At 38.9% G+C, this 131,137-nt stretch overlaps 2 protein-coding genes and 1 long non-coding RNA gene across 4 annotated transcripts; 2 read left to right on the forward strand and 1 right to left on the reverse strand.

The window, feature by feature from the left end:
* On the forward strand, nt 681-3,943 carry RPL8 (ribosomal protein L8). Its single transcript, XM_021407587.1, has 6 exons — nt 681-812; nt 1,012-1,155; nt 1,873-2,014; nt 2,455-2,673; nt 3,380-3,495; nt 3,743-3,943. The coding sequence occupies exons 2-6, from the start codon at nt 1,018-1,020 to the stop codon at nt 3,899-3,901; spliced, it is 774 nt and encodes a 257-aa protein (XP_021263262.1). The 5' UTR covers nt 681-812; nt 1,012-1,017; the 3' UTR covers nt 3,902-3,943.
* On the reverse strand, nt 13,581-112,229 carry USP9X (ubiquitin specific peptidase 9, X-linked). 2 transcript variants are annotated; one of them, XM_021407605.1, is made up of 45 exons: nt 111,842-112,229; nt 87,954-88,207; nt 86,180-86,325; nt 85,950-86,029; nt 78,426-78,538; nt 77,444-77,662; nt 76,274-76,389; nt 75,777-76,028; nt 75,562-75,700; nt 73,833-73,985; nt 69,268-69,372; nt 67,703-67,909; nt 66,709-66,845; nt 63,173-63,306; nt 58,508-58,595; nt 56,682-57,024; nt 55,552-55,647; nt 53,931-54,142; nt 51,998-52,238; nt 51,643-51,792; nt 51,399-51,519; nt 50,805-50,935; nt 50,313-50,591; nt 47,898-48,023; nt 45,574-45,699; nt 42,056-42,222; nt 37,333-37,441; nt 36,958-37,104; nt 36,681-36,827; nt 35,583-35,790; nt 33,530-33,750; nt 32,933-33,123; nt 32,322-32,495; nt 30,438-30,579; nt 29,509-30,259; nt 28,892-29,015; nt 27,435-27,660; nt 26,271-26,400; nt 23,916-24,101; nt 22,046-22,266; nt 19,914-20,002; nt 17,731-17,887; nt 17,160-17,372; nt 16,581-16,676; nt 13,581-15,160 (listed from the first exon to the last, which is right to left on the reverse strand). In XM_021407605.1, exons 2-45 carry the CDS (start codon nt 88,047-88,049, stop codon nt 15,026-15,028), a joined length of 7,644 nt encoding a protein of 2,547 aa, XP_021263280.1. In that variant the 5' UTR covers nt 88,050-88,207; nt 111,842-112,229; the 3' UTR covers nt 13,581-15,025. The 2 variants fall into 2 exon arrangements, with proteins under 2 accessions (XP_021263280.1, XP_021263271.1); XM_021407596.1 differs by having other exon boundaries at nt 35,568-35,790.
* On the forward strand, nt 112,256-113,907 carry LOC110403865. Its single transcript, XR_002441861.1, has 2 exons — nt 112,256-112,825; nt 113,086-113,907. It is a non-coding gene; the product is annotated as an uncharacterized LOC110403865 (long non-coding RNA).

The raw sequence follows: 131,137 nt of genomic DNA on the forward strand, positions 1-131,137 counted from the left end.
CCAGAGTTAAGTTTGTGGCAGTAAGTCAAGTTGTGCTATGTCGTACAGGGCTTTGGCTGGGAAGCGAGCACACCAGCTGCTTGGAGGGGTGACCACCTCCTGCAATGGCAAAGCATCCGTAGCCACTGCAGCAAAGTCACAGCCACAGAACCATACAACCACAGAATCATTAAGGTTGGAGAAGACCTCTAAGATCAGCTAGTCCAACCACCAGCCCACCCCCACGGCGCCCACTGCCCGTGTCCCTCAGTGCCACATCCACACGGTTCATGAACACCTCCAGGGACGGTGACTTCCCCACCTCCCTGGGCAGCCTGTGCCACTGCCTCACTGCTCTTTTTGGAGAATAAATGTTCCCTAACATCCAACCTGCTCCCACAGGGGCTGTGGCTCAGAGCCCTCAGTGCTCAGACGTTCCGCCCATTAGAAGGGACAGCCAACGTGGTGGGAAGGCTGAGCTGTTACACTGCTGCTTGGATTCAGCTCAGAGCCAGGGGAGCAATCGCTTACGTGGGCGCACAGCGATGAGCTTTTTGCTAATTCGGAACGAGCCATCCTGAAGTAAAAGAGACGCCTAAACCTAGCTACCACTGAGCGCAGCGCACAGCCGGGCAACCACAGCCCCTCGCCCGCCGCGGCCCTAGTGACGTCACAGCCGTCAGGGGCATAGCGCGGGAGCAGCCCCGCGCGCTCGGTTGCCGGGAAGCGACGTCACCTCAGCGCGACACCCAGCTGCCCTCCGCGCGCCGGAAAGGCCTTGGCGCCGCGGTGACGTCGGCGCTTCCTTCTTTCCCAGCGAGGCCGCAGCGCAGGTAGGTGCTGTTCCGCCGCCTTCCCCTATCCGCCGCCATCCGCGCCTCGGCCGCCGCGGAGCCGCCGCGGTTGCCTGTCCCGAATCTTCCCCGCCTCTCACCTCTCTGTCCTTCAAGGGAAGGGAAGGGGCGGGGGGAAGGGCCGCTTCACTGTCGCCGGCGGTAACGGCCGGTGTGGCCCTGCTGCCTCTCCCCGCAGAGCGCCATGGGCCGCGTCATCCGGGGCCAGAGGAAGGGCGCGGGCTCCGTCTTCCGCGCCCACGTGAAGCACAGGAAGGGCCCGGCCAAGCTCCGCGCCGTCGACTTCGCCGAGAGGCACGGCTACATCAAGGGCATCGTGAAGGTAACCGTGGGAGGGCGCGCGGGGGTCTGCATCCCCTAAACCTCACCGGTCCGAGGGGCCTGAAGTGCCGCCAGTTGCGCTCAGTCAGAGCTGACTCCTTCTGTAGGCTGCTGACGTCTTGTTGAATCAGTTCTGTCACTTAGGAGCTGTCTGTGGTGTGGGAAACGTGAGTGAGGGGAGTTGTGCTAATAGTAGAACACACTTTTAAAAAAGTAACAACCTTCATAAGTCCAGCCCGCTGGGGCAAGGTGGTACCTGTTGTTTGGGCTGTGATAGTGTTTCAGGTGGAGTGCTGCAGGCGCTGGATAACCTGCACTAAACCTTAGAGGTTTATATCACTTACCTATCATCTGTGCATCGTTGCGTGCTGGAACCTAAATGGACTGGATTCTCTTCCGAATGAACTAAGTGAAGAAGAAACAGTCTATGCTCCCTTGTTTTGGGGGGGGGGGGGGGTAAAATAAATTGGATGTAGTTTATACCAGCTGGAAGTTTAGAAGCACTTGCAAACTGAGTCTCTGTTCTGTGACAGAGATAGGTGAGGTGGTATTCATGCGCAGCTTACTCACTTCTGGAAAAATCAAGATTGCCCTAAAAAAGGGGGCTCTGAGTGAGAATTCCCTTAGTAATCACCTTCAGTTCTTGTAATTCTTTGGTTTTTGCTGAACCTGCGACAAATCCTGTAACCTGTACCAAAGCATGTCTTTGTTCCAACAGGACATCATTCATGATCCTGGCAGAGGTGCTCCCCTTGCCAAGATTGCGTTCCGTGACCCGTACAGGTTTAAGAAAAGGACCGAGCTGTTCATTGCTGCTGAGGGTATCCATACCGGTCAGTTTGTTTACTGCGGCAAGAAAGGTGAGTTAAGATCAAACTCGTGTTGCCTGAGAGGTTTCAAGAAGCGTAAAGCAGCTGTCAGTAGAATACATAAAGTATAGGATGCTGCAGTGCATTTGGGAGCCTTTACAAAGGTGCTAGCTTCACTTACTGTAAGCAGACATATTTCCTTCTTGGAGGTGGAAGTCTCTTCATGCAGCCTGTTGTAGCAAACCTAACTGTGGTGCTGTCAAGTGTTCGGATTGTTTTGTCTATACAGGCAGCTCTTGCCTGCCTCTGGGTTACAGTGGATGTCAAAATGTGGGTTGCAGCTCAAATAATAAGTACCCCTGTCTGCTGGTATGCAAGCATTTATGCAGTGCCCTTCAGTGCACAGGCACCCGTGTTAAATAGAGTTGTGGTCGGAGGACTGCCTGGGAGCCTGCCTGAAGCAATTGGTGCTCTGTGATTGCTCTTTGCAGCTCAGCTGAACATTGGCAATGTCCTGCCTGTCGGCACCATGCCGGAAGGCACCATCGTGTGCTGCCTCGAGGAGAAGCCCGGTGATCGTGGCAAGCTGGCTCGTGCTTCCGGCAACTATGCTACCGTCATCTCTCACAACCCTGAAACAAAGAAAACCAGAGTGAAGCTGCCCTCTGGCTCCAAGAAAGTGATTTCTTCTGCAAACAGAGCTGTTGTCGGTAAGCAGTGACAACTAGGAACTCATCTTTTAGCTGAGCTGACGTGCTGCTCAGCAAGCTGTCAAAACGGGCCCCGTTCCCAATGTTAGCTCAAGAACAGCGTAACTTAGAGGTGTATTTGACCAGACCTAGAAAAGTTAGGAAAAAAAACCCACAACTGACTGAACCCTTAGGGTTTAGTACTGAGGCTGCTATGGATGTCATCAGTTACAGGAAATATTCTGGAAAGCCTAACAGTGAATAGGAACGCCGTTATCAGGAAGCTGAGGTTTTATGAAGTCTGTTCTGCATTTGACAGACAGCTGAGAGATGGCTGCTGAACTGCATCAGCAAATGACATTTGATATAGCACTTGCCCAGAACTAAGGGTGCAAGCAGGGGAAGCTGTTGGGCTTGGGCCGCTGTACTTGTATTGGTGAGACAGAAATTACCAGGGTCCCTGCCCCCAGATAGAAGATATGAAAATTCAGCCCGTGGTCTCTTCACTTAACAGACCTCTTAATGTGCAGCTGGGTGGATAACTTGATCCCGTGTGTGGTGACTGGAAAACAGTGGTTCAGATAGCCAGTTTGGATTATTTGAGGATGGTCTTTATAAGCTTATTCTTGGGATTGAATATTTTTAGGAATTGGTTTTGTTCTTAAGCATTTTCTTGTTCATCTTGCCTGTTGTACTTGCACATCACTATTGCTGTGGTATGTTTCAGGAATTGTTGCTGGCGGAGGCCGTATCGACAAGCCCATCCTAAAGGCTGGCCGTGCCTACCATAAATACAAGGCAAAGAGGAACTGCTGGCCGCGTGTCCGTGGTGTGGCCATGAATGTGAGTCTTCACTTTGCCTTTTTATGGCTTAAAAAGGAATTGCTTGGTATTGGGGGGGCGGTTGGCATATATCTGCCGGCCTACTCTGCGATTATTTTTTTAATTAGGGTAGTTATCAGCACTTGATAGTTACTGCACTGTGTCACAAATGAAGCAGTTGAACTTCTTGTTCCCTCAAATCAATTTATTGCTGCTAAACGATACTTCTGTTGTACGGATTACGTGACTTCTGCTTCCTTTTCCACAGCCTGTAGAACATCCCTTTGGTGGTGGTAACCATCAGCACATTGGCAAGCCTTCAACCATCAGGAGAGATGCTCCTGCTGGACGCAAAGTTGGTCTCATTGCTGCTCGTCGTACGGGTAGACTGCGTGGAACAAAGACTGTGCAGGAGAAGGAGAACTAAAGACCCAGCGTGGAGCTTAAAGAATAAATTTTTAAAACTTAAGCTTGTGTGAAGTTCATGTTATCTGTTGTTAAAGTGCTGCTGAGAATGGGGATAATGTTCATCAGAGGAAGGTGTGAGTGGAGATAAGGTAGCTTCCTCTACACCACCAGTTCCCTAACCCCTAAAAAAGCAAGTCAGGTATTCTTTCAGCCAGTGCTTCCATTCTGTAAGCAGAGTTAGAGCCTGGAATAATGCTCTGTGTAGATGTGCTCCTGTCCAGATGTTCAAGAGGATTGTCATGTTGACACTGGCCTAGTTAGCTGGTTATACGTAGCTTACAAAGCATTACTAACCAATCAATCAAGAAACCCACTGAGTACCCAGTTCAACCTGTCCATCTAGCTGAAATCATTAAAAGGTACTGATTTTTCTGAGATAGGTAGACTCCAGCACTGTTTTCTATCTCATAAGAAAAGCTGTTGTCTTATGAAAAGCCAGCTTTGCTTTTTTTTGGGGGGGGGGGGGAGAGGTTTGAGGGCAAGAAGTAGATAGCTATTACTGCAAAGTAGTTGAATCTCACAGCTTTACTCATTTGGCCTTTGGAAAAGTCAAGCTGTCAACATACCTGAAGCTGAAGCTCTCTCCCGAGCCATCCTAAAGCAGAGTTGCATTCCTTGTTCCTGTTTTCCTTGTTCCTATTCCTTGCCTATTTTCTCAGTGAAGATGGGCAGCCCACAGCACGCTCTTGAGATGCCTGTGTAGGCTGGCACTGAGGCCTGATGGTGATCTGGCTGTGATTTGCCAATGTACATACCTCCTGCAGCAAAACAAATCACATGCAAAGGTTAGGATGTTGCCCACCTGCTGAAGCTCCAAATTTCCAGTCCTATTTTCCTACCTTGGCATCACGTCCAGGTTTTCTGACACGGACTTGCTTGCAGACTTTCACATTTTTCTCTCTGCTGTCAATATCAGCTCTTGTATAGCTGGATGTGCTCCAGGCTAGGTGCTCCCAGAATAAGGTGGTGATCCTTTGAAAGACATGACAGTGAGATAGAAGGAATCAACATTTCTTCAAAGCAAGATTCTTTGCTTTTGAGGTGTAGAGCACTTGATGTATGGTAGTCAGAGTAATTTCACTCATCCTGACATACCAGAGCCAGGCCTCCACATACAAATATGACCTCTACCCAAAAGAATGCAAAGTGAGGAGCATTTTCGATTTCTACCAACAAATGCAGTCTCCCAAACAATCAGAAGAAAAAAAAAGTTAACAGTTTTCAGCGTTCGAATGACTAATGTGGCAAGATCCAAGTTAAGAAAGGTTTCGGAATACTTCAAGTACCCTGAAAGCTTGCTTGCATGAGAGTGATTCTTTTAAGGCTGTTGATTCAAAGAACTGGTGGTACCATTTGCATTAAATGCACCTAAATGCGCCTGAGAATCCACGGTTTCCAGCCACGCTTGGACTTGTTGGCCCCATGTTTTCTGGGGAAGGTTGGTTTCTTGCTTAGTGGCTCCTGTCAAGTGTTCACAGCCAACAGCTGGAAAAATGGGGCAATAAAATGAGGTGCAGGATAACTGCACAAATAAATACCATCGCTGAAAGCAGCTACAACAGGATTGCAGTGCTAATTTTCACTTCAAATTCACACATTTGAGGAGTCTGTAGACTTGATTCCATTCTCTCTCCAAACTGAGGAACGGTTTGCCCTTATTGCATGTAATGAGGTTGGAGTTATTTATGTCTCCAATTTGTGGCAAACTTCTTTGATTTACAGGCCTCACCGTGCACACAACACGTTCTAACTGCTGCTTTGGCAAGACGCCTGGAAAACAAAAGCCAGGGTTGTGAAACATCCTGAGTATTGATTTCAGTCGTTACCCCACGATCGTGTCAAACCGTGAGTTCAAGCCAGGTGACCAAGGCAGCATTAGACACATCCACTCACAGAAGCTTTACTCTGCGTGTAACCAGTGGGGCAGCGACATGGCTGCTGGGAACAGCACACCCTTCTGCTCGCCATCCACAGCTTTGCAGCCCCAGCTCCAAAGCCCCCATGCTGAGACCTTCTTGGCTGCAAGCAGCAGTGGAGGGCTGCCCATGTGCTGCTGAAACGGGCACCCTCTGTGCTCCTGGCTGCCCTGAGGAAGCTTTAATACAAAACTCTTTGGAATGTGAATCAGAAAAATAAGCAAGAACTTCGTTCAGTGGAAAACACACACGGCACCCTCGCATTGCCTCGTGCTTCTCCAGTCCCCACAACAACTCACCATGTTGGCTTTCATATTGGCTCCTAGTAATCATGTTTTAAACATATATCATACAGAGCAGTCTCTCGCTTGCGCCAGCTGTTACCGTCAGCGCAATGGATCGCGCAGTTACTTATATAACTACAACACGCAGTCAAACATCAAATGCTACAGCCACGCGTATTGAAATGAAAAAAAAACAAAAAGCAGCAGTTGAAATCTCCAGTAATGATCAGAGGGATCTGAAATCTTGAAATGAAACAAACTGTTGGGAATATTTTAGGTGTTCACTGGTTATTTCCAGCACATGGCTGTGCTAAAAGAGAAACAAAACCAAAAACCAGCCACCTAGCAGCGGAGCACTGACAGTTTTTATTTAGGAATGATCCCCATTTCCACCTGCTGAAGTGAAACACTAAGTAAGTCCTCTACATTAGCAGGTACTACAAACCATTCCATCATGATGTAACACCCTCATTAACGTTATTATCCCTTTCTGGTGCACCGCTTCACCAACACTTGGCCACCCGATGCCTACCGTATGGACAGCACACGGCTCCAATCGCACCGAGACGCAGATGGGAGAAGCAAGGCTCCATCCACACGCAGACAGGCAGGGCTCAGCCTCGGGGCTTCTTGTACCATCCCACTGGGATGCCTGCAGTCACCACCTGCCTCCGATTCATCTGAAGGGTTGGTGCATTTCATAGAATCACAAAACCGGTAAAGTTAGAAAAGACCACTATGGTTATGTAGCCCAACCACCAGCCCATCCCCACCGTGCCCACTGCCCACGTCCCTCAGTGCCACATCCACACGGCTCTGGAACACCTCCAGGGACGGGGACTGCACCACCTCCCTGGGCAGCCTCTGTCTCACCACTCTTTTGGAGAAGAAATGGTTCCTAAAATCCAACCTGAAAGGAAGGAAGGATCCACAACCTGCCACACATGGCAGAGAGGGAAAACAAGGAAGTGCGAGAAAAACTGTGCAAGGCAGAAAAATATCAGAAAAACTGAGAGGTGGGGGGAAAAAAAGGAGTCCCTTTTTGTGCTGCCTTGTTCACACACTTTCTTCTCCCAGCTGACCATAAGCCCCCGGGTGGCAGCGAGCTGTTGAGATCCATGCAAGATTCATCCTGAATTCTTACTGCTACCAACATGCCAACAGCCAGAGGGTTCCTGTGTGCACCCAATCAGGTGGATCACACTGAAGGAATGGAGAGCTGCAATCAGCTTGAGTGTTTTACCTGCTAATGTGGATGTATTAACTTTATTATTATTCAATAAATTCTCATTGTTTTGCACTTCCATGTCTTCAGAGTGAGTGCCAATAGTGGAGGTTTCCGTTGGTTTTCCACTATACCCATTTCCAATTCATTTTACACAAAGGCCTCTGCTCCGATAGCACAAAGCAACTGGGTAATTGGCACCTTAGGGAGGTGCCCAGTGCCTTCGTCAGCTCAAGAATCATGAATGTGGAGGGCACCTGTTCCCAACGAACACTTTTACCAGGGTAGGTCAAGCGTCACCTGCAGAAGCCTTTGGCCCTCAGCAGCCGTGAAGATCTAGCAACACCTGGGAGCGTTTCCATGCAGCAAACCTCTCCAATGAGCACCAAGCAACCACACCGGTCTCAGGATGCCAGAACAGATTCTAAGGCCACAGGGAACCTGGCTGCTTTTCTGAGTTCAGGAGACCCAAGCTTCATTTTCCTGTCCTCATTACAGTCTCCTCCATTGACAAATTCACCATATTGTATTTTAACGAATTCAACACAAAACTTCTCCACTAGCCCATTCTTCTGTTAAGTCCACATTTTATTTATGGTTTGCTGTTGGTACTTCAGTCAGATTTATATACACAGTCTAAAATCTACATGAAAATAATTTTGACTGCTCTGAAGACCGAGAGAAGCGGCACAACTGAAGTTTCCTTCCGCAGCTCTATGATAAGACTACATTCCGATAGCAGCTTTTCGGTTCGGATTGCAGAAGAAAGCCAGCGCCCGGCGCCTCACAGACTCCAAGTGGAAGGGTTACACAGTTTTCTTGCAGCATTTCAGTCTTACGCACAACCAAGGTAGTAATTGGTAACATTCCTTTCTAAATGAACACTCAGGCCAACACACAGAATAGTGGAATTTCGCATTATGAAACCCTCCCTTTCTGGCCACTCAACGTGTCAGAAATAGCTGGAAACCAATTCACCCCCTGTGACTGCACTGTTTAACCAACATCAGTTGTGAAGTATTTTATGTGACTTCAAATGGGTACGGAGGTAGCATGAGAGTCTGGGCGGAAGTGCTCCTGAGCCCATCACAGGGTAGGTACCTCTGGGAAAGGTGCATGTTTCATGGTTCTAATGAGCATTCTCAGGATCGAGTTGAAATGATCCCCAACCACCTCACTGCTCACTGCCTTCTGCCCAGCCAGGTATTTCCCTGCCCCTGCCAGCCCAGCACTGAGAAACCCACTGTACTGTTTGAGTCTCCTCCAAACAGCCCAGGGGGGCTCTACAATGAACGTCAAGAGGTAGAAAGTATGGACAGAAAAGGCTCGTGGGGCCTCTCACCCAGCCTGCTGCTGGTCTGTATTTGCTCAGAGGATTCCATTCATCAGACCTCAGAGAAGAACAGTAAGAATTGCTTTATATACCACTTCATCTCCTTCCTGCACACTCATGCCTCAGCACTGGGGAAGCTGTGGCTCATGGGGGCTCAGGCTCTCCTACCAGGGGGGGACCAGGCCAAGTGCACCAGTGTTACAGCTCCCAATGGGAATGAAGCAGCACAGCCTCTCCCTGCAGCAAAACATTGCCATTTTTGATCTTCCGCCTCCCCCCAGTCACTCGGCACGGAGGTGAGAGAATTTGTGACACTCATGTTAAATCTTGCTTTGAAGACTCAGTTTTTGGATTTACTTCCAGACTTTGAAGGACTCTAAAGCACCCACTGGATATTTAAATATGGCCAAGTATACTATGAAGTGCCCAAGCTTTCAAGCCAGCGTTCTTTTCCCAATACAGACTCCAGCCAGCCCCCCCCCAACACTGCTATTCACCCATAGGAACTACCTGCTCAGGACAGAAAATAGAGCACAACAGAACAAAACTACACAATTAGCTACGTGCTATTTGAATTCAAGACCACTATGAGCACCACGAAGCTTTCGTATCTCAGTGAGTTTTGAGGAGATTTAGGAGATGACCAAACCCACCTGGCCCTCTGACTCAGGCAGCCAGGCTGGCTCATCGTGGTGAGGGAGGGGATTTCATTCTTAGCAAATAAGAAAATATTAACTAAGAAGTGATCCCAGCAATCCAGAATGACAAACTTGGTGTGAAAACATTCTGAGAAGTTACGGACGGGAATTTGAAGTTATGGATGAGAATGGAGCAGCCTTTCACTACAAAAAAGGCCAACACCTTTAAAAGCTGCATCCACAGAGGTATCGTGACAGAAAAGGAATGTAACTGCTCTTAATGGCTCAGGTGAAACTGCACTTGTAAAGCATTCATTCAGTCCTGGTGATATTATAAAATCAAAAACAGCACATCGTAGCAATGGGAACAGGAATGAGATGTAGGGAATTGACATGCTGGGGGGAAAACCAATCATTTCAAGATTTTGCTTCCATAAGAACCGTGCATGCATCAGGAGGCTGCAAACTACACAGGTGACGCAGCTTAGGGCAATAAAAACAGCTACTGAAATAGCAAGGGGACAAGTTAAGAATAAAAAGGAATGGTATGCAACATTATAGCTTGTATACATAGGGAGGGAACCATCTTATTTTCCTGCACTAAACGTTCATCCAAGGTTGGATTTGCTAGGACTTCAAACCTGTTAACTTCATCCTGTTCTCAATATTCAAGGTTAGCTTGTTATTAAAACTAAAAGACGTTTGCATGTTATTTCCAACCTTAAAGAATGACACCTGTCATTTTAGAATTGTGCTGATCAATATAAGGCTACATTGAATTCATCAAAGGAAACAGGAATACAGAACCGGGTATTTAATGACAAGTTAGCCCTTGTGCAGGAGTGTTTTTCTCCTCCAGAAACTGGTTCTCCTGTGCGTGCTGGCAAGTCAGTGTAAATAAAGCAAGTAAGAAGATAGATAGCCTTCTGCCATTGCACACCGGCTTATGCGTGGTGCGTCGATCCTCATAGAACATCAACAATCTTGTACCAGCATCCGCAGGACTCATACATACACTACTGAAATCCCTGGATCCAGAAGTCACTGCAGCTTGCACTGGAAAATCTGACTACAGGACAAGGATCTCTGCCTTGCAGTGCTGGAATGTGTCACCGCGCTTCTGAGAACAGCCTACTGTGCTAGAAGCTACAAGGGCAGGACTGGACTCTTTCTATTGTTTAAAAAATAAAATAAACAAGGTTATTTGGCATTTAAAAAATGGTAAGTCCATGAGAAGCTTTCATACCGTAGAAACGAAAGGACAGTTACATTACAAACCTTGAAAAGTTACATAGTGTAAAAAGTGACAGTGCTCAGACTGGGTTAAAGCCCTCCTGGTGCAGCAGGGCTTCCTGGTCTGCACATGAATGCATAAAGACCAAGAGAAGGAGGGCGTGAGGAATGCCCTCGACCAGTTTTGAGGGCATACACCTGTGCCACAAGGATCTTTACCACACTGGTGTCCTGATTCTAGCTGCAAGTCAAAGGAAACGCTTGCTGTTGTCTTGCTTGATAGATTACTTGCAAGAGGAACAGCAATCATGCACAAGGATACAGCTGGATTTCTTTCAACTTATTGTTTATTACAGTACTGTTCTGCAGCATGCAGTGCTTACAAGATGTTTACTATTTGTCCCCCAGAAAACCTCTTTTGTTTTGCTCTAGCGAGATGGCAGGTTTAGACCTTATCCCCAAGACCTCATGGCTGCGAGAAGAGCACAACATGAACACGATGGAGAGCATAGGAGGTGAGAAGAGAGGGAGCCAACGTTACTGCCGTCCCGATTCACAGAATGGCACCGTTCTGGAGCGGGGCCACAAGTGACAGGAACTGCCACGCTGCTGCGATAAGAGTGAGGTCGGCACCGGCGTCTCACCCTCCTGAAAATTAAGGTACGTGCCTTTTATCATAGGAGCGACCTGGCTTGCGGTGTGGACAAACAGAGTTTAACTAAATATATTTAAACTCTCGTTTTCTCTGCAAGTTTCCTAACATGCCACTTCTTCCTGTAATTTACGTAACTAATCTCTAACTTTCATTTGTTTCCACGCAAACCACAGCTGTGAGCCTCACCGCAACGGCTACTAACTGAAACACATGCCCACAAACGCACTGAGCCATTTTGCCCTCACACAGTTTATCAGCCTGCTCATTCCTAGCAAAAGACTCGGAGGTAGACAGAAATTTATTGAAACCAAAAGTGAAGTGAATTGCTACAGCAGCCAATTTTTGCCCGTTCAGCTTCGGCAGAATGGCTAATCTTGTTCTCTCCTGGAATTAAAAAAAAAAAATATATAGGAAGTTTTGGAGCTTTGGATGCTTTTCATGGAATATATGCCAAAACACACAAGCTAGGCACAACAAAATGGCTGAGAAAGCATAATAATAATAATCATCTTTAAATTTTCTCATGTTCTTTCAAAGTTCCACTCTGAAAATTAATATGAAATGGCACTGTGGAATTTCCTTTCTTTCTGGCTCAATGTCAGTGAGATAGACTAGTTTTTAAGAAGAGAGGACTCGATTCTGCAGAGCTGGTAGTTAGGGAGAATTCCAGTTCTGCACAATTCCAAGCCAAGCCGTGTCCCTTTCTGCTTGCGCGCTGCCATAAAGCAAGGCTCTGTGTGTCGGGTGAGCTCTCACTGAACCCTGTGCAATCTCATTTGTCAATGGGGTAACACGGGTGCAGGTGACCAGTCTCCCTGACCAAAGCTGAGTACATTTACTGATACACAAGCAGCAACAAAGTTCCTTTCATACATGGCTGTACTGCTTTTTCAGCACTCAAAGTAAGAAGTGTTAAAAACTTAAGTTACTAAACAACCACAATCCAACTGTACAGAGGGAGAAATTCTGTTCGGTAAGGTTACAGATTTCCCACTACATCAAGCTACACATTCACCACCATATAACATCACTTATGAACGTTCAGTTTCTATGCACTGGATGTTACACTGTCAGGAACATGAGTATTTGCTTTACTATTTATTGGCTTATTTGCGGAAGACCAAAGATTCCCTAATAGCTGTCCTAAACAAAGAGAAAACTGGAATTGGTGATGGGGGAATTCAATCCGTAGGCACTTGGAGGACTACTGCTTTAAAGTGTGCCATCGACAATGAGGTACTGTGTGTCGCCAGAAAATGACCACTGCCAAAATGCTGCGACAGTAACATGCATATGAAACTTTCTGCTTGTACAATATTTGTTAAATACAATTTAAAATTGTTTTGCCCAGAGTGAAACAAAACAAAACAAAACCCCTAAACATTGCACCTTTTACTGTAGCTGTTTCAAAGCAGCAGCTGCAACAAACAACACAGGCTATCCTTCTTCCAAGTCACAAAGACGCACCAAGTCCTCAGTTTGCCACCTGAAAAATGATGGCCGCTGCAGTCACCTTCCGTTCAGGGGCAGGGGTGTAGGTGACTGAAGAAGTCACAGCCTTAAAATGTCACAGGTTTTACACGTCTCTACAATCATTGCACTATTAAAAGTGAACACATTTGGCAAGGCTGAACTAGAACATTATATATTTTACCTATATAGTAAAAAATACGTAATAATAATCACCTCTGAGATAGCTCGTATAACAATTACTGGTCCAAATAAATAGGAACTATTTCATCATGAGTACTCAGGCCAGCAATTTTTGAGTTAAAACTTTCAAGAAGCGTTCCCAAACATAAATGGGAAAAAACTTTACCCAAATGTACTAAGTCCAGGTAAAATGGCATTACTAAAAAACTATGAAAAAATCTGAATTAACTTGAGCACTGAGAAAACATGGAAGCATAAAAGTGATCGTTGCTACATAGCATATTCTAAAATCTCGTGTCCCTAAAAATGCCTAAGAATGCGCCTGCGACTGAATTGTCCTTTGTTCGTTTCAAAACTACAGACCTTTAATTAGATAAGCAGCTTTGTTTCTATCAACTCATTTGTAAAAAACACCATCAAGCTTGTGCTCGTTAAATATATATATGTATATATAAAAACATACAAAAAGTACAAGATAAATCACATTAAGAAACTTTTACAGTGTAATTGTCCTGATTATTTTATTCTGATGGGCCAATTTTTTATTTTCTCTCTTTCTTTTTTGTGCACAGAAATCTCAATGTGACTGTTGTTCCAGAACTCAGCATAGTGCCGCTGCACAGAATTCACCTTTCTGTGCAGTCCGTTAGGATAAAAAAAAGAATAACAAAAAAAACCAACACACACCACAGGACAAAACATTCTTCTTAAATCAAATTCTATTTGTGAATTCAGCAAAATAATTTCTATAAAATAAAACAGCAAAATATTTAAATAGTATAGGGTGGGCTGTATCTGTTTTGCAGGGGTATTTGGTTTTTAGACAGGTTCCAAAAAATTACACACATTCAAGTTACCAATTTTCATTTAAATACAGTATTTACTGATGCGTTTCTCGAAGTCTTTAAACAAATGTTTATTCTGGAATAGAGATACCTCAGAATTGTATTTGACTAACCAGTAGTTTCTCTTCTCATTAAACCCTGCTTCTAATGTTAAGATCTCCTGCATATGGATAAAGAGCTAAGACAATTCTCGCTTTCAAGTAGAACTGTGAACGAGCAGAAAACCAGCAAGTTAATTTGGTGCAGTGGCACTCACAAGTACTGTGTGATTTTGTTGACTTCCACTTCACTGGGATGCAGTAGAAGGAAAGTGTTAGAAGTTTATCTAATAAGCTCTACCAAAGAAACAAAACAAGCACACCAAATACAGTCTATTATGCTCCAGGCATCCTGGCATAGCAAATTTTTGCATATTTGTTTTAAATCTTTTAAATTCCTATTACTGAAAACTAAGTGTTCTTTATCCCACCCAGAGACAGAACTGTCAAACATCAGATGTGAGGAACATATGTGAAACTGAGAACCACTTGTTTGTCACATTTTCCCTCCCCATTTTATAGTCTAGGTGTAAGAAGAAAAAGTTCTGAGCGATGCAGTTGTCACATTGGGACAACTGCCGTCACTTTTTTCCCCCCTCATTGGCTACACTAACTTGGTGTGAAGCCATGCTAAATGTTACAGCATAACTATAGCTTCAAAGTGATTAACCTAATACCAGAATGAAAAAGGCAATGAAAAAAGATCTAGAAACAATGTTACATCACCAATTTTCCACATCAACCAAATAATTAAAAGGTTACCAGCCATTACGTTGCTCATAGTAAAATCGACTCCAGTGGCAAAGAATTAACATGAAACTATTTTTGTGGTTGACATGGATAGGCTTTTTCGTAAAGGAGTTGATCCAACTGCCGTGAGGCAGGCAACACTGGTCGCAGAGCGCAGCAGATATATCAAGAAATTATTTTTTGTTTTTGTAGATCTGTGAGTCTCATCAAGACAAAAAAAATGTTTCTTGCTTAAGAATTAACAGTCAAACATTAATATACTATATACACCTTTGCCATTTACACATTAGCATCAGGCCATTTATTACAAAACACTATACACTTTCCACTGCAGGCGGGTTATATATTGACAGCAATTTTCTGCAGATAAGACAGTGAATAGACTCTCCACTCCATGTTGATTAGGAATAGTTTTTCTAGTTTTAAATATTAGCCAGACACAGAGAAAGGTTGGACTGTAAGGCCTGGGTGCACAGTCTTGATGGAGCAAGTTAATTGATAATGTGCATTTCACTAATCTTTTGTCTGAGGCGGGGAAACTTCTTCACTGCCTTCATAATTTTCTTGTGCTCGTTGGCCAGTTCGCTGAGGGTTGTTCATATGATGTGCTGCCGGGCCTGTATATGGCTGTCCATGCACATGGTTATTCTGTAACAAAGCAGAAACATTTTAAAAGGACATTACATCTGCAGACCATTTCCTAACCGGCTTCTGGGCTTTCACCTCTAGCTTCAAACTACTGAAAAGTATCATCGAGCACACCGAACATCTGGTGTGGTAGCATTTGTAGGAACATACACTACAGTTCCTCTGAATCACATCCTTCACTTACCTTCTTAACTAACACAATGTAAGTAGATTTTCAGCTTGTAAAGATACAATGATGAGTTAAACAGTCATTTTAGCTTTTGACTAAAGGATGTTTACATGCAAAGCAAAAGCAATAAAAAAGGCTGCCTGTGTGCTCTGGATATTGAACTGTGTGTATTTTATAAACAGATTCAATCGGTGTGAATGTTTTCCCTTTGACAATGGAAAAAGCAGACCTGTATTTATGTAACAAACATTGATTTACGGGCAAACTTGAATGTTACAGAATTGAATGAAATCTAGACCAGTCATTTTCTCCAGATGCTCTGTCCCAATTTAAAAAGCTATACACACACCTGGCAAATGAAAATACCTCATCTACATATTGTTTTGCAGAGTTTAACCAGCTGTGGAGAAATTAAGAACATGAATTAGGAATTGTGTGTGTTAGTGAAAAATGCCATCTATTGCGAGGAAGTGAACACATCACACGGGTAATGGTGGGGTTACGGTATGTGTCTGAACTCAGGAGCTCAGAAAGGAGTGGGAAAATCTGCACAACTTACCAACTGCTCTGCTGAGAACACCGAGTAAGGAAAGCAAGATGGAGGGAAAATGGGTTTGGGCAGGAGAGGAAATTAAATTAGCAGATTCAGAATATATAAAATTAGTTGGAATAAAGAAAAATGAAAACTAAGTAGGGGACCTACTAATTTAGTCAATTAAAAAAAAAATCCGGTAATGATTTCTTTCAGATCTGGCTCTCCACTGAAAGAGTAACTAAGCAGTCATTTAGCCTGAAACATTAGATTTTGTACGTACTTAAAAATTGGGAGATCAGTGTTCATAGCACAAGTTACACATAGCAAAGACATCCACTTTTATGAAAGCCTTACAATCAACTCTAACCAAAAATCAGGCCTCAGGGTTTGATTTTAAATTTAAAAAAAATGAGAAAGCGACTCACAAAATGTCAACATGAACAAATAACAGAACCTAATTCCGTATGCACAAGCCTGGGATGACATCTGTCTCCCTGCTGTTTCTACGGATGATTAATCTCTGATCTGGTAATGTTAAAATTCTCTCACAAAAGTGACGGGAACACTGTTCCTGGCAAAATGGATCTGAATCTTTATTTCTCCAGTGGTGATATTTGATAGTAACATGCTTCTGGCTAAATGCCTGTAATGAGAGTTACCATGAATGCTAACATCAGAAGCTAACTCAGGGCTCTGAATAACTCTTAAGCTTTTACCTGTTGATACTGGGAACCAGGTGAATGGGGATACAGTGGGGCATCTTCAGGTGGAGAAGACTCATGTTCATCTGGAGCATCAGGATCATCTGGTTCCTAAAGTTTGAAAAAACATTTAATTTATTTAGGTAAAATATATTAAGATTATTGTGTTCAGAACCAATGCTTTGTGCAAGCAATCCTTTTAGACAAGCTCTAAGAAAAACCATTCTCCCATGCCCAGTGTCCTGTAGCTTGTATCAGATAAAAATTATTTTATATATATATACATATTTATACAAATGATATAATATATACATAAAATATAATATGAAATAATCATTTGTATAAAAATTTCCACTATCAACATAGTATTGGAAGAATAGACTTTTTAATCATTCATAATCTACTTTAAATGGTCAATTTCAATTCTAGACTGCTAATTCTTTAACTGATGGATGTCTATAAAGGCAGTAACAGGAAGTGGATAAAAGCATGACTACATAAACTAAAGCTAACAGAAGTGTAACTCCTTATCGATCACTTATTTATAGAAATATTTACTCCAAGTTTTTAACAGAAGTGAAAATGATTCTTTACCTCCTCTGGGCAGAGTTCACAAGCTTTTGCAAGAGTCATTCTAGCACTGTGTGATCTCTCTAGGAAGTAGCCATTTGATGTTTCATTGCTTTGTATTGGTGGAGACCAATTATTATAGGTGTATTGGGGATTGCCAGTGTATGGTCTACGCTCAAGCTCATCTCCAAGCCATTCTACCGCCCAGGTCCATTTTCTCTTCAAATCTCCATTACTCTGCAGACAGAAAGTTAACATTTAGAAATTATTTTATCTATTCTTCAAGAGAGGAATCTTTTTCCTTTCAAGAGAGCAGACCTCCAACTCATACGCTGCTGTTTAAAAGATTTCCTCAAATATCCTTTTTTCACACAATATAAGCTTCAAATTTGAAATGGAGTTCAGGAGGATCTGCAGTTGCATCACATGAATGCAAGTATAATGAAATTACCCTGAATTCAATATAGTGACCTTCTGATATCAGAAGGTTGACATGTGTGTCACCTGAAGGTCATAATTTTGTCAAGTCAACGAAAATTGAATTATTTTTAGCAGCAGGAAAAAAGCAGCAGCAAGAGACAACAAAATGTATCACCTGAAGAATCTGGTAGGCTACAGGACAGTTGCTGAAGAGGGCTACCATGCACTTTATGCACTGGTAAGCTCTTTTCTGATAATGGTTCTTGGACCGTTGAATGGTGTCAAATAGTCCATCCCTGTCATCTGGGATTCCCTTAAGTGCATTGTGAATCCTACAAAAAAATTCCAGTGTTAGAATTCAGTCTTCACTTACAGCGTAATTATAAAAGAGGTAAATCATACTCTGAATATTCTAATTTTTGAAATTAGGAGACTAACTTGACACGAAGATACAGAACATACAATTTCAGCAAGTTTTTGGTAATGTTTAAGCCAGTCAACTGTTTAAGCTCTTTGAACAAAATAAAACCAATCACAGCAATGAACTTTTTGTATTATTGTTGCTTTTTAAAAAAATATAAACTGCATTTACAAAACAGTATTTTTAACTCATGTTCTTACAGAGTTGGAACAGTTAAATTCTTGACAGAAGGACTAGTTCTGTTACAGTTATGGGTCTTAAAGATAATGCCTTTTACATGCAGTTCCTCTGAAAAGAAGTGACTTGTATATGCACGTGCATAAGGGACTTGGACATTCACCGAGAAACTAACCACACATTCTCTGCCTTCTGCTCTTTAATGAGGGGGCAGAGGAATTAATTGACACTCTCGCTTCTTGTACTATTTCCCAATTCACTTACTTTTGGTTTTGAAAACACACTGGAGGAGAACACAAAGATTTTGACAATCTAGGTTCTAAGAGTTACATTCACTGTAGGAAAAGTTATTGCCCTTTTTCCCTTTCATGTCTGGCAAGAATCAGCAAATAGTTCCCAGGCAGCTGAGAACCTAGGCCTCAGTCCATGAACTGCATTGAGTTTCTCGAGCGTGTGTAGTGATGAGCAACAAATCCAATGATGGAACTGGAAAACAAATCTTATGTGGAGAGGCTGAGGGAACTGGGGCTGTTTACACTGCAGGAGGAGGCTGAGAGGAGACTTCATCACTCTACAACCACCTGAAGGGAGACCACTGCAAGGGGAGCATGGGCTTCTTTTCTCAGGTGACAAGTGATCTTGAAGGTCTTTTCCAACCTAGATGATTCTTCTCCATTCAGTTCTGTGACCCATCAGAAAGTGAAAATGAGCTTCAGTTGACCTAACTTAATGGCGCGTGGTAACACTATTATCCCAAACTGGTTGTCAAGTCACGATGCTAAAGAATGGCAGCAGCCATCCCAATAAGAGAATACAAGAAGCACTGAAGGATGCACACTGTTAAGGACCATATGATTCTAATTTTCTGCAAGATATATGAGATTACTATTTACTACGGACAGTTACACTATTTTTTTTTCTTTAAATGGCAGCAAGAAATAAAAGGATGACTGCAGTTGGATACTTTATATTTCCCTGCTGAAGCCTAGCATGATTCCAATGAATGCTTGGAATATTCTTGAGACTGCAGTCCTGAATACAAAGTGATGTATATCTTCAAGTATAGTAAAAGCCACACGCCACATTTTAACCTCCTTCCCATCTCCATTATTTCAAACACAATACTATCCTAAAAACCTCTAAGGAATTAACCTATATGTATTCTCTCAAATAGTCAATATTTGCAATAATTACATTTTCCTAATCTCAGCTTTCATAAACCTCATTCCCCAAACATGAAAATTTGCTTTGAAACTGGGTGAATGTTTAATATTTTAAAATTAAAATTCTACTGAAATGATATCACAGAATCTTCACATGTACGATATCTGGTTTTCTCCCAAGTTCACACTTCATCCATGCCTTGGTATCATTCCTGTCATTGCTGTGCTTACGTATTAGTGAGGCCAGGATATCACTGAACTCTCCTAAAAAGAGATGCTTGCAGGAATCAGTCTAAGCAACACACAGTAAGTACCAATATGTTTAGCCTAACTGGCATGTTAGTAAAATTCTCCTGTAAATGAAAAATCTTGAATCTATAGAACTGAGCAGCAAATTTCTCAATAGTAAGGAAGACAGAGGTTAAAAAATATAGCTTCAAGTTGTCTTAAAATGCGTGATAAAACAGAAAAAATGGTTAATCCCTGTATTTTGTTCTAAAACTTAACTTCTTGTAAGGATTAGCAGCAGAATCACTGGGAGAACAGGCTGTACCAAACATAGTGGTAACCATTATAAAAAGATAGGTAACTACAAACCTGTGAGTTTGCCAAGAATCCTCAATTAATAGGATTTGCAGAAGCAGATCCAAGTAAGGTCGAAGCTCGTATGTGTATGAATATGCAACCTTAAAAAGTGAAAATGCAGAGAAAAGAAGAAAGCGTTTTTCAAAGTATGTAGATTACACAGCGCAATACAAGAATACAATTAATTTGAAGTGAATTTTACTGTAACGTAAGGGATATTTCAAGATGCAATGCATACTATTATTACTTTAAATGCTAGCAGCATCAGGTTTTTTTTTTCTAAATACATAGTAGGTTTCGTACAGGAGAAGTGTTTCATCTTGAGTTTCTAACACAGCTGAAGTGCCAGGCATGATATGCTAGAGAAGTTACCTTGGAAAGTACCTTTAGAAAAGTAGAATTACAAAACAGTATTTTCCACTGATATTGTTACTTTTAGTCAGTGCGTTCATGGTTATACTAAAATGCAAAATACGTGGCTAAGTAAAACACCAGTAAATTGACTTTCACTATGTTTTTTTCAAGTACCAGACAGAAGGACGCAGAAAAACTTCATGTTTACATAGAAAAAAATTGCACTAATTTAACACTAGCTAACTAAAATTAAAACAAACTTTATTTGGAGTGGAAGAGTGTGATTAACCTTACAGAGACTACAAAGGAAAAACAAAACAGTTCCAAACAATGATTATTTCCTGAGCCTGAAGCCAAGTATGTCTTGCAGACTTATAAGAAGAGACCTTACATACAGAGTCAAAATAAATGAAAGGGAGAATTTAGAAAATATTCCGAAGTTTCATCCTAATGAAATAAGCTGTTTTACAGATTATTAAAAAATGAACAAAATGCACTTACGTTATATAGAGATCAGCCTTGCTTACTTTTTTCATAGAATGGCTTGGGTTAGGAAGCACCTTAAAGCCCATTCAGCTTCAACCTCCCTCCCACGGGCAGGGATACCTCCCAACAGATCAGGCTGCCCAAAGCTCCATCCACAGAGCGGCTGAATGCTGAACACTTCCTGGGTGAGTCATTCACACCCTCTCTGGGCAACTTGTTCCAGTGCCTCACCACATTCACAGTGAAGAATTTCCTCTAACATCTAACCTAAATCTACCCTCTTTTAGCTTAAATCCATTAGGTCTTGTCTATCACTACATTCGTAGTGAAACAATTCCTCCCCACTGTTTCTGTAGGCCCCCTTCAGGTACCAGAAGGCTGCTCTAAGGTCTTCCCTGAGCCTTCTCTTCTATAGGCTGAATAACCCCAACTCTCTTAGCCTGTCTTCACCAGAAAGGTGCTCCAACACTCTGATAATCTCTGTGGCCTTCCTCTGGACCTAATTCAACAGGTCCATACCCTTTTTATACTGGAGGGCCCACAGATAAATGGCCTTATCTAGGTTGGGTCAAGCAGGGCAGAGGTGGGGCTCGAGGTGGGGACAGCCAACCACCTCCTTCACCCTGCTAGCCACTGCTCTTTTGATTTAACCCAGGATACGTTTGGTTATCTGGGCTGCAAGCAGACACTGCTGGCTCATGTTGAGCTTCTCATCCACCAGTACTCCCAAGCCCTCCTCCCACAGGGCTGCTCTGAGTCCATTCATCCCCTAGTCTACTTATGTCTGAGATTGCCCCGACCAAGGTGCAGCATCTTGCACTTCGCCTTGTTGAACCTCATTAGGTTCCTGTGGGTGTGTTTCTTGCATCTGTCTAGGTTCTTCCGGATGGCATCCATTCCCTCTGGAGTGTCAACATGCACCACTCAGCTTGCTGTCATCCACAGTTTGTTGGGCATGCACTCAATCCCACTGTCCATGTCACCAATGACAATATTAAATACTATCAGTCTTAACATAGACCCCCAGGGGACTAACACAGAGCCCTGAGGTTCATCCTTGACCTTGTGTTCCTAACTCAAAAATGTTTATCGCTTTCCTAAATTTATAAAAGGACTTCTCATAATACTCCACTATGATGTATACATCCAAGAGTAAAAATACTGACAAAAGATACGATCTTAAGGGACATTTCTTTACCAAGCACCTGTTCAGTATTCAATAAGACAACATTTCTATACATAAATACAGTATCTTGCATCATACACACTCATATGCTCATCTTTATCCTAACATTTATTTTTACCTGCCAGAGAAGTTCACTTAGGACGGTGGAAGAGAACTGAGGATTCTCCCAACAGCAGAAACGAAGCAATTTGATGGTCTCTTCAGAATTGCTGCAATCTTCAATAATTTTCTTCACATAACTGGTTCTCACAAACAAAATGTCTGCTACGTTCTGCTGAAGTGCCATTATAGGTTGAGATAAATTAGGATCGCCGTAAGGGTTGGCAAGTGGAGGATTACCTGCAGAAAGCAGTTATTCTAGATGAAAGGGTACCAGAACATTTTCCGTGTGTAAACAACAATATATAAGTCACTGTAACTAATCAATAAACAACAGAAAGGAAAAAAAACTTCAGTCAATTTGCTTTGAAACATGCAATGGTATGAAACAATTTTTTGATTGCGAAGCTTGACTCTTGCTGCCGAAGATAAAGCTACTTCTCTCCCTCCGATAAAATTATACTGTGACAGTCAAAGCAGAATAGCTGAAGACAGATTCATATGCAAGAAGAGGAATTGCTGGAAGTTTCCTTGGTGAAAACCTCTTACTCCAGACTCTGCTTCGAGGCTTGTATAGCACAGGCCAAATCTATCAAATTTTAGGACACATTAAGTCTACTACAGGAATGGCTGGTAGAAAACTCCAGTCTGAATCTCTAGAGTGTACACAGAATAGTGTTCTTGAAAAAAATCAGAATTAACACAGCTTCTTTAGAAGTGTTAATTTTGTACATGGAGAGACTGTTGATTTGCTCTTGATGTTTCTTGATGTAGCAGTATTGTGTTTTTAGTTACTGAAGATGATTAGAAGTCCGAAGGAGAACTTCCCTAGCTTATTATGCTATATCAAAAAATAAATTAACTCTGCAAAGAGTAATCATAATTAATAGTCATAATAATGTTCACACAAAACACATTGTTAGTATGTTATGAATACAGTGAATATACGATTAATTTTCAAAAGCAGAATGTCTTCCTGGTGTTATCATCAAATAATGTACTGCAAATAAAACCAAATCAAAGCTGCCAAATGGTTCTGCAGCTTATTATCGCACAATAAAATTTTCAGTTCATTAATTCTTACTATAGCACATTCTAGCCTATTGACTTTACGGCCTGACACACTGAGCTGTAATGAGTTTACCACTGAATAGCTTCTCTAGAGATTCCTAATTAGGTTTTCTAAAATATACTTAATATAGAACACATACAGGTTATAAGACAAGCTATATAATTCACCTAGTCCAATATCCTGTCACCGTTTCTCAAAAGTAACTGTGTACTATCTGCAACTAATGAGGATATTAATGATTTATTCTTTGATAGAGTAATTTCTCGCTGATTCATTTGCAAATCAAAGTGCTGGATTCTATTTGTCTTTCTGACTGCAAATGAGCACCAAGTGAACTTTCAAGAGCTATCCAAAGCAACATCTCTTCTCCAGTAACCACTATTAGCTACTTCAGAGCCTGGTAGTTTCTTCTTTGCACAGATTACTTTGTCCTGGTAACATGAAAGTCATTTATTATTTTATTTCCTACGCGGAACCAAAAGATCTTTATGCAAGTCTTTGCAATCAGCTTAAACTATTCTAAAATCAGTAATATTTTGCATCAACAGGTAACTACTTCATTATCTGTTTTCTTCTATCTTTAATTAATAAGCCAAGAAGTACAAACTCTAGAACAGATTTTTGTTTCATGTGTTTTTAAGTATGTCAGAATCAAATCAATTCTGCGTACAAAAAAAAGATTTGTCTTTAAACAAAACAAGTTGCTAAACACAAGGCAAGCATTTTTTCAGCTAATTCATTTTATACTTAGTAACAGAACAAAATACATTTATTGATATATCCAATTAATCTAAGGAAAATGGAAAATTCACTATACCATTGATAGAAGACTGCATCCGCGATGACACATTGCAGCAACGGATCAGTTGTGACACAACGGTGTACAGCTTCCCCAGTTCAGCATACTGGTACTTAATTGGAGGGCCTGGACCTTCATCCAGAGCCACAAGCATGAATGTTGCAGGAACATTTAGTTTCAGAAGTTGCGTCTTCTCTGCTACACCTACAAAGCAAAAAAAAATTTTCTTATTTCTAGCACTGACAATACATTTTTCAGAAAAATTACTATGCAATCGGTAACTTTTCAGTTGCTGGGTTTTATTACAGTTATCGTTACGTTTTCTGGAAAAGAACATCAGTAAGATGCACATGAAATTATGTTCAGCTGAAAAAAATCACACTGAAGTAGAGTTGTAAATGACTACAATTTTTTAAGAGTGCTCATTAGCACCTGAGTAACTAGCATCTGTGTTTCTTTTGGGACAAAAAAAAATTTTTTTTTTTTTTTTTGAAGTGGATGAAGACCACCACAGTACTCTTTGTGATTTTCCCATTGTGCCCTAGATACATCAGTTACAAGTTTAAGGCATTTCCAACTGCATCATACTATGTAGTAAGTGTAAATAAACATGACAAAAATCAGTTTAAGAAAAGACAAAAAAACAAAAATGAAAAAAATCTGCAAAGCCAATCAATAACCCAACTAATCCAAACATCAGTTGGTTTCACTGCAAAGGTACCTTGCACATACCTACCATTACACCTGGTATACGTCCCTTCTGATCTTGTATACTGCTTCTCAGTTTGGTTAAAAGTCATGATTTCTCACACATTTGCGAAGTTTTTTCTTATTCTAAAATACAACTGAACCTTACCTACCACCTTTGTATTAAGAGGAAGGAATCCAGACAGCAGCTTATTAGAGCTCTCTTACTGTACTTTTTCAGTTATGTTAGACAGCTTCGTATTTACATTCTTTATAGAACCGGCCCCTCTTGCTTTACATGAATTACTTAATCTCTCAAAACAGGCAATCCTATTCACAGTACTAAGAGTGCTGCAGGAAGGATGTATTGTAGCTTTTGGTGAGTGCACACTCTACATCCATACAGATGCCATCAGTGCACCATACGATGTACAAGCACAGTTGGCTGCCTTGAATTGCTTAATATTTCCATGTTTATCTTTGTGGATTTCAAATGCAGCAAATGACATGAAAAATTCCGAAAAAATAAGTCAAAGCAGAAGAATTACATCTCTTTTCTATAATGACATTAAGGCCACTCTGGGGTTCATGATGGAATATGCGCCTGACAGGGAATGATATAATCAAGATATAATCAAGACCCATAGCAAAAATGGGTGACGCTGCAGAGGCCACAGCCAGTATTTTCACATCCATTGCTCCAAAACTGATAATTACCTCATGTTAGTTGTATTACAGCATGTGTATGATGGATGAGTCTTAAATATATCATCTGCAAATACAAATAAATCCCACCAGCCTTGCATTCAAAGAACCTAAACTTTTAATATTAAGTTTAGCTTAAGAGAGAGAGATCACACTCAATTTCAAATTTCATCTTTCATTAGTAAATTTAGGACACTAGCGTTACGGAAAATAATCACTTTTCCAAGCTTAGGAGAACTTCACTTAAGCCTTCCTATATTGCAAAAACACCCTCTTTTCTCACCTATGTTTATTTTGGATGAACGACAATATTTGATAAACTTAAGAGTGGAATTTCCTGATTTTTGCACTCTTTTACCTCATATGATGCCTTTTGTGAAAGCATTCTGGCAAGCAATGATGCCTAAGAACATACACAGAGCTATTTCCTCAGTCTCCCAAAGAGGCTTTAAAGAGAAGACTGCTGTAGAGTTAGCATTTTGTATTTGTAGCTGTCAAGTTCCTAGATGAACTAAACTGAAATTAATACTTTCAGTATTACAACTGGAGCACACAGACAAAATGTGACCAGCTGCATTACTCTACTTTTTGGTAAAATCATCTCCTTCTTTTCTGAACTTCTTCAGACCAAAAAAGTTAAAACTCCCACATACTTCCTGGATCTCACGACCTCTCTGCAAAAGAGGTCTGCATGAAGAATAATTACTCTTCCTGTATTTTCACCCCCGCAAGATCTCAGAAGGACAGTTTCATAGCTCTAAGTTTCTTGTGTTATCCTTCTGAAGACTGCAGGAAGACAGAAGCTTCAAAACCCAAACAGGAGGAGCAAAGATTCTCTAGAGGGCATTTATGTGACTTACTTAATCTTAACAATCTGTCTGAAACTCAAAAAATGGATCCTCATGGAATTACTCAGAAAACTGAAACATTACTAAGAAAAGTTATTATATTGCATCAGTATAGTGCATGCAACTGGCTTACCTAGATTGGCATACATCACAAACAGATTGAAATACTGCTGCAAATGACGCCCATGTTCAGACACTTCCCTTCGAAGAAGATTTAGTACCGCTCTCAGTAAATGATCGCTTAAACTTAAGTTATCATAAGCCTACAAAAGAAGTTGTAGCATTAATGGCTGAACCGATAAATTCTTTAGTTTATACATTCTACGATGGCAGAACACCTGAGTCCACTAGTATCCTCGTATTACACAGGGAATGTGACTTGCAACACTGAATACCATACACATCAGAGAAATCATGCACATACAGAAGTTTTTAATTCAAATTTTTCTCCCGTGGCAGCTAGGTCTGAATACTCAGAAAAACACATGGAGTTCTACAGTAAACTTTATAAACTGAAAAAGACAAATATACCTATCTACTACAGGTATAGCTCAAACATCTCCTGAAAAAATAAACATACAGAACCAAAACAAATAAACAAAAACACTACTAAAAATCTATGCAGCCTCAATATAAAATCTTTTTTTTTTTTTTGCTGGATTCGGTAGTGAAAACATTTTGAAAAAGTGGAACAATACCAATGTCTACTGTAGACAACCACAACCTCACAAATACGACCAAGCAAAGGCCCACAGAGGTTTATGTTTTTAGATTTTAATACAGTTGAAACAACAACTCTTACATTAAGATTTTGGCTTTTTTAATTGTGTTGTTTGGTAGTTGTAGGTGTATAGAACCAGGTAATTTGCTTTCTACTCCTATGCAAAGTTATGGTTTTTGATTATTTCAGTGTTACAGAATACAGGAGAAAAGTACTTAGTTAATTCCTACGTGTCTTTTTTAAATCTAAATGGAAAACAAGGGTTCACTTCCCTTCACCTAATTACCTAATCACCTACTTTTATTTTGTAGTATCACACTTCTAACTAAATTCAAAGTTCTCACTACTTAGTCTTGACAGAGATTTAAAAATGAGGTGAAACTGAACCCCTCTGACAGCAACTCTCAGGCAAATTGGTCAAGTAATGTCAGGTAGTGCAAAACAGGCTTTTGTACACGGACTACAGTTTTCCTGTAAACACTGATGCATCTACTCCAGAATTAAGCTTTATATTAAACGCTATTAATGAAGAAATAAGAATACATTTCCAAAGATTTTCATTAGAAAATTAAATACCTGACTGGAAGGTCCAGGAGAGGCAAAAGGTGAAGGACATGGTCCATCTTGCAAGGAAAAATGTGCAATAAATACTATAAGTTTTGCAAATGCACCCCTCACTTCAGCACTAGGGCATTCCAAAAGGTACTCAGAGAAGCGGTTTGAAACATTAAAAAGAACATTGTGTGCAAACCAAAAGCGTACATTCTTGCTGTGACGGAGAAGGATGCATAACGCATCATACCTGAAACAGAAGATGATACAACTTACAGACCATGATGCTAATTAATTGACAGCCATATTCTTTTTACCAAATTTGAAAACATACATTAAAGGTGATCCCCAAACATTTGTGCTCACAAAGCGTTTACAGTCAGATGAACTAGATCCTGTAGTGATACTCTTACAATCACAGAAAATTCTTCAAAACCAAAAAACTTTGAATTAAAAAATCCTCTAGCACTAAGCTGTTGTTATGGATGGTAGAAGTAAAACCACAACGAAAGAATTACGTTGCCTAACCTGCAAAGTACTACTAAATGCAGTCCTAAATAGGTAGCTCTCATTCCCTCTGTATTCAGACTGGGAGAGAGGGTGAGCAGCAGTACATCTGAAGCGGACTTCATGAGCTATGTATAAGACTACGAACCAAACATGTAACATATTAGGAATTCACATTCTCATTTACAGGTAATTAAAAAAAGTAAAATATCTGTTTTGGAGAGGACTTGTATGACTTCTGTCCTCTCAGCAGCAATACTGATCTCTTAAAGTAACAGGGGAAACTTAGTTTTGAAAGTTGCTGTTAGAGAAAAAAAAGTGAGGCACGTGTTTGCCATGTATTACAGAACTACTTAATAGCTGTTGCTCGTGAATGTGAGATTTTTCTTGCTAGCTCTGCTAACAGTAACCCACATTCCTCTCCCCAGAACAAACTAACAGTTTAAAGACAATTAAAATGCTGTGGTAAGACTGTGTGGTTTGTTTTACTACGCAGAGATTTCAATTACAGGCCTCACAGCAATGTATATAAGCACTCTGCTAATGAAGTCTGCATTTTCAGAATCTGAAAGAAACAGTGTTTCAGAAACAGAAAGCAAATACAAGCTTCGTGGGTTGAAAAGAGCTTTGTTTAAAATTAACTGAACCATGAACAAACAATTCTGAATTCATGTCAGAATATATATATATGTGTATATATATATATAGTTTTGCTCTAAAAATGTAGAATCTATTGACAAAGACAAAAGGGCGGATTTAAACTATTTTTAAAAATGAATTTTCAAGCTGCTCAGATCAGCAGCTTATTTTAAGGCTCAGTTTCTTCCCAGTATTTTCTCTTTTTCCTCATATTAGGGGTAAGGGTGGAAGATGGGATGGATCACTAACACTTCATTGTCATATGTACACAAACTAGGATCTTTCAAAAGACATTGAACTTCCAGAACTGGAGTTGTTGTTAAAAGACAAGGTACCAATCACTAGCTGGGCCACGGACTATTTTCTTTGTATGAAATCCTGTGGTGAAGAGAAATCTAGCAGCGAGCTGAATGCTAATCATAGTTATTTCTTCTGCTTCTGGCAACAGATGATCTTGTCCTAAGGAAAAACCAAAATACTCACATGTAAACAAAGTAAAGGTAATGTAGTTTTAATATTTTAACTGATTTCAGATTAGTATTTTGTCTGATTTTGCTCAAATTTTAAGAGGAAACACCAAAACTGCCCCACCTTCTAAGCTGTTTTATGAGAAAATTTAAGCTTTGAGATAGGCATATATTAACCTTTTGTTACACGTTACAGATGCTTATAAATCATTCAGCATCTCACCTGTGAGAATTATCTTCAGCAGAACTCCCCGTAGGCATAAGTATTTTAACATAAATTAGTACATTAATTCAACAGTAGATGCTAAATACTCTGGCATGTTATCACCAATGACCAACTCGACAACAGATGTCTAACTGCAGAAGTCCAGAAACATTCAAAGCAGAATGCGCAAAATTTTCCTGGGCTGAACAAATTCTTGACAACTCAATCAGAATTATTCTCACAAGAAATTAATCCGTAATTACCACACTCTCATACTAACCTGGAGGAGGATTTAAGTAGACACTATTACAAGTAAGCAACTTCTTTATGAACTGGAAATATTCCAGGCTGTACTGCATACGATTATGCATGAACTGCACGTTCTGCTTCCGTACGCTTCGTTCAATGGCTGATGGCATTTTAATCTGATGAGGTTTAGTGGTGATAGCAAGTTCCGAAATGTATTTTGTTAGTTCACTGTCTCTGTCAATTGTGTCCATACGTTCATAAAAAAGAATATAAGCATTCCACCACCTCTTCTGGCGTCTGTAGGACATACGCTTCATCATATGATCAAATACTTCTCCCATGTATTCCCCACCAAAACACTGATTTTTCATTTCTTCATCATCATCCATTTTACACTCTGTCACATCGCCGTCATCAAATTTATACCACCGATTTTTCTCACCGTCTCCACCGTTTCTCTGGATAATATAAGAGTAATAATGTCCGCCACTGGCCTGGCCACTATGTACAAGCACACCAACAAGCCTGTATTTTGTGCTCCCAGAATGTTCATTCTCTGACTGTTCGTTTTGTATTATTTGATTTTCAGGATTTACATCATCTCCTTCCAATTTAGCTACACCTGCTACTGTGTAAGGCTCCATGTCCAGCTCTCTTGGAAATTCAAAATAATCGTTGAATTTGATTGCACATTCCCGTTCCCAGTCATAATCAAATCGCTTCAATTGGATCGCAAGAACTGGAGGCAACTTCTTAATCAACAAGCGTTTCACTGTATCAACCTAAAAAAAAACGGACATGAGCAGTTATCAGCTCTTAAGTTCCTATTCATACACGCTTACCAACAGCCAAATTCAGTAATTAAATTATAACTTTTTCCTAAACACAAGATAAGACTGGAGTTGGTACAGCTGTATCAATGCAGTGGTTCACAAATTTAATATATTTAAGACTCATTACCTTTTTGTTGCATTTTTCGCAATGATATGCATTTGCACCTTCCAATAAATCTCCTTTGACATACTGTTCCAAAGAATCAAGAAGGTTTTGGTGATTTCTTATATCTACATTCAGAGTTGTGAAGGATTCCTCACATTCATACCTATGAATGAATATGAATGAACAGATACATGTTGGAGAAAGGTAGAAACATGTTCAGCTTACACTGATGAGTTCTTTTTTTATTGCAGTCTTCCTACAGCTACATTACAATATCTGCACTGCACAAACTGGTGTCTGTTATTGAGCTTTACCACCAGTACTTAGACTAATACTAAACAAATATTGTTTCATACCTATATGCAGTAGTTCAAAACATTTTAGAAAAGCCTTTTAACTTTTCTAACTGAACGGAATTAAATAGCTGTTGTCATAAAAATGACTTTGCACATCTACGTCTACATTTTTGCTCTGCTGTGATAAAACCTTCAGAAGAACTCCTAGAAATGAACCAGAAATGCCAGAGAGACAACTGGACACACTTACAGATAAAGAATTAATTCAGAAATTTGCATCTATTCCAACATAACCCGACAGGGCCCGATTCTCTGATACACAATGAAACACAAAAAAGCTTTTATAATAGTGAATAGATTAGTATTGAGAAACACTTAAAACAGTGATATTCAATTTATCTGCTAACTCACAAAATCTGTTAATTTGCCATACTCCAATAGTTTAATTTATCAACAGTCTTCTCCTCACTACAATCAAGCTAATATTCTCCATAAGAAACACAGTTATGGAAACCCAGCAGAGTTCCAAAAAGAGAAGCAATACTTTTAAGACAGCACATAACATCAGGAACAAATGGAAACTCAGGTTGCTTTGCATCGTCTATTTATTAGCCATTACACATAAAATGAAGTTCATGATTTCACTTTATCATGTAATATTCAATCTTATTTCTGGTCATACATTTTAACTCATGAAACTTAAGTTCTTTTAATTCACATGTAAACTCAACTGAAGTTGCATGATTATCACAACAAAATTGGTTTCTATCAGTCTTCCCTGGCTTTTATTTGCTGATTGAAGGATAAGGCTGAATGATCAATTTCCACAGAGAATTTGCAATAGTAATGTGTAGAGAGAGCCATCTTAAGTCATAAATGAACACCCATCCCTGGAGCTGTTCAAGGCCAGGATGGATGGAGCCCTGGGCAGCCTGGTCTGGTGGTTGGCAATGCCACCCACAGCAGGGGGTTTGGGCTGGGTGGGCTTGATCACCATCACCAGCAAGACAAAAGGCTAGAGATATTAGGTCTGATTTGGTATGAGCATTGGGTTTTTTTGTTTCAATACCCTGTATGAAACTGAATTTACAGTAGCCTGTATTCAAATTTTATTCAAAATACAATAGAATTCTTAAGATAAACCTTCTACATCGCTGCTTAACTATACCTTACACACCGAGTACAAATGGTATTTTACTCACTGGAAATAAAAGTTCACTCCTGGGTCAGCCCTAACTGCATACTATGGAAGTAAGACAGAAAAGAGCAACATTTCACAGAATTTTTATATCGTATTTGGTTCCTAAGTTGTTTTCACTTTTAGTAGGAAAAACCTGGATCTTTCCCTCCTCTGATCAATATACGGTGCTTCGTATGCAATCTGGTTAAGTAGAACTAATACTAACTAAATATTTAAAGACACTTCAAGACAATTCCACAAATGCTGTAGAAAAACAAGGTAGCAAATTTTATGAGCTTTAAAAAAACCTGACATACCAGTCTTGACTCTCCACTCACTTTTGTAAGGCTGTTAAGAGCATCTTAGTTGTATCTTTCCCATACAAACACAGGTTATTTTTTCTATAAGAAAGTAGACTCAAACACTTACCTATGAGGGCATCCTTGACAAATCTTCTGATCAGCAAAGGATCCTCCTAAAACTTTACTTAACATTGCTGGATGGCCCAAAGCTTTCAAAGCTTCGTCTAAACTATCCACCAAGGAATTAAAGAATTCTAAAGCATCATGTTGTTCACGCAGATTTACAGGTTCACCCCAAAGTCTGAAAACAAAAGCACATTCTTGTCAAATACTTTTTGTTCTGTTCCTCAATAATTCCTTAATAAAGATTTACTGAAGTTATTAATCCCTTCTTACCGGGTAAAACTACTGGTTTGTGATGTAACATATCAACTGCCACTCTGCTCTTGACACTTATCGCTAAGTAGAAAAGTAAGTGCCTTTTGTGTGTAACTTCAAACTTAATTCAGAGATTAAACACCAAGCTCAAAAATTACTAGAATTCCAAATTACCATCTTTCTGTGAATTCTGGCTTATTAACAGACTTTTATAGAAGGGTGAAAAGGTAGGACAACAGATACAAAGCTACACAAGTTCTGATAATTTACAGTTCTTAATATAATTTCTTCTACTACAATTTGTTTTGTTGCATTTCAGTGTTCCAGCAAACAGACATCAATAATAAATTTTCTATTTACCTAAATTGTTTCCAAAACCCTCTTGGTACATAGTATTGTAGCCTGGAAGCTGCTAAATGACCAAAAATTACTTGGAGATGTCTCAGGACTCCAATATTGTACTCTTTTCTATCTTCTGTTTTACTCAGTGCTGGTTTGTCTTCATACTGATGTGGGTAGCCAAACACATCATCTCGCGGGTCAACATTGCTCTGAAAAGCAGAAGAGAATTTGTGCAATTAGATTTGACATGTAGTTATCTAACATTTGGTTGTATCCCTTACAAATCCATCCCTCGATTTTAACAGTCTAAGGTGTTTCATATTTCCATCTAAAGAAGTAAACATTGTCTTTGTGTGCATTAATCAAGTTCTGGTGACAGAAGCAATGCATGGTGCATTCAGGCATAAATACATGAGGAGGAACTCTGCTAACTCTGCTACTTGGATCTTTTCAGCTGCTTCTCTGGCAAGTAGCCTATTCACAAAAATATTATGCTACTGCCCCCACTGTTAGCAGTGGAAAGCAAAATGACTAGTCACTTAGATTTACTGTAACCTTTGGATCAAAAAGAATTTTGATGACCATGATAAACAAGCTCTACATAATTAAATTTACCTCATTGTCTTGCTTTTCATCCCCAGACATATCATCATCTACATCACTGCCTGTGCCTTCAATTGCAAGGATCCCATTCCTGATGGCTGGAATCATGTACAGCTGCTGAATGACAGAATTCATGTAACAAGTTGCACCAGCATTCTTTAATCCTACAAATCCCTTTGGTGGTCGAGGCCCAACAGGTGGTAGATATTCCCATTCCGTAAGCGCTTCACAAGCTAAAAAAAAGCAGCAGAATGTGATTAGAAAAATTACTCTGTTGTAAAGTATTAGATTTTCAGTTGTAGTATAGAGGACAGCTGCATAAAATTAGTATTAGTCTGTATCATGCTGCAGTTTAACAAAACAAATGCTTGACCAGAACATCAATTGCTAAAATTAACACATTTTAATAAATCATATTACTTCCTATAACTTTAAGATTACACCACATTCTTCTATTTTGTAATTAAAACAGTAGCTTAAAAAAATAAATATTTATGGACAAAACATAACTCTTCCCATCAAATTTCCTAGTTGAAGCATTCAAGATCTGTTAGCAATAAGAAACAAAACTAGAATATATAACCAACTAATAAGACTTTCATAAATTTGTAGTATTTTTAACATTACAATATTTCACTTACGCCTCCCTTTCCTTTGCCAGGAATACAATTTTTAACAGTGCTATCCATATACCTTGTGAAACATTTTTCCTGAGCCTTCTCGTTTACACTTTAATATCTCTTCAGAATACATTTACAATCACAGGTTTCCTACACTAATCTGTTGTCCTGTGGTTTTTAACATAAACAAGTAACATGAAAGTACATTAACTTTCCTTGGTGTATGTACAGTTCATACACGTTTTGTGAAACATTCTGTAGAGATCTAGCATTCTTATCAAATATTTAAATAGAAGGTAACACCATAACATCCTTCTAGTTGTGAGCAGACAAGGAATACGCTATTTCACACAGAAAAAGGTGAAGATGAAAGGATGGGGCAAAGGGTAAAACCATAAAATTGCCCATTTTATTTGTTCATTTGAGATGGAACTGAACAGCAAAAGACTGAAAAACCTCACAGGTACCTACTCAAATGACTCAATGATACCACCATCTGGGCAAGCAGCACTGCCATTCCCACTGTGAAACGCTATTTCTAGTTGTTTAAAGTTTTGCTAAACTCTACGCATTTAAACATTGTGAAGTTTCCAATACCAGCCTATTTTTTCCCCGTTACTACTACAGTTGAAAAGTTCAGCTATTCCATACAGGATTGCACAAAATCCGAACTTGTTTGTTCATTTTTAAGAAAATCTTTTATATGCTTTTCTATTGATAAAAAAAAGATCTGTGTTAGTTAACTAAGAGTTTTGTCATCTCTGTGAAAATGAGCTCAGATTTCATTTGACTATAAACTTTTGAAACACAAACTTGTCTGTATTTTTCTGTAATACTGCAGTTGCTATTATCTTTCTACACTGAGAATGAAGTTCTTTAAGAGCAGAGCAGTGCAGACACAAAGCCAAAATGGAGAGAAAAACTTTAGAGAAAATGCTATGACACAAGCAGAGAACTAGTATGGTGCTAAAAACAGGACAGCGGAGCTGTGTTTGTGTACGGACAATGATGACTGATTAGGTGAGCAACCAAGAGACTGGCACTAAAAGTAAGCAGAAGAAATTTGATGAGGTGCTGGGATTGCTTAGAGCCTGAAACAATGAGATAAACAAGAAAAAGGACAGAACAAGGTTCTTGGGAGTTAGTAGGGACAAAGTGGAGCAGGCACAGATTAGAGTAGGGAGAGTCTGCCTGTGTGAGAGAATAGAACTTGGATGCAATCATGTAATGCAGCCAGTTCACTAACTAAATGAAGAACAAATAAAGGCTATACTAACTTTTCTAACATCTGAAGGCCTGATTTTATGTTAAAGCACATTCCACATTAAAACCACAACGTAAAGAAGAATTAGCTCAGTTGATAATACAAACAAAACCTATACATAATATATATATTAAAAAATAGGAAATAGTTAAAAAAAGTTACATACTAGTGATTGCTGTACCTATGTAATACATCTCAGTCAAGGTGTCTACTATCTGTTTGAGATTTCGGACACATCCAACTGCTAGTGCAACTAGTAGCTCAAAGCCAGCATTAATAGTAGCTGGTGAACTACACACTGGTATGGCCTGCTCAGCAGGCAATTCTCCATTTCTCATGTATTGTAAATAAACATTGGATGCCGGAAAGATGAAATCATCTATCAATTCCTGAAAAAGATGAAAGAAAATAAATCACTTGTTATCATAAAAATAAATGCTATTTTATAACAGGTTATGTGTTATTACATAAATGAATGTCTAAGAATTGGAGATGTACTTAAAAACAGGAGTTAAAATTTAGACCAACATCCTAATGAATGTTTACATTTACAAAAGAATAACTTCACTCTAAAACGGTTCACTGCAAACTCCTTCCCCCAAATTAAAAATAAACCTAAATTGATCTTGGGAAGTAATCTCAATTGTGCCCAATCCATATTATTTACAAAGCCCTTTATCAATTACTGCTGAAAAAACATTGCTGCTGCATAATAAAATCAAATACATAAAGAAATAACGTCTAATTCAAGAGATGCTCAGATGTCTTGCATTTATTCAGACCTGCCATAAACATTAATAGTGAAAAACACGTGGAGGAAAGAAAATACGGCGTAATAAAAGACAATAGTGCTATACTACTGTGTTCAAGAAACATTTAGATGTACTAAGGGACATGGTTTAGTCTGGGAAATACTGGGGATACATGGATGGCTGGACTGGATGACCTTGGAGGTCTTCTCCAACCTTGGTGATTCTATGATTACATACAGGTCTATCCTGCATCTAGCTCACTATCCATGTGTGACGTTTGCTGAGTCTTGGAAGAAGTAGACTAGCTCACAGCAACTTTACACACAGTGGTTCATGAAGAACGAGAATGCCAAGTACTCCTATGAATTAAATGTGTTTTTTTTTCTTCTTTATAAATCCAGTAAGAAACTCTCATTAAACAGTTGAATTGGGACCTCCGTGGCTACAGACTACAAGAAAAAAAACTCCTTCTATTGATTTATAAATGACACTCAAAAAACTCCGCAATTCAAAAAACTCAAACTTACTTTAATGAGATTAGCACCTCCTTTTTCACAACCAATATGGTATTTCTTCTCAGGTGTCTGGAATGCCAACAACTCTTTTGTTACTCCAAGGTGACCCTCTAAAATAGTTTCTTCAACACCTGTTTCCCCTGTCCTTTTTACTTCATCCTGCCATGGAAGATAAAGTTAGGATACTCTACTAAATAACATACATCACATGTAGGAAGCTTAAAACTGTACTTCACAGCAAAGCACCAAAAACCTCATTATCAAAAATAAACTGATTCTATAAACTTACCCTGATCCTTTTCAGCCAGTCAATTTCATTATTGAGAAGAACTTCAGCATTGGGCACATTAATATTACTGTTGTAAGCGTAGTTAAGAAGATGTCTTAAGAGAGTGAAGTAGTCTCCAGAATGCTTAGCTCTCTCCCTGGCAGTACTCTACACAAACAAAAAGTGAATGATTTGTAATTCATACATGCTTCTATTTATTTTGCAACACCCCACTCCAACTCAAACTGAAATTGATAGTGCTGCTTACCTATAGGTCAAAAGAAATTTATACTTTACTGACACCTTAACAGAAATTTGCATTCATCTGCAAATATTTTGTCTTAGTACTTTTACAAAGACTCACATTGTACTGAAGCCTTCGATCTGGCAACTTACCCCTAGGACTGTAAACAGCAGAGTAATGAAGAAAAGGAGAGGTCTCTGTCCCATGCAACACCTGGTAGCCATTAAAAAGAATTGCTCCTGTGCCATCTGACGAACAATTCTAAAAAACATTTAATAAAAAACATTACATACAATCTTATATAAACAGAACAAAGAAATCTGTATTTGTATGTCACACTGTTTAATGTCATTTTCCTAAAACTGCATGTAAGTAAGAAACAGGAATACTTCTATTATTCATTGGCTATTGACTTAGTTCTTCCAAGTAGTGAAATTTTAGACAGGAGTTACTATTATGAAATCAGATCCACAAATCAAGTATATCAAACTACAAGAAACGTAACAGCAACAAACCTCTAATCCTGCACAATACCAGAATATACTGGATAGCTAAACAAGCAATTTGCAGGCCTAAATAGTCATCTGGCAATTTTTTCTGATCATGTATAAACTATGCCTAAAAAACAAAATAAAATGATCCTAGTAAAAATACTCTTACATATCACTAAAGCAGTTTGCTATTCACCTATAATGCAATCGAAATTTATCATCAGAAAGATAAAAGAGGGCTCCCTGAAAATTAACGTGGCTGGAATTAAATGAAACTTTCTATCTAAGAATCTAACCAGTTAAATTGAAACTAGGGAAGAGGAACATAAAGGAAAAAAGATAAAACTATTCTAAGTTTAAAAACTCTAAGCTTTGAGGTTGTCTTAATACCAGATCTTGTAAAAACTGTTAGAAAAAGGAGACTGCTTGGGGAGAGAGGAAAAAAAGAAAAATCAATGCTGCACTCTATGGAGTGTCTCAACATGTAAGAAACTGAATTTTGCAGTGTCTTCTTGGTGTGGCTGTAATTGTTCTCTGCTCATGAGATCACCGTGGAAAGCACACAGAAGAATCCTATTTTCTCCAGAGCTCTTCTATGTGCAGTGAACTGTGCCTCTAAGACATGCAAGAATGACCGTGAAGTCAAAGCGAAGAAGCCGCTAACCCAGCACCCTGTCTCTGACATACACCTAGGAAAACACGCAAGAGAAGAAAAGCATGCAGTGATACTCCTCCAGAACGTCTTCGCTTCTAGCAATTTGTGGTTCAGCAAGACTACCAAAGGAATATTTTATAGCCCCCACTGGACAAATTCATAAAAGAATCCCCTCAAACCATTTCCCAACTGATGGTTTACATTGCTTAAATATTATGCTCAAAAAGTTTTTACAACTATGAAAGAGAAAGAAACACTGTTCCCTATTAATTCTCCCTTTGCTACTTCTGATTTTAAAGGTCTCCGTGGTATTCTCCTCCCACTATTTATCCCTTTTCCAATAAAAAATGCCTCAAGCTATTCAGCTGCCCCTCAGATGGAAGTAATTTCTGAGCTTTGATCTTCCTTGTCACCCTTCTCTGATCTTTGCAAGTTTTATGGCAATGCTCTGAGTTATAGAAGCACCATGGGACGGAGAAGGTCTATTTTGTTTGTAATGACTTGTGACATTTATGGAACTGATTGCAGAGTTCCTGTTTTCCTAAAACTTCTCACAGACATGTCTGCTAAGTTGCATACCTTCAACTGCCTACAATACATCCCACAGACACTCCTCAGGTTCCTACACTTAAAGGCAAAACAAAATAGGTAAATATGGTATTTTCCTACAGTGAGAAGTGTGACTGATGAAACACACTGTCTCACACTGTTATGCCTCTGAGGAGCATGCAGTATTTGAACACAAGTATCACATTTTTGTGAGGCTACAACAGATTACTACTTTACAGGAACATTCCTACATTCTTAAGGAACCAAGAGAGGGATTCAGCTTCCTCAGGAGACATCTAGTACCACGTTAGACATCATGAAAAATGATGTAGAGCTGGCAGATATCACACAAGTTGCATGATGAACTCTTGTTCACCTGGTGAAACAGATGAAGATCAAATGCCTCCATTAAAACAGGTAACCTATATACCATCTTGTTGATAGCTCCAGGATACACGTCTATTTAGTTAAAAGAAGTTAGCTTCTTCAATGGATGTAGCACAGCTTATCATGGGCAGTAAGAATCTGGGGAAGGGTCTACGTGTATGACCACTGAACATTTTATATCCATCAGTGGAATACTTCTGGGTTCCCAGACCATTTAGGACCACTGTTCTACTACCATTTACTAAGCTAGTTTTGCACTCATGGCTCACGAGTATAAAATCAGCTATATAGGAGAGAAAACTGCTCTAGTATTTAGTATTAAACATTTTGCATTCTATTTCTCAACTTACACATAGTGAGGTTATACTATGATGAAACAGCAAAAGTCCCATACAATCTCAATCTCTGAAAGAAACAATTAAGACCCAACAATCCATCTCATTGGTTCCAGCAAGACAGTATCTGAGATGTGAACCTGACTATCTTCCCTGTCTTTTATGGTACAGCAAAAACATTTTCTCACATGCATAATTTTGCTCATATTGTTCTGATAGAGATTAGGAGATGAGAGAATGATAGTCAAAAACGAGAGGTGAAGAATTCTGAAAGTCTGATATTTGCTGCACTGGGAATGCTAATTTGTTTGCACATCAGTTCAAAACAGGAACATTTCTTTAGTTCAACTTCACTGTCTTCATTTTCAAATTGGTTTCTGTTTCCACCAATGTTTATGCTATTCTAACCATTATCTAATAATAAATAGTACTGCTGCATTCTAAGTGAGATCACTATGCATATATCAGAAGTTTTACAAACATATGAGAGTAAAGAAATGAAGTACGACTTCTTGTATTAATAGCATAAATCATTTTTCCACACAACAAACTTGGCTCATTTCCCACTTTGGTGGAAAAACAAAGCAGAGAAAAAGAAGCTGAGCAGCAGACCATTTTGAAAAGGGAACCCCTTACAGAATTTCATCTTCTCTGACAACAAAAAACAAGAATAAAAAAACCACAACATATGCAAGAGCTATTCCTTAATACTACTATACTCTTAAAGGGTGAAAAGCTAATATACTTGCAGAATTCAACCACTGCTGTTCAGACTGGCTCATATCCCAACAAAACATGTGCAAAGAGAAGACCCAGCCTGAGGAATAATCTAGCTTATTCCAGTATTTTAGGAAGGAAAGTACAATGAACTATTCACTAGGCATAACAATATGAAATATTTGGGATTCAAATTTCAGACAAAGTTCAAATCAGCAAGAATATTAACCACTGAAAGAGACAGGAAAAACTGTCATGGTTTTGCAAATCTGTAAATCAAGACTAAGTTCTACCAGAAGGACATTCTACCTCAGTCACAGACTCCGTTAAATGGAATCTGCGCAAAAAATGCAAAGACTAAACTGCTTCACATGTATAGATTTAGAGGGTCCCCATTTGAATTAACAGTTCACTTACTTAAGGAAATATAACCAGAACAGAAATATCACTGCAAAGAACATCCACCATTTTCAAAGACTAAGAGCAGTAACAAGTCATCTTTGGTGTAGGTTTGTCTCTGGCACTATTTGTAAAAACAAGACATTGCTATTCTGTTAGTAGCTATTTTAATACTTCACGTTGTGCTGCAAAGTAACTAAAGTTAATTACCTAACTCAAGCGATAACAACAAGCTTCAGTGAAGCTATTCAATGCAACATTCTGTACAACAGGTTGTAAATAGCAAAGCTTGTGGATCTTCATTGTAATAATCTACAGTTTCACCAATCGGTACAAGAAGTTAATTGTAGTTAACATGCTGAAAGTCACAAGACATGCAACATGTCCCCCAGTGCTGAGTGTTCAACCAAGATGCAGTCACTGCACCACGTGACAACTCCAATGTGACAGTTTCATACAAATGTTTGCAAAACATGAAGAGTCACAAGTGTTTCCACTCTCGTGCAAGAAAATCAAAGGACTAAATCTTCCTTCCCCCCTCCTCAAAGGACTGTATCTTGTCTTATCAGAAAGAGAGGAAGTATTTATTTGAAAGTTCTACTGTATCTAATTCACTTTAACTTCCTAATGTGGTTTTCAGAAATTGCGGGAACAATACAAATCACCTAGTATCTTACTCTAAATAAATTAAGAATTCTAAAGCTACCAGCAGAATATTATCGGGCAATCACTTGGTTTGACAATATTCTCCTTAAAGAGTACACAGAAGATAAGACTAATGGGTTAGAATAGTTCAGTTCGAGGGGATCTGCAAAGATCATCAAGCCCAACTACCTGAATACTTCAAGGCTAACCAAAAGTTAAAGCATACTAATGAAGGCATTGACCAAACACCTCTTGAACACTGGCACCTCCCTAGGAAGCCTGATCCGGAGTTCAACCACACTTACAGTAAAGAAATTGTTCAGTTTTCGCTCCCTGATGCAGCTTTGTGCCATTCCTATGCAAGCAGTCATCGATGACCAGGGCACAGAGTCTGGAACCTTCCTTTCTGCTTTCCCTCCTCTGGAAGCTGCCTCCCAGCCTCCTCCAGACTACATAACTCAAGGGTCCTCACAGTCTCCTCACAGGACTCAACTTCCAGCTTACTAGCTTTGTTACGCTTCTCTGGACACTATCAGCTTATGACAGGCATCCAAATTACAGATTTATACATTGCTAAACAGTAAATCAGGATGACTGCTGAAAAATTATTAAAATAAGTCACTTCTCTGCGTGTAGGACATATATACATGCCATACTGGAAAACAATATGCACAATTAAAAAACCAACAAAACTTACTTGCTGTGACAGTGCAATAGCAAATCAATGATAAACGTCTGCCATGCTTTTTCTTTACTTAGCGCATCCAGTGCTGTTGGAATCAAAGCAAAACATAGGGTCATCACCTCCAGTGCTTCACAGCAAACTTGTTCATCTTCCATGTCTGGTTCATTTCCCGCATTTGTCTGTGAAAATAAACAAAAAAAAGCACAAAGTAGGTATGGAAAAAAAAAATCCAGAAAAACCCAAGCAGCATCTAGGCATATATTCTAAATACAAACTGAAACCATAAATTTGTTGACTAAAGTGATGATTAACACCACATATTTTATGCACTTCATTCAGATGTTATTTAAAGCACCATGTCAGATGCCTTGAACTTCCAGCACTTGGATTTTCAAAGGATCCAAATCACAAACTTAAGGTGCCCAAAGTTAAATAGAAAGTCTGTAGGTAAAAGTTTCATCAGATAGAACTAATGTTTACTCAATAATTTTCAGAGGCAGAAACTTGATTCAGCTGATTCATAACATAGCTGCTGTGGTGATTTTTGAGATATAAGAGGATATTTCTAATTAGTACATAGATTATTCTCTCCATTAAACACTTGGTGAGTTTATTTTGGTGCATTTATGCAAAATAACTGTTTTAAGAATGAAGGTAAGCCCTCTTCTCCATCTAAGCCAAAATTAACTAGCTTGAAGAAGTTCTGAAGAAACTGAATGTGAGCAGGTTTCAGTCTTAATTCATTGGTAATCTTGGCTGCAGGTTAGCAACGTTAACCACAATAACTGGGGGTTGGAAATAGATGATCTTTAAGGTCCTAAGCCATTCAATGGTTTGATGAATCAAATATGTATTTGTTTTATACAAGGAAAGACTAAACAGGCAGAAAGAAAGGACAATAATACAGAATAGATAATGAAGAACACCGATTTTAGTTGTGTTAAGACAAAATAGGTAAGGTCAGTACTACTGTAGTGGGAGGATGTGGAAATTCTGAGCTGTCTCAAGATATGAAAGTAACAGTGGAAGACTTAACAAGTTCAGGACTTTATCTGCTTGGCACTGAAACCTCATTTAGGAAAAAAAAAATATTTTTTCAAGGAGGCAGGGATCTAGAAGAAATGTAAGGAGCATTTCATATTCAAAGTATTTCCCTACACTCAATCAACAGGAACTGGCTGGTCTGTACAAACACCACACTTGCAGTACTTCAAAAGATTATGGGCCTTCTCTGAGGTAATAACGAGATGCTTGATACTACAAAAAGCAGCATATAGTCTTCTAAATCCACTAATAAGAGGACAGCCACGCCATATTTTCTGAGGCAGTAGGCAGAAGAACTTCTGGAAAATCTATGCTCTCAAGATAATTCACCCTGACTTTTTAGTTTAATTGAATTCATCAGTGTAGTTCAGAATCTTCTCGAAGTGCTCACAAACATTCTTTCAGAAGTCACAGTTGACGTGACTATTCTGAAGTGCTGCTTAATTCTAATTCCACAAAATCTAGCTCATTTTTTTTCCTTGAATTAACATTTAATGTTAAATCTCTACCTCACTGACTTCGCAAAATGTTCTTACAATTTAAGAATAAATAAATAAAATCAACTTTAGTGGTCAACTTAGGAAACAGAAAGAATTTTTCTTAAATCATTTTTTCTCTCAGTTTAAGCCAGCATTTGCTAGTCACTTGTATATCCAATCTTTGTAAAAACTACCGTAGGAGTAATTTTCCCTGCCCTGACACTAAATGCAATGTCTTAGATAAAGAACGCATCTTCTCTTGCATCACACAAATCTGTTTCTGTGATAACTTTTTCTCCTAATGTTATTTAATTGTATTGTATTCTCACTTTCTATTACTTCTTTGAATCAGTTTTTCCCTTGGACTTTTATTTCCTTTTTCCTCAGCATAAACCATAAATGCAGCTGTCATTTATTACAGATGTCCATATAAGAGTAAACAAGAATTAAAACAAACCAAAAACCTCTGAAGAATGAGTAGAAATAATGTTGTTATGAAATACTGAAAAGCTTTTCCTGAGGTCTATGCACGGTTTGAATTTCACATATTTTAAGACCACAATCACTTGAAACTATTTTTTACAGAATTCAACTGTAAAATTCGCACCCAGAAAAATGTCAGAAACAAAGCAAGATACTGAAATCAAATGAAAAATACTGTTTGTTTAATGCCACTTTACTTAATCCTAAAATCACAAATGCAGTAAATAAGACACATCTGGCAAAAGAAAAATGCTTTGTATGTTATTAACAACAGAAGTAAATGCCGTAACAATGTTAGTCAATGAAGGAGGAGCAGTCATGGCTTAACAGAGTACTTTTAAGCTGCAATAAAATACAAAGTCCTCCTGCAGTACCCTTGAGCAACCTGATCACTGACCCAAATAAGAAATAAACATTGCCACGGTTAAGCCCACAGCACAGGGCATGCTCTCAAGTCTACCAAAAGAAGTTACATTAGTCAGCATGTTGAGAAAATCAGAAATGTGCACATAATTTTATTTAGTTCTGATCAGGTATATTTTCTCTTCTACACTAATACTCTCAATACATACATCAAACGTGTTGACGTAAGAGCACATCTCTGAATGCATTTAAATGCAAGTTATCACTTCAAAAACAAAAGGAAGGGAAACAACTTGTTTCATGAAGTCATTCTAGCAGCCACAGGAGCAGATGCTATCATATCCCCTACATAAGCTAAACGGAAAGTTGTTACATTTTGCTCAAGTACTCTAACAGATCATTTAAAGACAACACCTAATACATCCAGAATAAAACTTACCTATATATTGCTTTCTCTTTCACTTTCAGGAAAGTATTAATGACTATTAAATTTAAGGTTTTAAGACAAGTTTAGAGACCAGCAACAAAAAATTATAAATTACAGTCAAAACGCAGTTTGCTGTTTTACATAACTGTAAACATCTGTAAACAGTGTGGTATTTGTTGTGAAACACACCCAACTCCAAACCATTTGCGTAAACAATGTGCGAAACCATGAAAATGGTTTACCTATCAGTATAATGAAATAAAAATTGTAAAAAAAACCAACATGATTATCATTTATGTAGTTTCACCAGTGCTTCAGCATCATTTTCAGAAAAACTAGCTCTTAAATGCAGTCTGCAACAAGAAACATTTTAAGTCAACTTTTGTAGAATAGACCTTCAAATTTGAAGACTAAGAAAACCGAGCATTGCAAGAAGCGCTTATTTCTTGCTTAGGTGTGGAACCTCAGTTTGCTGGAAACAAGTTATAGCGGCTTACAGAACACGTGCTTTTTTTTTTTTTATAGACACTAGATTCAAGCTACAATGCAACAGTTAGAGAAAAGGAATTCTGAATAGGAAATTAAAGAGTTTCAGGACACTTGACACATAATACTAGTCTCCAAAATACACAATCAAGAAAACTATCTAAAACCTCATAATACTCTTAAGCCTGAACTGGCTGACCCTGCTCTTTTTCTAAATGAAGGGATAGTCATAAAAAAGAAATTCTTACCTTTTCATAGATTTTACTAATTTCCTCATTAGAGCTGAACACAAGTTGAACTGACCCACAACCAGACGCCCAGACAATTTTTTGCACTGCCCTAATAACACAGATATCAGGTATGTATTTTGAAGCCTGGAAAGGGAGTGAGGGAGCATGGGGAAGAGAGAGAAAAAATAAGCACGTACTTTAGATTTATCACGGAATCTTAAATCACAATGCTACAACAACAAAATGAAGTTTAAATTTTGAGAACAAGCCATTGGCTACTTTAGGGATGTCTGAAACAAATGTTTCACCTTTTGCTTATACTTAAATGCTAAAAATTCCTTGAGTTGAGAAAAACAAAACAAGCATGCATCTGGAAGGCATACATCATTTAAAGTAATGTAACGAGTTTAAGTTATTTGATGGTTTGTCCCGCCTTAATATTACTCATTATGCTAGCTAACAGCTAGACAAAATAAAGCTTACCAAGAACCTGATTAATACATAAAGGGATTCTCCTGTATTAAAGTTATACAGAGTTTTAAATAAGTAGGAATGCAGATGACGTATCTTATGGATTCAGAATCACTCTTCAGTCCTTTGGGCATAGTCTGAGTTAATATACAGTAGTTTCTATTGATGTACATTAATGATGACAACACAACTTCTGCCCAAGTACTACTGTCATTACATGTAGTTTACATCAACTCAAGTCTATATTCAAACTCAAACTGTCAAAGCATTTAGCAATCTTTAAAAAGAGACAGACACTTCTCAGTTTCAAATTTTGCTTTTCTAACATTCTGATTTAATAATAAAATGAGACTCTAAAAGCTTAACCAGTAAGCCAATCTCATCAAGAGACTTGAACGTGCATTCTATCTATTAAACATAAACAGTTGCTAGAAGATAGGTATTCCACCCTTGTCACAAGCAAAGCAATCTTGTAACAGCAGCATCACAAGGAAAAACTGTCACAGAAAAAAAACATTTTCTCATTTAATCTCATTGCAGCTTTAAAATCATACGCCAAAACTTTTTTTTTTTTTAATGGTGAAAGATTTTTCTCAGTGCTGTCTGGCAGACAGAGAAACAACATCAGATTTTTATTTTATTTTTAATTGTGAGGTCAAGAGGGAAGTCTTTGACCATGAAAATAGAACATATAAGAAATCTAGACCTACACCAGTTTTAATAATTTCAGAAAACATTAGAGACAGTAATATCGTGGATCCACTTGCAAAAGAGATTCAGATATTGCTTGCTCTGATGTGCCTTATTTATACTTCATCTCAAAAGAGACTTCTGCGGAACTAAACTGGAATTCAACTGGCTGATTTTTACACATAAAATCACCTATGGATGTAAAAACACCACTAATGGAAGACAGATGGCTCAGACAGTCTAGTACATCGTGCTTTCTTTAGACAGTATATTTTCTTCATAAAAGAGCTGCCGTATGCTTTTCAGCATAAAGACGGTAATTTAAGATTGCTTTTATTTAGGTGTCTCAGAAATGTTCTGAAGATAGGTTTGCAGAGATTCTATACAATATTGAAAAACAATATTCACTGCCTCCGTACTGGAAATAGAAGCTTCTCAATTTACCTTGAAAGTTGTAGCAGATCTGATTTTAGCTTCTACTCAATTCAGCAAACTTTACTGATGTATTCACTAACATGACTCAATTCCATATCCAAATCGGGTTGGTCATACTGCATAGTATCATAAAGATACTCTATTTTTAAAGAACAATATTTAACCTTACTCAGCTCCACAATCAAATTTCTCACTTGCTTTGTTAAAGGTTTTTCAATATTTAAAGATACACCAGCAGGGATTTCAGACTTCCAGCATTTAAATTCATATTTAAAATTTCCTCCTGTTTTGTGTTTCTCTTCAAGAGAAGAAAACTACTTAGAAACCAAAGTGTAAAAGACGACCAAAACATGAAGAAAATATCACAAAAATGCTTTTGGAAACAAACAAAAAACTTGCAACTTAATTAACTTATTTAAAACCACTGCAAAGTGTTTCTGAAGTTCTGATGCAAGTGCAACAATATTCACAAACCATTAAAAAGCTTGTGCAGAACCTATCTCACTTAAGCCTCTTCATGCCATTAGAGTGGATTTCACGATTTCATATGGAAACAGTTCATGAAATACTTTTAAACAGTTAACAGCTTATTAACCGTGTGAATGGTACTTCTAAGTGTTTATGACACCATAGGGGGAAAATCCATTTATTACAAAGTTATGAATTTAAGCATTATTAAAACTGATGGGGGGAGGGGGGAGGAACTGAAGGGGGCAGAGGAAATATACACAAGGGAATTCACTAACCTCATCAGATATTTGCTGTGCAAGACGTATTGCTACATTTCTTAGCATGCATTCTGAAGTTGGATTAGGAATGTTTTGTAGGGCATTTTGTAGCACCACTGCCTGGTCGTGTGTAGCCTGGTTTATCTGTAAGAAAGGATTTCTTATTTCTTACATGGGAAAAGAAAGAAAGCAAAGTGATATGAAAATATAAACTTACTTAAAATAATTTATGAATAGTAGGTAAGATCACAGAAAACTACTTACAGAAACTATAAACAAAAAAAAGAAACATTTTTGAATGGATACCATCACATAGCAAGATTCACTGTAGGCATGCTACAGTGTAAAATCATGAAGTTAGGAGGACTTGAAACTATTTATATTTAGGGGTTTGTCATTCATCAGGTTGTTTCAAGTTAACTGAACATTCTCAATTACAATGCCTCCTTCTCTTTCTGTTGATGTATGGAAATAAAAGACTTGCTAAAAAATGGGTTTCCCTCCAGATTAGCTAATAGCATCTAGAGAGAACATGGCTGCAGTGTTCACTATAATTAAGTACATTTTAAGCATTTGAGTTAAAACAGAATTCTCAACAATGCTCTTAATTTGCTGTCCTGATTTTTTTTTTTTTTTACCATATTTTCACAGGACAAACAGCAACAATGGAAAGCTTTAATTCCTTCTGTATTGATTCAAGCATGAAGCTTGGTCTGACTCCACAGTCTTGAGCATTTGAATCTGAAATGATTGCTTTTTTTGAACAAATTTGTTTGAAAAGATTGTGCGCTGTGGACAGGAGTTAAAATTCCTTGTACAAAAGGGTTTATCCAATTTTTAGTACAACTCCACTCAAAAAACCTCCCTCAGATGCTGCTCAAAAGACACAATACAAAGTTGTTCTGTAACGCCTGGCACTGGTCATATCCCTTTACTGTATCAGCTTCACTAAGATACTTGACTCAGGGAACAAAATTACAGAACTCCTACTGAAGACAGTAATAGAGTTGACAATTAGCTGTCAGAAGCAGGCTATAAAAGGATCGTGCATAATAAGGGGCAAATCGTGGATCTATGTAACAGAATACTATATTTAACTACCTTACTGATTCAACAACTTTCAACAGAAAAAAGAAAATACTGCAATTGCCTTTAACAGGCCCTAGTGATTGCAGAAGACTGATAACAGGAAGACTGCAGACACAGCCTTTGTTTCCTCACTCTTTCGAGTACTGCTGGAAAGCCAAAGCAGAAAGTTAAGCTATGCTACTTATGATTTAGATACGACAGGTGATAAATATTTACAAATCTCACTTCCATCTCAAGGAGTAAGCTTACTGGTTCTGCATCAGTTAGGAGTATCAAGACCCAAGTCCTTCAAAGAGGACAACGATGACAGCTGTAATAACTGTTTTTCCAGCAAATCAGTTAATAATAAAAGCTTGATGTTTGTAACACTATACAGTGAACATCAGCAGTCATGGACAAAGGTTTCAATCACGTAAGTGGTCAGCATAAATCGCTTGCAAATGTATTTTAAGACACTCAGCTGATGCTGTGTTCCAAACTGCCTTTTAAATAATCCACATGAGAAAATATGGCAGTAAATTTTATACATCTTAATAGATGAAGACTAGAGTGGCAAACAAGTTTGCTTCGAGACGTCTAATATATTCTCATGAGACATAAAAACTTTTTTTTAAAAAGTCTTAATAGTCATCAAGACTTTTGATTTCTTTGAAAATGAATGAATCTGGTATTCTCCAACAGATGCACATAACTAGAATAGATATTTATTTTTCAGATTTAAGGGGAAATCAATTCTCCGCTTCAAAGAAGAAACTTGTTAAACATTCTGGTATAAACAGCTCTAAAGGATTGGGCTCTTTGCCAGAGGCATATTCTAAGAGTGCAGAAATAAAATCTTGGCCTACAACATATTTGTTCAGATGTAGAAAAACTAATGGACCATATTAAACATGCATGAATTCTACTATTTTAGACATATAATTGAGGTGATCTGAAGTGTTATCTCACTTGCCCCTTCCAACTCTAAGAACCCTTAGCGTAGGACACCTTTCTACTATAATCACTTAATTTTGCAACACACGCTTTAACAGCCCAAAAGAACATGAGTATATGTTTACAGGCGAGACATACTTCAAAACTGGAAGTTACCTATACTGGTAATCATGTAAACTGCTGAAAAGCATATAAAAAGCCAGCAAATCTCACGCCTGACTTTTCATAGACTGAAAGAAACAGGATTTTGTCTCTTTTATCAAGACTTGTGAGACAACATTATCTGAAAGTACCAGAAGTTCTTTGTACGCAAATTATTCAGAGATTGTCCATGGAGAGTAGATTTATGTTGCTGCAGACAATATAAAGTCACAATACATTTCTATTTGCATCAAGGAAGATGTATATTACCGGTGAAATTGTACTTGTGCCTTCCACAACTGGTTGACAGGCTTCTGCCACAGCTCGAACGTGGCCATATCCAATTGCTGTTAGCAATAGCTTAGCTATTTTTAGAGCATTAAGGTAGGCACCCCTTCGAGTTTCCATATCTGCATTTGGCAGGAAGTTATTTCGAGTCAGCATGCTCAGTACAAGAGGCAAACCACCACTTTTTAAGAAGTTGTATTGGAAGTCACTGGCATCTTCTCCGAGAGGTGCACTGGCAGGCATTAACAAGGCATAAACTACCTGTAGAAAAAGAGAGAGAGTTAATTAACAAAGGTATACTTGCTTGAATATAAATGGTTAAACACAGACTATACTGGAATACATCTTAAGCAATGCTTTGATGGCATTGACCTTACACCAGTTTACTCTGGGCTTTCACAATGTTACAGAAAAGACTGTCAAAAAAAGAACTGAAGATTTTTATTTCTAAAGAAAAGGCAAAGTATCACAAACCTCTGTTAGATATAGCACTTGTGAGGCAGAAGGACCAAAAAATAGAGAGTCAAGGGATGGACTAAGGCTGCTTTCCCCAAGTTTTGCATGATCTAAACAAATAGCTCTTAGTTTCTCAACCGTAGTGTTATCTGCAATACAAACACAACTTATAAACATTTTGTAATGTAGCTACTTCAGAACAAGTCAGTAGTGTTCACTATTATCAATATGAAAAAAATTCACTATGTCAGAAAAGTTGCAAAAAATGCGAATGACAGACAAGATCAGACTATGAAGTGTTTTGCAGTGTTTATTTCTGTCAGTAAAAAAGTGATCATGCTAAATTAGTCCCCCAAAAAACACTCAATATACGTTTCTCTCCCTTTTCACTGCACTATCAAATCCCATTGTCAAGTGCAAACTATGTGCGTTTTTACGACAGACAAGAAATAACTAATTTGGGACATATCTACAACACCAATTAGCACATAAGTAATGAATTAAAAAAAACCTAAAAATTAACAGAAAACAGGAAATATTTCAGCCTTAATTTTTATGTAACAGGCAAGAAATGTTGTCATTAACATAAAACAGGAGGAAATTAAGTTTTACCTGGTGGCATGAGCTTCATAAGAACACGTGCTCCATCTCTAAGAGGTGGCATATTTAGGCTACTGCCCAAGTCTGCAACTTGCCAAAGAAAAGAAATGTATCGAGGATGCAGTGACATGATCTTAAAACAAGCAAATAAATAAATTAAAAAACAAATAGAAACACAATACATAGAAATCATTAGTTAAAGACAAAGCGTAGAGGAAAAAAACATTTTCAAACCGTCATTTCAGTGTATGCTTACCACTCCAGGCAAACAGCTTTCAACTTCTGGGTTTGGACCATCACTGTAGTGATTGCCATGGTTGCCCGGAGAGCCAGTTGAAGAGTCAGAAGAACTATCAGGACTTGAGGGCATATTAGAATTTATCTGTGTAAGTTTAGCTGTAATTAGCTGCAAAACATAATCACAGTTTTAACGCTATGCAAAAATGATAATTCTTTATTAAATAATCATCTAATATAATGTTAGTGGCATGTTATAAGAAGGAACAGACCTGTTTCACAAGAACAAGTGATTCCATCCATGGTATTTTTTAAGTGTTTAGAAAAGACAAGCAATATCTTAATTTACATACACATCAACTTGCAACACTTACCGTTTTATCTTTGAGATTCAATTGTCCAATTAATTTTCTATCATCTGCAGGATCCACCAGCTCACCACCAATGAACAGTTCTACTTTTGTGTGTGCGCTGTTGGCTTTAATACGATTGAGAATACAACGCCGCACTTGGCCAATTGTGTCATTTGTGTGAGACCAAATATCCAAATCTTCCACCTGTCGGCCTTGGTTTGGAAAACGAACTACCAGTGTGATATGTTTTCCACGGAAAGCTCTAAAAATAAACAAACCAGATGAAGTTCTTTTGACCTCATAAAGTAGGTTAATTTTTTCCTTCTGTATTTTGTACTTCAGATATTACATCAAATCTGTACATATGGTGGTATACTCCAGATAATTTTGTGACGGCATCAGCAATTGTGCAAACTTAACATACACAGTAACTTCCAAGAAGCTGCAAAAGCACATTAAAATATGGTCAATTTTATAGTCAGGTTACAAACGCTAATAGGAGCATATCAAGTCCTTTATAAAGTTCTAGATCCTCTTTCTTGTTTGTAATTTCCTAATCAAAAGGAAATAAAGTGCAATCAAACTGGAAACTTTGTTTTGTTCTTTTAGTAACAGTACAGTTAATAGAAGAGTTTTAAAAATACTAAGATGAGAAAAAGCCATCAGGTCATCAAGTCTTAATGCCTTCTGTCAAGAGGTTTTAGAAGTTCTATATCAGAACTCTGCTCATAAAAATCACAATGCTTTAAAAAATTACAGGTTAAAAAAGGAAGAAATATTTTCACAATACGAGCGACCACACTTCGTACAATAGGGTATCTACTAGGGAATGTGTGTCCAGATAACCCCAAACTAATCCCACACAACAAAAAAAGGCAAAAATTTCTCCTAAGAGCTTCTCGCTAGCAAGACCTATGAAAAAATTAGTCTAATCACATAGGCAGCCCATATAAACAAGATGCATCTGCAATAAACAGCAGAACAAGGGTCTTGGCTAATCAACATATACAGCAAAAATGCTGTAGAAGAAATACAATTACTGCTGCAGCAGGAAGAAACAGGATCTCTTAATTTTCTCGGCAAGAAATGTATTCAAAGTAAGAAGGGTGACAACAGACCCCCACCACTACTAAAATTACATTAACCACATCATAGATCTGAGGCAATCTCAGTGTATTTCCTTATGTCTTTTTGAGAATTTCTTCCCACATGCAGCATATACTAACATTGGAACAGTGAAGGAGTCGTCTCTTCTGCTTTCCTCTCCAATGAAATAAGTTGTTTGTGAAAATATCTGCACAACATCAGATTAAATCTCTTCCCTATTCTTTGTATAGAAGACAGAGTTCGGGAAGGAATAGCCAGGATTTCAGTTTTTACTCAAGGACTTACTTTACAAACAGAAGAGTGAAAATATACAGAAAATGTATATGCTGTACAAGTGCCATTCTACTCCTCCCCTTTTAATGGGAAACATATAGAGTATTTCATTTAGTGTCTCTAAATTTAAGCTTGCAAAGCAAGACCAACATCTCTAAACAGCTGTGGAAGCAAGATACATGTTCACAACTTATTTTTGTATGACAACACTATGAAAAACAATGAGGGTTGACCCGAGCTAACTTAAAGGAAGGTACTGCTTTTGCGTTAACTATTTGAAAAATAAAAACATCCTAAACAATTGAGCCACTAGGTATACTGTGCCAGTTATAGAACAAAACACCAGAAACCATGTTATTCTCAGGTCTCTTGTTCCCTTAACGCATAGCAGAAGGCCTGCATTTGCATGATCCTTCAAATATTTTTTTTAAACTACAGATCAGAATTTAGTACGAAGAGAACAGTCGAATGCACTCCAACAGAAAACCTTTACAATATAAAGTCGCAAAGATGTTCATAATATTTTAGTTTTTTAAGAGAAATCAAAATTAAAGTAGTGCATTTTCACACGTACCTTGACATAGGTAGAATAGTTCTTTCTTCATGGTAGTCACTGTCACATTCGTTTATATACTCTCTTAAAACAGTCAACACTCTCACCATTCGTATTGCTTCTTGTCTTGCACAATTAATACTATCCTTATCTCCATCCAACACGCATAAGGTATCATAGGAGGCTTTGAGACGATCAAAACAGGACTGAATGAAGTCTTCATGAATCACTACCTAAATACATAAAAATTGTCATAATTACAAGAAATGCTAAAAAACTTTCACCTGGATAATCAAATCATGGAAGTAATAGAACATGTAAGTAACTCTATAAAGTTGTTTTATTTCATGTTAGAATAAGCTCCCATTGATAATGAGCTCTAACTTCACGTGCACTTCAAAAAAACTTGCACAGGTCACTGGTAGCTCTTACTGTAGAGTGCAAATCTGCACTTCAATAGAAAAAGTAGAAGTCTGTACAGAGAACACTAAATTGGACTTTTTCCAGTTCTTTAGATTTCACTAAAGGATATTGAGCTGATAATGTAGGATAGGCTAACTTTCTTTACACTTATTAAGAGTGAACACTGAACATTTACACATCAGCAGAACATTTATTGTGTGATTTAAAATATAAATTCTCAGTAACTTCTTTTCCTGTATAAACTTACAGACTTTAAGCTAGATTCAGTATAGAGGCAGCTGCAGCACATTTTTTCCTTCTGCTTGATTCCTAACACAAGATCACCTTGCACCTGCCCTAGACTGACATGCAACCTATAGTATCACTGCAGAAGTTCTGCAAAAGTTTCCAGGTGTAAGAAAAGGATTTCTACTGCAGATTACATTACATCATAGCCATGGCAGTAAAGCCAATCCAGTATTCACTTTTCTTGGCAGCAACTCAGGAGCAGAGGAGTTACCAGCACACTGAAGCACAGCACTTGCATGTATGTTAAATAAATCCAACATTTCCTGGAAGTGTCAGATATAATCACTTGCAGACGGACAGATCTATGCATGCTTACTGAGTTTTCAGCCACCACAGCAAGATATGGCTTGCATGGCTGTAAGTGCACCACCTACAGCAGCTTTGTTCTATGTTCTATCCATCAGACTGGCAGCACCAAAGACTATATAAAAAGTTTTTCTGAGGACAAATAATGAGAATTTTAAGAAATACAACTGGCAGGCTACCAACTGGAGATTGCCTGGACAATATTCCCCCACAAATTTGTGAAATCCCAACAGTTTACCTCCCCTGACCTTTCAGAAACTCATTATCTCTTCTCTCTCTCTCTCCATCGAAATGTATCTCCCAGCAAAAATTAATAGAGGGAGAATATATCTGATTTGCTGGAGTTCAGCCTGACAATTATATGGGACACCGTGATCCTTTGAAAGGGACAAGACAAAAATATTAGACTAGCTTGTGACAACACTCAACATATCTAGCTAACAAACATGCTGGTGCTCTTAATTCTGTATCTGAACAGAATAGGACAGCTGGACTCCTGAGTATACTTTTCAAAACATGGAAACTATTCCGTTTTCAAACTTTCAAGTATAAAATTAATACTGCACTGAACTTTACTACTGTTTTTTTTTTTCCTATCATATCATAATGCATATTATAAACTTACCTGATTAACTTGTAACCTTGGACCAAGGTTAGTATAGATCTCTTTAAGAAGATCAATTGCTCTATTTGCGATGTCATCATTTCCCTGAATCACAACCTAGCATAGTAAAAAACAAACCAACCAACCAACAAACATTAGAACATGCTACAACTTTCCGGTATAAAATTTAAAAGCAAAATGGCTACATACAAGCATCTTGACACAACAGTAGCCTAACTTATAAAACTTACATATGACTAAAATTCTTAGTTACATACAACCAATATGAACTATATGAGTTAACTGTGTAAGAGTCAAAATTAAGAAATTAGTACTTCAAGGGAGTTCACAACAAAAGCTGATGTTTCTATAAACAGAATGAAAGTAGACTTCATATATTCACTTTCACACACTTTTAACCGTTATAACGATGAGTATGATGATTAAAAATCCTAAGCATTCAACAAGCCACAGCCAAAATTATCGAAGGCTCTTGTTTTATAAACAGCACATTGTCCAAAACACAGCCATGATGATCATGCCCCAGCATGCTACTGTGGGTTCTATGCAGCTCTTCAATACTACAAAGACTGAAAACAACTAGGCATCAAATTTATGTTTTTCACTACTAGATTTGGCAAGTTTCAGAAAGCTTTTACACAAAAATTACAATGCTTCCACTGAAAAGCTATTACCATGTTTAGGCAAAAGCTTGTGGATACAAGAGAAAACCAGTCATCACTCAGACTAATCTGGAATCACTCCAGTTTACCATACTAGAAGAAAGGAAATCAAGAAGCTTATGAAGCACATAAAATGAAGTGAAGGTGTGTGGTGTGGGTTACAGAGAGGGAAAGAGAGACCTACAGACAATTCACCAGGAATGATCCTTTCTTCCTAAACAGCATAGGCAAACTTTTCATCTCACGTGCCTGCACAAACCCTCAAGTTCATTGAGCCGCCTGCAAAGCCATCAATTTACTTACCCGCTAGAAATACAGCAGAGCCAATGCCTATGTATTTAATTTGAAAAATAAGCTCTGTAATTTCAGTCTGTAACTAATAAATGACACGTTCTTGAAAATACGTATAAAAAAACAGAGAAAGACTTTAACTGCCAATCTTTCAGATATTTCCCCCAGTTAACTTACCCTCCAAAGGTAGTCTAATCCTATTAATTCCAGATCATCCATCATATAGGCTCGTCTCTTTGCTACTAGCTTTCCTTCTCGACAGTTCACAGCTTTGAAGAAACGTTCAAAACATTTCATTCCATTTTCTGTTAATAGGGAAGGATCCAGCTGAAGCACATTATTTTCAAAGAAGTCCTTATTAATGTCAGGGTCTAAGTCTGGTTCATCCCCCATTAGTTTGGAATACCATTTAAAACAGGCTTCGCGATCACAAAGATAAACAGCATTTTCAGCTAAACACTTCCATATTTGCTTCGCCTGAGGGGCACAGAGCCACAGCTGACCATCCTTCAATAAAAATCTTGAGCAAAACAAAGAGACAATTAACAGCACTGTCTAATTGACATCTGGAGTTAAAATTCAATAAGAAATACAAGCAAAAAGTTGACTATTTTATACACACACAACATCAATCAGTCAATGAAAGTACGATCCTGAAAACTTTATGTCATCAGCCCTCTCATAGTTAGTCCCATGATTTCTTAGCAAAAGTCTGCAGGCATCAAAACATCATATTCCAAATAAGAAAGGAATAAAATTAGACAAAAATAGTTTACAGAAAAGTACCAGGCATTTTAAACATACTATATAAAAATGTGCATTTCCCAAGGTAAACAATTCAGTTTAAAAGTCAGGTCACATCGTAAGAAATTATTTCTGCAGTCATTAGTGAGTACTTTAGCACTCACTTCATCAAAATCACAAAAGGAGGGATCAATTACATGGAATAGAATGAGAAGCAGAAGTCAGAAATGAAAAAAACCCTAGTTCTAAGTTTTTCCTTTGTGTTAAATTATTATTAAAGAACTACTAAAAACTTTAATTAGAAAGGTTAATACTAAGAATGTTTCAGGAAAAACACAGGATAATCAAAGTTGTTCAGAATAATTTTTTTGATTCAAGATCTTTTTTATGTGAAAGAAAACAGGGACCAGAATTCGCTATCTACATATTTTACATTTGACACGTCATGAGACATTATTAATTCCTTCACATCAAGAACCAGTGAACTTAAAAGAAGATACAATTTTTAGTGTGATAAATCAAGTTTGCTATGCATATGCTACTGTGTAACTTAAGTGGCTGTTTAACACTTGATTTTAACTCAGAAAAATTACTCTGTAAAGTTTTAAAATATTTCTTAAAATGTTCTTAAAAATAAGTTAAAAAGATTTCACAACTCGACAGTTCATATAATTTTACTTGTCTGAACATTAGAACAGAGTAAAAAAAAAAGTTGCAAGAACGCCTGCAAAGCATCAACAGACTGCAGCTCTGTCATGAGCAGAGATCCTTTGCTTTTTATTTCATTCAAAGAGCTGCTATTAGAAAGTCATTGAAGTAATTTTTTGTCTATTCCTCCTAAGGCTGACAACCTAGCATCAGCATGTCAGTTTATGACCATGGACTTAGATTTTTTAGATTACAACAAACACGGACACATCTTTGGAGTTATTTAAATTTTTCAGGTATGTTATCCTAATAGATACGCAACTGCATCCATGTACACACTGCAGTCAAGTCAGTAGGGTTCTGGACATAGAAATATCCCACAGAGATCTTACTGCAGAATTAAAGTCTTGAATTGCACAGACACTAATAAATTTTAATTCAGTATTCTTATACTAGCATAGAAGTCCTCTGGGAAAAAAATAAAAAACAAAAAAACATTCTTAGTACATTATTGCATCTGAGCTTTGAAAGACAAGAGAAACAACTACCATGACTTTAAGTATTTGAAATATTCCTAGAGATGTCAAGAAAATGAGCAAGTTAAAACTAACCGTAAGAAATTAAGCCGTTCCTGTACTTCTTGCACATGACTGTATCTGCTTCCTGGTCTTACAGTTTGTGGATCATATTCACCATGCTCTGCAAATACAAAAAGTTTTATCAGACAACACATGCCAAGAAGACACGTGGACTCTGAAGGACAGAACATATTTGAAGACTTCATGGCCCGAACATAATCCAAACCAAATATTTTCAAGGAGTAAGAAAGTCATTTTCAGAACTCTGCTAACAGTTAATACACATTCTAAATGGGTATAGGAAAAGATTGCTAAGGATTATCAATAAATACTTAAGAACAGATACATGCGCTCATCATTCGGTATAACTGAAGAATTACAGAATAATTAAGAATCTGCATTCAACTCAATTTTTTCCTTACTTAAATACGTTTTCTTTGGGAAATAAATCAGTTAAAGTAAAAGCATACAAAGCACAGCATTCATATTATCCAGTGCTTTTTCCTAAAGATGCTCTAGTTTCACTACAGAACATCTCTTCCACAGCTTGTTTTACATTGTTAGGGGTTTTCTTCCCCAGAGGAAACCACAACTCCAGCTCTTTAAGACTTTTCTAAGTAGCTATATACATCACAACATATGGAAGAACTAATTGTATGACAAGTTTATTTACTGTAAAGCTTACAAGTATAAAAACAAATCCCTTGCAGCAGAAGTTGCACAATGTGAAAATGATACAATAAATAAATCTTTTTATCTGCAATTTGTCAAATCTCAGAGTAATAACGTTTAGCAAGCAGCTGTTTGCTTCACACAAACAAGTTTGTGTTTTGTTTTTCTCCAGCAGAGATAAAGTCTAGGTATCTCTCAACTTGTTAATACAACAATCTTCTTTAATTCCTCATGAAAACTGAAGAAAACAGCTACATCAAGAACCAGTTGTATTCCCAGAACTTGAGTGCCCTGATCGGGATTTATTGTGAAATACTACTGCATACAGATGTTACCTTCAGAGGCAGAACTTAAAAACATTACATCAATGCAAATTCAGAAAAATATTCCTTTTGTTCAGCAGTTAAGATAATAATTGCTAGTCATAAATTAGATATCATTGGACTTTTGTACATTTTTGAATTCTCCAGAACAGGAAGCACTTCTTTGTCATACGCTTCTATTATAAGCAGGGCACTGATAGTTGACCTGTACTACTAGGAAATATTTCATCATGATACATGTTCAGCATGACATTTCCATTATAAAATAATTATTACTTTACTCCTTATTTGGAAAGTTACACAGATTACATGTAACTAAAACAATCCAGCTGTGGGAGACTTATCACAGTAACATCCACTCATGGTGAAACTGATCTTCAGAACTGAAAATCACCACTTCCTATTGCATCAAGGAAGGAAAAAGAACACAACTCTAACACCTGAAGTGCATCATAAGTGTTTCAAAATTAACAGAAAATAACCATCATAAATACTACACTATATACAATATACAAAAGGTACATTAGCTTAAAAATAAAAGGGAAATTAGAAGACCAGTAGTTAAATGGTAACGACTACAGAAGTGGAAACATTATGTCCACCTTCAAAATCCTAATGAAATGAGCACAAATGAGCAATTACGAAAAGCATGAAAAAATCCTAAATAAAGCATATAAAACTAACAAATAAAATATCTAAGTATTAGAAGTAAGAAACAATTAAGGCAAATCAAGGAACTAAGGAATAATTAAGGAAGTTGTAGAGAAATTAATACTCGTTCAAGTGTGTGTTTAATTTTATTCTTATTGGGGGGGGAGAGTGAATGTCTGGGCTTTTCTTCTGATGAATGTAGATTAATGCATAGAAAAGTGCCAAGAGTGACAGTGATTGAAGAATTCAAGTATTAATAATTGCCCAAAGCCAATATGCAAGTACTTAAGAAAACTGAAAAATGCTGAACTGCAAAAAACAAAAATAAAAATCAGTCTCCACAACTATCCTCCATTCTCAGCTTCTCTCTTGATTTACTTTCTACACTGTGCACCTCACATGGAGTCCAATCACAATCTCCTTAAAAATTCTCTCTACACAGAAGAGCAAACTAATGACCAGTGAAACTACAGATCAAAAAATGGTTGAAAATTCAAGTATAATTAGGCACAAACACATATGGATGATCATATAGCAAAATTTAAATAAATAGTTACATTTCATTCATACAGTTGGATTTTATTTCTTAAATTTCTTTAGAAAACAGAAGATGAAGAACAGGCTCGCAATTTGTTCAACTTTTGAGAAGGTCTTCGATAAACAGTCAAGAAGATGGAACTGTGAGCTAAGATACAACTCATCACTGAGCAAAAAGCAGAAGAAACAGAAAAAAATAAGGCAGGAAGTTTCACACCTCAGGCTTCTGTACAATGCTTAGAGCTCAATGGACTGAAACATGAAAAAGCGAGAGCTGAGCAGCACAAGGAGGACAACCAGGAAGCGCAAGAGGACTGTAAATGGAGAACATCTAACCTAACTGAAATAAATTAAATTATGTCAAGTCCGGCGCTTGCAAAGTTAATGGCAAACAAATTTCAAGTATTAGAATTAAGATCTTCTGCCATTTTTATCAACTCAGCATCTGAACAACATTGTTACTTGTCACTAAGACCTTATTAACCAGTGCAAAAGTAGTACTGAAAATGTCTACATTAGGAAGGGACAGAATGAGCACTGACATAAAATTAATGATATATCATATGGTTACTTAAAAAAAAAAAACAAACAATGCCCTTTTTCAGGATGACAATGCTATACCAGTCACCTTAACTCACAGAGGACTCTGTCAACTTCCCCTTTACTCTTAAGAGTTGGGAGAAGAAGTGAGTTCAGTAGAAAGAGAAAGACAACAGAAAAATCACAGAATCATGGAACAGTTTGAGCTGGAAGGGACCTTAAAAATCATCCAGTTCCAACCACTGCGTCACAGGCAGGGACAGCTCTCACTAGATCAGGCTGCCCAAAGCCCTCTCCCAGCCTGGCCTTGAACACCTCCTGCCAAGGATGAGGCACCCACAGTTTACAGGAAAAAAGAAAAAACAATTTTTACTGTTCCTCTGTTTTTGCTCTTTGATGCAAATGGGAAGAAGTTCCGCGGCAGCTTCACCCCAAGAAAGCACTGTTTACTTGCTTTGTGAGTATGTACCAGTTATACTCTGCACATTTTTAATTCCTACTGTGCCCAAGGTAATTAAATTCCTACTTTATTAAGAGTCATAGCGTGTGCAAGGGGTGAGGTGGGTGGAGCAGGAGAACGGGATGTGTTTTCTGGCAAAAGAAAAAACATCTGCAAGATACTAGCTTAATTTTTCTGACAAAGTCATCGACCATTTGACAGGTAAACATTGTCAAAAACGACCTTTTCATTTCAGAGTAAAACAGTAAAATTAATGGATGACAGTTTATTTATGAATAGCATGTGTAGGCTATTTTTGGACAAACACAAAATTGTACTGGAACATAGCTGCTGATTGTTTCCTTCATAACAATAAGGTTGAACCCTACATTTTCATTGCTGACCAAAGCCAAAGAAAATGGAATTATCCATACAGTTAAGATACAAAAGCTCATTATAAAGAGAATTGTTCTTACATCACTTTTACATAGTTAAACAGCTTACTGTAGTTACACAGAATAACATACATTCTACTCCACCTTCTCAGACAAGATTAAGACACTGCTGCTTGAGAAGAGAATAAAGCATTTAGTATCAGTTACTAATTAGAACAATGTTATATTAATGAAGTAACTTTGATTGGGGCAAACTAAATCAATTCCAGAACTGAAGGTGTGTAGGCAACTCACTTAAGCTTAAGAAAAGACACCCACACACAAAAACACTTTGCAGTGTGCACATATCCTGTTTTCTCTGAACATCAGCACTAAATTCCTATAGAATATACTGTGTTGCTTTTGAGATGCAACTGAAAGCCTGGTAGGATGCTACTCCAGAGCAGAATGGTCCCTAGTTTCAGTCAGAAAAAGAGATGTATGGGGTTAAATTTCCTTCTCTCCATTCCACTAGCTTTGTTTAATACGCAGTACCATGGTGCAGTATCACAGGGAAGGTCCTTGTCCAACATTCTCCTTCATTTCCCTACTTCTACTTCAGTAGCTAGAAAGCTAGCTTCCTTCAAGGATAAGAGTGTAAAATAGTGCAGGGCTGAGTCAAAACTGAAATATAGAAATACTAGCACAATGTGCTACGAAGTACTGCTACTAATAAACACAGTGATAAAGCAGCTACTCAGAAAATGGAACTGCATGGTTAAAACAAACAAACAGAAGTGATTAAAGAACTTCTCAGAGAATACTAAAAAATGCAAAATAGATGCGGAAGAAAATCCAAGACTATTATTAGGACTTCCCACAACAATAACCACTCTAGTCTAAGTAGGGCAAAATGATTATCAATCCACAGAAACAAGAACAGCCACTTCCCCATAACTGCAATTGTGAATTAAAACATTCGCATTTTTAAGATTTTCTTGACCAGTCTGACAACATCCCAAAGGCTATCAAACTCATTAATGTTCCAAATAAACAAATAAACAATAACAGTTACTTCATGACGAGAATCTGCTTTCAAAGCCATTTTCAACTGGAGATGTCACACGCTATTTGTGAGGCTAATTTTTATTTAGAAACTTACCTTTAGCATATTGCCTCATGCTTTCCATATAGGCAGATAGATTTTCTGCAACCAACGTAACTAGGGCATGATTGTGCTGGAGTTGATTGATTAAGTCATGTCGATAAAACACATGGGGACTTCGCTGTGTTTGACTGAAATTAAAATACAAACATGTCAGGAAAGCAGTGAAGATTTGAACTTAACAGTTCATAAATTTATGGAAATTCATGTCTTTAATACAAGTTCCAAGTTTTGATCAAGTATCTACAAAATAAAAGCTTATTTTTCTCTGGCAGTATTTTTTTTGTTTCTCTTCTGACAACAATAGTTTTTACAAGTTATTAGTAACTTAACAAGGATGGCAGAGCTGCAGTATGTATGAAAAAATATCAAAGCATCTGAGCAGCTAAATATGCTGGAGGAAGAATATCTGCATCAAAATCAGAATAGAAATAATTGTCTAGATGTAGCTGTTCTATATAGCAACGATGTACATAATCAGTTTCTTCCACATCTACCTGATATTTTTCACCCAATACTAAAACTATGTCAGCTTTCAGAATGAAAGCTCAATTTTAAGTTTTCTTAAAAAAAAACTGCAGAACTCTACACTTTTTGCTTTCTATGAGTGTCTATTTAGAAAACAGTACAATTGTTGTTACAAACAAAAAAACACAGTTAAATGTAACATTTAGATTAAGAACAGAAACAGTCCAGAAGAAATACCAGAAAAACTAGGTGATTTATTATGAAATTATTCCATAAAAATCTGACCAAAAATGTTGCTCTTAAAGGATATTATCATATTTACTTTGCAAAAGAGAACTGCAAGAGAGAATACATAGTTTGAATCCAAAACCACATGCTATGAACACTATCGAATTCTAGATTGTGGGACTAATCACCCCTGCAGAATAACCTCAAAACGCCTCAGCTCCTCCAGATCTGGGGACTCAGTCTTGTCTGCATGACTAACACCAATTTGCACAGCTCTCCCAAGAGAGAGGAAAAAGCAGCTATTTGTTGTATTGCTTCTCTGCTGATCCCGTAAGTCTGATCAAGAAGAAACATAAACAAGGTTTCAGCACTGTTCTTTCCTTCAGCACTTAAAGTAGACTCCAGAATTAACTGACTAGATTACTGGTAGGAACTCTCATCCCTCCTTGGAAACTTAAGTCTCCACACCATATGACCTACAACACTCTACAGTTATCACCACACCTTTTAAGAACAGTACGGAAGGCAAGAGATCCCAGTCCCAGCTGTTACTGATCTTGCATCTGATACCCACATTTCACTGTAGATGCAACAACAGCTAAACTGATTCATCAGACCAAAGAGCACTGTCAATCTGGGTTTAAAAGAAGTCATTAACAGATATGCAGCCATGTTATCTGCTACCAAGAGAATTTGGCACGCTAAGCAGAGAAATCTTCAAAAGATTTAGTTGCATAACATGCAGAGTTTTCCAGAATACTTTGAAAAAGGCACCACTTAAAACAGAAATTGTGTTAAAAAGCTTAAGCGAAATGAAAGCATAAAGGAAGAAAACAAAGAACTTCATATATACAGAAAGAATATCCTTTGTTTTGGCTGTGAGAAGCTTCCAATTATACTTCATTCCAGCCCTGTCAACTCCCTTTGCTCAGCATAAACTAGCAGTAAAACCGGCAGAAGACTGGATGTCTGTTTTAGCGGCTACCTGGGAGGTCAGCTCTAGACAGAAAGACGCATTTACAAAGGGCAACGTTAAATAACAACTTTGATACTTTGAGAACTACATACGATGGAACAACTAAAGGAACAAGCACAAACAAGAGTGAATATTTTGCTGAATCAAGCTACTGGCATATAAAATCATATTCTCATAATAATATGCGCTTGTATCAATCTCACTAAACATAGCAAAAGGAAAGCATTATCTGCAAAAGAAAAGTAGATCTTCCAAGATGTATTTTCCACTTCCCCCCCCCTCCTCTCAATCACATGCACAAACAGTAAATTTGGACACACACATTCACTTTGCTTAGCAACCAGTTCAAAAAGTTGAAAAATTATAATAGCTAGAGTTATGAGCTATGAGCTGTTGCACAGTATTTGTGAGGAACATGTACATTGCTATTTTAACCATCTGCTGGGATGGAGTCCAAGGCAAGATGATTGTCACCATGCACAGGAAAAAAAGCTGATCTGACACAATTTTTCAAGCTCGCTTTCTACAATTAAAGCAAACTGCACATGAAACTACAGAATTATTCCTTAAGCATCTACAGTTGAGATAATTGATGATGCTTCTGTTGTGACATACTGCTTTACTAATAAGCTGATGAGAGTGAAAAATGGACATGAACAGCAAAACTGTCATCTTCTCACTGTTGTTAAGTGGATATCAAAAGAGAACGTATAGGAAGAAAAATTATTTTCAGATGGATGCCAAAATACTTTGGAAATGCTACTAACAACATGCAATAACTGAACTGCATCTTTCTTTGCTAGAAAACTATTCAGAGTGACAAAGTCCCAACTGCTTAATTTAAATGGATTTATTTTAAAACAGTAAGATTTATTTGCACATATAGCTTGCCTAATAAAATACTGCACATAACTCAGTTTTCAAAGTTGAGAGATCTTCTATAAGACCAATACATGCTATCAAAGATTAAAAACAGATACTAAAAGTGTAAGTAACAGGCTGAAAACAGCAAATTCTACCTTTTAGGTTAAAAAAAACAGTAACCTGAGATCTAATTAATTGTTGCCTTAATGCAGCCACAGAACTCCTAAACTCTTACAGAAAGTCCTACCAATATTCAGTTTATTCTTCCCAACAAGTGATTTTGAAGACGTATCTCATATTGCTAGGATAGATACAGGTCAAACTCAGACTGGTGTACAGGAGGCTCTCCCATTCATCCAACACAGAAGAATACGATGACCAATTGTTTGAACACTAAAAATCAGTCTGCTGAGTAACGAAGCTGACTATTCCTTAATACTAGCAGGTATCCTACCACCAACACAATAATCACTTCCTAATGCTATTGCAACTCTAGTTAAGCTAAACTCCACAAAGAAATGCTATGCGTTTTTGGAATTTAAATGTTGCCAAAGCAATTGTATAACCAATTTGTCACTTTGCTCAACTTCAAAATTTACTACAAGCACTGAAATGATCACTAAAAGAATTTCTATAACGCCAGTGGCATAAGGTAATTTATACTTACTTATGCAACCTTCATACGTTGTGTGCTAATTTCAGTGTTAGGCATAGAAGTCCATAAACAACAGAGAACAAATCCAGTACTTATAGATCAGTCTACCATTCTAAAAGTAAGTAAAAGCATGCTTGAAAGACTTAGCGTTCTTACCGAATGCTATGTGTTTGAATGGTGCCTATACACATTAAAATAAACTCAAGAGCATCTTCAAATACAAATGATTTAACTACAGTTCTCCCTGCCCCTCCTAAAGGAAAAAAAAAACTGCAAAGAATTGCTTCATCCCAACCCTTTCAGCTTATAAGAGACAATACTGTATTTGCATTTGATTCTTACCTCAAGTTTTGTGGTGCTTCACCAAACAAACTGCAAATTTCTCTAATTTGTTTCAGTGCAGGAATGACCCATTTGTCATTTGTGCGAAGCTCTTCTATAAAACGATCTATCCACTGGATCTTTTGTGTATCTCGATCCTTAAAGAACAAGTGTTCGCAATTAAGTGCATCTCAAAAACCATAATCATTCCCCTACTTATTTGCTTCCAACACAGTACTTACAAAGCCATGTAAATACTAGATTGAACTGAGTTCTGAAGCATAAATTCATAAGATAAACCAAACAGGACTGCATGCCAGGAAGATACCAGTGATGCAATCTCTCTGCCTGTAATATTCACCCAAGAACTTACATTCAAGAAAAACTATAGCCAGATAGGATCACTAGATTTAAATTAATTTGCTTTTTTCTTCTTCTTTCACTTATTTCTACTCACCGGTCAGACTAAAGTGCTGCAAAATACCAAGAAACAATAAGGAGCTGTTTCTTAACTAAGGAAATAAAACCTGTCAATGGTTGTCAAAAAAAAAAAAAAAGACTAATAGTTTTCACTGTCTGCTGCTAGGTCTTTTCATAAATAAGGCATGTAAGGACTTACTGAAAAAGCAACAAAATATCACAAAAGAGTTTGAGAAAAAGCAAAGAGAGGGCGAGGACACCTACCTCTCTAATTAAAAAGGTGGGTGGAGAGCTGCTTCTCCTACTTACTTTGATTGGGTTCTTGGCAATTCACATATGGTTATTATAGTATCTTGCCAATTTTACTAGTTGCACGCAAGACAGGAAAACCTCTACTTCACTCTTCAATTAAAGCCCCAACTGTGTTATTTAAAATACATTCTGTAATATTTTAAGAAATGTCTGAATATTTGTAGAATAATACAAATTTCATGATAAGAAACACTTGTTAAATTACTAAACTTATATGTTTCATGGGGGTAAGATGAAACTTTTCGTGATTGATCTCACAACAAAATCATACCAGATTACCCACCTGTGAACAGCTGTAATCTAAGATTTTAATATGGGCACTAAGAGCCTGGTCCATGATATCAACTGGTACATCATCACTGTGAGCCAAATTCCACAAAAGGTTCAGCACTTTGTGTGCCATCACACCATCCTTGTCATCTTCTGCAAGACGACGGATTAACTCAAGTAGCTTCTCACGCTGTTTTTTGCTTGCGTTTGTCCAACTTGCCTAATGAAAGATTTTATTCAATATGAAAACTACACTCATTAATTTCACACGTTGTACTCTGAACTGCAAATATGATGCATAAAATACAAAGATGCAACTATATAAATAGCTTTCAGATTTCTTTCATTAAAAATAAATATAACGTTATTGCAATGCCTAAGTCAAAATTGTTCTTCTAGCATTTACAGATAAGATGTACTCAACTTTGAGACTTTAAGGATCTTTGAATAAACACCACAGATATGCTTGTAAAAATTAACAATACACCACTGACTAGTTCACTAGTAGTCAAAACAGGCTGGACTCAGCTATTTCTTGGAAATGCTTTCACAGAAACCTTGTGCTTATACTTCAACGACTGAATCAAATGTTCTGTGCATTAACTTTTTCTTAAGTGAGATACCAATATAACATCACTTCATATCCATCTCTCAGCATCAGACGTGATGGTTTACACATACAACTTCTTAGCATTTATGTCGAGATCTGGATTACGGAACATTCAGCCTGTTTATCAAACTAGGAGACACTCACTAATTGGAGAACAAATTGAAAATTACTGCAAGACATTTATCTAAAATCAGATAATGTTGTCTGCAAAAGCTGGCTTGCATTTTCTCACCTCCAAAAAATGAAATAGGAGAACAGGCCATGTAGGACTATTACTGGAAGCTTATTTTTAGCATACATTATTCGCTGGCTTTTTATGTAATCTTTCAAGAACAAGTTGTTTTGTGTAATGGTTGCAATCAAATCATTATATGTTTATAAACACTTTACATTATATTCCTGAGACCCTTTTAACCTATGTGTACGTTAACCAGGGTAAAATTACTACTTAAAAAAGGGTAAATGAAGAAGTGGAAAAGGAAGTCCTTCATTTCCTCCTCTACCTGAAGACGGAAAGTAGCAATGCCTGCTAAACTTGAAGAAAGATACTCAAACACGAGGAGAAAAATATTATTTACTACACCACCAACACTTAATAATTTGGAATAAACACGGTAAATTATTAAAGGTAGGTAACTTATTTGGAAAAGTCAATATTCATAGTACTGAAGTAACATTTTGCTATCCTATAGGCCTGTGTGCACATTTTCCGGAAGTGGTTAAATTAGAAAACAAACTCAAGTAGCATCACAAGCTTTTGCTTTAGACAGGAAGCCTCAAAGCAGATATTCAAGATAGTACAGCACAATCTAGCTGATTTAACACATTACAAATTGTTGCTATACATAGTAAGAAGCCTTTTAATGCAAGGAAATTGCCTGTATAAAGTACATGTTGTGACAGAGTCACAAATCTGTATGCAACTTCACAACCCATTTCCTGAATATAGCCAAAACACATGTAGTTACCTTAAAACAATCGAACAAGTGATCAAGCTGTTCAGGAGAGAAATCCCAAGCTAATTTTGCAAGGAGGTCATGTACATTCTTTACAATGGCTTCATGTTTTCCTGCCTGTCAAAAAGACAAAATTCACCAACATTTGTAGCAATCAGTATTAAGTACTAACCCATCCCCTATTGTTTTTACAAGAAGGCCGTCTGAAGAGGCTAGCAAGTATGTCTGATGCTGTGGAAACAGTGTCACAAACTGGTATTGACTTCACTGGAAATCACAGTATTTCCATTTATCTTGTATGCGTAAGTATTCAAGTGCACTGCACAGGCACGAGTATTTATTTGTAACAGGAATACTGCATTGTCACAATATTTATTTTTAAATCATGACAGGACAGTAAAACAAAGTGAATACCTTGTAAGTGTATTTTAATTTACAAAATAACACTTTAACATAGTCTCTTTTTCAAGTATTCAAAACCCACTTCAATGAATTTCACTGAATTTAATCTGTAAGAAATCTTAGTATTTCTGAAATATTTCCTTTGTGCTAGCAGATTCATTAACAACTTGTTAGCAGATAGCATTCTGAAATCAAGCAGAAGCTTGTAACATTATAAAATCTAGCAACTGAACAACTACTGTCAAAGTGCTGAGTAATACAATAGACAGCATTTTAAATTAGAGTTTGGTGTATATCTTAATTTTGACATTTAAGGAGGAAGAAAAAAAATGGCTAGCTGACTTTTAACACTGTGTGAGCCCTCCTACAATTCCCAGTAGGATAATGCAACCCATACTTAAATCTGCACTCAAGAAAAACAACTTCAGACTACATGAAGCAATAGCTGCTTTACTGTAGAAAAAATTTCCTCTAAGCAGAGAATAAAAAACATACCTAGAAAAAAACAACCTTTTGATGTAATTAATCCTGTACAGTATTAAAAATTCATGTATGAGCAGTTCTGAAAACCATTCCCTTCTAAAAGCTCGCATCAGTTATTCACTTTTAAAAAAAACAGAAAATAAACTAATACGCTGTGTCTTAGAAATCTTTATCATGTGCCCTAAATTTACAAAAAAAAGTTGTAATGTTTACTTCTGTATCAGGTAATTAGGGAATTACTAAAACAGTTACACCACTCAATTTTGCAGACATCTACTTTTTTTTCCTCTTTATCAGGCCACTTTGTGGATAAAAAGAAAAATGGACAGCATACAAAACTGAAAGAGCACCTCTAGTATGACATATGAAAGTAGGATGCACTGAGCTGTATAACACAGGAGGAGATAAGGAATCCAGCGCGTGAACTGTGAGCTTCCTGTATGGAAACAGGGAAGCCTATTTCAAGTTCTATTTAAATACTTCAGAGTATCAGTAATGAAGTTTTTATTCCTTGTCCATCTGGACGGATTCCTGCAGCTCAACAGGCTGCAGCTTAATGCTTGCCTTTAGATACTTCAACATTATTCCTCAAACCAAATACACTTTGATTTTGTGAGTGCTCACTTTGTAAGACAATGGAAAACATCAATAAATCTTACGCTGCCTTCTAAAGCCAAAAGTAGCATGCTTTTATTACTTCTCATGAACTACTTATTTTTATTCCTGTTGTATACCGAGATTCTCAGAGCACTTCTGTATCATTAACCATATATTTGCACATGCCTAACCTCTAAACCTAGCCAAAACATAATGGCTCCAGTCTGAAAGTGAAACCACATCAGCACTGCACTGAGTCAGAGCTAAAATAGCCTGCCTGTTATATAAAGCTACCAAGTAAATCAACTCCTCACTACAGACCTTCACGCTCTACCTGCTCTTAGAAGCACTCATTTAATAAGAGCTTATAAACATGTAGTGTAATGAAGATAGGAAAAAATCATTCTATATTACCAGACTTATTCTTACCCTTTTATCTGATTTAATTCCACGGCCAAAGCCACAGTGAAAACATCTACCTGAGTAAGGCCTACTGAATGCAAATTTCAATGGAGAAAAAAAAAAGCTGGACAAGCCTGCAAGTGCACCCTGGCAACTATCTAACAGAAAACAAAAAAAAGAATGAGCAGAGTAAGCCAAGTATTTGAGAGCACAAAAAATTTGTTCCTAAACTTATTTTGCAACTGTTAGAGTGGACTTTCCCTATCTTTTAAGGGTTACACAACATGTTCACACTTTTCTGGAACAGCAAAAGCATGGCTTAAGCTACCTTATCCACACATTCTAATTTTCAGGGGCTCTGAGCAATTATATTTAACCTGCTTGGAAGATTTTTTCCAAGTTTCTGCTACTTTTTCCTAGAGCAGGTGAGACTCTAATAAAGCTAATACAAGCCTACTAATAGTATAGCTACTTTTCTAAGTCTTTCCTACTGCCAAGATAGTCTGGAAACATCTACAGACCTCAAGCTAGAAACAAATAGTATGGTCACAGACCTTAATTCAAATGATCCACACACTCCAAGTTACATTATGTAATTTCCTAAAAGGCATTTGGGGATAACTAGGAAAAAAATTAAAAGAAAGATTTCCTTGCCTGTGCAGTTACTACGATGCCGGAATTGAAGCCTAAAAATTATGAAGTTAATTGAAACACCAGAAATCTGAACAGTCAGCCCTTTACTACACTACTTGTAGTTCCAAGTGCTTTAAAGGTAGCCTAAAAATAACATGTCTGACAGGGACACCTGGATAAATCCATTCAAGTCAAATAATTAGAATTTCAGAAGAGTGTGAACACGAGGAAAGTAGGGATATACAATTACCCAATTCCTGCATTAGCCCTCTGTCTTCAAAACAGGATGTAGCCTTCCTATACTAGAACTGATATAAGGTCTTGTACAATTACGTTAAGAGTTTTACTATCAATTTATTTATGAACAAGAATATATGCCATCACAGAATCATACAGCGGCCTGGGTTGAAAAGGACCTCAAAGATCATCTAGTTTCAACCCCCCTGCTGAGTGCAGGGTCGCCAACCACTAGACCAGGCTGCCCAGAGCCACATCCAGCCTGGCCTTGAATGCCTCCAGGGATGGAGCATCCACAACTTCCCTGGGCAACCTGTTCCAGTGCGTCACCACCCTCTGTGTGAAAAAACATCCTCGTAATATCTAACCTAAATGCTTATTTCTAACCCAAAACTTACCTTTTATTTTCTGACCACTCAACATTTAATAATCATTTTGTCCTTTCCACTGCCCTTTGTGTAAACAAAGTTCATGCAGTACACAACTAGGAAGCCCAGTTTCAATGATCATTTAAGTAAACAAGTGAATATTCCAAAATTTACAAATTTTGGAAAAAAAACCCAACAACCCAATCATTAGAACACACAAATCAAAGAATTTGCTGTTAAATAAGATCTAGAACAGTCATTATTATAAGCCTTACTAAATAGTTCCCTGCTCAGGAAAAATTTATACAACTCTGATGAATTTAGAGAATAACAATACATATTCTTGATGCATTTTAAGAATATTAAATCCTAATTTATATATATATTTTTTTCCATAACTCAGACTTTCCTCAATCTTGAGGGTTCCTGAAGACTTACTAACATAAAAAAAACATTAAAACATATCATTTAGGGCATTATCCAAATGCCTCAAACAATGACAAGCATAGGGCATCAGCAACCCCTCCAGCAAGCCTGTTCCAGTGTTTGACCACCCTTAGGGAAAAGAAATTACTCCTAACGTCCAGTCTGAAATTCCTCTCATACAGCTTTGAGCCATTCTCATGCATCTTGTCACTAGGTACCAGGAAGAAAAGATGAGCACCTCCCTCTCCCACTTGCCCTGCTCAGGAAGGAGAGAGCAATGAGGTCACCCCTCAACTTTTAGAATCATAGAATCCCAGTGCCCTCAGGCTCTGCTCGTAACACAGGACTTCAGCTTTGTCGCCCTCATCTGCATACAGTCAAGTATCTTAATTTTTTTTTAATTTTTAATCTCAGAATTGCACATGACACTCCAATGCAAGGGAGACCAGCATCACCCAGTAACGAACCAGTATTTTCTTTAAACCTCCTCTTGCTATTAACACACTGTAAAAAGCTTTTCTTGTTATCTAAAACATCACCAGCCAGACTTAATTCTGGTTGAGCTGCAAATACAAATCACAGCTCTGTAATCTACCCGTGTGGCCTGACCTTGATTAGTGAGATCATACACTTACTTTTACTGCTTGAATTCCAGGTAGAGACCCGTTTGCCAAGATGGTCTTCTGTCCCACTTACTTGGCTTATGGGACATGGGATTGTCTGATCCTCTACTTCTAAAAGGTTACCCTTAAGAAGTAACCAGCACTTGTGGACCTGAGCCATAAAAGCTGATTCCTAGAGGACACAGCTCTTTGAAGACTTTACATACATGTGTAGTTGACCTCCTTTACCAAACACATTTGAGAAGATAATTCTGACAGAGAATCCCAAAAAAGAACACTACCTGATTTCAGATTTTTCTTAAGTTTTGTCTAATACCAATCGTAAGAAGCACAAGTCATTCTTAGTACATGACACAGAACAAGTTTCCTCCCATTTAGGAAGCAGACTAACAGCTTAATACTTTACCTGCGCAGCCCAAATGTTGTCAAGATCCTGCAAAGTGAGGGCTTTTTCTTTGATGACAAAACGAAGAATCTTCTCTAACTTCTCTACATACTGAGGTTGATGAAGACTATCTCTCAACACAATTGATAAAATATTATTCTGCTGGATCCATTCCTGATTATAAGAAGAAAGTAGTGCCATCTCAAATTACTCAAGTGTCATCAGTAATATTTAAACTAAAAAGAAAAAGTTCAATCTGCTACAGATTAATGTTTTTATACACAATATTCTAATTGGGAGAAGCTAGAAAGATACAGTACAAGAAGGCGTTTATATCTAATTTCCTCTTAAAAAAAGAATCAGTGTTTAAAATAATCCAATGTGCCAGTCATTGTGATATCTTAAAACATTTTTGCTGGCCTATTAAAATCATGAACCCTATGAATAAAAAACATTCAAGCAACTTCAAACTAACAGTCAATGGGAAGTACAGTTAAATCTTCTACTCAAGGAACAAAACTTCTCCATTTCACAATCACTGATATCAAACACAAACTGTTTAAGACACTTCTACCTCAGCTGCTATGTCCTACAGCATACTACACGTTAGCAATGACTGAAGCATAAAAAGCTTGGATTATTTCTGTATTTCCACTTACAGGTATTTTTAATGCCTCTAATTTAATTAGAGGCGAATATTCAAGCAATGTTTAAGTAGATGCATTTTTCCCAGTGGTGTAATTGACTGAAAACAGCATCGTACACCAACTGAAGCAAAGCAGCATTTTGAACATCAAAAAAGAAGTATTCACAAAATGAAACTTTCAAATATCCTTGACTACAGAGGAAAAGCATTCAATCTTGTCTCATGAAATACTTAAATCTAGATGTTTTTATTTAAAAACAGAGGCCCTGTCTGATATGACTAACTATAAGGAATGCGTAAAAAAGAGCATTTCCTGCTATTTTTTGAAAAGGTCAAACCTTGCAATAATTTCTTTCTGCCAGCAGTCCTTCTGCAGATTATAGACCAGTAACAAGCTACAATGTTGAACAGTGCAAAAATAACTTAAAAGTTCCACTTAAAAGATTAAGAGTTAAATTATTAACTTTATATATGGCTCATTTGATTAGTTAGCCACATACACACACAAGCATAGAACAATATCCAAAGTGTATGAATATTAAACAGAATCACAAAGTGGGATGTCTAGAGTTCCCTTTACCAAGGAATACATATTAAAATTTTATTTATTTTTATACCTTTCAACTTCTGAAACATGAAACGCAAAATAATCGCTCAGAATTCTGACCAGAAAAAATTATTTTATGCATAAGCAAAGGACTAGATTCTTATTTAAATTAATATTCATTTTTAGGTTTGGTGTCACTGAAGTGTCAAAAGATGAAATTGATGTGATTCGATTTTTTTCTTTTTAAATACTATATAAAAACCATGCTATTCAAGGATCTCTTTTTAAAGCATGTTTTTAGTAGCACAGAAAATATTTCTTAACAGAAGGTTTAGAACAAATGCAGCAATTTTTAACAGAAAGACTACTATTTAAATGACTTATTACCGTGACGTGATACATATTGTTTAGAATATTACATAGCAAAGTTAGTAGTGTGCAGGCTCCATCATATACAGCTACTTCTGTGCAGGATCCATCATATATAACTACTTCCACAGTTAAAGTGACAAGAAGGAACAGAATCTCCTCAATAATTTACAGTGAAGAGAACTTACTGCCATTCTTTCAGCTGTAAGCCATTCTTCTTCTTCAGGATTACCGTGCCGGTGGGTATAATATGATACACTGGATATTACTTTGTTAACTTCATTTAGTGCATTCATTTTACCATTGAAAGAAGAAATTTGTAACAACCTGTAAGAGAAATTAAATGTAGTTAGCGTGAAACAAATATTAATGACAGCATACCATATTAGGTGTACCATCTTACCTAAGAATCATTTTTAACCTAAATATTTCTAAGTTTTTTACAGTTTCTTCTTGTCCTGGAACTCTTGAAGCTAAGTTCTTTAGAGATTTGATTATCATTGATAAAGCATCATTTTTAGCTTCATTCTTTGCTTCTTTTTTCAGTTCATCATCTGTTAGATTTTCCAAAAATTGTGGAACCATTTCTATAATTGGAAGGAAATATTTCTTCACTGTATGCAATGTTAGAAATTCGTAACATTGTCCAAATGGCCTAGAAGGAAAGGAAAAAAGCAAAGTGCCATAATTAATAGTTGTGTAATATTAAGATAATAAGGAACAATTCATTCTAGAAATTCAAGTCTACTTACAAACACATGAAATTAAAGGGAATTATCTAAAAAAGAGAGGTGGCAAGGGGAGTATTTCAAGAAAACACTATGTTTTACGCTAATTTCATTTTTTTATTTAACACAGTTCAGCTTTTCCAAATATGTAAAACATTCTTTAAAAACTTACTTGATGAGAGCTGCAATTATCTGAACATTCAATGCTGATCCACTCATGAAGCGATCATGCAAGATCTGAAATCCATTTAATGTGCCAAACTTGTTGATAAGATCTACTAGCCAACCCTGCAATATAATAGCCAACGATTACCTGACACTTACAAATAACTATCTAGGATTACTTTTAAGTATCTGTAAGTAATCAATTTACTTAAAAAAAAAAAGTCTTTACACAAGAAATTGTTGGAAGGTAACAGAATTGACAAGGAACTAGTCAACATAGCTTAAATATTCAGTTAAGGAAATACTTAGATATACTACACTTCCCATCATCATAAGAAAAAAACAAATGCTGTATATTAGTTACTCAAGGTAATTTATCAAACATCCACAAATAAAAATGTCTGTATTTCAGGTTTGGCTGGTAAACTTCTACAGCAAATCATCAATTTTGGTATTCTTTTCTGATCCTAGATGTGATAATGCAGCATAAAAACACAGCAAGAACGCAAAATAACATCCTTATTTATAAGACTAGCCATGTAAGGAAGTCCAAGGACACAGAGTTCTTTATCTTCTGTTCTCACATATCAACAGCTAGCAGTTCTATTAAAAAAAAAAAAAGCAGAAAGCAACAAAAATAATTCAGTTAGCTCCTGCATTTGTACCAATGCCGCTTGGAACACAATTCTGAAAAATCCAGACCCAGGGCGTGAAACAGATCACTAACCTGAACCATCAGTTCAGAAAAACAAACAAAACAACAAGGAAAAAAAAACAGAACAAAACTATGCTTGGGATCTATATAAAAAAAAAAAGGAAGACTCCTACATTATTACATAATCCCCTCCTTAAAATACAGCCTCATCCATCACCTGGCAAATACAAACAAGCTTAGCAACACAGTAGGAATGGCATTGCATTAGTTATGCCAGTTTATCACAGAAACACAATACAGTTCAACTGTGGACCAAAGACTGAAAGAGTTATAAGGACAAATGTACATTAAATAATGATTGGAGGTGGAAACCAGCAAAATTTTTTTGGTGATATACAAAAAAAAACCCAAGTATTTCCCACTATGCTCCCCCAGAAACACTTCTCTATGGCTACTGCATAGTTATGTAACACCAGGTAAATAAATATATTCAGTTCTACAGTTCTGAAGAAGCTGTCATACCTTTGGTGAGCGTGGGTCAGGAGGACGTGCATAAAGTTCATCTTCAGCGAGCTGGACTCCTGCAGGAACTGTTTCAGAGGGACGTGTACCATTGTATAGATGGAATTTGCAGTGAGGATTTAAGGCCATGGCAAGAAGTTCAAGAAGGGGAAACCAATCTTGGGACAGCTTGGCCACACAGAGTTCTACTAGTCGATGAGTGTTGTTAATAATACATCTCTATTGAGAAAAAAACCACAACAATATGGCAGGTGACTATTCCAATACAGTCTATAAACTCTGAACCATTTGCAACTAGTAAGCAGAGTTGCATAAGAGTTTTACAACACTGTACTTCAAACTTTGTACCTCTTCCAATAAAGGCTTTGAAAAAACTTCTAACTGCATCCAGCTAAAAATTTACAAAAAAAGACCCAAGTATTTTCATTTGAGACACTTATGAATCACCAATAAACTATCAACTTTTCCCTCTTTCAGCCATTTCTCTCACAGAATTTGCTTATCAAGATCTTCGCAGTTTCTTGTATAGCACATGACCACCTGCCCAAGAGATAGCTTTGAATATTAAAATAGCTGCCACAAACATTCAGAATTTAGTAGGCTGCTAACAGCTTTTACTAAAAAAGCAAGCCTTCTCATCCCAGGATGGACACAAAAATAAGGAGGTCTCTAGACATCTATTCAGAAACAGTCCACTGAACAGGAGTTGCCTTACTGAACATACAAAGTTCAGTTTCTGTCAGCATCATCCCTTGCACTTTATTTCCTTCCAAAAACACCAGAGACAATAAGATGAAAATATAATGACAGAAATATTATTTTTCCACTCAAAAGCCACATGTGAGAACTCTCCAATTTCTCTACTGTGATCATTTCTGAAAATGACATTCAGTCTCTGCAGTCTCCTCACATCACAAATGCAGTCCCCGTTCTTGTTTTAAAATTACTTGTTTTTCAAAAAAAAAAAAAAAAACAAACTCACATGGATTTCAAACTTCCAGCCACTCACTGCCTCATCAGTAAGGATTTTCGTGAAAGATATTGTCAACCCATCTCGAAAAAATCGCTGGCATGCTTCACTTTTGACATCAAGGCCTATTTTAAAATAAAAAAGAAACACACAATTATTGTATATGTAATTTCATTAGTTGTTACATGCACCTACAAACAGTGAAAGTAGTGATTTAGACAAAGGTTTGGTGATCAGATTTTCAGAATTATTTTTAAAAGGGATGCCTTATATGGAGTCAAACATATAAGCTTAAATGTACAAAATAAATGATGAATTGATTTTCTAGTAATGATGCTTCAACAACTGCACTCTCCTCTAGTTAGTTTTTCAATTATTTTAAAAACAACAGTTTTTGTCGTGCTTGTAACACTAGAGGTATAATAGCAAAAGTAAGAATGGTCTTTACTTTTTACTCCTCCATAACACACGCGTTTCACAGAATCACAGCACGGCTGGAGTTGGAAGGGAGCTCTGGAGGTCACAGGGCCCAATCCCTCCTCCAGCAGGGACACCCAAAGCAGGATGCCCAGGCAGCTTTTGAAGATCTTCAAGGAGGACACCCCTCAGCCTCTCTGGGCAGTCTATGCCAGTGCTCCGTCACCTGCACAGTGCACAAGTGCTTCCTGGTGTTCAGATGGAGCCTCCTGTCTTCCAGTCTGTGCCCAGTACCTCTTGTCCTGGGCACCACGGAAAAGCTGCTGGCTCAAGCTTCTTTGTACCTTCCCTTCAGGTACTTATATACACTGAAAAGATTTCCCCAAGCCTTCTTTTCTTCAGGCTAAACAGCCCAAACTCTCTCAGCCTCTCCTCGCAGGAGAGGTGCTCCAGTCCCTTTATAATCTTGGTAGCCATCCACGGAGGCCTTACCAGTATGTCTAGGTCTTTCTTGTACTGAGGGGCCTAGTACTCCAGCTGTGGCCTCTGGGTTCTTTATGTATCAGTAAAATTCAGTGAGCATAGAGGAGAAAGGATAAGACTTGTTCAACTTCCCAGACACAACCTGCAGAATTAAACATGAATACTTTCTTCTGCCACTATCACTTGAAGTAGGGTTTCTTGTAGGTCTGCTGCCAGAACCCAGTGCAACTAGATGCCAGCATTGCCATAAACCTTTCCAATCCAACATGCAGGAAGTTTAAAATTAAGTACAAGTCCTCCATACTTTTCTTTTAGTTATTTAAAATGCTCAAGTCGTTTAGAACCCAGTATAAAACTGTATCTCCCTTTCAAAAGTTCAATTACAAAGACCAAAATAGGACTAAGAGTCAACAGGAGAATATAGCCAATATGTATGAGTACACACTGCAAACAAGAAAAGCCTCTGGGCACGTTAAAGAAAGAAAACTGTGGCCTGCACAGTTTCTCTACAGAACAAGTTTAACATTCAATCAGGTAATTTTAGCATTCAATAAACTCACAGCTCCCAGATTCACAAGAATTGCTGTCTTCTTTTTCTCCTCCTCCACCCTTAACTTATTAATGATACTTCCTGACAGCGAAGTTCCACTGGCTTTGAAGGACTGATTTGGCTTATCAAAGTAAAGGTCTTCATAGTCACAAATAACTGTATAACAGAAGTTCCTTTCAAAAATATCTGTCCTGCATGTTATTACATCCCACAAAAACTTCCCAAACTCTTAGAACAGTGCTTGTCAACCTATATGTTTATGGAGGGTGCAGCTCTCAAGCAGCTTGAGTAGAACAAGAATCTTTGGAAAGCCATGTTGAGACCTCTGCCAGCACCCTCTCTTTTACCACACCCAGAGGTATATGACACACACTGTGTAGCCAAGTATCAAAAACTCCACATTAACTTCCTATGTAGCTCACAGTCTGGATGGCTGATACCCCTACACTATGAAGTATTAAGACCACTAATGAAAGGCCATAAACCACAATGACAAAATGACAAAAAGAGAACACAAGAGATGGACGCTGCCTAAAACTTTGGCATTTGCGGTAAACAAAGAATTTCACAAACTCAAGGGTGTAAATTTTACAAATTCACCCTACACAAAGAAGAGGACAAGAGAAACCACCCAATCCATTCAGTGTGACCCAGAGGAAATGCTCCTTTCAAAACTAATAACTTAGTTCTTGAACACAAATTTAAAGCATGCCCTCAAGTCATTTTAATGCTCCCTTGAGTACCAGTAGAGCACTAACATCTCTCTAAAACTTTCAAGCACCATCTCCTCCCACAGTGGTGCGCCAGCTTCAATCAACAAGACTTTTCAAACCAGGTTCAAAGAACACCAAAACAGACTATGTTTCAAAGATGTATTGTCCTTTCTGTGCTTCACTGAACTTGGAAAAAGAGGAAAGATGGAGAATCTCAGAACTTGTATGACTCCCAGACACATAATCACCTTCTACCTCCTCTTACAGTGCTCCAAACTCTTGAAATAACATATGGTACTCGTGGAAGGAACCAAGGCTGGGTATCTACAAGGACAGGAGTATCATCAAAAGCAGGGTGACAGGAGTCCTAGAAGACAGAGTAGAGTGGGAGAGGAAGCACTCAGCAATTCAAAGATACCGAGAAGAGAACCAGTAATTACTTGGCATCTACTGCTTGAATCACAGAATCATAGAATGGCCTGGGTTGAAAAGGACCTCAAAGATCATCGGGTCTCAAACCCCTGCTGAGTGCAGGGTTGCCAACCACTAGACCAGGCTGCCCAGAGCCACATCCAGCCTGGCCTTGAATGCCTCCAGGGACGGGGCATCCACAACCTCCCTGAGCAACCTGTGCCAGTGCGCCACCACCCCCTGTGTGAAAAACTTCCTTCTAATATCTAACCTACATCTCCCCTGTCTCAGTTTAAAACCATTCCCCCTTGTCCTATCGCTATCCACTCGTGAACAATTGTTCCCCCTCCTGTTTATACGCTCCCTTCAAGTATTGAAAGGCCACAATGAGGTCTCCCCGGAGCCTTCTCTTCTCCAAACTAAACAAGCCCAGTTCCCTCAACCTTTCCTCATAGGAGAGGTGCTCCAGCCCTCTGATCATCTTGGTCGCCCTCCTCTGAACTCTTTCCAAGAGCTCCACGTCCTTCTTGTGCTGGGGGCCCCAGGCCTGGACACAGTACTCCAGATGGGGCCTCACAAGAGCCAAGTAGAGGGGGACCACCACCTCCCTCTCCCTGCTGGCCGCTCCTCTTTTAATGCAGCCCAGAACATAGTTGGCCTTCTGGGCTGCGAGTGCACACTGCTGGCTCATGTCCAGCTTCTCGTCCATCAGGACCCCCAAGTCCCTCTCTGCAGGGCTGCTCTCGAGGAGTTCTTGCCCCAGTCTGTACAAATACCTGGGATTGCCCCGGCCCAAGTGCAGCACCCTGCATTTGGCCTTATTGAATCTCATTACGTTCTTGTGGGCCCACTTCTCCAGCCTGTCCAGGTCCCTCTGCATGGCTTCCCTTCCTTCCAATGTATCGACTGCGCTGCTCAGCTTGGTGTCATCTGCAAAATTGCTGAGGGTACACTCAATTCCATCGTCTATGTCATTGATAAACTTGCCGAAGAGCACCAGTCCCAAGACTGAGCCTTGGGAGACACCGCTTGTGACCGGCCTCCACCCTGACACAGAACCATTAACCACAACCCTGCCAGATTCAGTATTATCAGTAACTCTGAGGTAAGACCACAAGTAGCCTTTTTTGCCCCTTCTCCAAATTCTGGGGGCAGAGAAGGATAAGAAAAAAAATGACTGAGAAGTGCATGCATGCAGCTTTGAGCTAATTTAGAGAAAGATTGTGAAAACAGATTATGCAGTGAGAAAAAAGTGAGTATGAAATAAGGTGGTGTGTGATATACAGTATATGGAAGCTGTAACTAGGGGGATTAGAGGAGGAAAACCTGGAGCATCAAAACCCCATGCAAAGTCACTCAGCTCCTCTCCAGGACTCTGGATTAAACAACTTTGTAGCCGGAACCACAGGTCTAAGCTGGCTCCATGCATTGTTATGGCAACGTGAAGCCCCCACTAGACCTGGAGCCTCAGGCAGTGCAGCATAGAAACCTTTCAGTAGCCTGACAAGGACACAGTCAGACCTTGCAGATCAGTGACCTGGAGTCAGTGAGCTCTGAGGAACACACACTTGTTCACAGATGCAGTGGATACACATCACACTCAGATTCTTGCAGACCTTCAAGAACTCTTAATCAGCAGGAATACTTGAGTCCTTCTACACCAAAGCACCACTGAATCTGCTGATCATTTTGCTTAATTGGTTCCAGCCCAACAATACTGGGTAAGTTCTGGAACATACGGGCACAAATCCGTTATCCTTGTCTAAGAAAGATGGCTTAAAATACATATTCTAAGAAAATGCAGGATATAGTTTCAGTAATGAACTCAAGGGTGATCCCACAGAAACGCAGACATTCATCCAGATAAAAATTATTTTTTTAAAATACTTTTGAGGCTGGAGGACCTGCCTCTCTACTATTTCCCTCTTTGTGACCCATCAGAAACAAAGATTTGGAATCAAAATTGAAGGCTTACGCTGTGTGGTGAAATTTTATTCCAATTTGAATAAGCTCTGAATTGTAAAGTTGCCTTGTATCTTATTTCTGTGTGCTGCACAGCAAAGTTTTGGCAGCATGTTAAAAACTGAACGTAAGCATTACAAAGAACAAAGCAGTACAGAGCTGCTGAGGGAATATTAGAAGAAAGAACAGAGAATATTTTAGCCTATTAAATAACAACAGAGGAACAATTTTTTTTCCCTTATAAATTTCTAGCATCCAAATAATCATGACATTTATTTCCGGAGCAAATTTTATTCAAAACAGTTTACAAATGTTCCAGAATTACGTGAAGATAAACGTCATTTTTGTTCAGTGCTATTTTTCAAAAAGTAACTCCAGACTATCACTTGATAGTCTTATGGCTTGCTTAATGAAGAATAATCCATTGATGCCAACACACAAAAAGATAATTTTCCATAAACAAACATCAGTCAGGAATAATGCAAGTCACAATCTAGGCAGGATTCATGCTACTCTGCCAAATATGCTCATTGTACTTGAATGTGGCAATGATGAAATTGCGTTTTTATGAATACTTTCAATTCTGTTCAGTTCCTTTTAATTTCAGTTCCTGAAACAATTTCAAGAGAACACAGCCATTTTCTTTTAAAGACAGGGTCACAAAGAAATGAATTACTCCAGAGTGCCTCCAGAAAGCTAATGCCAATGGCTGCTGACAACATGAGGAATAAAAGTTACTTAATAGCTCCAACCACTAGAAAAAGGTGCTTAATCGAAATAAATACAGTAAAATGAAGTAGTGGGATCTAATGAGTTACAGACTGCGATAAAAAATGTTCGATCAGCTGGTTACTTTTCAATTTTTCCTGACAGTTTTCTTCAGAAACAGAAACCGGGTTAAGAAAAATGCTCACAGATGGGTATCAAGGTGTCCAATTTCAGATCTTAGTGAGGTTACAGAACACGTTTTCAAGTTCTTAGGAAGTTTATATAATTATTTTTATTACTTCTTGAAACAAAGAGTGTCAGTCTAGTTCTAAACTAGAGAAGCAGTGTCCGTTACAGCAAATGAGCACCCTACCACAGACATTGAACACTAAAAGTATATTAAAAAACAAACAGAGAAGGACAAAGTCAGTCACTGTGTAACTTCAAATAGCAGGTAAGTACAGAATCTAGGATTTAACTACGAAGATAACAGTTAAAGAGCAACTATTTCTAATAGCTTTCCTTGTTTTCTCTCTTGCCAATAGTCCTCGTATATGTCAACACAAAGAAATTCATGCAGAGGGCAAGAGGAACAATTAAATAGCAATGCAGAAGCACTTTTCACATAAAGAATATGCGTGGATTCCCACTGTTTGTCACAGCTTTAAGAAGGAAAAAAAGAAAAAGAGAAGACTCTTTGTTTGAGAACTTTCGGCTATCTCTGATGCTTTTGAGAAGAACAGCGATGTTAAGAGTAGCCAAAAATCTCATTCTACTCATATTACTTCATTGCATTGCACTGACATGTTTTTGTGTTTTATTTTTTAAATATGACTTAACAGCTGGCAGCACATACATCTCCTCTCCCATAAATCATAAGCAGAAAATTTCTTTCCACTGCACTGCTTCAACAGCCTAGACACACAGAAGGGTGAATTTCTTTAGTTCCTGAACAGGTGTGATCTCTTAAAAAATTCTACAGTCTAATTAAAATTCCTGCCAGATCTAGCTACATGCAAAGAAAGTCAATTAAAAATGCAACTCCACCTGATAAATCAGTGTTAGCAACAGGGCATCTTTATCCTATTTTGGATCACATTAGTGCAACCCAGCTTTTGTTTCTCCAGAGAAAGAAGAGACAGAGAGCAAATTGGGGTAACTCTAAATTTCATGACCATAGCCAGCTTTTTATTCTTGAAACTGCCTAAGTATAACCTTTATCATTATAGAAGTGAAGTCATCCCTGTCTAACTATGTCACAGAAGGAACAGGCACTTTGTATGTCACTATATTTAAAACACAACTGGCTGGTAAGTATAGGTACACTAGAGAAGTATTTTTATCTAACTTTAGGTATCACTCACATACTGGGACAAGAACAATATTACAAATATATGACAAATTCGTCAATTTAGCGAATACAAACATAATCCTGACAGGGAACTGTCCTAGTTCCAAGCAAGTTAGCCACAGCAAAAAATATGGTAGAACTATTATTACTCTGCTTAATATTCTAACTTTCTTCTAATATTCTCAAAAGCAAGTATATGCCAAAGTTGAATTAAAAAATGCATGCCAAAACATTTGGAAATCTAGATTAGCAACTCAGTTAAAATAACACAAAAACAAACAAAAAAACACATAAAAACTAAAATTCTTTGAGTTTTAGTATCTGTTATCAAGACCAAACCCCCTAGGTCTGATATCAAAGTAAACAGAGTAAACAGGTAAGACAGGAATGATAAGATTTTTTATTGCTGTGAGCTTCTTCAACCTTTCTACTCATACTGTATATAAGGCACCTACTTTCTACATACACTGATAATTTATTCAAGTTACTGATTTATGAAGGTTTTGCATACCACTCAGTGATACAGAATCTTCAGGACCAGGGCTGTAACAGAAATAACTAAGAACTTTTAAGTCTCAACTGGGGACTCAAAAAATCCTCACAACCAAAAAGTTTACACGGCAAGTTGTAGAATCATCTAGGTTGGAGAAGACATTCAAGATCATCAAGTCCAACCATCCACCTGACCCATCAAGTCCTGTCACTGAACCACATCCCTCAGTGCCACATACGCGTGCCTTGAATACCGCCAGAGACAGAGACTCAACCACTTCCCTGGGTGGCCCTTTCCCCCTCTGTGAAGAAATTCTTCCCAATAACTAATATAAACCTACTCCGGCACAACCTGAGACCCTTTGTCATGTGGTCCAACAGAGAATGTTTCCTCATGTCCTATCACTTGTCAGCCGGTCCAATAATCATTCATTGCCTTTTCAGCTTACCTTTTTTACTCAGGTCAATAGCAGCTTCTAGAAGAACTTCTAATTCCCCCTTCGGCAACACAGGAACAACCCATCGAGGCCTATATTCAAAAATAAAACAAAACCATGTATCTCAATTGTGCTTCTTAAAAATGAGGAATCTTTGTTCCTTTTTAAGGAAAGGTAAAAATATGCATTTTTTTAAAGGCCCTGATGAAAACTCCACTTTCCAAAAGAAAGTGTGAAAGTACCTGTTGATCATGTCATCCAACTTTGCCAGGTCTGTGTGTGGAAATGCAGGCTCCTCATCTTCAAGCTGAGGTGGAGCATCTCCTTGGCCCTGCTCATCAGGCGGGGTAGCTGGAGAGTTCTCATTTGAAGAATCAGGTGAAGATGTCTAAAAACGGTATGGAAAATACTTGAAATACTGTCTACACTTGTGTGCCACTTATTTTGGCTCTTTCATTCAGATTACATTTCAAATACTCGCTTGAACTGTTCATTTGTCACCACAGATAATATGTAATAAAATAATTTTATTTTAGATCTATTTGCAAAAATAGTAAGACACCAAATGTGCTATACACTTTCTATCTGAACAGTTTAGAAATTAAGGTACTTTCCCAGAGAGGAAATTGTTTTTTTGTAAGAGACTTATTTTCAGCAGACCACCTACCTAGAAGATGAAAATAAAAACTATGCGGATGCTCTGTTTTTATGTACCTCCTGAAGATAAATATTATACGTAGAAAAATTTCAGCAACGGCACAGAAAAAAAGGATCATGAAAACATTTTCTGAAAGTTTAAAACGAGTAAAACAGTACTACAGCTGACTACTAGCCAACTACAAGCACACAGTCAGTTAAGCCCATTTTGATTATCAATAACACACTAATGTTTTAGATATCGCTGAACATCACTTACACATTGTCAAGCCTTCTGCTTGTCACTGTGCCCCCACAGTGAGTAGACTATGGGTGTGCAAGAGGCTGGGAAGGAACACAGCTGGAATGGCTGACCTTAAGTGAGAAAAGATATTCCCTACCATACAGCATCACACTTAGAAATAAGAATAGGCAAAGGGAACTTTCTTTCCAAGGCAGCCAATGCCCGGAGACTAGCTGGGCAGCTGTCAGCTACTGGTGAGTGACTACTTTTGTAACACTTCCCGCTTCCCACTCCTTCACTTATTGAAATGTTCTCATCTTAATCTGCGTTTTCCTTGTTTTTCCTTTCCAGTTTTCTCCCCCAGTTCCACAGAGGGCGGGGGAGCAAGTGACAGGGTGGGGGCTTACCTGCCAACCATGGTTACCCATCACACATGTACCAAAGAACAACTGATTATCAAAGATAATAAATATTAAAACTCACGATATTTAATAAACATCATCTGAATACAGTATTAAATGGAAAGGTGGGGTTTTTCTATTAACTGGTTTGGGCTACAGTGTTTAAATGCGTCTTCTCTATTTGCTTTTTTTTCCTGATAAAAAAGAGCCATTGGATTATGATGTTGTACATCTGAAAGTTTTTACTCTTCTCTGAAAACAGGATACTGTGTTCAAAAGAAACATGCTTTGTCATTCAGTACAATGAACACGGACTCAGCAGAAGATGTTGAAGAGAAGATATCCACCCCCATAAGCTCCTTGATCCGCAAAGTGCTCTTGCAGAACTGAGCATAAACTGAAGTCACAGAGTAGTTTTACCAATGCGTGGCAGACACAACACAGCTCTGAGGAAGCTTCTGATATCATTCCAAGACGACTTCATATTCCAAATAAATATGCTTTAAAGAACTATGTCACTGCCTGAAAAGGGAGCATTTTTGCAACACGGTGTTCCCTAACACTATCTACCTTGCCAAAAGCACTGTCCTCATCCCTTAAATTCCTTTTGTACTCTCAAAAACAAAAAAAGAGCTAATTTAATTAGACATGTCTAGCACTATACAAACTCACAGAAACACTGTTCTAAAGAACTAAGCTTCGTATTTCTAGGTAACGTGATTGTTAGTATCATACCTGATTCTGCTGGAGGGGAGGCTGGGACTGTCCATCAGGAGCCTGGCCCTGGCTATCATTGCCTCCTACCGGAGAGCCACGAGTCGTGGCTGTCATACTCGACACAGGGCAGATCTTTGCAATTTTGTCTGCTTAAGTAGTTGTTGTGAGAGAAGAAATTATAGTCCACTTAGTAAAGTTGAAGTACCAGCATATGCTTGCCTTAAAAAGCTCCAACTCAAGAACATGCCATCTTGCAGAGACCATTGCATAACCTGGGGGAAAAAAAAAGACAATATGCTTTAGTGATACATGCACATAAAAGAAAAGCCATTTGAACCTGGAAAAAAGCACTACAAAAACAAATGCACCAGTATTAAAAAAATCTTTTATTTCAGACATGTTATTTCTTTTTACTGAGTATATTTGACATCAAAAGAAGGTAGCATTTGAAACACTTAACACGGTTTTAATGCTCCAAGTAAGAATTATACCAGTAATTACCCTTACACCACTGAGAAACAGACAAGTCCAAATGCAGCTGCTTAACAGGACCTGATTAAGAGCATAAAAAAGCACACATCACCTTGTCCAATATTCTACTCCTGACTGCCCAAACTGCAGATGTACGAGTGGGAGTTGAGGAAGATTGTTTCTACCTCAGCCAAACTTCTATTAGCACACCAGTATTCATCCTGGATGTCTGACCTGCATTCCTTTTTCTTTCAGCACTTGCTTACGGAAACCTGGATCTGTTGAATTTTCAAGCCCAAGACAAAGCCCACCTCACCCCCACCAAGTACTTTAGCCAATAAGAAGATGGGGACATCAGATTCACTGTCTGATGCTGTAACTGTGACAAAGCAACGGTTCCATAAATGTTACATATTTCACTTCATTATGTTAGTTTATACTAATTATTTTATTTTAGACTTAGTATTTCTTTCTTTTACTCCTCAGTAATTTAACAAAAGAAATGCATGAAGTTACACAAACAACTCTACTCTGTATCACAGGGCAACGTATATCCACGTAATTTTCAGAGCAACTCAGGCTTCCTAGAGGGGTGGTTGATGCCCCAAGCCTATCACTGCTCAAGATGCATTTCAGCAATGCCCTCAAGAATGTGCTTTCACTTTTGGTTAACACTGAAGAGATCACACTTGGAAGACCTTTGCAGGCTCCTACAACTGTTCTATCCTGGTTAACAAGTTTCTGCTGCAACAGTATGTATGTTAGTAACTGGTTTATTACAACATATCAATTCATTTTATAGGTTCTTGCTGCCCTTCCCTAGGACCCTTTAAAATCCTTTCCTAAATTGTGTAAATCTGCAAAGCCAGCTTCAAATACAATACCAATTTTGACCAAATATGCTATTTCTCCTCAACTCAGTCTCCAATATTAATACCACCAACAAATGTAGAGAACTCTTACTAATATTGCTATTAAAATAATGCTTACTTCTGAACACAGCTGTGTACTAGGTACACATTCAACTGCAATCCATCACCACCTTTTAGGACTAATATTAAAATCTAAGAGTGAAGTGAGCCTGCTTAAGCAAAGGTATTACCAAGCCAAGTTTGTATTTGTTTTCTACTGAGTTTAGAAAGACTTTTAGGTAGAAAATATTAACAAAATTAAGTTTCTGGCCATGAGAACATACACTGCACTCTGCTGCAGTTCAATGCGCTCATTTCCTTGGTGAAGCTTCTAGGTATTTGCACACACCAATGAAATCAAACTTCTCCCAACTTACTGTACTCTTCAACAGCCCTAAGCCAACTCTATGACCACAATAACCACCTCCCTCCTTCCTCAGCAGGTCTGGTCCATAATTTGGCCACACAAAAACTTGTGTCAGCACACAGAGTGAGGTAGAAAAGAGACGGGGAAAGGGTGAAATAGTTGCTTTCAGCAGCAGTCCGGGTCTAGGTTCCCTGAACTGCAAACTGCAGAAAGAAGCAGCCTCTGACAGCTGTGATTCCTGATTCCCCCAGCAATTTGCAGTGAAAGCGGGCTGCTTCAGTCCTGCCCCTTTTCATTCTTTTGCTTAACTCATCCTTAAGTGCACCAGTTCAGTCTATGAAAAACAAGAAAACAACGCCAGACGCATGGTTACCTCCCCCTAAACCCCCCCCCCCCCCCCAAAAAAAAAACACAAACCAACACCCCACAACAAAAACCTTAAAGAGACAGTGATTGTTTCTCAGTTTCTGTAATTACCTGAACTGGCATACTACAAAGCCACAGCATACTCATCCTAGCTCTAGCCACAGGGCCGGGACAAACCTGCAGCTCTCCTGTTACACAGACCTTATACTAGCTTCAATTTACACTCAGATTTTGCCTCTCTGCTTAGCTCAAGAGTCTGGGCAAAATATTTTTGTAAATTCCTTTCTGCTCAAGGTGAGTGACAATCTAGCTAAGAGATGCAAGAAAACTACTACTAAAATGATCAAGTTATTCAGGATCTTGCAGATTCACAGACTAAAAAAAGGTCTGTGCAGGAAAAACATCCAGAATTCTGTAGATATTAGTAAACAGACACAAAAATAACTTTCAGATCATGTCTAGTTGTGACAGTCTGTGCACTACCTTCCCAATCTTCACTAAGGTATACATCAGGATTTCCAGAGAAGTTCACTTGGTTTGGCCATGTTGGGTGTGGACTTGATATCTAGGTCTCTCCCAACCCCTACAATTCTGTGACTGCTTAAGACAAGGATAACTACATGAGCAAGATGCTCTCTTTCCTATTCCCCTCTACCCCAATATTTGAGAGGGGGAGGGCGTTTACTTATCTTCAGAGATACAGAAGGAACGTCAAGTTATGCTGCAGCTAACTAAGAACACTCCACTTCCAAGAAATGAACTGACTGCTTCTTATAGTATCCACATATTCTAAATTGCAAAGACATCCCTGTTGAGGTTTTTCTTCTAATTAGAGAAGGAAACACATTTGTGTAAGCACAAATCATTTTCCATTTATATATTTTAAACACTATTCCAAGGGAGTCATTTACCAGCCCTGTTTTTAGCCACCAATTTAACCATTTGTTTTACAGAAAACATCACATGGCACATACCCACAGAATACACTGCTTTAACCTTCACAGAAATTATTAACCAGGAAATTATGAATTCCAATCACTTAATTCAGGCTACTCAATTTCAATTTTTAAGAGTTAAAACTCCCTAAGGCACATAGTACGGCTCATCTCCAAATTAACCCCTGCACCTACTTATAACTAACCTGTCTAAAAGCAAATGTGAACTGATGCAGTGCCACCTCATTTTGCACCTGTAGACAGCCCGATTCTGTCTGTATTCAACTGAAGCATATGGAGCCTTTGTATTATTATTTCTAAATCCACGGCTAATTTCTACTATATTCAATTTTGGATTCAACACACTAAGTGGTGTTTAAAAAAATTACCATCCTTCTCAGAAGGCTTTCAATAGATGTTTTGATACCACATCAGAATGGAGACAAACACCTGTTAACTGTCATACTAACTGCTCCATTGCTCATCAAGCAATGCATGAGGCTATGAGAACTGAGTCAAATACATCCCACTGACATTTGGTTTGATTGCCAACCCAGCAAATCCTGATTTGTTGTGCCTTCTTCCATTTCTTCACATCATGCCAATCCACCATTAAAATACAGGTAAATTTCAGTTTTTGCTTCACCTGTTTCCTTGCCATTTTAGTCACACTGGGAAAAGGCGACTACAGAATACACCAGCTGCTGGCAGGGTTCCACCGGGACAGTGGCATGCTTGAACCTCACCTCAGCTTCAACTTACAGCATGGAACAATCAAGAAATATATGTAATTTTCTAATACAGCTGACTTCTAGAACAGCTTCTATCTGAGTTTCTCAAAGTCACTTCTGAAATAACTGAAATACCTCAGTACATACAGCCTTCCAAGTGAGCTACCTATAATACCAAATCTCAGAAAAATGCAAATACAAGGAGACAGATGATCATAGCATACCTCAAAATACAACTCATCATTCACATGCATTACCTAAAGCCCTACCTAGAAGCACGAACCGATTTTTCTTTTATAGAAAGGATTCTGGTTACACATGAGTAAGGACATATGCCACAAAACCAAACCTACTCTGCTGTGGTAACAACGTACTCTGGGATTCTCACATACTCAAGAGGTTAAGAATGGAGCTCCCTAAAATCATAGAAGTATGTTAAGAAACAACACCAGTTTTTTCCAACATTATTTGTAAACACATTCCTACCGTACCAGTGCCTCACAGAAGATCAGCTTTTTAATCCTAAGTGCTGTACTGCAAAACCCGTAACTGCAGCAAGACAAATTTGGGTTCAAAGGTATTGCAGCTTCACTTCATACAGGATTCTGGGAACTGCCTTCTTAAAGTGCCAATAAAACACTAACTCATCACAAGGGATTTGACATCATTCTCATCTTAAAAGTTCTAGACTTGGAATTTGAACTTCTGCCCTATTCCTTTCTTTCCATCAAAATGCCTTCTTATCTAGAAACGCCTTCCCAAAAGCGTAACACTGACCTGATTCAGCAGTTACATTCTATATACACCCCAGCAGATTCCTCATTAGCCTTTTCTGTGTACTGTGCCTTTCATGAAGGAGGAAATGATTTACAGATCATCATAATACTTTAAATTTCAAAATAATGTTAAGACAGGTTAATGGCATGCAACTTCATTTCTACCAAGGAGCTCCTACGCCCACCATTCCCATGAATTTAGCTAGCTGCGAAAGCACAAGAGAGTAAACTACCATAACAAAGTATCACTGCTTATTACCACCTCAAGGGCAAAGTAAAGGGATCCCAACTCTTAACTGCTTCAGTATGGTCTCACAGAAAGATCTGTCTAAACACATTCAGACTGACTGTCCTGCACCAACCACGTAGCACTCTGTGCTGAAGAAGCCGCACAAGAAAGCTGCAAAAAAATGCCATTTTTAAGCAATACGGTTTCATCCTGCTTGAGTAACAAATATGACCACAGTCTGCGTTACAAATTTAGAGAAGTGACAGCCTGATCCTGTTGTCTCCTGCCCGTATTTTAGAGAACTGTGGAATGCAGAAGTCTGGTGGAAGAATTCAAATTCAGAAGACATTCAAAGACTGAAGCCTTAATGTGAATCCAGGTCTATGGAAAACAAAGTTCAACAACGCTGAAGTAATGAAATCATCACATTTATACCCCAGGTTAGCACAGCTGTAACACTGATACATGTAGCATAACTCAAGAACAGAGACAGAGCATTCTGTATTCTTCCAGTCACTATTAAAAAACAACCAGGCCTAGAAGTATCGATGATGGAAAGAGCAACTTTTTTTGATAGCCCTGTTACTGCAAAAACAGTATGAATTATTTCACCTTTTGAAAAGTTTTTTGAATCCAAAGCGGGACTGGCTTCACACATAAATGAGACTTGAGACATACTGGTGAACAGCAGAATCTGGCTACATTTAGCTGTTCCAGATCTAAGTCAGCCAGCCTAAGGCTGATGGCTCAAATAGAAACCTTATCAGGTCATCTGAAGTAAAGCCTCTTCTCAGGCTTCCATGGCTAATGCTGTCCCATACCCACTGAAATTTTTTAGTCTTGATCTCATTTAAATGCCTATGTTGGATTCCAAGAGATTTAAGTCAAAGCAAGCTACATTCAAGCTAATGCTGAGAAACCAAAGTTTGGTCCTGCACATCAGACAGTAGAACTGACATAATCAAAACATTATCTTCTTGTTTCCACCCGGAATAACTTCCCAAAAGACTTAAAAGCAAACCTAGAAAAAAAAACACCAACACCAAAACAAGCAAAACCAACAAGGATATCCTTTAGAACATAGAAAGGAATTGTCTTACTTGAAGTCAAGAATCAATGAAGGTCGGTCCCTCCAAAGGGAAGTAGACAGGGGAGCAACCATCTCAGCCTAGAACGCACACACTTGCCAGAACTCTCAACCGTTCAACAGTATACCAGTGGATACCTCAGGTACAGGATACTTTTTCCCAAATAATGTAACAGTGAGAGGTCAAGATCACAGACTTCAGATCCCAGTCAAGATCAGATCACACACACAGTTCCTCTGGCTACCAAACTGAAAAATCAGTTTCAGTTCCTATTCCGAGAAGAAAAAGTGCTTTGCTCACATGATTGTAAGTGAAGCAGAATGCCAAAGATACAGCACTAAGAAAGAAAAGAGTCAATGCCTTACACACAAAACCGGCACATATTAAGGCAATTAACTGTGCTCCCTCCAGCAAGCCATGACCTTACTGTATTTTTCTGTAGGCATAAATTCAGGCTGATGCCCTAGACAAAACATGGACAGAATGAGTACGACCATTTTTTCATTCTCAGGAGCTCTCAGAGGGAGCTAACTTGGTTCAACTGGTATGAAACTGTATCCCAGTAAGATTTAATACATTTGAATGAAGGAGGAATATGGGATTTACAGATCCTGCAATATCAGTTAAATTCTTAAACTTTTCCAGGCAATCAAGAAACTACATTGAAGCCACTGGTAAGCAACTAGGCAAAGTATCTTTTATAGAGGGAGAGGACCATTTTGATCACTGCTGCAGAACAAGTCAGACCTTGCAAGATCCTCATCAGATCAGGTAAATAAACAAGACTCTGGTAAACGCACACACTGTAACCCGGGCAAACTTAGTAACTTAGAGTTGCTTTTATCTGGAAAATGCTAACATCTATTTTTAAAAGTGTTTAAACGTCTTGAGGTATGGCTTCCATGCCATTGCATATGGCTATGCAAATAATCTCCTGAATTCACAATGAATATGCAAAAAGTGGGAAAGATTTCCTTCCACTTTATATGGAAATAACAAGTTACAACAGGTTAAAAACAAACAAAAAAAATAATAAAAAAAATCAGATCAAAGAATTTTATTATGTGCATTTGTTTTGGAGTTAGATTAAAACCCATGCAGCTAAACAAAACAATGCTATATTTTTTCCAATTACGCTACAGTTTACTTACTCAGGAGGCTGCACTTCTGCGTTCCAAACATGTATTCAGGCAATATAACCAATTAGGATTGAGTTGATGCTGTGGGTTTGAGTGCAATCTCAGTACTTCTCAGGCAGCAGTAGAACGCTATCAGCAAGGACAAATCATGGTTTCGTGTTTATATTTAGATTGCGTTCCTTTTAATAAACCTAGAACACTCATATTTGCAATGGATACTCTACCAGCTATGGAAATATTATGCCTACTTATTGCTAGTGCAGGGAAGTAATGAATATGCCTAATGTTTGCAACAAAGACTGATGGAGCGCTCCTGGTTCCTTATTTCTCTTACATTTGTAGCTCACTCAAGGCCGTATTATGTACTACACACAGTTTATCCAATTCTAAAATGGATGCACATAGGTCACTCTGAAAGTAATGCCTCCTGTTTATTTCCATGGCAGTTACAACAGATACAAAGAGCACAACAATACTATTCGATAAGGCAAAGTCTCACTTACATAATACTGTTTTTCAGCATAGCCACCACCGTGAGCTATGTATTTTTGCCAGCAATGAACAAGAGCCTGCACAATGCACTTGTAGTAATCTGCACCAACGGAGATGAGCCACTGTTGCTGTCACCACTGCAGAAACACATCACCCACCACCTCACTGTGCTCACATCCACCGCTTGGTCTCCAGAAACGTTCAGAAAGTGCCGATGAATGACAGTGGGTGCCATTTTATCTGCATGGAGCATTTCAGTTCTACCCTTTTGCTTCATCCACACTTCCATGTCAGATGCCATTGTGTCAGACTGCCTCTGCTGCCATCTGTCACATAGCAACAAAATGGAACGGGATATTGGTGGGAAGGTTCAACCTCTACTGCCATACCACCAACATCTGCCTCTGACAGGAGCCAACATCATAAAATAGGAGGCATTACTTTCAGAGCAGTCCTCACAATAATTACGCCTCTCAAAGCTACACAGCAAAGTTTACAGCCTGCAACACTTCAAGAACGCCGTCTGTTCCTTCAGCATTAATTGAAATACTAATAATTACATGATGTTACACTATTAGGCTTTTGGAAAGATTTAATCTTGCTTGATTTAAAAAAGGTCTAATTAACTTTTAATGTTGCATTCATCTACTTGACTGCTTCGCCTTTTTCCTTCAAAAAAGCATTATTACTGGATGCTCAAAAGTCAATGGGAAAAATCAAAATACGTTCCCATTATTATGGGTAGCAAAAAATATAGGCTTAACTCCACTTAAAAAAATGAAAGCTTTTCTCAGAAAGATATGAATTCCTACAGCAAAGCACTAGGGGAACACAGGAAATGGAAATGTATATCTGAACACTGAGATATCACTGACCTCCTACGAGTTGCCCGAGCACACTACAAAAGGAAAATGGAAAGTTTGGGGAATGTACAAAGTAGGATGTAACAGAAAGTTTGAAAGAGCCAGCAGATCAGACATTTACACAACAGTACTCATCTCCACATTCCCTCTGCATGAGGATGTGCACAACACAGTCTTCCATTCTAGCCAATCAATACTCTTCCTAAGAGCAGACAAACTCTCTCTGTATTGGCATTCAATATGTTGCAGCGGTTCAGGAAACAAGAACTGGACGGCGATAGCAAACTTTTTTGGTGAGATGGGTCTTCCACACTTTCAGTGGAATACACAGCTTTGCATACCAATGCAGGTACAAAGCACCTCATCTTTCCTGCACGTCTAAACAAAATTAATTTTTATGTAAACACGTTGCAATACACTAATGAAACAATAACGTGTTTTTAAATAACTCTTTTCTTCACACAGGTCATTTAATACACAGGTCTAAAAAATTATTCTAATTGATCATCCTTATCTAGTACATATTTCCCAGCACAGACATGTGATCATCATCCACGATTTAGAAAGACATTCAAAACTTCCTAGCAATCGTCACATGAATCATTAAATAAATACCAAACTTCTCTACTTTTTCTGCCATGATATTAATATTCCTGCTCTGGATCTGATGCACTTTTTGTCTTGTGTTCAATCTCATAATAAAAACTGTTCCCAATATATATCATTTACCACATTATAACAACTTACACTAAAACTGAAAACTCAGGTAAGCTGCAAAAAAAGAGCTATATGATATGAAGAATCCAAAGAAATGTACAGATGCAACTTACGCTAGATCTTTGAAAACAGGATATAGTCCAAAATAGCACAGAAAGGAAAAGGAGGAGAAGCGGGGGATATAGGGAGAGGAAATCAAACTCCCATTTCTGCACATGGACCTGTCTCGTGAAACATGCAGCCACCAATGCAACTTCCTACAGTCCAATAAGTAAGAGCAATTTAATATGTCATCATCACCATGGAAGGTGCTGCAGATTACCTGAATTTCCACATTTTTACACGCTTCTTTGATTAAGCTTACAGTAAACAAAACAGGCGATCCCAAAAATATATATTTTAAATATTTGTATGTATAAATAAGCTACTAACAGCGTTTTAGTAAACATGGGCCAACGCTCCTAGCCAAATCTTACAGGTATCAATTCTCCATCCCATACTACTCAATATTACTAATGATTTAAACAGCACTATAAAATTGCTGATACATTTTTGCACATGGCATACAAGCGAATGGGATGATAAACAATGAGATCATAACAGAGTAATCTCTATCATGCGCTAACATAGCCAAGTATCAGGTCAGTCAACTACAAAAAAAAAAAGAGCACACTGAAAATTTTCTGTGTATTTGAAAACAAAACTGGAAGAATGCTTATTCTGGAAAAGCACCCAAACGCAAACACCACAAGTACATGCCTTCAGCAAGAACAAATCTCAGGATCATCATCTTCTCAGAAGAAGCATATCATTTTATTTGCAGAACTGGTAAGAAATTTGTGAATTACAGCCTTTTACATCTAGGAAAAACAATTAAGCAGCAACAAAACTACCATCCATATGATTTAGTCTCCTGGAGAGCACTGCATGCTGTATTAAGTATCTGAACCAATTATAAGACTGGCCACAGGATACAGCACCAAAGACCATGCGCTTCTGAGACAGTCTACTTGTTCCGGGGTCTTCAACTGCTGTTTATCTTACATCTTTACAGAAAAGAATAAAGATATCCTTTTTGGACTGCTGTTTCTGCTCTATTCTTCAACTTCTGAGCCTATCACAAGAGAAAAAACCCCAAGAATTCAACAGGCAAGTACTATACAAACTGTATTTATAACTGACATTTTCATTGCCAATGAGGCACACAAACCAAATCATAAAAAGTAGACAGGACCTGCCATTGCCCTGCAACTTTTGAGGAGAGGCATTATTTTCCAAACGTGACATAGTATGTCCTTTTCAGTTCTGAAGCACAAGTATATTATAAATATACTAAGTATACTATAGTATATATTTATAGTATACAAGGTATACTATAAATATACTAAGATATTATTTCATGCTGAGATTTTAATCTGCAGACCTCAAGAACAGAATCAATACATCCGAAATGTGTGTTTTGCAAAACTTTGGCTAGTTATGAACAGCCAATCTGGCTGTTTGAAACAGCACGCAAAGCTAAGAAGACCAGCTGATGTCCCAACTATACAGAGCTACATTTTCAATTAAAAACTAATGCCCAGCCACAGAAACCACCTTTGAATATAACTTTGAAAATGCAGATGGGAAAGAATAATAAGTTCTGTAACACTGTTCTTCATACCAGGTGAGAAAGGAGGATACCAAATGCATACCCAGAACACCAGGTGGTATTTCCATCCCCTGCAATACTCCCAGGAACAACCCACTGAAAGGGGCTGGGAATATTATCTTCCAACACAAGAAACTAAACTAGGGCACTTAGGATTTTGCACTGGAAATTCAAGAAGAGAACAGACAAAAACGTAGACAAAATTCAAAGTTAAATGTGAATGAAATTCTAGATTTAGTATGCTTGAAACAAAATGAGAAATAATGGGGTAAAAACACCTACTACCAGCTATGTACAGAAAAGAATACTGGCAAGCCCTCACCACTGAGAAACAAAGCCAAAAGAAGCACTACAGCAAAGAGCTGTTTTAAGAGTCCAATTGTGCTGGAGAAAGAGCAATTAATACAGCTCATCTCTTACTCAGGTTGCTTATATTTAAATCATTCAAATAAACAAATGTTGATGCATCTACACAGTCTTCCTCCAAAACACAAACTCCAGTTTCTTAACTACTTAGAATCTCCTTCAACTCCACCTTTACAAAGCAATATTCCTTTCTTCTTTCATGATCAAATCCTTGGACTTTTAAATTTGTTTTCTGTCTCTGATGATGTAAGAGTAGCAGGGAAACCAATGAAATACATTACATACAACTTATGTAAGCAGTTTTAATGGTTATTTTAGGTTGCTTTAAGTTCTGTGGTTTCCTTCTAAATCAAGTCCTACAGTTAACCAGAGAAGAACATGAGGTTTGTAAATTACAAAGAGCTCCTACAAAATAGTTGTGTTTTTTTTTTTTTTTTTTTTTTTGGAGTTGGGCTCAAACATTTAAGGACTGCTAAGAACCTTTATCTTCTAGCTCTAGTGACCTTTGGAACTTGCTTGAAAACTGTGCTCTTCCTTTACTGCAGGGCTCACAAAAATCTCAGGGATTTTTAGCACATTTTTGAAGGCAGAGGGGATAATGCTGAAACCAAGTAGTATATATCTCCTTCTCCAACAGAAGAGTTAGTTAACAATTCACATATCTACAACTGCAGACAAAAATTGAAAAACTTAATGAAAAAAGTTTAAATAAAGTCCTCCCTTTGATCTGCTACATTAGAGTAATTTAATACATTTCACAACTTCAATTCCTGCTGGGGGATAAAATGAAAAAGGCAGCAACACTTGGAACATCCCGCTTAACACAGAACTGTACAAGTGTTCAAATTATCATTTCTCATTCTCTGTGCCATCCCTACGCTTGTTTTCTGCCAGAGACACACAAATACCTCTAGCTTCTGTCATTTACAAGGTTCATACTTTCCACCAGGCTACAGGCAGACGCCAAATAGGCTCTGCTACCTTCACTCTTTTGTAAGTACTGGATGGGAAGCAAAATGGCATATTCTGCATTCATTCCACCTATGACTTTAAAATAGGAAAGCATTTATAGTACAGCACACTTCAGACTTCAAGCAATTCAAGAGTATAATACTGTAAGACTTCTGTTAGAGAAGTACAGTTAAAAGTTAGCTAGCCCCTTCTGATTCCCTTTATGTTTTTATGTTCTATGCAGAACACTACACTCAAGAGAATTATTCAAAGTCTGTATTCATAACACCCTGTGACATTATCAATACCTTACAGAAGTTCTCCCTCAAAGAATAAACTCAGAAAACGTACTGCTTGATTGAATGCAAGTTAAAGCATGGTACAGCACCTAAGCCAGATATTAAGCTGAAAGCATTTTTGTCCTGGTTTCAGCTGGGATAGAGTTGCTTTTCTCCATCAAGTCTGGTATGATGCTATGTTTTGGCTTCAGGAGAAAAACAATGTTGATAACAGACCGATGTTTTAGTTGTTGTTGAGCAGTGCTGCAAAGAGCCAAGGATGTTTCTGCTTCTCACACCGCCCTGCCAGTGAGGGGGCTGGAGGGCACAGAACCAGGACCTAAACTGGCTAGATGGATATTTCCACACCATATGGTACAAAAACTGCAGAACTATAAAACTGAGGGCAGTTTCATGTAATACTCAATTTGAAAGCATAAACTAAGCACACGAACTCAGATACTACCACTACCATCAAGCATAACTTAAAATACCTCTAATACAGACAAAAGTCTTACCAGCATCAAAATTTACCTTTCAATTATAAGCTGTTTCTTCATAATTACTTACAAAGCTCAGCCAAACTTACAACTAGTTTTCAACATACCAACTGCATATTGCAACCAGGAGGTTTTGTAGAGAGAGAACCTTCATGAAGACTGCCTGCCTTGAACGTGCTCCATTCCAATTCAACACACACAAGCTATCTGCACATTCAAACAGCCAAAAATCATCTATCTGCTCCAGAGGGGTTGTTTAACAAATCCCCTTAAAAACCCTGGCTTCTTTAAAGGAAAATAAGTGGCACCAGGAACATCTTCTGTCTTAATGCTCCTTCTGACAACACAACAAAAGAGTTGTTGTGTTACATCCTAAAGACTGAGGATGAGTTTTAAAATTCTAGTGAAGTTATGACTAAAAAACAAAACAATCATTAAAAAACAACAGAAGAAAAAACCCACAAAACAAAAAAAAAGGCAACAAAAAAACAACCACCAAAAAATCACACTAAAAATGGTTAAATGCTAAATTACACAAGCCCCCTCGAATAAGAGAACCATCTCCCTTCGGTGCACAAAACAGACTAATAAAGACGATGGTTTTCAGCTGAACCCATGAATGGGCCAGGAGAGAACAAAGATGTTCAACCATTCACGTAACAGACAGCGCCTACACTGGCACAATGCAAGAGTGACAGAACTCTCCTAACGCAGCTTTACCATCAGCACTGCTTAAGTTCATCTGCTCTCCTTGTATTGTTGGAATCTCAGCAAGAAAAGGCAATCTTATTCCCCCATAATAGCATTATATCCTGGTAGATTTTACAACACAAATTTCATTGCACTTCTGCACATGGACAAGCCTTGACTGAAGGTACAGTTTCACAGTCTGTTTGAAATCAGGTAAGCCTGCGCTGTCACAAGAAGAGGAAGATGATCTTGCTTGCCTTCATCCTAACGAGCTCCTCACCACATCATCTTGCAGTGAGCCACATCAAGAAATCACTCTGGCTGAAAAGTAACTAGGGGAAAGGAATGAAAATTATTTTCGTTTTTATCTGCATCACATGCCGTATGAACACTAACAATGGCACAAGAAACAGGTAGAATATATACACCCTTGGACAGAACCAACTCTAAGCATTAGTGCAAATCTGTAACAAAATAGAGCTGAGAGAGAAGGAAGACGAAATAACAGTGTATGGATAATTATAGCTAGCATTTATTTATCTATGAGAGCAATGAAGATTCACACACAAAAAAGCAGTGATGAGTCTTGACAATGCAGAAATGTCCTGAAGACTGAAACATTTCTTAAGTATAATGGCTAACAGGAAATAGCACACAGAGAAAGCTGATTAGTATACAATAAATGCCAGGAATGTCAACTCATAAACAGTACAAGTTCAGTCATGAAAGAAATATTAACCAGCCAGAGCAAATATGGGCTAAGTGTGAGAAGTTTAACAAGGTGAAGGCAGAAAACTGCATTTGTCCCAGACATTACGATAAAGCCACTGCAAGGAGCAACAGAAAATGGCACTCAGATCACAGTGAGTTAGGAAAACTGATTTAGCTGTAAAGCTTGGAATAATCGGACCACAACTACATACAACAGTTGACAGAGCCGCAGCAGGTAAGGTGGAAGATGTATGCAACACACAGAAGCAAGCAAAACTTACTTCTACTGACCAAGAAAATGGCCAGAGTTATGAAACTGTAAACAAGCCTGCACAATTCAATTATCTGCAGATGCAGATTAAAAAATGGACTTGACAGAGCTGTATCCACCATAACAGTCAAAGCCTCACCACCTGTTAGCAAAAGAAATTTACATAAAAGAATTCTGTGAGAGAGAAAGACAGACTCGTGCTCTCCAAACTGGTCAAAGGCTCCATTTGTCATTTTTCTCCTGTGCAATTCAGGATTTTCAGAGTAAACAGGATTCCACTCTAATTTAATCTGCATCAAACTAAAGCTTGCTTCCATCAAACTAAGTCATCTGCATGGACAGCAGTCAACTGAAGCACCAGGAAGAAAAATTTCCCATACCTGTATTTGTTGCAGAAGTTCAATGATGTTTCACAAGAAGTCAAAGGGAAGTCTCAGGGTTTGAAAGGAGATATACAGAACCACTGAGAACTGAATTCTGCCTGTGTCTCATTCATACATGTTGCTGAAGAAAATTGGTTGCTTTTTTCCACGTTAACCTCTTCTTCTCATTCCTCTGGCTACTGAGATATATGGGTAAAAGAGGGAAGACCGACGAAGCACAACAGCAACATATGTTGACTTAAGCTGTGTCTATAACAACTGAACATCTAACACAAACCTGTAGAAATGCTACCTCAAAAGTTACTTTTGAAACAACTGTGTCTGTGTCTTAATTTTTCATCGTTAAAAGACAACACAAGCCTTTTAATTTAGAGTGAGGTGAGAAGTAATATGCTAATGTTTGGGAAATGCACAGGTTGAGAGTGAAAAGCATCTATAAATGTTATTAATGGATTAATAAATCTAATCAGTATGGGAGTTAAGACTGATGCATTTGCAGAATTAAGTCCGAAGATAAAATACTGAGCGGCAATCCAATTCAATCAGCCTTCCAAATTGATGGAGTAGAGGATGGAGTCAGGGAAGAACAGTTCATAATTAAGTGGAAGAAGCAGTGGATTAACCCACACATTTCCAAGTTTTCCATCTTCACAAAGGGGAATCTTCTAAAATCACCTATATACTAACTATATAACTAAGTGACAAGTTCCCCACTATATTGTAAAATACTTAAATCATTCACAACCTTTGCACTTTTTTCCAGTTTCATGGCATCATTTGCTTTTCACACCACCCTATTTTCAAGCAACCCCCCCGAGCTACCTGATAATTCAAATGAAAAATTAACAACAAGCATTTTTAAGAATCAACCTTCAAGTTTTACTGAAGTACTACAAACAACAAGCCCTGATGAAATAATACATACTATAGATGGGGGGGGGGAGGAGGATAATACTCCTGTTCAGATTCTATTTATGTCTTAATTTGGGCACAGGCAGCAGGAGAAATTAACCTTTTCATTTGCATTTATTGAGCAGCTAAGCAAAAATAAGGAACCTCATATTTACAAGTTCAGCAATGAAAAAAACAACCACAAATTATATACACCCTGTGACAAGTTGTTGTCTGTAAATAAGACACTTACAAGCAAGGATGTCTGCCCAAACTACACACTGAACCTCACCAGTTTTGGGAAACCAAACATCAGCTACCCGGTAGTGTGACGGAGAGAAAGGGGAAAAAAAAGTCCAAAGAGAGATGCACTGAAAACACTCAGGTGCTATGAATTCATAGCAGTAATGCTGCCAAGGAAAAGTGGCATGAGAAACACAGAACGGATTAATAGAACACAAACATTTCCAGGGGTTATAAAAGCAGCAAAGAAGTCTTTTTCATACCTACTGTACACTCTCCAGAAATATACCATCAAAAATAATTTCCTCTTCATTGCTACAGATGGAAAAACCTGCAACTGAACCGTTCAAACTTTAATATGGTTGTTAAGGCTTTTTCCTCTTGTTTTCGGTGCAGAACTTCTAAGAAGAGTTGAAGAACAAGAAAGAATCCTTGCGTACAACTGTAATTTAGTAGTTAATTTAGTAGTCAAATACTGTACAAAGATAAAATGACGTTTGAAGCAAAATTTTGACTGTAGAATAACAGAAAGCAGAACTAAGAGTTTTACTAAACTGTTGGTGTGAATGACTATTTTGTATCATTTTCAGACTCATGAGGAACCGCATGGGCTCATCAACATTAAAACCCTCAAGCTGTGTTTTGGGTGTAGTACAGTGTGAGAATATTCTCTGTTCTTAGAAGCATGATGCAGCTTTCACAGCAGAGGCTTTGCTTCTCTGCTCTCAACTGTCAGTTACCTACTGCTGCACTAGGTAACGTACACAACTTCCACAGCGCCCCAGTCTTCATGTGCGATACATAAATCTAAGTGAATATACTGCATTTAAACAAACAGCACATCGGGTACTGAGCACATTTTCAATTCTAAAAATGTTTTATCTCACCTTCTCCCACCCTCATTTGTGCCCAGCTACTCCAGAAAGCTATTGGCTTCGTAAATACTGAACTTTCTATAGTAACACAGTTTAGAAGACAACTTCCAGAAGTAGAAAAAAATCTCTATGTCAAACTGATTTTGACTACTACTCACCACCAACAACACAAATCATGCTGGTCGTTTGCTGTTGTTACTCAGCTGCCTCCAGACACCATGTCCAGAAGTTGCTGCTGGTTCTAAATACTTGTTGCATTATCAGGAAAGTGACGTGAGGAAACAGGAAAATTCATGACAAGATGCTACATTCATTTGGTCAAGAATCCTAGGATGGAGCAGGTAAGTGAAAAACTTCAGTCATATTCCTGCTAACCAGAGCCTGATATTGAGTACCTTTTATTTTCCCATAGCTGAAAACACATGAACTTACAGCAAGGCTTCACTACCACTTTACTGACCTTGCCACGTCCACCGCCACTGAGGAAAATGGAGCTTTTCATTTTACTTCTAATCTTTTACTCTTGTTTTAAAAATCTGACCATTTTCCCAACCTTAAGACAAGGAAAGGTAAAGGAATTAATGATTTCTCAAATGCCATAAGGGGAATACACGTTTCAAGTTACGTCTTCACTAGACACGTTACAAACTGTCAACCACAACTCCAAAACACCAAAGAAACCTGATGCCGCTACCTTACCTGGAGAGAAAAAAAAGTCTGTGCATTTCCCTGAAAACATCTCATCGTACCTGTGCATGTGTACAAGAGCAGCAAGAAAAAACACTTAGGATTTTCAGATCTCATTGTGATTAATAAAGCACTGACTGGAAGACAGGCTAAGGGATATGGAAGGCTGTCCAAAACTGGAGCCTGAAGTAGTAGAACAAGAAACTGGAGTTTTCACCTCCAAGCTCCTGAGAGTTCATGTCACCATTTGTAAAAAATAGTGAAAATAACCGCTGCTGAAGGATTCAGGAAAATGCTCAAAAAGGAAAGGTCTGAGATCAATAACCAATTAACATTCTATTTAAAAAATAAGAAATATACAATACCTTCTAGCAAAGAAAACTACTGTTTAAGCTTTTAGCTGATTGAAATTGCAGCCCCTCATCCCCTGTTCATCCTAAAATAAAGGTATGCAGATCCCCTTTCCTTATTTAAGATTCAAATTCATGGATTTGTGTTGAACCTTATTATAAAACACACTGAAGTACTTCGTTGCTTCAGAGAAGAAAAATTAAACACCAAAAGATCAAAGGCTCGTTCACTGAGATCCCAGCGTACTTTGACAATGATGTTCATTCTCATATTAAGTTAGAAAAACAGAGACTTAGTCCCCTCACCGTCAGTGTCCATTTCTTGCAAAAGAAGACCAAAATCTGGAGTTCCACCCCCAGCCAACACGAACCTGTTTACTCTCCTACACCACAGTGCAAGCGAAGACACTCCCCTCCAACTAAAAAAGCCAGTCTGGTAACAGAGGGATCCTACTTGGCTCGCACCCCCTGCCTGCTCGTTGTGAAACACGTTTCTTAACAACCTCTTCCATTTCAGAGTGCTAGAGCTAAGACCACCCTATCACACAGTAACACCTTTGTCTCTTCCCACATCTACTCCCACTGAAGCAAGGCAGAAAGTCAAGTAGCATTTAAGTGCCTCAAGGATTGAGACCTATGGAATCCATAATATACATTTCTGTATCATTTCATGTTGCCATTTAGCTGTTACTTGTCTAAAAGAACGTCTCTTCCTGGGAAAATTTTCTACTATTTAAAGTTTGGCTATTTCATATGGAAGTTTAACAAAAAGACCTGACATACCCTCTGAATTTTTCATTATCTTGAAGCGTTCATCTGAACAATGGTTTTATTAAAAAAGAAAAACAACAAAGAATTTTTATAATTTATAGCAGATTTTATATCTAGGAAATCTTCTCTCCGCTACAAGCTATAGAAGACACGAATCAACATTAAGGAGTCACATGCTTGTGTCTTGCCTTCAGCATGTTCTTGAGTCTCAGCTTTAAAAAAAAATCTGGAAAAAGAGTTTCTTTGAGAACTCTGTACTCACAGATGTACATCTTTAAGAAATGATGCAATGTGGAATTCCCCTACTATGAGTAAATTCATGGCTAAATGCTAACTGCCAGACAGTATTATTTGCTAAATGTCCAGGAAGGTTAAGCTTAACAGAAAAAAATAAATTAATTAACCATGCAAGGAAGTAACATTTCCGTGTTGGCACTTTCATGAGTTAGGAAAACTAATTCACAAAATGAGATTACATGCTGTTTTGTAAACAGATCAAGGATGCTACAAATAAAAGTATCACCACAGTAACATTCCTGGTATCTATGTATCACTGCTAGAGCAGTCTACATTTTAACTTCCAGAAAAAAGTTGAAAATACTCGCATTCAAAACACGACTACATTTTAAATCAAAAGAGATTCTAGGAATCTCTTTTGGAGGCGTAGTAACAAAGAAGTGAGGCAAAATAAGTTAATCAGTCTTGCATTTAATAATAATTTATCTTTTAAGAAAACCACAGAGCAGCAAAATACATATATCCTTTTATATATTTTTAGTCATTATTCCTGGCATGCTCATTTTTATTTGGAAACGTCAACAGCCGGCAATCAAAAACTCTTTGATAACTAGCAGGTTGACTTCAACTCTCAACTAAGATGAGACAAATGTGTTCACATGGAAAGAAAATACCAGAAAGTTCAGAACAGCTAATGCAAAAGGAACTGAAGCTGGTAAGCTTCCCGGAGAAGAAGAAAAACAAAACAGGAAGGAAAGAAAAAAAAGAAAATATTTTACACTAAGTCACAAAAGTTCACTGTAAGATTATATTTACATTTCTCTTCTCACCTACCGTAGGCAAAGCTAACAAGGGCTCGTCTGTAACCTCACTGGTACTTATGTTTTTATCAATTTTCCCAAACCAGATGCCCTGCACAGAAAGTGTTCAACACACAAGGGGTCTGAAGTGACACTGGAATGCCTAAGAAACACAACAATTGATACTTTGAGGGAGCAAAGTCACCACTGAAGGGTTCCAGCCACTATCTTCATTCAAGACTCTGAACGAGATGAGCAAAACATGGTTTTGTCCGGAAGCGCAGAGGGAATCTTTGCTAACCATATTCCCAAGTCATGCTACAGTCTTGAGCACAGCAGAACTTTGTTACAAGACAGTCAGTACAACAGAACTGTTTTTAAGAAAATACCTCAACTCATTATGAAACTGTAAATCATTGTAACAGTGTAAGAACTTTCAGATGGCTCTCCAGTAATAAGAGAACAAAAACTAGATTTAATACATGAAAGAAGCTGCTGCATTTTTATAAAGTGTGAATTCAAAGAGCTCAAACTTTCCAGGTCATTTGTACAAAAATGTGAGTCTTGTTGCAGGCAAGCATACACTTACAAAGACTTTCTTCTCATCCTTTGACACTGAAAAAAAAAAATCATTTCTTTTAACTACCATTCTGCAACGCCGAAGTTTACCAAACTGCTCTTTCTAAATATAACCAACTACCTGGCTATCCCACTAACCAAAAGACACTGGCCAATATTGGATGTCGCAGAAGAATCACCTGTTAAGTGTTCAGGAAAAGGAGTAGAATGAAGACTGTGATGAATGTTCCACACTGGCTATAGACAGCAGGCACAACAGTATAATTTAATTTTTGTATCTTCTTTTCATTAGTTTGTGTCAGGATGAAAGCATACATAACAGAGGTTAATTAGTTAAAAAGGGGGAAAAAGTATTTATTTATTACAAATACTACGAAGGAAATAAGTCTTTAGCAACGTACACAGCACTGCTAGTTTTGCAAAAGGCAAGGAAATACAACAAAAGACAGGCATATATCCTGATGTACAGCTTTACATTTTGAACTGTTTCTAAATGAGGCTGATATGGATAATGAAACTGGATGCACCTACAGAGTTTCAAGAGGCACATGCACAGCAATAAGAAAAACACGGATTCCCAAACAAGACAAACCATGTCCACATATTCCGATGAATACTAGTGCTAGCATCTAGGAAATAATTTCCTAAAGGACACAAAAGCCTTCACACACAGCTTCCCAAGTGAGCAGAAAGCCCAGCAAACTTCCTTGTATCCTGAGATGAGCACTGAACACAGGTCTCTGGCAAACTCTGGGTAAGCAAGACTACTGGTTTGATTAAGCAATGTTCATGCTTACAAGGAAATTAATTACAGATAATAGTGTGTGTTAAGGGATGGTGGGTTTTTTTAACGTTTTGTTTTAATGGTGGTTTAAGGAAAAAGCAGTAAGGGATAACTTTAGTAATTTACAGATGAGGCTAACCTGCTCAGGATGTTACCAAAATATACTCTTAGCTGTTGTACTTATTAGGATATATAAAACAGCATCTCTGAAAAGTAATAATACCATTGCTGATAGACAAAGCTCTGCCTAACACAACAGTACCTATTTCAAATACCTGAAATAAGTTCAGAACAGATTTCTAAACTGGAGAGGGAAGGGCAGAAATACTTCCGAGGGAACTTAAGTAAGTAAATAAATACTATCAATACATAGCTGAAAGAAACAGAACTTCATCGCCATTTAAAAATAAATTTTTCACACTAACAAATAACTGAACTCCTCCTTACATGACTTCATTCATACTGGGAAGCCCTAAACTAATTTCTATTTTAAATTTAAGATGCCCTGGAACAAAGACACTATAGCACTCTTTATTTTCTTACATGCCTAGGCACTAATTCACTATTTTTGTTTGTTCTGAGTCTCATTTGCAAGAATTCCAGCATATGAAGTAAAACAGATAAACCTAGAGGCGTACATTTACATTAGAGAGTAGTTGCATTGGTCTATTTCTGAATACAAATGCATCACAATGTGGGAGAGAAAATGCTTATATTAGAGTGATCATGTTCTACAGATAGAGAAACAGTAAACAGCTTTGCTACCACTGTCCTTATTGATTACCACCTCCAGATGTAGTCTTCCTGTCAATTAATTCAGTGGATAGAAGTATCATCACTAGGGCAAATTCAGCATGATGTGAAATAGCACCCTGGAAAGATTAAGACAGGGGCTATTCAAAAGAAGTATTTTTAAGAAAATCTACACAAAAGGCAAGAGGAAAAGTACAGAACATACTGAAGAGAGGAAAAGTTACTGTGATAGTCTTACTTGTTTATTTTTAGCAGTATTTCCCCCTCCAAAAAAAAATCATGCTGATGCACGAGTTTCTTCCACTGCAGCTTTATGGTTATGTTTATGTTTTATTTTGTTCAAATCTATTACTAAGCATCAGTGTAGTCTAGGAGATTACAACAGTGCAATCAATGCATGTATTCTACATTATTCCCCCAAATTCTTGAAATTCGCTGTTGTACTCTGTTTGTTCAGGGAGTAAAAGTTACTTCAACTCAGAATCAAAACCATTACATTAAAAAACAAAACAAAACCAAAACAACCCACATTCACATGTCTGAGATTTTATTGAAACAAACGCGTTACTTGCTCAGGAACATTTTATGGTGAGGAGTCAAGCCAATGTCTCAAAGGAGAACCTTAAAAGATCAAGAACAAAGTTAGCTGCCCAGAGATTTCAGCCACCCCTAATATTCCTTACTAGAGACACCATTTGAATTCTATCACCAATACAGGCCAACCCTTCAGAAACCCATCGCTAAGCCCCGCAACAGCTTGAAGATCCATTTGCTGGGCATTTGAGAAGCCTGCTGGAAAACACACATTACCTGGTCTGTCTGTCCTAACAAGTGTTGCAACAGCGTACTTAATATCCAATTCAACAGCTTTCCAAAAAATACAGGACCCTGTTCTGCAAGTAGGTCAGCAAAAGTGGGCCTTGTGCTGGCCCTGAGCCTGTGACTTCAGAGAGTCTCTGTGCTGGTAGCAATGTCCAACGACACAAATATAACTGCAGAGCTGTGAGTATAAACCCAGTTGTACAGAAAGCACAAGAGTAGCTAGGCCTAGAAATCCCCTTAATATTTTAATTAAAATAATTCCTGCTTTCTTCCTTCAAGGTTCCCTTTCTATACAGTCGTTGCACACTGGCAAAATACTTGACCGCCGAAGGAGCAACCCAAAAATTAAATATGGCACCTTAAAGCCCACCTCAACGCTTCTGCCCATCTCTACGAGAGGAAACTCGCTTAGGGATGAAAGGAATCATTTCCCAAGGCCATACATACAGTATACAAACAATGCCCCACCAAGTGGGCCGGCACACGTTAACGGGGCCAGGACCAACACACAAAAACCCGACAACTCATCTTCCTGGCAAAACGCTGGGTTTGTATTGAGGACAATAAGAGAGACCGCGGCCAACCTGCACCTCGGACAGGGAAGAGGGTGGTATTTCCTAAAATAAGCCGCAGCATCGAGCCCTGAGCCGCAAGTTCGAGGAGGAGCAAACTAGAGGAAGAAGACACAAAAAGCCACCACCGTTTTCCGCGCATCCAAATATGCTCGCTGGTAGCCGGGCCTAGAGGAGTGGCCTACGCGTTAATCATGTTTACAGCGGGCGTGAATGAGCCGGGGCTGGCGTTTTTCATTGAGGCTGTCGGAAAAGCGCCTCGCCGGGGCCTGATTACCAGGCGTCGCCCGGGCCTACGCGGCTCCAATCACTCCACCTCAGTAATGGCGTTCGGTGCGGAGAGAAGCGAGCGGCAGGGGTGCAGCGCCGCGGGGAGCCGCCGGGCCCTGCTCGCCCGGGGGAGGCCGGGAGGGGCCCCCGAGGGCGGCGGGGCGGGGAGCGCTTCCCCCCGCCGGCAGCCGGCGAGAGAGAGGATGAGGAGCCGTCAGCCATTTTCCCTCGCCCTCCAAAACACCGCCCGCCGCCCGTTATCTCCCCCCCGCCGAGCTCCGTCCGCCGTGGGGGGGGAGCGCCCCGTCCGCGCCCGCAGCCCTCCGCCTCGGCCTCGCAGCCTCGGCCTCCTCAGCCCCGCCCGGGCCCGGCGCTCCGCCACTCACCCCCGCACGGCGTCCCCTCGTCCCGCGGCCCGGAGCGCCGCCGGCTGCTGCCGAAGGAGCGCGGCCGGGGGCTGCCTCATGCCCGGCACGGTCTCATGGCAGGCCCCGCGCTCCGGGCGTGCGGCCGGCCGGCTGAGGGGGCGGCTCCGCTTCTCCGCTCCCCGTGCGCTGCGACGGGCGGTGGGAAGAAGGAAGGACGGAGAGCGAAACCTCCTCCGCCGCCGTCCGCGCTTCGGATCCTGGCCCCGGCCGCTCCGCTCTCCGCACCGCCGAGGCGTTTTTCCTGCGTCACCAGCTCCTGCCCGGCGGCGGCCCTGCGCTCCGGCTCCGGCTGGGGCTTGGCTGGGGCCTGCGCGCTCCGCCCCGTCCGGGCAGCGGGCGCTCGAGGGGGAGGGGGCGCACACGCAGCCGGGGCCTGCGGCCTGCGGGGCTGGGCTGCGCGCGGGGGCAGGGAGGGAGGAAGGCAGGAGGAAGGAAGGCGGCGGCGGAGGGGCCGGGCCGGGCGGCGGAGCGCTGTGCGCTGACGGCTCCGTACGCGGGGGAGGGGATGGAAGGGGGAGGGCGCGAGGCGAGACGCGGCGGCGGCGCCCGAGTCTCGCGGGGCCCTGGTCAAGATGGCGGCGCGGGGCCCGGCCTAGCGCGGCGCTGAGGGCTCCGCCGTACCGCTCCCGCCCCCGCGCCCCGCGCCTGTCAGTCACACCGCCCGCCCCCAGCCCTGCGCGCGCGCGGGGGGGAGCTGCGCGCTGGCGGTTTCACGTCCGTTGGGCTCGAGCGGTCTCCATTGTGACCGGCGGGCGGACCGCGAGAGACCCGGATGATGACGTCACGTGGCCGCTCGCTCGCTCTCGGTTCCCCTTCCCCGCTGTTGCTGCCGCCCGGCGGGGGCGGCGCCTCCCCAGGGCACGGCGGAGCGGCCGCGGGACGGCGGCACAAAGCGCGGAGGCTCCCGGCTGCCCGGCGGCAGTAGGGGGCTCGTAGGCCTCGGTAGGCCGCAGGGCCGGCACCTGGGGGGGGGTGCGAGCGCTGTGAGACGGCAGAGCTCTGCGCGCATGGCTCCGTCAGAGCGCCAGGCCGTTAGCAGCGCAGTGCTCTATTTAGCCGTTAGGGAGACAAAACCTTTAAACGTGAGGAATGACACCTTGTGACAATTCAGAAGTTCGGCAGATGGGGGGAACTTGCTCTCAGAGTACCTGGGGCCATGCTTGATTTTATCTGATTTATTTTTTTATCATCCGTCTTGCAAGGTCAAAGTCTCATTTTAACAACGTCGTTCAAGAATTTCAGAGCAGGAAGTGAAGGATCCAGTCTCCAGCTGAAAACGCAGGAGGAATTTAGGTCGCTGGGCTGGAATTTGCTCCAAGGCTTGGTAACAGCCTTTGCTCTGTGCGCAGCATATATCTGCTGGACCTCACCGTGACAAAGACCAAAATACGGCTCGTCCCTGTGAGGGAGTGCCTGCTGTAAAAAGCCAGAGCTCAAAGCTAGCAATGATACGTCCTGTTATTTCCCATTTTAACAGAGTTAGTAGGGTTTTGCTAATCACTGGGATTATTTGCGAAGGCAATCTGAAGTATGTCTTTGCACTAACCCCTCAGACAAAATGATGCAGCTGCTTCATTGCTGTACAAATGCAACAGTTTGCATGCTGAGAGAGGGGTTGTGTGTGCATTTTACTCACCAACAATAAAGACAAACCATAACTGGTGGAAATCTGTGTCACTGTAAGCCTATTGTATTCAATTTAGAAATATGTGTAATCACAGAAATAGCAGCCCTTTCATCTTGGTGATTTTCATGCCTATGAGAGTATTATTGTGGCCTCCTTGCTCCTATTTTTTGGGCCTTGCTAATTGCTTCAGGCTTTCCCTCCTATTTCCAATTTATCCATTTTGTTCTCCTGGGAAATGCTTAAAATTACTGCACCCGTAATGCATGTAACCTTCCTTGCCCTGAAGCTCCTGACTGATGACTGACAGAGGCATGGGTGAACATCCGATGGTTTCAGTTGTTTGTTGTTTGACAGGTCTCAATCCCTAAAAAATAAAATGCTGTGGTTACTGATGTTACTTTCTTTTTACTGTGTTAAGTAGCTCTCTTTCAGTGACACACCAAATACTATGTGCCTTCTCGCTATTACTGCTTTTTTGGCAGGGCCAAATAATGACACGTCAGTGGAATTTTATAATGTGGGCAATTGTCCACCAAGAAATTGACTGTCGGTTCACATAAAACTCAACAAAAAGAATAGAAGCAATACTGGTGAGACTTGTAGCAAGTATTCCCTCTCAAAGAGTTCTTTCAGCCAAGAGGAGTGGAAGCTTTGTTTAATTTAATTGAAACCTTAGATTTGGAACGAACTGAGAATTAATTGCTCCTCAGCTTCCCGGGACTTTGGTGGTATTTTTCTTCTTTTAGATTCTACTTTTTTGTACAGTTTGCAGAACTGTGATATTTCATATAATGAGATAGAAATGTTGTGTCTGATGGGAGGAACAAAACTATGCATGACTATTACTTCATGTTTATTCTCTTACTTTTATATTCGACCTCCATTCTGTTGTAAAATTATATTCTAATGTTGACAGAGCAGCATTTGCTTGTAGCCATGCTAATCAAAGGTCGAGATAGGCTAAGTAGACAGCTATTTATGGCACCAAATAAAAGAAGATATTGGGACAGCAATGGCACTTTGTGGCTGCTAAATGAGCACGCAGTGCTCCTGGCCTCTGGCTCCCAGACCAAAATGTCCACCTGGCACTGCTCACACCACTCCGAAGGAATCACCTCGGCTCAGCTTGTATGACACTGCTTGGCCTCTGGAAAGTATTCTCACCTTTTTTTTCTTTCTTTCCTCCTGGTGCTGCAAATATATGTTACCACTTTATCTCTGTGGAGCAACTATGGAAACAAAAAGATATGTGTGAGAGGAAACTGCTGATGAAAGAGTATCCATGGCATGAAGGCAGAAGTCAGTAGGCACGTGCAGAACTCCCCAGTTGTTCTCAGATAGGTGTCCATGTGGAGAACTATGACAGAAAAATGTATTCTTCGGTAGTCATTCTGCTTGCTTTCCCTCTGTGCACAACTTTTGCTATGATTAGAAATGCTTTCACAACGTTCTTAGGGAAAAAGAGAGAATTGAAATGTTTCCCCGCTGGATTTCCAGCTCTGCCATTGCAGCCAGCCTTATCAAATAAAAAGTGAAACTAGTCACAAGCAAGCTGGTGGTGTTAATCATTAACTAACCCAAAGAAATTAAAAAGAAAACAGAGAAGGACTGAGTCAGAATTTCGAAAATCTCTGTGCTAATAATTGCATTTGTTCCCAGTTTTTAAACTCTAATTAATGCTGTGCTGCTCCACAGACAAAACACACAAGATTGCTCAAGCATAGCTTATGCTAGGAGCATAAAAGAACAATAACATGTAAGAGAAACCAGATTTTTACCACAGAACAATAAAATATATTTTATTTCTTCCGGTTCAACCCCCTTAGGCGCTGCACTATGTAGTATCTAACAACTATTTCTATTCTGAAATTCAGAAAACAACATAGGCAGTGCAGCAGACAAGAAAATAAAATGCTGCTTGAAAACCAAAGAACTCACTGCTTGGACATTAAGATTTGTTTAAAGGATCACATCGAGGATCAATCTTGCAACATTTTCAGTATTTTTGGGCCCAGCCCAACAAATCACTTAAGCACAGGAGTAGTGCTGTTGGTTTATGTAATTTTCCATTGACTTATTTAAGCCTGCGTGCAAGTGCAGCTTAGTAAAATAATGGCTCGCTCTTGCCCAAGTCTTTGGTTTAGGCAGCACGTATACTGTGCAGGATTATGGAAATAATTATATGCAGGTATATGTCTTACACATACAAATTAACATTCAAAATTAGAAAAAAAATTCTTATAGAAGTAATGTACCAAGAGGCTGTAAAAAAACTGTTCTGGATTTACACTGTATCTCTTTTCTTTTGCAGGTAAAGGTCAAGTTTAGATATTTCCTTTTAGTTTCTACCGAGATGACTGCTGCAGTTACTGTTCCTTGCATAAGTTGTTAACAGCCATGTTGCAGTAAGCTTAATGTCACATTTGAGGGAGCTAAACCCAGTTTCTGCTCCATACTTAGGATTGTAAAAGAATGCACACTTAGGTAAAAATCATAGATATTTGATAAGAAAAAGATTTGGTAAGGAGCCTTGGTCTCTTAAGCTGAAGGAAGAGTGGTACTCATTTGTGAATGGTCCTTACGATAAGAAAAATATGGTGTGATAATTTCTTCTCCGAGAGAGTGGCCAAGTATTGAAACAGGCTGCCCAAGGAGGTGCTGGAGGCACCGTCCCTGGAAGTGTTCATGAACCGTATGAATGTGGCACTGAGGAAAATGGCCAGTGCGCATGGTATGATGGGTTGACAGTTGGACTAGGTGAACTTAAGGATCTTTTCCAACTTTAACGATTCTGTGATTTATGATTTTATATTTTTCTGTTATCCGTTTAGTTGTTACAATGAGGGCTAAATGGGCAGCATAAACAGAAACTCTGTGTGTCTATGAAATGCTAAGAAGGTATCACAGAGATGGGTTGTGAAAACTTCTATTTGCAGACCCCAAAATGCATCTTGCCCATCTTTTGGAAAGGGAGCTATTCAGTGTACTTCATTTTTCCTGCTGAATTGGTTCCTAGCCGAACTGACCTTGGATAAACCATGTGGTGTCCATGTGAAAAGTATCAGTCTCATAGGATTTGGACAGAGTTCAGCAAGTTGATTTGACAACCATATGGTCCTCTTCATCCACATGAACCTTGAAGAATTCTCACTTCCTTCCAGCCTGTTGAGTAGAGTAGGGAAAGATGGGAACCATTCTTAAAACTTGCCAGTGTTATTCCTAAACTTGCTGGATGAGAACACTGTCAACAAACTGCCAAGCATTTTGTAGACTCACAAACTACTGCAATTTCCTCACTTTTTTGGAATGTGTCTCTGCACACTGAGTGATAGTCATTGCATCAGTATGAACTGATAGTTCATATCTGATAGCCCCCCCTAAAGGGGGGCTGCTGTTCACAAAATGACATCCCTGGCATATTATATAATGTTCATTTTCAGTAATGTAGGGTTTCTGAGTGCAAGGATTGCCATGTGAGCAGTAGAACTAAAGAAGCTTGTTCTCCTACATTAGCATCTTACAGCCTTCCAGCCCTGAGCTCCCTTCAGGTTTTAGTTACATCCTTACCATGCTACAGTGCCTGCTTTAGGCTGGGCTAGCTGGGACCTTCATTGTCTCATAGCAAGCAGGGTATATAATAGCCAAATCCCACTTGCCTTCTTTTGTGTTTCTCCGTCCCCTTGCTAACAGTCTTCCAAAAAAATTGTAGGAATTAATTTCTCTTTGAAAGCCCTTGTCCTGTGTTCAGAGTTTATCAAAATTGTCTGAAAGGCTCAAGGGAAACTGATAGGCAGGAGGACAGAAAGACAATAGGAACATGTGAAATCAGTGTCGTTAAGAAACCATTAAAAGTTTCAAAAAAGGCCAGTCTGATGTGAGGAAGGCTACTATCCCAGCTTTGGAAGAGAAAAAAAACAAGGCAGAGGTGTGATCTGCATCAGAGACAAACAACTGAAGAAGATTATTAAAGAGTAATACACAAAATTTGAAACAAACACGCAAACATCATGTGAACCAAAACACAGCTCCATTTCACATCTTGTATCAATAGCTTTATCCAAGCTTTATAAAACAGCTTGTCAGCAAAGCTTACATCTGAAAATATGTACATGCAGGAAGTCTGTAATTTTATAAAGTCAGTTATCTTTTCCTTTCTTGGAAATAAAGGGTTGGTGTTTTTTTTTTTCAGTTCAAAGAGGAATTCAACAGTGCAGCATGCAGAGCAGTGGGAGTTTGGAACCTTCACTTACATGTTTGTCCCTCCACTCTTTTCTTCTTTGTCAGAAGTTTTTCTTGGCTATCTATATCTTATTGTCAGTTATCTACAAAAATAAGTGCCATTGTAAAAAAAATTCTCTAAAACATCATTATTTGTCTTTTCACAAAACAGTAACAGTAAGGAACTTTCAGTTTACATTGCTGATTTGCAGAGACTGCAATCGTTTCCTTATTCCATTATTTCACTGTGCTGGTCATTTCGTAACATAACTCGGATTAGCTTTATGCTGTATTGTATTTCGTGTAGCTCTATAGCATTTATGAGAGATTACACGCCTTTAAAATGTGTGATAAATATGAAGTGGCTCCTCTTAGAACTTCTGTACTAATAGTGTTTTTAACCTGGCAGGTGAATGGCAGCAACAGTGTTGTTTGAGCAATATCACTGTCCTTGTAGCCAGAACAGTATCAGGCTGTAAGCAAGCCAAAACTTGTAAGGAGAGGTAGTATATTTTATTAGATCTGAAAATGGTCTTGTATGCATCAAAGCTCATCTGTTTTTACTAGACATATCACTTGGTCTATTGAAACAAAACATAAGTAGATCCTTTGTCATCCGTAGGCAGCCTGTTTTTTTTCAGGGCAGAAATCCTTTTCCATTTATTTTTTAACATTTTAGTTTGAGAAAGTAAATAAAATGCAAGATCTAAATATATTGAAATAACTTCAAGGAGAGACCCAAAATTTTTGCTGTAAACAAGAATTTATCTCTGTATGTGGCCTTTTTGAATATCAGGCATAACACTCTGTAAAAGTCCAGCTGATTTGTCTTTACTTCAATTTTTTACACTGCCCTCAATTTCAATTTGAGACCAAATGGACAAATCTGATACCAAGTTACTATTCTATTGGAAATCTTAACTGCAGGAGTTCTACTTTTAAACCTACTACTGGTTGCTTCATAAGTTAAAATGAGGGTCAGATTTCTGACTCTTACTTGTTTGTTTCTTTCCATGTTTGTACTTTTTCATGAAAGTGTAATACTACACCTTTATGGGTCACAGATTAAAATCCCTAAGAACGGAAGGCACTTTATGGTTCAGCTTTAATAGAACAACCAAAACCAAACAAAAAATGAACAACAAAAACAACAAAGTATTTTTAGCTCCCTGGAGACCAAAGTAGTTATTTGTTTATTTTCTGAAATGACAGAAAAATCTAAAATCATTCAGGTTTTTGTGTTCGTTTTTTTTTTTCCCCTGCTAGCAAGCATTTCTAGTAGAAAGCCCTCTGTTCTTAGGGATTTTAATTTGTGACTATACAGCATTACAAAAGACCAATTCCTTGCTATTCTCACGTGAAAAGCCTAACTGACATGCATAGGTTAATGCCATCAGCACCATTCATTTCACCAAGCAATAGCAGACTTCAAAGTTTTTCTTGAACCTTACTTCAAGGAATGTTGGTAGTATCAAAAACACATGGCCAAAAGACTGCAGCTGATTGCTGTTTAGTACAGATCTAACCCCGACGTAGTAGTCTAAACCCATCGTAAGTCTCTCTCTACTTCAAAGGAAAATTAGGCTCTTAACATGTTGACCAATAGTTTACCCACAGGGAAGGTGGACATCCCCTGAGCATGACCCACCTCACTCCATTACCCTCCACTACTGTGGCTAAAGTGTAAACATACCTTTCAGGCAGCAATCATTTGGTAGTATGAAATTTGGGGCCTCAGAAAGTAGGATGCATGGACAGAATTGTGTTTTGTAGCTGTAAGCAAGCTGACCAAGGAGCTCGCTAGCAAGCCAGCACCTGTGGTCAGGGCTGGTGGAAGCGAGAAATTCACATTTCCCTTAGTCAGCAAGCAGACAGCAAGTGTATTACAAACTGCTCAGTCCAGAAGAAGAGAAATGCACTGTCCTGAGCTTCAGAAGCATTCAGAGAGCAGACATAATGAGTAATTCATGTAGCGGAGTTGATGACAACCACTTATCTGTCATACCAGACATAGATGAGGTGCCACCGTAGCTACTGGGAGAGACAGATAGGGTGAGAAAATAGATGTGATACTGGGAGTCTGAGCAGAAACAATTATTTCCAGAGAACGGTTTATTTAATTTATCCTAAACAATGGGATAAACTGTCCGAATATTACCTATGCAGTACTTGAGAACACTCATCCTAATAGCAAGCAGATGTTCTATAAAGACATGTTTATGCCCTTCATTTAGTGCTCGTGAGCATTTCTATGATTTGAATCTTGGTCTGCTGTTCAGGAAATGGCTGATCTTCCCAGTGTGTACCTGTCCTGCACATGAAGATGGCCACTCTTTGACTTCAGTCAAGCATTATTCCTTGTTTTACTGCTTCAAAGACTTAATTCATTGCATCAGAGTAGAAATTACAAAATGACTGTTGTTTATGTGTACTTTAAACATTTGGGGCCCAAGTTGTTATTGGAGCTACGTACAAATTTATTTTTCAGTAATTGTTTTTAAAATAAATATACAAAATGTAGACTGGGCCCAGGGAATGTGGGCCTCATCATGTTGCAAACATTTTCAGGTGTAACATCTTGGAGCTGCCTTAAGGCTGCTGAATTTGGATGATGATAGTGCTTACAAGAATTAGAATGTGAGACACAGCTCAATCTCATACATGTGAAGAAATTATTCTTCACATGTATGAGAAGATTTTACTTCCCTCCACACCCCCAACATGTGGCTGATACTCTTTTATTCACTTACCTTTAATGATGGGTCGCAGGCCATCCTTGAAAACTGTCCTCATTGGTAAAACTCAGAATCAAGTATTTTAAGTCACAGTAACAAATATTATCTAGGGGAAGTACCTAATTAACTCAAATCCATTGCAAATTGGGGGAAAAAGGGTTCTCTTAAACTCTATTTCTGGAAGGAATATTGTTTTGTAACCATATAATCTCCAATGTAATGACAAAATTTGTAGCTCAGAAATTGAGGATTACTGCTGTAACTCTCTTGGAGTTAGACTGGAACACATTTAGAGACTCCAGATTATATTATACAGAGAAACAACAGTAGCAGAGAAGAGGAAATATGTTGTTGACTTTTTCATCCTTTTTACGTGTGTTCATGGAAGACCATCTAAATTTCTGATTGCTAATATTCACCCTCATATTTTATCATGTGTAAAAAGGGGGGAGGTTAACTGTGAAGAAGAGAGATTATAAAATGTTACAATTATCTCCCTGCTAAGTCTCTGCTTTTGGGGCTGAGCAGTATGGGGAGCCCATGGTTCCCAGGCTCATCTTCAGACTTCTTCTGAGGATCAGGACAGTAGGATTAAGACGGAAGGAGTGGCACATAAGTGTTTCTCCCTCTGTATTATTTTGTGTGAATTCTTTCTGGGACCCAAGGGTTATTTTGTTTTCTTCACTTGCTCTCACGTGCTGGGTGAAGTATATTACATTCCTGGGCATGTAGGGACGGGATCCAGGGACACCAGTGATTCCTTTGGAGATGGTATTTCCTCTGCAGTTGTGATGGATGAGAGCTGTTGAGTTTTTACACTCTTTGATTAGATGCTGCCTAGAATCTAATTGGTATACTGTAGTCAGTAAGGAGTTTGCTTCCATCCCATACTTGATGGGACTGGTTTGAAAACCAGGATAGATGTTTCTGTGAAGGCTTCTTTCAGAGCAAAATCTTCTCTTGTATAGGAGTCCTTTTTGATTTTTTTTTCCTGCATGGATTCCAAGGCAGAATGGTACATGACAGTCAGACGTGTATTATCAAAAGGAAATCCTCATGTAGCGCTTGAGAGTCTTTTCAAAATAGTGCCCATTATTTTAAAGTGCTTTTTCTGCGTAAGGGTGAAAGAAAAATAGTGTTTAATTTAAAAATCCTAAATGTGGCTCCAAGATAGTAGAATTCCATCAGCTGCACTCCTGCTGTAATTTTGCCAGTATCTAACATTTAAAGCGTGCAATTCTAATAAGAAATGAGATGACAAAAGAGAAACATTTGTAATAAATGACAAATGCAGAGGGTAAATATTGCTAATGCAACCAGTAAGAAGGTTTTCTATCCTTGAGAATTCGCTCCAAAAACATAAAAGGAAATGCATTAGGGTTTGCCTTTTTATTAATGGAAACATTAATGTGATGAACTTACAGATGACAAAACTACATTCTCAGGTTTTAAAATATAAAACCTCAAAATAAAGCATATTAGAAAAGAACTGAATAATAAACAATCACATGAATAAGGAATAATTTGTCTGAAAATGTTCTCAACTCTCACTAGCATAGGAAATGTTAAAATAAAGGAAATCCTGAGTCATTAAAATTATTATTTAGATGTTTTATTTTGTGAGAAGGGGCACTTCCAGACAGCTGGACTTTCTATTTTTCATGGCTAGTCCTCTCTGAAGTTGGACTCGATGATCCTTATGAGTCCCTTCCAACTTGGGAATTCAATCCTTTCTGGATTGAACCGACGAGCTCCTTCCAAGCCAAAACTTGTGAGTGGCTCAGGCATAGCTTGTTTCAGGAGCAGGTCATTACAGCTCCATCTCTGCAGCCCTCCACAGCCCTCCAGTTCCATCCAAGCCAGACTCACCCAGCATGTATTAATCGTGTAGCTTTTCAAAAACGTTGCTCTGGGTTTTCAAGGCAAGCTCTTCCAATTCTGTGCATTTTGAACTGAAACATGGGCACACATGAGGAGGCCTACAGGCGCCTATGAGATGTGATGGCTGAATGAGGCACGGTGAGGAGGTGGCCATGCTGGAGAGGATCTTCCCTTAGAGCAGGCCAGTGGCACGTGCTACCTCCAGGCAGTCGGCCCCGCTGGTGCTCCCTGGGAGTGTCCATTTGAGAGGACAAGTAGCCAAGAGAACTAGTTGTCCAAGGTCATCTTAGCAGGAGCAAGGATCTCAAGATGAAGGACACAGACTGACAGGAAATCAAATTCCATGAGGTCCCCTGCTTATGGCACAAACTGCTCACTGAAGCATGGAGACAAATGCTCATTGCCTCTATGTGCTGAGGTAGGACAAACAAACTCTGATAGTTGTGATTGGGAACTGGATTTGCACTGGAAAGATCTAAGGAACTGCCTTGCCAGATGGGGTCTGGTTTGGAAAGGGGATTCATAGTATTTAGGAAAATATAAACATTTTTGATGTTTTATGCCACATTAGGAATACCTTTCAAGATAAGCAATAATCTAACCTATCCTAAAAGAATGAATGCACAGAGAACAGACTGTGAAAATAAAAATCAAGCAGTAGTTAAAATAAGGCAAATCACACCCTGGATTCATTAATTGCCCCCCCAGACTGGCAGCTGTGTGTGCTGCTTTTTCTTATCCTTTGTTTAAAATGTAATGTTGGGAAATAAAGGAAAGGAATGGAAAAGGAAAAAAAAAGAAAAGAAAAAGGTAAAAAGGAAAAGGAAAAGGAAAAAAAAAAGGAAAAGGAAAAAAAAGAAAAGGAATAATAAGGGGTTCACATGTTGACAAGGAAGATACCTTCTCATGAGCATTGACTAAGAATTCACATTTAAGTTTCTTAGAGGCTCACTGCTAAGATCATCCATGCTGTGTAGCTGTGGGAAGATTATTCAGGCCATGAGCACACTATGTCACTAGTATGGTCATATTTCTCTATCTTATCTAAGAGGAACTGGCTTGGCTAACAAGCTCTTGTGGAAACTGGAATGCAGTGCAGAGATGCCAGAGTGACTCTTTGGTCTGCAGCAGCACTGCTACTGGGTTCTCACATCCATGGTGTATTTCAGGCCCAGGCTGTCCCAGATAACGGAGAGCTGGTGGTGTAAGGAATGTGCATACTGTTGGTAGTATTTTTCCTCTTTTTTATTATTACATAACATTTCTACACTGTTTTAATCTAATGTGATTTTAGAGAGTGATCAAAATAAGGTGACGGTGTTGCTTTACAGGAGCTCATTTATGGTAATGACCTTTTTCCAGTGTGAGTAAATGAGGGCGGACAATTTCAGGGTTATATTTCTTGCATCCCAGTTCTTAGAATTTACATCTTTTAAAATAAGAACATGCTATGATTCTAGAGATAAGTCTTATTTAGATGTTGTACTGAATCATTGCAGTAAATATTGATTTAGGTGACTGTGTCCTGAGATAAAATTAGGAAGCGCACTCTGGCTTAAAAAACAACATCAGACGTATTTAAAAGAGAAATTTAAAAGCATAATAGTGCTCGTATTAATGGTTGAGAATGATTGCTTTCTAGTGCTTTACTAATATATATATTTTGTAATTCTGCAAGTAGGTTGGATGTTTGGAAGTCTTCAGGAAGCTGAGCACTGAAGCATTGACCGAGTAAAGCCACAGGCTCCTCAGGTGGCCATTCCAATTCTTCCACACTGTCATTGCCTGTGGATGTGACTTCTCTTTGGCTAAAATCTTGTGGAGGAAGGTTTGGCTTCTAAGTTAGAATCGCACTGCCCATTACATTTACTATGCAGACCCAGAGCACAGCTGGGAACACTGCACAAAAGCAGGAATATATCTCTACATATTTAGTTTTAGAGGAATTACTTTGGATACATAAATTGAGTGAATATTTTAAATTTTGGTAGATGAGCACTTAAATACACTGTTTGGCTTTGTTGCAATAATTTCATCAGTGATATTTTACATTCTCTACGTTAAGCAATACAAATGTGATTTTTTTTTTGCTGATGAAGAGGCTCTTTCCTTCAAGAATAACAGTCTTTAACATATGTGAGAAATTGGGTGACAAATTAAGAACCAATTCTTAATTCCTCTATTTAGTGAAGTAAACCCCAGCAAGTGCATTTGTTTTTAATCTTCTTTTGTCTGCTTACAAAGGACTTATCAAAAATTCTAGGTACCTGCTCTTCAAGTAGGAAGAATAGCTGTGCTCTGGTCTCCCATGGGGAGAGTGGAGAATTAAAAAGAACCTCAGAATTGGTTTAGCTCCTTCAGCAGCTGAATAAGGATTTCTAATAGAAATGTGAACACATGCTACAACTCTCAGTGAAAAGCTGCCCTGATACCACAGTGTTTGCAATCTAAAAGCCAGCTTTCCCAGGCAGCATTTTATGAAGGCTTTTGATATGCAAAAAGAAAAAAAAAAAACAAATCTGGCATAGCTCTGGATAACACTTCACAAATATTTTAAAATTATAATCTCTTGTAAATGGGAATTAAATGTGTGTGCTGGAAGCTTTCTTTTCTGTCTGTAACACAGAGCATGGGCAGAGGCTGTCTGAAGTGAGCTACAGACTTCTAGCCGTGCCCATGACATGCTGCAAACAGCTGTGCACCTGGCTGCCCTGACTCTGTCAACTTCCTTGTGTGCTCAGGTACTGCTGGTGACGGGGACCATTGTAAAAGCACACGATAACAATTACTGCCAGTGCCAAATTATTCAGCATGAGCAGTAACAACTTCTGAACCTCTTTATTACCCAGAAGAGGTAATCACGACTTGGGAGAACTTGGGAGACAAGGTTTGTTCTTCTAAACATGTTTCAACCACTGAATTGAAGTGCAAGCCATGGAGCTGGAAATCAAACTTGCCTACATGTAGTGCTGTGAACCCCAACACCACATTCCATTGCAAGGTTTTCCATCACACAGTTTTCCTTGCATGTTCTCCCCCACCAATTCTCCAGTTCTGCTGGCTTTCTTTTGCTTTTGCGCTTTTGTTCTCTGACATTTAATGACACAATTGCATCTCCCATGCCATTCGTCATAACTTTAACTCCCCTTCTCTCCCCTGCCCCATCCCTTGTGCCTCCACCACGTGTGGTTCACTGGGCAGGAGGATCTCTTTTCTCTCCGGTTTCCCTTTCTTCACTCCAGCTGCTCTGCATCTTTAGTTTTTCTTGTCCTCTTGGCCCCTGTTGCTGAGAGAGGGACTCTGCTGAAAAGATCTCCCTGTCTGTATGGACAAAGGATAATGGCCACTCTGACTCCTGCATTAGAGCATGCTTTAGGAATGCTACATTCTTAGGAATGAAGCATTTAGAACACACTTATGGTGTACAGTCAGGAGTGCATCTAACCACATTATCTGCCCATACCTTGTTTTCTGTCCCAACAGTTTGAACTGAGCAAAATCTCCATTTATCCATGCTTTGTGGTCCCATGTGTTCTATGTCTGGTCTAGATGCAGTCTCCCCTTGGCATATGCATATACAACACGAAGTTGTGGAAGCATAACCCAGCTTCCTGCTGTCCACCCTAGGCAGAAGAAAGGCAGAGCTGTGACCAGGGTGGCTGCATGGGAGATTCTCTGAGTCCCCAGCCTAGCTCCTTTCCACTTCTCTGCTCCAGGGGCTTTCTGGCTGTCTCTGTGTTTCCTTCTCCCTGCCCTGTTGCATCTCCTCACAGTCTCTGTTCCTCTTTTGCATGCCGAGGAGCATGTCATCTGCGGCACTCTTGCTTTCTCTTCTGTCGCACTGAACATATATAGACCCCTTCTCAACTCTTGTTCTACCAAGGCAGTGCATTGCTTCCTCTCTTTCATGCAGTCCTTAACACAACAACAAAACCCCTTCCATCCTTGTGCAGTTTCCACCTTACTTTCAGTATGCCCGTTCTTCTTGTTTCTGAGATTGGCTGTGCAAAAACTATGGGTGTAAATTTATTAAGAAGACATCTGTAAATATTATGCACTCTATAACATGATTTCTTTTAAAGTGTACAGCGAAGTTGGCTGCCCATATCACAGCTTGGACGGTACTTAGAAAGGCTTTAATTTTAAGCAATGGATCATTTCCTGGATCATTTTCCAGACATAGCACTAAAGACAAAAAACTGAGAAGGCTCTGCAAGAACAGGAAGAGGCATCACAGACTGGCATGCAGTGCCACTCTGATACCCCAGTGGGATTTTTCAGAGCCAGAAGAAAGCATGACAAATCAGTGAGACGAAGGGTCAGTCAGTTGCAGGAGAGAAAATGCTGAGTTTGCCCTCCTGGCTACCTTCACAGACTGACTGACATTCCTGCTGCATGACAAACATGCATGCGTCATCTTCCCAGACTGGGAGGGGAAACAGCAGGAATGCTGGAGAAATGAGATGAAGTCAAGAGGACAATGGAGGAGCATAGGGGATAAATCCCTCCTTAATGGAAGAGCCTGGGCTACCGGGAGGTATCCGTAATGGAAATGGTGGTGAGGATGTCAAAGATTTTATATGAGGAAGACATGCCAAGGATGTCAGATTGCTGAGAGAAGGCAGGGCAGCAAGACACAGGACGCAGGGTCCATAAAAAAAAAAAAAAACTTGTGAGAGAGAGACATTGCTTCTGTCTAAAATGACCTTTTACAAACTTTCCACGTAAGCACTGTTGAATCCTCATGGATCGCATCTCGACACTCTTGGTTTTGTTCTCTTTATATCTTTTCTGGGTTGTCTGTGATGCTTTGGTGTTAGAGAAGGAAGGCACCTTACAGATTTACTGGTTTATGTGTTTTGTCTGCTCCCACCACTGACAGTTAGTCCTATCAATAGCCAGGGATGTGAGAAATGGCATGATAGAGGTGAACAGTTGTGACGTGCGATAAAAAATTGAGGTTCCAGGAGTCTTTCTTCCATACACTCTTGAGAACCTCTGCATGCCCTTCTGACCAGATATCCCCATGTCAGGGGACTTCCTCAGCTTGACAGAGCACAGGTGAGCTATGGGGAACAGCAGAAGAGCCACCAAAAGACCACAGACAGTAAAATAAAGTATCCCAGCTCCCAAGAGGTATAGGCTTAGGGGAAGTGTGTTTGTGGCTGAGTTTCAGAATTGTTTGGGTTGCAAATTCAGATGCTCAAGGGTTTGGAAATGTCAGAATGGAATGGAAATGTCACTTGGCCATGCAAGTCTGGAAAAGCATCATCAATTTTCATAGAAGTCATAGAATATCCCAATTTGGACGGAACCCACAAGGATCAAGTCTAACTCTGGGCTCCACACAGGACCACCCAAAACTCAGAACGCATTGTCCAGATGCTTCTTGAACTCTGACACTTGGGGCCATGCCCACTGCCCTGGGCAGCCTGTTCCATGCCCACCGCCCTCTGGTGCAGACCCTTTCCCTAACCTCCAGCTGCCCCTCCCCTGACACAGCTCCATGCCGTTCCCTCGGGCCCTGTCGCTGTCACAGAGAGCAGAGCTCAGCGCTGCCCCTCCGCTCCCTGTGAGGAGCTGCAGCCGCCATGAGGTCTCCCCTCAGCTCCTCTGCTCTGGGCTCAGTACACCGAGGAGCCTCAGCTGTTCCTCATATGTCTTCTCCTACAGACCCCTTCCCATCTTTGTAGCCCTTCTTTGGACACTCTCTAATACCTTTATGTCCTTCTTATGTTGTGGTGTCCAAACCTGCACCCAGTGCTGGAAGCGAGGGTGACTGTCGATCCAACCTGAGAGTCCCAGCTCTTTGTGGCAGGTCCAACATGCTATGTTCTGTGTGGCTCTGAGCCACCATGTGCCTGGAAAGGAGTTATTGAAGCCTTACAGGTCTGTCCAGTCCATGAATGGGCTTTCTTAAAGAAAGCAAAAGATAAAATAAGCCCACAGTTGGTGATGCCCATTTGTATACAGAAACACTTGAGCAACATAAATTTAAAGAAGAATATGTTAACATTAGCTATTCAGGCAATGTTTCTGTATTTTTAAATGGCTGGGCTGTTTGGGTGGGTTTTTTTCCTTGAAAATGGATTTCTACTTTCAGTTTGGTATAAAAACAGGCAAATGTTTACTCAACCTATAGGCAATTGAAAGTTAGGTTATAACAGACAATTTTAGGCAATCGTAATATAAATGTTTATACTAGTTGGCATAGAGCTACACAACTTTTACCTTGTGTGCTAAATGAATCAAAATGCCTGCTGCAGTAAAGCCTGTAATTGTGCAAGTAGCTTTTGGGATCTGCAGTGTGCTGGAGCAGCCCAGCAGCAGAAGGTTTTCTTAAACTTGTTGGGAATTGGCTCCAAAATAATGAACTACAGTCATTACATTTTAACAGTTTACATATCCTGACAGAAAAATAAACAAAGCTTTGTGCGGCTGTGTGCTCCATTTCCTTGTTTACCACAAGGCTGTGTCTCGAACAGTCCCATTCCAGCTCTATTTCTAGGCAACATTTATGAAGAGGAGCAGTGATGCCCAGAACTGGATTGCACTGCATGTTCCTGGGGAGATGGTGAGGAGAGGCTGAGGTTGTACTTGCTTCTCCAAGAGTGTAGTGCTGAGCCTCGTGCCACGTCCTTCTGAGCAGCGAGGAGGCAGAAGTGTCTCACTTACACACTTTGGGACACGCACAGGTGTCCTTGCAGCCCTGCAGCTCAGCCAGCACTGGTGCCACGGTACACAGCCTCATCATCAGTGACCAGGAGCTGCTGGGTGAAGCAGAAATTGCGTTTTGCAAAGTAAGCCCAAAGTTTAATCATTCGTGAGGTAGTGTACATCAGAAGGAAGTGAAAGTCCTTTCCAAGCAAGTGATGTATTTGCTTGTAGTCAGAGGAACTAAGTCTTGTGAGAAGGAAACCAGAGTGTATAGGATGTTGTATCAGTTTGTAATGCAGCTCAGGGGTAACCTTGCCTCTTACTGGCTATAAACACAGCAACAGAAACCATCTTCTCTTGCAAGACTTGAAATTGAATTTAAAATGAAAGGTTTGAAGCCATAAAATTCAGCAATCCTGAAAATGAAAGGAAAAGCCAGCAGTGACATTCACATGAATCCTCCACGTGACATAAACTAACTCCATGAAAAATCTGCTTTGCAGTTTGTCTGCAAGCATTTCCCAAGCACCAGGACTGAGTGCTGGGGAAGCACACAGTTTGTGGACCCTTGCCCTCCGCCAGCTGTCTGCGTTCTTGGAACTTCCCCAGTTTTCCCCAGGGACTCCCACATTAAGCCTGTGATTTGGGTTCAGTGCTGCAGGGGATGGAGGCTCTCACTGTGGCATTAAGACAGGTAATCTGACTGCCAGCACTTTCATACTGAATGGCTAACACAGATAAATCAATTCAACAAGCACCGCTTTTCCCTTTTTTACTAAATGTGTTCATGAACGCCCGTGGCAGCACTTATATGAGAGGTCAGACCGAGCAGCTGTTGCCATCGTAACTTCCTATTTAGTCACACTTGACAAAGCCGTGGTTTTCTATCTTCTTGGAAAGATCAATGTTTGATCTCTGCTGAAATTGACTAAGCAAATAAAACACCGGGTGATGTCCTTTTGGACACCTGGGAGTGTAAAACGTGGAGAAGTAAGTTCATCTGGTCTGCTGTAGGCTGAGAGGAATGACTCCCATGACGCCCATCTCTGCACTGCTTCAGCCAAAGGGCCTGGCTCTGCAGCAGGATGGATGCTTCCACCGCATATGGATGCATGCCTCTCACTCCAGCTTTTACTGTATTTGCTCCTTCAAACACAGAAAAAGGTATTATTACTATATATTACACATTATATATCACATTAATAGCTTTCGTATTATCATACTCTATTAGATGTTAGGCAGAAATTCTTTACCGGGAGGGCAGTGAGGTGCTGGCTCAGGCTGCCCAGAGAAGCTGTGGTGCCCCATCCCTGGAGGTGCTCAAGGCCAGGTTGGATGGGGCCCTGGGCAGCCTGAGCTGGTGGGGGGCAGCCCTGTCCACAGCAGGGGTTGGGGCTGGGTGGGCTTTGAGGTCCCTTCCAACCCAAACCATGACTCCATGATTCTGTGCTTCAATCTACACCAGGTTATTTGCATGTTCTTCTCTTTGAAACAGTAACAAATTTCTGCTTGTATTTCTTACCTGTATGCTGAGTACACCTAATACAGATGTCCATGAAACCTTAGGAATTACATAATAGTCAGAATTCAATGACTACAGAGTTGCACTTGTTAAATTCTTTTTGGCATTGTGGTAAATCATTTAATGTGAACTCTTGACACTACTGATAGTAAAACAAAATAATTACGTTGCTACTAGAAAATTGCCATCAGCTACAACTAAATTTAGTACAATGCATGTGGAGGTAATTTCTGTAAAAAATATGGGCAGCTCGTGGCTATTTTTATGCCTATTTTGTTGTAACCAAGTCTTATAACTTGTACAGTCACACCCGCAGTTTCCTTTTCTTGGTGACAGTGCAGATCAAACACTCTCTTTGTACCTGACAAGCCCAAGGCATGTGGGTTCCAATCTGTCCAAAAAGAAGATTGTGCCAATTTATTTCAATCTTCTCTAAATTGAATAGTTAAATTGATAACTGTGTGTGTATGTGTGTGTGCATGCAGCTACTGGGGTTCATTTACACTTCTCTTTCAATTAATCTCTTCTGGCAGTTACAGCACATCCTGCCTACCAGCCAGTCCTTAAATTGAGCAGTGTGTGTGCTTGTGACAAGTTCAAAGACTAGAAAATGA

The sequence above is a fragment of the Numida meleagris genome, chromosome 1, assembly GCF_002078875.1.
Source record: "Numida meleagris isolate 19003 breed g44 Domestic line chromosome 1, NumMel1.0, whole genome shotgun sequence".
NCBI lineage: Eukaryota > Metazoa > Chordata > Aves > Galliformes > Numididae > Numida > Numida meleagris.

Bases quoted from the DNA above. Each gene is read 5' to 3' on its own strand.
- USP9X (XM_021407596.1), bottom strand. From the start codon at position 88,049: ATGACAGCCACGACTCGTGGCTCTCCGGTAGGAGGCAATGATAGCCAG. The intron at 76,390-77,443 runs GTATGACAGCTT...ATTATATTGCAG, and splicing joins CTGACCCACGCTCACCAAAG to GGTTGGCTAGTAGATCTTAT. The intron at 54,143-55,551 runs GTAAGTTTATAA...TTATGTATTTAG, and splicing joins CAAGGTTACAAGTTAATCAG to GTAGTGATTCATGAAGACTT.
- RPL8 (XM_021407587.1), top strand. From the start codon at position 1,018: ATGGGCCGCGTCATCCGGGGCCAGAGGAAGGGCGCGGGCTCCGTCTTC. The intron at 1,156-1,872 runs GTAACCGTGGGA...TTGTTCCAACAG, and splicing joins ACATCAAGGGCATCGTGAAG to GACATCATTCATGATCCTGG. The intron at 2,015-2,454 runs GTGAGTTAAGAT...TGCTCTTTGCAG, and splicing joins TGTTTACTGCGGCAAGAAAG to CTCAGCTGAACATTGGCAAT.